This window comes from Epinephelus moara, chromosome 9 (genome assembly GCF_006386435.1).
Source record: "Epinephelus moara isolate mb chromosome 9, YSFRI_EMoa_1.0, whole genome shotgun sequence".
NCBI classification, from domain to species: domain Eukaryota; kingdom Metazoa; phylum Chordata; class Actinopteri; order Perciformes; family Serranidae; genus Epinephelus; species Epinephelus moara.
This window is the reverse complement of record NC_065514.1, coordinates 428,615-572,793: the sequence shown is the minus strand read 5'-3', so window position 1 is coordinate 572,793 and position 144,179 is coordinate 428,615. Positions and strand designations below refer to the sequence as shown.

General features: G+C 41.7%; 5 protein-coding genes across 9 annotated transcripts; 2 read left to right on the top strand and 3 right to left on the bottom strand.

Annotated features, from left to right (window-relative positions):
* Positions 1–12,489: 12,489 nt before the first annotated feature.
* On the top strand, positions 12,490–35,159 carry lhx5 (LIM homeobox 5). The gene is made up of 5 exons (XM_050053473.1): positions 12,490–13,498; positions 15,328–15,551; positions 16,274–16,551; positions 20,066–20,231; positions 32,974–35,159. Exons 1-5 carry the CDS (start codon positions 13,326–13,328, stop codon positions 33,321–33,323), a joined length of 1,191 nt encoding a protein of 396 aa, XP_049909430.1. The 5' UTR covers positions 12,490–13,325; the 3' UTR covers positions 33,324–35,159.
* A 28,710-nt stretch (positions 35,160–63,869) lies between these two features.
* Positions 63,870–69,714, bottom strand: LOC126395761 (beta-1,3-galactosyl-O-glycosyl-glycoprotein beta-1,6-N-acetylglucosaminyltransferase 4-like). The gene is made up of 3 exons (XM_050053470.1): positions 69,509–69,714; positions 69,330–69,391; positions 63,870–67,022 (listed from the first exon to the last, which is right to left on the bottom strand). Exon 3 carries the CDS (start codon positions 67,019–67,021, stop codon positions 65,717–65,719), a length of 1,305 nt encoding a protein of 434 aa, XP_049909427.1. The 5' UTR covers position 67,022; positions 69,330–69,391; positions 69,509–69,714; the 3' UTR covers positions 63,870–65,716.
* A 6,890-nt stretch (positions 69,715–76,604) lies between these two features.
* Positions 76,605–91,137, top strand: LOC126395747 (3-hydroxy-3-methylglutaryl-coenzyme A reductase-like). Of its 2 annotated transcripts, none has more exons than XM_050053445.1 (19): positions 76,605–76,723; positions 77,274–77,477; positions 77,578–77,689; positions 77,798–77,885; positions 79,257–79,341; positions 79,464–79,569; positions 79,712–79,818; positions 79,905–80,024; positions 80,135–80,268; positions 80,363–80,649; positions 80,776–80,924; positions 83,244–83,438; positions 83,578–83,736; positions 83,823–83,980; positions 84,572–84,677; positions 84,788–84,958; positions 85,116–85,256; positions 86,673–86,831; positions 88,448–91,137. In XM_050053445.1, the coding sequence occupies exons 2-19, from the start codon at positions 77,316–77,318 to the stop codon at positions 88,676–88,678; spliced, it is 2,670 nt and encodes an 889-aa protein (XP_049909402.1). In that variant the 5' UTR covers positions 76,605–76,723; positions 77,274–77,315; the 3' UTR covers positions 88,679–91,137. The 2 variants fall into 2 exon arrangements, with proteins under 2 accessions (XP_049909402.1, XP_049909401.1); XM_050053444.1 differs by having other exon boundaries at positions 80,773–80,924.
* A 1,962-nt stretch (positions 91,138–93,099) lies between these two features.
* LOC126395752 (ceramide transfer protein) lies at positions 93,100–122,622 on the bottom strand. Of its 4 annotated transcripts, XM_050053455.1 has the most exons (19): positions 121,954–122,622; positions 119,842–119,976; positions 108,735–108,851; positions 108,522–108,587; positions 102,890–102,997; positions 102,577–102,715; positions 100,428–100,511; positions 100,152–100,309; positions 99,883–99,975; positions 98,132–98,218; positions 97,922–98,014; positions 97,656–97,727; positions 96,585–96,680; positions 95,809–95,941; positions 95,656–95,726; positions 95,411–95,539; positions 95,159–95,288; positions 94,113–94,251; positions 93,100–94,009 (listed from the first exon to the last, which is right to left on the bottom strand). In XM_050053455.1, exons 1-18 carry the CDS (start codon positions 122,062–122,064, stop codon positions 94,124–94,126), a joined length of 1,950 nt encoding a protein of 649 aa, XP_049909412.1. In that variant the 5' UTR covers positions 122,065–122,622; the 3' UTR covers positions 93,100–94,009; positions 94,113–94,123. The 4 variants fall into 4 exon arrangements, with proteins under 4 accessions (XP_049909412.1, XP_049909414.1, XP_049909413.1 ...); XM_050053457.1 differs by lacking the exon at positions 97,656–97,727; XM_050053456.1 differs by lacking the exon at positions 108,522–108,587.
* Positions 122,623–132,834: 10,212 nt separating this feature from the next.
* On the bottom strand, positions 132,835–140,146 carry LOC126395744 (uncharacterized). The gene is made up of 3 exons (XM_050053436.1): positions 140,082–140,146; positions 139,838–139,997; positions 132,835–135,648 (listed from the first exon to the last, which is right to left on the bottom strand). The coding sequence occupies exons 2-3, from the start codon at positions 139,972–139,974 to the stop codon at positions 132,879–132,881; spliced, it is 2,907 nt and encodes a 968-aa protein (XP_049909393.1). The 5' UTR covers positions 139,975–139,997; positions 140,082–140,146; the 3' UTR covers positions 132,835–132,878.
* Positions 140,147–144,179: the final 4,033 nt, after the last annotated feature.

Genomic DNA, 144,179 nt, shown 5'->3' with positions numbered 1-144,179 from the left:
GGATAAATCACACACAAGACTTAAAATGTTATTTTTGTGGAGGCTTTATTGTCTTCACAATTTATTGTTTCTTATCTGTGAAATTAAAGTAAATCAAAGCTTTGTTTCCACTGAGGGAAATGGTTTCCGGTCAGGTCTGCGTCACTGTGACGTGTAGTTACATTTCTTGGGAGGTGCACATCAGGCTACGGCGTCGATTCGACGCACAAGTATAAATCCCACTTCACAGAGCTGTAAGCATGATTATAGCCGAGTGAGATGTAACACAGTGATGTGTCCTTCATTGTGCTTCATACAGTAAATGTCTGTCAGTCTCTGTTCCTGCCATGGGCGGTCCAGATAGCCGGCTGACCTTCCTGATCCTCCCTCAAGGTGGCTGAGATGAGGTCAAAGGTCGACGCCTCACACACTTCTCACTCCTACTACCTCAGAGGTGTGAAATATTCTCGCAGTCAGCTGCCTCCGCCCCTGTATTTCCTCTGGCTTTTCTTCCCAGGAAATGATGCCGTCCCTCTCTCCTCTCCTCTCCTCTCCTCTCCTCTCCTCTCCTGGTTACTAACCAGAGCTCTTTAACTAAAAGCACCTTCAATCCATCGCTTGGTCCATTAGTGCTGCCAGATGGGGGAGGCTGGGTCCTGGCGGCTGTGTGTGACCCTATTCTGATTAATAGAGTAGGTGAGGGCAAAGGTGCAATGCACACCCCCATTCATTACCTCATTAGGATGGCCCACAGTGAAAGGTGATCTCCCTCATTATATCTCAATGACAGGGGCTGAACTCAACACAGTGTGAGCCATGCAGTCATGCTTTTACACTCCACAACTACCCAGATCCCATCCACCTGCCTTTCTACACTGTGCCACATGAAGTCACACCACTTTACCCAGCGGTTGACTGCAGGGAGGAAACTCAACCTGGTGAAGAGTCATGCACTGCGACTTGTGACTCCGGCTCACCTGGAACATTGCTCCAATTACCTATTCATAATGTAGGCTCCAGCGTGGAGTACGTGTGTGTTTGTCTGTGTTTGTTTGCGCTCGTGGGGTGAAAGGTGAATGTGGCTGTTTGGATTAGTCCTTATTCTGGGTATTTGGAGAAGGTTATATTTGAGAGGTGAAATTCCTGCTATGTTTGTTTTCCTTGATGATAGCTCCTCGCGCTGCCTGTCCTTCTAATCAGAGCACATTTATTCATACCAGCGCAGATTCCTGTCGAGCAAAAAGTGCTATATACAAAAGCGATTCTGGACGCATTTTTAAAAAAGCTTTTTTAATTCAAGACAAAAAGAGAAAAGCTGATAGTTTGAAGAAAAATAAACACTGTTTCATGGGTAAAAACAGCAAAGATTACACTCTTAACTCACACTCAAGAATCAGGTAAAATAATCTGCACACCTACAGGGGGAAATCTTTATTTATACACAGATGTACAAACTCTAAACCACATACTGTTTGTACAGTTCAGCTTTATGTATTGAGTGTGTATCAAAGCCAAGCGTCAACCTCTGATGCTGAAAAATGAAGCCAATGCGAAAGTGCCAAAAACTGCAGTTCCTCTATTGGCCACAAGAGGCTGACTCCAAGAGTGAGCCATGGAAGAAGGGCAGTGTTTCATATATTAATATTCTGTGCATGTTAACGTAGTCAGCGTTGTACTGGGCGACATGTTCCTTCAATACAATAAACACTGTAGTTTATTTTGGCTCAGTCTTACAAACACCGTCCTGCTGACACAAATATGCACTAGAGCACCAAATGTGGATTAATCCGCCACTGAAAATAGTCCCCAACAAATGCACTACCTCCTCCTGTTTTTTTTAAAAACAAAAAACTAAAGTACAGTATATGACTAGGGCTGCATTTCGGCTTGACATGATCCCAACATCTGGCCACTTTCTGTCATTTTCTCTTGCCTGTCCCCTTCGTCACTTACTATTTTCTCTCTCTTCCTCAATTTTTCATTTCCACACCATCAAATTATCTCTTCTTCACGTCACCTGTCCACGGTATAAGCACGGTATCTAGTTATATGGATTAAATTATGATTTTTTGGTGATCAGGTCTCTCAGCCTGTCTTTTCACTTTCGCCCCGCCTTCATGTGGCCAATCAGATCAGATATTAGCACTTCTGCCTTTTCTCCAACACAATTAGCGCATATATGCAGGTTTTTTTAAACACGGAATAGCCTGCTAAAAATAGGTGATAGACTGCTTTCCCATTACCAGTAGACCAGAGCTGTGCACACGGCACTGCAGCAGATGAATATGTCTTTCTGTTTTTTTAACTGGTGTCACATTTTATGTCGTGGACGTGCTGGAAAACAGGTTAGTAAACAGTAGAAAGCAGCATGGAGGCTAGTGAAAATGTTGCACTGGTTGCTTCTTTTTATGTCTTTTACTTATTCAGTCTCTCTTTAAACTCAGTGCCAACAAATTACAAACGATGTTCAAGCGCTGTTTGGATGTATATAAGTGGAATTCTTTGGCAGTGTGTCATTGTGTTGTGCCGGCAAAGGGGTAAAATTTAGCTTTAGCACACCTGATTGTAACACGATTAAAACAAAATCCAGATGTTAGTGGCTGTTGGTGGGTTTTTTGTCCAGTGTAAAAGGAGCTTTAGACGTGGCTGATGACACATTGTACGTAATTCTTGCAAGCATGCATACTCAACCCCTAATGCCAGGGGTGTAGCACCAAATTCTGGGCCCTATGCATTAGCAGGCTCTGTGGGCCCCCACCTTTCCTCTCTTGGTCCATGTCTCTCTCAGGCAGTGTTATCCTTTAAAGTGGGCCTATAAGTAACCTCTCTGTACAGAATTCAATGTGGTCACAAGTGACAGCTGTGGGATAATGATTAATTTAAACTGTCCAGTCGCCTGAAGAAAATGTTGGCATTGTGTTTTTCTGTAAAAACTTATATGCATCATATCAACGTTTCTAACGTGACTTAGCGTATGAGCTGACTTGGTCATTGGGAGGTGGAGGGGGTGCAGGATGGTGTGACAGCTGGACGAGATGCCCGCCAAGCTGCAGACCACTGTTCAACACCAACTTTCAACACCGGTATCAAAAATGGGTGATCTGTAGCGACTCATCGTTGTTTTTCCTGCAGCTTTTTAGGCACCAAAGAATTGAGGTTTTCTAGGGACTGTTGCTGTTTTACCAGCCGGGATAGTCCAATGGAAAGCAGCCATTTTTTACAGAGACACACAGACAGACAGCGGGGATTGTTCCCGAAGACCATCTTATCCTGTCTTTTCCCGACTATAACCAAGTGGTTCTTGTTCCAAACACTAACCCCTCATTAACCACAGCTTTTTTTTTTTAATGTAAAGAAACATAAAGTTTAAACACATCAGCTGTCTAATAATGTGCAACAGTAACATATGTGTGGTTTGCAGAAAAGTACAGTGCAAACATTTTTTTGGTTGTCTTAAAGCATAGTGTGACTCAGTAAAGTCAGCCACACAACAACACCTGCTTTTTGTAACATTAACCACGTAAGCAAACAGTCATACAAAGTGAGGGTGTCGCAGCAAAACCCCAGAGTGTACTGAATTATTTCAGTGTATGTTTTATTTCTTATGAATTAAAATGTTCATTTCCAAGAGTAGGAATGTGTTATTCCTTTTTTAAACAGCTCCACAGTGTTGCTTTACGTGTATGTATAATTAGACGTGTTAATTTATTTAAGCACCAGCAGAGAGAGATGGATTTAAAAATGACAAACGACGTGTGTGCTTATATGCATATAGGTGCGTACGCGCTGGTGTAACAGAGGCCGTGAATATTTATATATTTGTGAGTGCAGGGTTGGCTGCCTCCAGTGGGACAGAGGTGTTGGTGGGCTGAGCAGAAGGAGACGGGAGCAGCGAAAGATGGAGGGGAAAGAGAGAGTCCCTCAGGCGTGTCCGGGCTCTGATGGCTCCCCTGACAACCTCCTCTGTAATGGTCTCCCTCTCTCTCTGAGTGCTGTGAAATTGCAGGCCGGCGCTCTACAGCTGAGGACTCAGAGGAGACAAACGGCCTTTTAATTCAGAGCGCAGAGAGGTGACGGAGAGGGAGGCCCTAAGGGAGGGCTACCAGTCAGACATCCATCATACTAACCTCTCCCTTGGGACTGGCCCTGCCAAAGAGGGGCCCTGGAGGTGGTCTCGGGCGTACATGTGTGTGAGCGTGCGCGTCTTTGGGGTTGGGGTGACACCGCATGCATGGAATGGCGGCTGCAGGGGAGGGAGGGGGAGCGGTCTGCTCAGGTGTCCCGGCTGTCAAGGTGCAGAGTGGAGGGGAGTGGAGCAGTGAAGGTGGGAGGTTTTTTTTCTCCTCCATATCTCACATTTATCTGAGCACCTCTTTTTTCACATTTATATTTCTGTCTCCTTTTTGTAGCTTCATTTGAGCTCACCGTGCACAGCGACAACCACTAATGACCAAGCCGCTTCACCGGGGAGAAGGTTTCTTTCTGTTTACTTTTATAAATATTCTCTGAAATTCAATTACTGCAAACATTAACCTTTATTTCCGCCATGCTCAGCGCGCATTCTGTAGGAGCTCGTACTGAAGGGACACGGAGGGTTCAGGGTTTGTGGACATTGCTTGCAGTGTTTAAATTACTCCTTTTACTCCATGTGCATTACACACTGAAACGCCTGAGAGAGAGACAGAGATGCGAAGCTGCAGAGGTATTTCATGAAGGCCTCTGGGCAGAGAAAGGGGGCTGATGCTCAGATGTTGGTCCTTGAGAAATAAGTGTTGTGATGGTCTGTGTGCAGCCAGTAAACTGCTGGCGGTTACACTAACAAAGCTGCTATCCTCCAGAATGGATAAATAAATATTAAGTGTTTCAAGCGATTTATAAAATGGTTCATCAAAATTATTCTTGTATGATGTGGAATCCTTCATGAATCCATAACTTTAATCCGGATCAAAGGTTTTCTGATCTTTATTTCCACGCGCTGAATAAAAGCAGTCCATCCTTCAGCTCTCCAGCCTGTGTGAAGGCTTCACTCAAATGTTCTGTGGAGAGGCGAAAGACACAGGGCTTTACCTCTGAATGAATTCCAGGGTGTAGGTATTTGAGCCTTACTCTGAGATGGTATAAAATTCAAAGGGTTACTTATGTTTATATTGAGGAATGTTTCACTGCAGTGTTGATGGAATGTCTCTCAAGTTGCATCAGTGTGTGTTCAGCCATTAGTTAAATTACCTGACGTGAATCGAGCAAATACATGCTAAATTTTATGAGCAAAACATCACCGAGATTCTTTTTTAGGGCGCCGTGTTGTCGAGGGCAAATGCAGATTTAAATGTCACCTGTGTTTTAAAGGAACAGTTTGGAACATCTGTCAGTGAGGATTGCAGATTGCAACCAGCTGAAACGTCTCCCGGTTAGAATTCCTTCAGTGTTTGTTGTTCAGGAGGTTTTTACAGGGAGCTGAGTTATCCACAAAGGTCTCTTCCTCTCCTTAACAAACAGACCAGGTGATTTAAACCGATAGAAATCCCTGTTTAAAGCAGTTTCACGTTATAAATCAGTGTTTCTGCAACGCTGTTTGGCGTGTCGGACACAAGCTTCTAGCTCTCCTTTTTTCTCTTATGAATTAAGATGCAGACGTTCAGGAGGTTTTTACAGGGAGCTGAATTATCCACAGAGGTCTCTTCCTCTCCCTAACGAACAGACCTGATGATTAAAACTGGTAAAAATGGTGAATGAAGCAGTTTCACGTTAAAAAAATTAGTGTTTTTGCGACACTCTCATTGCGGAGCGGCCGCCAGCTACAGTGGCTGACATGAAAATGCGAATATCCGTATCTAGAGCCAGTCTTTGGTTTGTCCGTTCTGGGCTACTGTAGAAACATGGCGGTGCAACGTGGCAATCTCTGCAGACAAGGACCTGCTCCCTATGTAGATATAAACGGCTCATTCTGAGGTAACGAAAACACCATGATTCTTCTTTGCAGGTGATTATACACCAGGCCTTTCAAAGTCCAGCCCAGGGGCCGATCATGACCTGCAGACTGATTTTAATTGGCCCCCAGCATGTTGTCTGGCCCAGTCAAGCAAGTTCACTTTGCTTTTTTTCCGTTCTCATGATGGCATGACTGTCATATAGTTTATAGACATGCACCAAGTAGGAACCACGCAGGCAGACGGTAAACAAGTAAACAAACAGTTACCCATCATGGCCACAGCAAGCTGTAACGTTGACAGCGAGGGCCGCCGCTTTCAGGAGCGGTGGAATGTTGAATACTTTTGCACTGAAAGATGAAACAGTTGCGTTCGTTCAGGCGATAGACGATTATTCAAAGTATGAAAATATACTGGAATATAATGCAGTGAGGCTTTTGTGTATCGTGTATTACTTTCAAATTTTTTGTTCTCCCATATCAGCTTTTCTGATTTTATGCTATCCCTGCTGAGTCAACACACCTGTAGGCATGATTTACTCCTCAGTGCAACTAAAATGATTAATCGAGAAGTCGTCAACTGTTAAATTAAATGGCAACTATAATAATAATCGATTAACTAGCTTGAGTGGTATTTTCAAGAACAAAAAAAGTCAAAATTCTCTCGTCATTCCTCGTCTGTGACAGGAAACTGAATATCTTTGACTTGTGGACAAACCCAAGACATTTGAGGACGTCATCTTGAGCTCTTTTTCTTCATTTCTACCTTTTATTTACCACTTTCAGACATTTTATTGACTAAACAACTCCTCGATTATTCGAGAAAAAATAACTGACACTGAGAACAATCAGTAGTTGCAGCCCTTCTCTTCAGTCTTCTTTTGTTTGGGGTGGTAACCTCTTTGAATGTGCACGTGGCCCCCGCTCACGTCAATCACACATTAATTCATGTATAAACCCCCGGAGTTTAACAGCTCATATGTGTCGTCATGCTCACAGAGGGAGAGAGTGGAAAACTTGGACAAGAAGACTCAGGGTCAAGAAGTTGTTGAACTTATTGATGGGTGCATGTTACTGGGTCGTTTTAGACTCAGTAGGAGAGGGGGACAGTGCACCAGGGGCGTAAATATGGACAGTGCAGGCAGTGGGGTTGCACTGGGGCCCTTGGGGTGTATGTGGGGGGCCGTAGAAAGAGCGGGCCCTCCGACAATGTGTCAGCCTTTGCAAGCCACTGTGAAAATATGCCTGCGCTCAAAGAAGAACTCATGTTTAATTAAAAATAAGGCCATTTGCTACATGCTCTTAAAAAGGCAAACTCATCTCTGTCATGGTTTGCATTTTTTGTGAAATAGTCAGTAGTCAGTAGCAATCTGTAAAAATATGCTTTAAAAAACCTGTATAGTTATGCTGCCGCTGGCTCAGAGGACATCTGATGACGGGGTGCACTTTAAACACTCAAGATCCAGGGAGGCGTTTAAACATTTTATTGCAGACACTAATTCCGAATGAAAGAATTTCTCACACTTGTATACACTCATTCCTCTTTCAGTTCATTCTGGTCTTTCTGCGCATGCTCGTTTCCTTGCCCTTCTGGTGCCATGATGTATATAGCGCACATAGCAACGGGCTGAGATAGAGCAGTCGGACTCGTTGCACTCACCGGTTTCTATTCGCCACAGCACGGTCCTCTACCTCCCTTCTTTGACCTTCTACCTCTCTTCTCCTCCTCAACAGACGAAGCATTAGCAGAACAAGGTTGTTGTCGTACTGCTGCTTCAAGAATAGAAGCAAAACAAGCCTGAAAAAGGCACTAAGAACGGCGTCGTCAAGCATCTTGTTATCCGGAGCGAGGACTACAGTGTTTTCTTCCAGTAAACGTAAACACGTAACATCCGCCCCGCCCCCTATCCAATCAGAAACCTTCCCTGCCCCAAACCTTGTGCAGACCTGAATAAAGGCGATTAAACTGATCTCTCGTGTAAACCCTCATTCAGAATGAATATTTCCCATGTAAACTACCTGGAAAAACTTTAATTCCGAATGATTTCATTCAGATTTATTTCATTCTGAATGAGAAGCCATCATGTAAACGCACCCAATAATAATAATGAAAATAATATGAGTAAATTAGATATTTAACTTATGATATTACTCTTTTTTTCTTATTTTAACAACAGTTTAAAGTCAGGATTTGTAGAACAATAACACAAAACAATCTGTTAACTTTAAATAAAACACACAGGATTAACAAAGTTAAACATTATTAAAGTTTAAAGTCTGCATGCTCCCACATCAGACATCGGAGTTTTATATACTTGGGGGGAGTGGTCGAGTCAGGAGTGCAGGTCGGGTGGAGACGTGTGATTTAACGTGCTTTTTTCTTTTTATTTAAAAGATATTTTATGGGCAGTTTTGCCTTTAATTGATAGAAAAGTCAAGTGTGAAAGGGGGAGAGAGAGAGGGAATGACATGCAGCAAAGGGCCACAGGCTGGAGTCGAACCCACGCTGCTGCAACAACAGCCTTGTACATGGGGCGCCTGCTCTATCCACTAAGCCACTGACGCCCCGAACATGCTTTTTTCTGCGTAAACTATAAATAAACTATGAAAAACTATTCAATTAGACAAATAATTTGGTATTTTCTTGTGTAATTTTGTCAGATATGCAACAATGATTGCTCGAAAACATGAATGTCGAAGTTGTCCAATGTCAAGTCTCGATTTGATTATGTGAAGTTACGATGTATGGTAGCTAGCTGCGCCCGTCATGATAGCGAACACTGGGACCCGCTGTAGCTACTGCACGAGACGATATTATAGCGATACTTCAGTCACGCTACAATATTGTTGCAATTTTATTGCAGTAAAATAACTGTAAATTACGTCTCCAAAGAAAAAACTTTGTCAATGTCTGTTTTATCTAATATGATAAAATTTTAAGTCTGTTCATCTCACGGCAGACATTTTTTTCTTTCAAAATGTATCTAGTGGACTGAAGAAGTGATTGATTATAGTATTCTAGTAGGCTACCTAAAGTTTAATTTGTATTTGTAATATTAATAATATATTTCTTTATAAAAAAGGTACTTTGCACTGTTTGACGATACAATATCGTTGCACAAAAATATCGCGATACTCTGCTGTATCGATTTTTTTTCTATATTGCCTTTCATGTTTTCAAACTGGAAATAAACCTTTTGGGAAAATTTCTTGGTGCAGGTTATTTTTCAGAAACAAATTATGCTTTTAAAAAGCGATCTGTGGTTGGAACATGTCTCCAGTGTCCCCAGTGTAAATGACACCTATGGTTGACTCCATTATAATAATGATAACTTTATTTATATATTACTTTTCAAAACACAGTTACAAAGTGCTGCACAATACAACTAAACACAATTGAAACACAAGAAGAATAAAACAAATAACATGTCATCCAGTAAACGATAAAATAAGGAAGGCCAGAGCTCAAATCAAGATAATAAATGGGAAATAAAATCAATAAGAGAGCAATAAAATAGCTCAGATAAAGTCAGGGCATGCTTTTTGATAGAAGTATGTTTTTAGGACGAAGCCAGTGACTCAGACAGCCTTAAATCCTCGGGCAGGTTGTTCCAGAGCCTCGGGCCTTGGTGGCAAAAGCTCTGTCCCCTTTGGTCTTCAGTCTGGACTCTGGGACAAGCAGAAGACCTCTGCGTAAAGGTTCATAAGGGACTAACAGGTCTGACATGTAGTCTGGAGCCACGAGGGGCCTTAAAAGTAATTAATAAGATCTTAAAATCGATCCTAAAACAAACAGGGCGCCGATGTTAAGAGGCTAAACTGGTGTGATGTGGTCGTGCGTCTTGGCTCTGGTTCAAAGCCTTGTGGCTGCGTTGGTAGAAGCAGAGTGTGGTTTACAAACCTCTGCACACTGACACATCTGTAGACTCTGAAAAACCTCATTGCAAGAAGCATCAAAAGAACGTAAAGATGTAAAGTCCTTGAAGGTACGGGCATAAAAAAATGTTGTGGAGAATGCAACGAATTGAATTTGTCCCTATAGGAGGAGGAGGAGGAGGAGGGGGAGGGGGAGGAACAACATGTCAGGGTCAGGGTCGTAGTTTAGCCAGCTTTCAGTCTACCAGCACAACAGCATGTCAGAATCCATTTAATGTAAACACGGTGTGTACAGAACGCAGCAGCAGCCATATGTGATCATGTAAGGTGCAGTTGGATCTCCCACTGAAAGGAGAAAAGCCTGCTGCTGCTGCCCTTGGTGCTGCGTGCGTCTTGCCTTCAGCACCGCGGACAGCTCCTGCTTTATTCCACAGGTGAGGTTCTGTCTGGGTGACACTGGGTGCACACGGCACGGCAAACAGGGCTGCTTTATTCTCCTGCACAATGTGATGTGTCTACATTCAAACAAGAGGTGCATTTGCCTCACATGCTCTTTTTCCCACCGTGTCCTCCTGAATCCCCCCCCNTGGGTGCACACGGCACGGCAAACAGGGCTGCTTTATTCTCCTGCACAATGTGATGTGTCTACATTCAAACAAGAGGTGCATTTGCCTCACATGCTCTTTTTCCCACCGTGTCCTCCTGAATCCCCCCCCCCCCCCCCCCTCTGTTTTGTCTCCTTGTTTTACAGGCTGAAGGCTGCTGCAGTAGGAGCTCTGATAATTGGGGAAACTCGTTCAGCCTCGTCTCTACAAAGGCCTGGAATACGCAGGTGAGACCACAGATACCTGGAGGATGAACCCACATGTTGGTTTAGATCCAATGATTCAGCTGTTCTGGTTCATTCTGTAAATGTCACAAATTCTCCTCAGACATCACAGCAGGAAAACAAACAAACACGTTGTTTGGAAGATGGAGAAAAAGAAAAGGAAAAAGAAAGACAGAAAGAGGAGACTGATAAAAGGAAAGACACACAGAAATAAAGGAAAGAGAGACAGAAAAATAAAAGAAAAAAGAAAGCAGGACAGAAAAAGAAAGACAAGGAGAAAAGAGACTTAAAAATAAAAGGTAAGACAGAGANAAGGAGATAAAAGGAAAGAGAGGAAGAACAGGAGAAAGAAAAAGAGAGATGGAACAAGAAAGAGGCAGAAAAAGAAAAGGGATGACAGATGGATAGATAAAGAAAAGGAGGAAAGAGAGAGAAAAAGAAAAGGACAGAAAAAATGAAAGCAAGATAAAAAAGAAAGAAAAAATGATGAAAAAAGAGTAAGAGAAAAAGAAAAGGAACAACAGATGCATAGATAAAGAAAGAGAAGGAAAGGAAAAGAATGAGACAGAGAGAAGACAAGAAAGACACAAAAACAAAAGGAGGAAAAGGGAGATAAAAAGGAAAGAAAGGATGACCAGGAGAAAGAAAGAAAGAAAGAAAGAAAGAGATGGAACAAGAAAAAAAGACAGAAAAAGAAAGGGAATGACAGAAGGATAGATAAAGGAAAGGAAAGAGGCAGAGAAAGAAGGAAAAGAGAGAAGAAAGAAAAAGACAAAAAAAGGAAAGAAAGAAATAGCGAAAGAAAGAAACAGAAAAAGAATATGGAAAAGAGGAAGACAAAAAGAAAACTGAGCAGCAGATGGATAGATAAAGAAAGAAGGAAAGAGGCAGAGAAAGAAGGAAAGAGAGGATGAGAGACAGAAAAAGAAAAGGACAGATTAAAAGAGACAAAGAAAGAAGGATAAATGAAAGAAAAAGACCAAGAGAAAAAAGAGAGTAAGACAGAAAAAGAGAAGGAATGACAGATGGATAGGTAAAGAAAGAAATGGAAAGAAAGAGATAGAATAAGACAAAAAGGAGGAAAAGGGAAACAGAAAAGGAAATAATGGACAGATAAAGGAAAGAAATAAAGGGAAAGAGAGACAAACAAAAGGATGAGAAAAAGGAAGGAAGGAAGGTGCATGAAGATGTTGGCCTTTAATTATGACGTTGCTGGTTTGATATCTGGCCTCTGTCCACATGTCCACGTGCCCTTGAGCAAGACGAGGACACTGACGTCAGAGCTCTGATATAATGAAAGAAAATGTCTCATAAATAATATAAAATATCTGACAGATGAATGTAGAATAAAACATTTAATACCTTTTATCTTGATCATCAACTGACTGGTCATTAACATCAGGTTATTGATCAGCTATAGATAAATACACAGATAGATCCTGATGGTTCAGTCTTGTGTTGTTTACCTGCTGCTCTCTAAATGTTGTCTCGCTCGGCCTGTAATGCTGTGAAATGAGTCAAACTTCACACCTAATGTCATTGAAATGAATCATTACCATGGAAAGAGACAAAACGCCTCTCGCGCATCCACTGACAGGAATTAGCCTATTGCATGTTTGCTTAACTGCGAACTAACAAAACGAGGCTGTTGGTAAATATTGAAATGCGCTTCGATTGGTGGCCCCTGTGTTAAAGCACAGGGCTCTCCCTATTGATGGGCGCCAGCTAATCCATCGCATTTCCCTCTAAATAGCTTTGTGCATGAGAAAAGGCCCGCGGCCCCTCCTCCCCGGCCCTGCACGGACACACTGTAATGCACGAGCGTTTTGTCACAAGGCCATTATGGAGGTTGTGTAGCATTAGCCCTTGTTCGGCTACTCCCACTCCCAGCGCATCTATTCACATTCATGTAGACGCGCCTGTTGTGCAGGTATTTCCTCACCTGCAGCGGGTTTCTGTGGACTTTCAAGTTGAAGGTCCGAGCAGATGCTGCAGGAGGCTGTCTGATGCTGTCTGCTCCTCACACAGTCACTGCTGACCCGCTATGAAACCTTCCACATGCAGGCTGGCCTCTCAGAGCGCCACTACAAACACCCTGCATGCGCGGCCCTGGTGTTTCTGCGCGCCGCGTGTGATTCAGGTTCGCTCGGAGGCTACAGCTATGGACGTGTAACCATAACAACTGTGTTCTGATTGGCTCTCCTGGCACGGGAATTAACAAGGGCGTCATCCAATGTGAGCGCAGGATGCGCGTCGCGCTGGCAAAACCTCGTGATAACCCAGGCACAGTGATGCGAAAGTGGCGGCGTGAGGTGAGCCCGAAGGAAATGACTGGAGCCAAAACAAAGCACGAGCAGAGGGATGAAATATTAGAAATAAACACGTGTGAATGATGATGTTTTAACAGAGTGCGCGCGAGAAAACATGTCCGGTGTGTCCATTACGCAGTCCATCAGCTGGCGCGGCTGAGATCTCTCTTCCTCTCCTCTGGATTGTGGATTGTGACAAGTGCCAGGACAGCAGCCAAACAGGAGCAGGACTACAACGCTTCCCGGGGATTGTCACTCCGCTGATCGGGGAGCTTCTTCCACTTTTCGCCTGACAGCACACCTCCCCGGAGCCAAGACGTTGTTCCGCGTAGACCCGGGTTGCCCCAGTCCGAGCAGCGCAGTCCGTGTGGGAAGGTCGGCACTCGGCGTCCTGCAGGCCGGAGACATGATGGTCCACTGTGCCGGGTGCGAACGGCCCATCCTGGACCGGTTCCTCCTCAACGTGCTGGACAGAGCCTGGCACGCCAAGTGCGTCCAGTGCTGCGAGTGCAACTGCAACCTCACCGAGAAGTGCTTCTCCAGGGACGGAAAGCTCTATTGCAAAATGGACTTTTTCAGGTAACAGAGAGTCAGAGTTCTGATAAGGCTTCACAACAGTGTGCAGCACATTTTAGGAATATGTGGATATTTATATGGGTGCAGTGTTGATAAAGAAATAATTAAGAGAAATAAAAGAAAATATGAGTGCTAACAGTGTGGCCCACAGAGACGAGCCTGGGCTTAAATCCTGTGCGCACAGGGGTCAGACATTAAAATTGTATTCCAGCTAAAATAAAACATGCAGAATAAATGTAAAAGCAATATATTTCAAAATATTTTAATGAACCTCTAAAATGAAATTTTGCTCACACACAGTGTGGCCTTTTATTAAAGGGCCTGCACACTACAAATAACAACAAATATTCAGTCACTGTGCAGCCACGTGCATCCTGTGCTTTGCATTTATTAAATGTATTTGCCAGCTCCAGACAACACACACCACCTCACACACCATCAGCCTATTAACCGCCTCACAATTCCCAAAAAGTGTCTCAGGTAATTGAGTGATAAGTGAAGCCCTTGTTTGTCCCGTCGCACTCTCTTAGCATCATTTTCATTTGTATGTGTCAGTTATTTTCCCCCAAATTGTCTAATGACATGTAAGACACATTAGCCTTTGTCCGGACGGGCTATTATTGGCCTCGCGCGGCCTCGGCCATCATATTAGCGCAGGTCCCATCAAGCGGTGGATTTAAATGGCCGAGCCATTAGCCAGGCGAAACAGTAATCACCCTAATATGTCCATTTGTTGTGTGAGTAGAGTTGTGCCCTTTGCGCTGGGGGAGGCTGCGGCCATGCATGTGAAAGGAGGGACAGTGGAGCGATACCGTTGCAAATGGAGAGACAAGGCGACATTAGTGTTAAAACAATGCTGCACAAAAGGAGCGCTTGTTTGCAGCCAGAGGCTTAAAGCACCCCCCAGATGGGCCGGGAGGGGGGGCGGGCACAGGTAGGTGCAGCAGGCCCGGGGTGAGCCTCCTGTAACACAACCTCACCTGAGGAGCTTTAATATAATATCACCAGGTGTGTTTCTCTCCACTGTGGAATATCACAAAACAGCCAGCACCTTTTTTTTTTTTTTTAATAAAATTTATTTTGGGGTTATTTGTGTATCAAATTGATGAGTCGTCCCACTCGGTATTTAAGCGGGTGAATATGGATTAAGAGCAGATTTCCACGCTAAGATGCTCCCACTCTGCTTAATCCCATAATATATCCGCGGCTACAATGTGTTGATTGTCACTAATGCGTTTTGCGTGGGGTTATTGTCAGAGCACCTCCATCAGAAATAATGAGCACGCGGGGTTTGCTCGCTCCCAAAATCTGACTCGGGTTTTTAATTTTATTCTATTTCATTTTTTTATATTTGGGTTTGAATGCTCTCCGCCGCCAGACACTTAAATAGAGATGCTTTTGTTTATTGTTTTGTTTATCATAAATGATTGTTTACTCATGATTTAATACGAAATAGGAAATATAGATTATTTATTGCCTTTATATTTATACAGGCTTGAATGGCGCGTAATGAGACGCACTGTATTTTAATTATTTTATTATATTATTAGCAAAAAAACAAGAATATTTTAAGCATTATAATAATTTGACTTCTGTTTATATTTGCTCCTTTAATAGGTGTTAATGCTCAAATTATTTATCCCTACCGATCACATTTTATTATATGATATGCACATATGTAGACATAACAGGCTCATTTAAAAATATATTTGGATGATAATTATAAGAGCTTTTGCACGCTGCTGCTTTTATTATAATTCGGCTATAACAGGAGGTGATTTTGCTTTTTATAAAAAGGACAAATATTAATTTTAAACTCTGGTCTCGTGCAGGCGCTTTGGCACTAAATGCGCGGGCTGTCTGCAGGGAATCTCGCCAAACGACTTGGTCCGCAAAGCCCGCAGCAAGGTGTTCCACCTGAACTGCTTCACCTGCATGGTGTGTAACAAGCAGCTGTCCACGGGAGAGGAGCTCTACGTGATAGACGAGAACAAGTTCGTGTGCAAAGAAGATTACATGAGCTCCGGGGCCATTAAGGAAGTCAACTTGAACTCAGGTAATCAGCGCCCTCATATATATAAATGTGTTTGTCTCTTGTTACAGACTTTAAAACGCTTCTTGTGTTGCTCATGTCGTGGATGAATATTATATAAATGCATGTGTGGTGAATAAAGTGACAGCCGGCCTGTGGGTGCACAAAGGAGAGCGGAGGGTGGAGGCTGTGAGCAGCGCGAGGTTCTGTTTGTGTGGAACATTTGCAGCAGTCCGTGGAGAGCATCTCACAACAACCTTGTCACATGAATGGTTTCAATATTTACCTCCACAGGACAATGGCTTTCTATTATTGTACGCCGGGATCCGCTGGGGATGAGTATGTTAGCCTGGCCGTGTGTTCCCGCGCTCTATTCATCCTTACAGAAAGCTCGTGAGGACAGAAGCTGCACTGCTGCACCGACACTGCCACGCTCCCTTCTCATATGCACACATATTTTATACATGCGTAAGATTGCATGATATTTTTTAGCATTTTAAATCTGCAAATAATCAAATGCATTTTTTAAAAAAAGATTAAAAATGTGTGCATGAAAAAAAGCTGCAGAAAATCTCCTGCATGACAGATCTCAGTCAATTTAAAGACATATTTTGGACGCATCTCCCGCCGCTGTGCATCTCCAGGCCTAATTACAGCCCCCTCCTCCTCCTCTTCCTCCTCCTCATCCTCCTCCTCCTCCCTGACATTTCGGATCGTGACCTTCCTCTTGTTTGTTTTCCCCTCAGTGTCGTCGTGTACAGATAGGAGTTTATCGCCGGATCTGCAGGACCCAATGCAGGACGACATAAAGGAGACGGACAATTCCACGTCCTCAGATAAGGAAACGAACAATATAGAGAACGAGGAGCAGAACTCGGGGACCAAGAGGCGGGGGCCCCGGACCACCATCAAGGCCAAGCAGCTGGAAACGTTAAAGGCCGCGTTTGTCGCCACGCCGAAGCCGACCCGGCACATCCGGGAACAGCTGGCCCAGGAGACGGGACTGAACATGCGGGTGATCCAGGTAAGAGCAGCTGTGTGCGCAGACAGAGACGAATTAGACACAAATGACGGATTATAAATCAGCGGAATTACCTGTTAATTTCTCTGAGGTTTTAATTGAAGTTCTCGTCATCTGTTAGAGAAATGTCACAACATGATGAGCTGTGTTAGATCCACGCAGGAGCCGTCCCCCACGCGTTGTTTGTCACATTTTCTGCATTTCTCTTAAATATAAATGGAAGAAAAAGACCTGTAAAATGATGATAATTAGGCTCACATGCGACAGAGACATGCACCTGTCAGTGTGCATTATAGAAATAGTTTCACAGTCATGTGGAAGCAGAATAATAATTTTATATTCCCCACACAACAATGCAACCCCACCTTGCAGCAATATATCTAAAATTTCTATTTTTTTATTTAATTTAATCTATTTTTATTTTATTTTATTTTTAACTTTTAGAATTTTCTATTTGATGCTCTTATTTATTTATTCATTCATTTATTTATTAACATTTTTTAAAACAATTATTTGATTTATTTCCTTCCACTGTGAGGATTTAGTCAGAATCTCATTTCGACAAACATATTTATATTTTTATTTATACGTGTTTAAAGCTTTATTTAATATGTTACTCTTCAAAAATATATACGTGCACATAGAATTCTCCTTTTTGTTTTTCGGTCATGTTATTCAGCAGTCATGTCCCACTACTTTTTAAATTTTAATTCTTTTGAAATTTAATTTTATCCTCTATTAACTCCACTATTTTTTACTCCTGTTATCAAGGGCGTAGATTTTGTTTCCCTTTGGGAGGAACATATTAAAGGACGGCTTGGAGGTCCTCTGCAAAAGCTTAATTTCCTGCATTCTTGTGCACCAATTTGTGCCTTTTTTTTAACCATTTAATGCCATAAATGTCTTTTATTTTGCTAAAATAAAAGTGCTCCTGTCATGTTTTTATTGGGGGACACAAATGCACATGTTCTAAATATTTTTCCCCTGCATCCCCCTGAAATCTAAACCTTTTCCTATAATGATTGTGTTCATATTTGCCCGTCTGTATCTGTATGTGCAGGTGTTCAAATTAAGATCTAGTAATCTAATTTACCGCTGCATGGATATAATAAACACTGTGTTTGTTTTTTTAAAGAATAGCCTTTATTTTGTGCAGACAGAGGGTTATTTCAGTCGTCAGACGCGTCGCACAGCCGTGAAATTAGTGAAAGGTTAGTCTTGTTTCTGCCAGAGGCGAGAGGAGCCCCACATACAAACATGTTTTGCAGCACAACACGAGCAGCTCTGGACCTCTGTCTCTGTCTGTGTGCTCACCCTCAGACACATATACAGATGCACAGAAACACACACACACACACACACACACACACACACACACACAGACAGAGGCTGGGTACAGACTGTGTCAGGATGATTAGCACCATCTCTGCCAACTGTGATGTGGCTTTTTGTGCACTCACTGTAATTATCGCTGATTTCACAGATTTACATACCACCCTCCCCTTTCCCACCTCTCTGCTCTTACTCACTTCCAGCCTGTTCCCACTGCTTATTAGAGCCGACCAGGGCCTCCTCATCTATATCATATACTGCAGGCTGCTGTGTGTGTGAGTGTGTGTGAGAGCTGCATCAACAGAGCTCAATCAAACAGTCAATAAATCAATCAATCAATCAGGCAGTAGTCCATCCCTCCGCCTGTGATCCCCCCCTCGCCTCCCCTCCACCCCTTCTGTGTTGCTCGGAGCCAAAATGGAGGCTCTGTTTCGTCATCTTCCTGCTCGTTCGCTGTGTGTTAAATACCATTGCTCTGAGCACGGGGAGCCCTGTGAGCTACGCTGCTTCTCCAGCATGTGTATGTAATCCCTAAGCAACGCTCTCTCGAGGGGAGCGAGAGCATTTCCATAAAAATGTACCCTACAGTTAGACGATTGTTCTCAATAAGCAGGTGTCGCCTTTGCTGCTGGAGCACATAGAACAGAGCCTAAGTGGTTTTAGGTGTTTTTGTGTGTGTGTATGTGTGTGTGTGTGTTTTTGTTAATCTGCAGCACAGTGGGATTTTGCCTCTGGTGTAGCCCGGCTGGGGTGAGCATACATCATTATGCAGCAGTGATGCAAAGGCGAAACAAGATGTGTTATGTGCTTATAATGCAGACATTCTTCCATATGGTGTGTAGTGAAATCCTCCTTTGTTCCTCTTCAAAGACAGTTTATCTCACGTCACTGATAAGCCTTTTTAGACTCTGATTTGTAGCTTCCACTGTTTATTTTAACTCGCACTGAGGTGCAGTAGCTTGTGTGCTGGGTGCATTTATATCGCTCTGCTGCTCGTCTTTATTTTACAGCAGGAAAATGTATTTTTTACAGCTCCAGTTTATAAGTGTCTTATTATATTCTGCCACAGATAAAACACTTAATTTCAAGCAGAGCATCTTTATGCGTCTCCTAATTTCTGACGATATTTTGCGCTCGCCAGAGAAATATTTAACATTTCTATATATGTTTAAAAGAGTGAAAGACTTCTTGTATTCCTTAAAGGATCAAAATCTTAATGTGGAAATTTTCATCTCATATGTGGTTAGTTTTGACTTTTTCTGTGACATGTAACTGCATTTTTAATGCTTTAACACTTTTAGTTTAAGGTAAACATAATTTTTTAAGCCATTTAAATGCTGAGGTCCAAGAATTTAAACCTTGAAATCAATATGAATAAAAAGTAGGGCTGCAATTTACAATTATTTTCATTGCACATTCATATTTTCTCAATAAACTGATTACTTATTTGCTGTTTAAAATGTCAGAAAATATTGAAAAATGTCCATCAGTGCCGTCCTCAAATGTCTTGTTTTGTCCACAAGCCAAATATATTCAGTTTACTGTCACAAAGGACGAAAGAAACTAGGAAATATTCACATTTAAGAAGCTGGAATGAGATGATTTTGACTTTATTTTTCCTTAAAAATGACTCAAACCAATGAATTGGTTGTGAAATTAGTCACTGATTAATTTAATAGTTGACAACTAATCAATTATTCATTGCAGCTCTAATGAAATGATGCCACAAATAATTGTTATACAATAAAAACAGGTCAAACATGGTCACAGAGCTGTCCTGGAATTGGGATAATTTTGTACAGTTTGTACAACATAGTTTGTCCTTTTTGAATAAGAGCCCTTTAAAGGCTGAAATCTATCAATAAATGAATAAATAAAAACAGGATTTAGATTCTGCTCCCGACACAGACTCTGTAACAGCGAGCATGAAATTGAATAGATCAGTGAAATCAGCTAAAACTGATCAGGATTCAAACGATACATATTAATTTGTTCAGTTGTGCTTTGTGCATTTTGTGTTCGTGCAACAGACTGAATCTTGTAGTGAGTGTGATCAGAGTGTAAATCTCACAGCGACATGACTCGTACTCTTGGCATGACGCAGACGGAGTGAAGGCAGGAGTGGAGAAGGCTGCGAGCTAAAACCCTCTTTAACTGTGACCCCCGTCCCTCCGCTTCCACGCAGGTTTGGTTCCAGAACAGAAGATCCAAAGAGAGACGGATGAAGCAGCTGAGTGCTCTGGGGGCCCGGCGGCACGCCTTCTTCAGGGGCCCCAGGAGGATGAGGCCCCTGGGAGGCAGGCTGGAGGATCCGGACATCTTAGGACCGGGGGCCTACGGTTACTACGGAGGTAAGAAATGTCCACTTTAATGAAAATGTGGTGCACGGTCCTGCGTCTTTGTGTCGCCTGCTGCAACGTTAATGTGGATATCAGGTTTTATTTTGTGCTGCAAATGTAATCTCAGAAATAATCTGTGATGTGATATGGTGTAACTTAATTACATCCGTCAGCAGCACCAACACGGCTGATAGGTACAGCACCAAGCGGCAGGAAGATTACATGAAGATCGCTCTTTATCGGCTGTACGCTGCAGACCTCAGGGGAGTTTGTTCGGACGTTGAGGGGTCACGAGTTTCTTTAATCTAGTCATCTTTTGTTCAAAGATCAGTCCTTAATTTGACTCTAACCTTGGGGATTATTCGGCCCGTGTGTGTGTTCAGAAGAGAGTTTTCTTCTAGATGGAAAATTAAGTTTATACATAAGATTTTAAAGGCTCAAAATAAACATTAAACCCATTGAACTCTCACTGACTGACACTTGTACAGCTGGGAGCATGGGCGTAGAATTTGGGGGAATTCAGGGGACACGTCCCCGTCAATATTTAGAACACAAAAGTATCAGATGACTTTTATTTTGATGAAAGTAAAGAAATATCAATCAGAAATTAATGCAGAAAAATATCACCAGAATGCAGGAAATTAAGGCCCCAGATTTCCCTGGTGGAGGAACCCCTAAATTCCCTGGTTCTTATGCGTTGTTGAAATGAAACCTACGCCCCTGGCTGGGAGGAAGCACGTTAGAGGGAACTGACGCAGCATGGGTGGCATATTCAAGTCATGCATTTAAGATCAGAAGATGATTTTAAAGGCTCAAAATAAGAATGAAACCTGCTTAACTCTCACTTACTGACACTTGTGTACAGCTGGGCGCATGGGCGTAGAATTCGGGGGCGACGCAGGGCACATATCCCCCTCAAGGACTTTTATTTTAAAGTAAATTAATGCAGAAAAAATAATCAGGATGCAAAAAAAATCCTAGTGGAGGACCCCCACACCCCCACTTCTTATATGTCCCCCCGTAATGTTAAAACGAAATCTACGCTCCTGGTTGGGAGCATGCACGTTACAGGGAATTGATGCAGCATGGGTGGCGTATTAAAATCATGCATCTAAGATCAAAAGACACAGTTCTGGTTTATCTAAAGTGAAGATTTTAAAGGCTCAAAATAAGCTTTAACATACTTAACTCTCACTTAGTGACACTTGTACAGCTCGAAGCATAGGCGTAGATTTCGGGGTGGATGCAGGGCACACATCCCCCTCAATATTCAGACCATTAAAGTACCAGAGGACTTTTATTTTGATGAAAAGAAAGAAGTATCCACCATGAATTGATGCAGAAATGGCACAAATTTGTGCAAAAAAAAAATCCAGAATGCAGGAAATTAAGGCTCAAAATTTGCGGACAGAAGACCCCGAGACCCACCTGCTTTACATGTGCCCCCACATGTTTAAACGAAACCTACGCTCGTGGCTGGAAGGATGCACGTTTGAAGGAACTGATGCAGCATGGGTGGCATTCAAGTCATGCATTTAAGATCAAAAGACACAGTTGTGGTTTATCAAAACTCTTTCAGAATAGAGAACTTCCAAAATAGCGTGTAAACTCTGCTGAATAAATTCTTGTACCATTCTGCAACAAAAAAGTGTCACTGAAGTTTTAATGAAGATCAAAATGTGCCTTAAGGCCCTTTACAGATTACAGCATTTGATGAAATTAGAGAAAAAAACCCTTCTTGGCTCACCTCTTGAGCGTCATTCTCTTTCTGACAAGTTGTTAATTTCCTCCTTGAAAATAAATCTGCTACATCTTCGACAAATTAAGGTTAAAGAAAAAAAGGGAGGAAATTAACACATTAGAGTTGATTCATCAAAAGTAGTTTTGATTAATTTTTTGAAGTGTTAAAGGAGGAAAAAAGGCTCAGCAGCAATGAATAGCAAATATCTTAAGTTTGGAACGAGAAGTATCCTGAAGAAGAAATTAATTCCTATCAGCAAAAGACTGACATATCAAAAATATGTTAAAGCTAAAGCAGCTCCTCAGATATAAAGCTGGTCATGAAACTGCTTGGGCTGACGTAGCTGGAGGGTGACTGATTAACCCTTTCAGATCCTCCGTATGCTCCAGTTGACATAATGGTGCGTTTGTTTGGTACTCGGAGGTCGGAAGTCGGAAGTGGGAATGACGTCACCTCCGAGTTGACAACAGTTCTTGCATTCTAGTTGACAACGGTGGACAAGTCGGAAAAAAACATGGACGTTACCATTGGGCTAGCCGTAGCCACTGTTAGCAATATCAGTTGATAACAACGCTCGATGTGGTATTTTGCACATACAGACAGCGTAGCAACATGCACACGCATAAAGATTGAACAGTACTATGGGTATGGCTGACCTAATGTAAAACAAATAAGATAAAATTGCTGTAAACACTACTTAAGCAGAGTGTTTACTCACCAATGTATGTGACCGGCAGCCATCTTGAATTTGTAAGTCAGGGTTGATGCGGTTGCTCCAAGTTTCCGAGTTGGAAATCCGATCGAGTTTAAACTTCCGACTGGGAATTTCCGACCTCCGAGTACAAAACGAACGCACCATAACTCTTCTAGGATGTCTCGTCTTTCATCTGACTGTTTTGATGGGATGTCTTTGAGCCAATCACAGTGCTCCACATCGTCTAAAGTGGACTGCAGTAGAGCCACGCCCCCTTTTTTAACAGCACAAGGCACGTTTCCGTCTATGAATCACATTGTTAACGTACATAAATTTGTGTTTAAACTGTGTAAGGTAAACATGAGATGTTATATTACTTGTGCATGACAAAATATTGTACAAAAGATTTGTAGCTTTTACTCTGGATTTAATTTCACAAGTATTCCTCCACTGGAACAGGCAGGAGATCTGAGTGCCACTGGAAAATGAAAAGTGGACATATTCATAGATTATTCATCTCGAGAGTCTTTGAACACAGTATTTTCTGGAGATACTTAAGAATTTGAGGATTTTTTGAGCCGTGATGACGAATACAATACAAAATATAAATGCAATGTGTTTAAAAGCGTCACTTTAGTCATTGATATGAGTTAAATATTCCTTAGAAATAAATCAACTCTGGTTTTTTGTTGAAAAAAAGATCTGTTAAGACCATTGATTGTCATTTATATTATCATGGTGGGAATGGACAGAAAAAATGACACATAATCAAGTCTCCTAATCTGACTGGTTTTTTTGCATTTAGAGTAGAAACCCACCATTACAATATTTTTCTGTGTTTGGAACATAATTAGGTCTCGATCGGGTTAAAGAAATCATTTGTAGCTCTGACTCTGAGCACAGAACGCCTGTTAAATTTACGTTTGATGTTAGCAAATATTAATAGCTATTAAATTGTTTCTTCCCATTGGATGCTGGAGATAAGGCGCACCTTATTTGCTGGTCTCCACATGTGAAAATGAACTGCTGATGAAACGATAAGCTGCTTTCTTTACACTGTCTTTTCTAATCACGTGCACAAGAACACAATGTGATCTCCGGGTAACGACTCCTTCAAATCAATATCCCTTCAAAAATAAATAAATAAATCCCTGTCAAGACCACTTGGAGGATAAAAACATCTGGATTGCAGGGTATTAAAGCTTCAATTGGTCGCCTGGATCAAGAAAACATTTCTCGGAGACAATAGCAGGTGGGCAGCGTGCGACAACAGCACGCTAATGCAACAATAGCTCCACATTGAACTGCAGGAATAAATCAGATGCACCTGTCATGTATATCAGCAGTTTGTTTTTCATGGACAGTCTGAGAGCCGTGGTTTCTATACAGCTCCTGCACATCTACCTGAAGGGCCCGGGCATTGAGGATACAATAAACTGGAGCCGTCAAGGCTGCGACGCAGGGAGTGGGAGGGGAAAACAGAGGACAAAACCTCCATCCCTCGCTCTCGTCTCTCTTGCTTTCTTCACACGCTGCCTCTCACACCCTTTTGTGCCGCCACCGCAGCAGAGCAGGCCTTTCTGCTCGCCTTTATCTGAGCTCGCTGCTTCCTTATGTTCCTCTGCTGCTGCTGCTTACAGCCAGGAATGCCTGTGTGTGGTGCGTCTGCATGCGTGAGTGTAATTATAGTTTCCAGAGCAGCCCCCCCACCTCCACCCCTCTTCCCTCAATCCCCACCCATCCCCATCCCCATCACACACACTCCACAACACAAGCTTGTTGTTTATCCTCAAGGTCGGCCAAACTAGCAGGGGCCTGTTTGTGAGATCAAATAATTAGCCTGTTTGTGAAAGTCATGTCAGCTCTCGTCGTCCCTCTTGATGATCACCAAAAAAGCAACAGCAAATAAACGCAGTTGTTAAAATCATTTCTCGATATCTAACCTGCGAGTTCTCGATTCTGCCTGTTTAGGCTGAAACAAGGAAGCAAGGAGAGAGCATATGGTGCGAGTGCAGAAATGCTAGTGCAACATCTGGGGCAGCGGGGTAAAGTCTGCCATCGATCTCAGTTCAAGGTGGTGTTGAAACAGAATGGATTTAATGTTTAATCTGCAGCAGAGGGGAGGATGTAAATTTGGAACGTGAATATGGAAGCGTTGAGAAGCAGAAGGCAGGTGGAGGTTTGTAATTGTTAATGGATGCAAACGGCGTGTGAAGTAATTGGCTACATGTGGAGCGGATGGATCCTTTGTAAACCGCTCTGACAGGATTTCTTTTTACGATAAATAACTCAAGAAATATAGTTTCAGAGAACAGCATGTCAAATGAGTCTGCAAAAAGTCAGTCCTCTGGAACTTTCGCCATTTCAGCACTTCATCAAAAGTCTGAGTCTCATCTGGGTCGTCGTCCTTTTGAGACTGCGGCTGTGTTGAGAGGATCATTGCACAGTCTGAATGCGTAAGTGTAGATTTAAAGGGGGACACAGGGGACACGTCCCCCTAAATATTTAGAACACAGAAAGTACACATGAAAGTAGCAGAGGACTTTTACTTTGACATAATTGGAGACATTTACTCTATAAACAGATGCAGGAAAGGCAAATTGGTGCATAAAAATTCACCAGGATGCAGGAAATGAAGTGTTTGATGCTCTAGCAGCACCCTCAAACCCCTCGTTTCATGTGTGTTCATGTGTTTCACATGTTGAAACGAAACCTACGCCCTTGTCTGAAAGTACGTCAGTGGCGTCGTTGGTGTAGTATTGAAGGAATATTTTGACATTTTAGTAAATAGTATGCGCTCATTTGTGTCTTTCCAAGAGTTAGATGAGAAGATCGATACCACTCTCATGTCTGTCTGATGAATATGAAGCTGCAGCCAGAAGCATTAAGACTGGAAACAGGAGGAACTAGCTCGCCTGGCTCCGTCCAAAGTCAAAAAGCTTGCTATATCTAGAACAATGTTATCTCACAGAAACACCTGAAATGACCTCTTAACACTGCATTACATGTTGGTGGCACATACTGTGTTGAATTTACATTGTAGCACCGCGGACACTGACAATGAAAAGTCAATTATGATCCTTTGTCGTGGACACACGATTTCCCCGGTTCAAAGACTTCACACAATGGGTGATGGTTAAAGTAATAGCATCATAGGTCAGGCCAACACATTCTCAACCCAAGTCGACACATATCGTTGCTTTGTCAGTGGCCTTTTGTGTCTACACATATGTAGGTATCCTCCTGCGTCTGTTGTTGGTGTTTCAGGATGCTGCCACCAACGTTGGGAAGTCATCAAAGGCACGTGGTTAGGTTTGGAAAAAAACATCATGGTTTGGCTGTACATCTGTACAAGAAGCAAACACCAGGCTCCTGGGTGAAAGTCCTGGGTTTGTTGTACCACCACCCCTTCCATCCGCCCACCCTATAGGGACTTTCCAGGTCTTTACATTATGTCATTACTGGCAGCGTTTCGACTTGACCTCACACCACCACGACAGAAGCTATGTGGCCTACGAGCGGTGTATCATAACGCCACAAAAGGTTACGTATGGCTGCATTGCAAACTGACACCTCCTGGTGGCGTATCGTACCGCCACTGAGAAAGCCGACTTTTAGCATCCAGTATCTGACACCAAAATCCCTGACAAAGCAGTGGTATTCAACAACTTCGGAAGAAGAACGTGCTGGTCAGGCATGTTCAAGGTCCCACCCAGGGGAGAATCGTGGCCAGCGGACCGATTTTAAATACGTTCATCTCACATTGTACAGTTTGTAGACGTGCACCAGGTATGTCAGCGATGATGTGAGAAGGAGCCGGCCCCTAGGTATTTTCACATTATCTAATTTCAATTAAGTTTGGACACCCCTGCCGTAGGTGGTGTAAAGAGCAAGAAAGTCCATGTAGAGAGGAAGTCTGTGTGATTATTGGGTCAACAAATACCAGATGGTGGTTTGTGTCCAATGTGAAACAAAAAGTCGAAGTGGACTTCTTTTAACCTTAGGTTCTTACGCCCTTTATGTAGTTCGTTACATGATGTACTTACGTTACTTTATGTCATACTTACGACCCGTATGCAACAAGCATAGTTATTTTAACTGAAAACACTTTCTTTTTCTGAACCTAGTAGTTTTTGTGCCTGAACCCAACCATGCCACCACATAATGCGGTGTTCAGAGGTTGTGGTCATTTCACATATCTCTGTAAGATCACGTTGATCTTGAACAGGCGCGGTAACTTCCTAGAGTCTTGTCTGCACAGCGAGGTTGCCAGGGAACCCAGCGAAGACATAGTCCAGCACATAACCCCGTGTTAAACTCTACAGCTAGTCATTGTTATACTTTTTTTTGGGTACACTGTAAACAAATGACTATAAGTCTTTGTGCTAAGCTAAGCTAATTGCTTACTGGCTGTAGTTTCATATTTAACAGACAGATATGAGAGTATACTGTGCATATACAGTGTAGCTCTGCTCTGAGAGAGTGTGAGAGGAGCTCAGCTGCTGGTTGGTTTGTTACGCCCAAATGTGCACTGGATGGATCTCAAAGTGGCGTGGCACTCAGGGTTGGATTCACGTGTGCACTGCTTGGATACAAGAACAGGTTGGACCACTCATATAAAAAATACAAGTGTCTTGATTGTTGCATCGTCTGTTGGTAGTTTGGGTTATCTGTCTCTGAGATTTCTGTCTCTGAAAATTGAATTTTATTTTCAGTGTTCACAGCATTTAAATCAGCTTCCCTGTTACCCTGGATCCAAAGAACATCCTATAAGCAGTCGCCACAGTCAGTACGTTTACATGACATTAGAGAAAATCAGACGAAAACTGGACTTTTGAAATACATGTAAACATGTTAGTCCGACTGAAATCGGACCAAACTGATTTTCTAAAAGTCGGACTAACACACCAACATAATGAGATTGGGAGTCAAATTCCTCCCGCATGTATACAGTCAGTTGGATCCAAACTGGCCGAGACGGTCTGAGCATGCTCCACAGTTTCCACCCTGGACTTTCACCTGGAAGTCGAACAAAAGACAATAAGAAAAAGTAAAGCATACAGCACGCACGAAATGTCCACCAAGGTACCAGTTTGCCACCAGTTAGTCGATTGTTTGGTCTGTGATGCAATAGGTCAACCGTAAAAAAGTCCAATACTAACGATCTGAAAGGGGGCATATCGTTACAAAGTCAGACATACTTCGGTCAACAGTGCTTGTATACTGGGACAAGGACAGCAGTCCAATTAAATGGCCCAGTCGAGCTGTAACCAAAGCTCAACTGAACTGAGCATGTGAACGTACCGAGTGAGGTTTTTGAATTTTCCAGAGAACAGGGACATTGTTTGTGGAGATACATGTTTCCGATGGATTTTAAAATCCAAATGTTTGAATGCTGTGAGCACCAGAAACAAAATTTGCATCACCTTAATTGGATTTGGAGGCAGAAATCATGGAGAGAAAATCTTTAAGCCTGGGCACATGAGTACAAAAGTATCTGCGTAGATTGATTTTTAAATAACTTGCAACCCTTTAACCCTTTGTATCTTGGACTCCTGGTTGTCATGGACAGCTTTCAAGGTCAGCCAGAATGATTGTGATTCATGATGTCATCCCAGTAACCATCAGAATATGCTTAAAACATACTGGAATGACTTTACCTTACATTTAGTGAAGAAACAAATATTTTTACTGGGACGCATCATTTTTAGTGAAAGACAAACAACCTTAAAAATGCAGACTTTTCAGCTATTTGAAATGGCATCACGTCTTTTCATATGAAATATGCAGATGCTTAATTAAGATATTTTGTGTCTTTTAAGGTTGGTGTGTGTGCAGCCTTCACTCTCTTTTATTGTTAGTTACCCAGCAGTCTCTGTGGGTGCTGCTGGACACCATACCCACGATTATCCAGATAGTGGAAATCCACCAGGATCAACTCATTGTGTGTATTTTATCATGATTCATGATCAAATCTTACACCAACCCATCTCTGTTCAAGACACATTTTGAGACTCAGTAAATTCACGAATAATGAATGAAAAATGTCACCATGTCGAGGTATAAATGTGAATATACCTGGAGACATCAAACATTAGTCGGGGGCCCAGACGGTGCTGAAACCTCTCAGAGGTGTAAACATGTCAGTCAGTGTTAGAGGTTAGGTGAGGAATATTTGTAAATCCTGAGTGTGTGCTGGAGGTGTTCTGTGAAAGCAAGGAATTTGGGCTGTATTCTGTCATTAACATGCCAGTTTCTGCTGCGGCGCTTTGAAGTCAACGCCATGAAATATTTTAGACAAGAAAGTCATCAGTCGTGAACGTCAAATATTCCAGAGGAAGGGAGTTTAAAAGCTGGAGTTTGAGGTTCAATATACTGTATATAAATAATAGATTTGGGGGGTTTTTTTTCGGTTGGTTGGTCAGACTATAACATGAGTGGAATTTTGTGCAGACAATCATGGTCCTCAGAGGATGAATCTTTCTGGTGTTTCCTGTAGCTCCACCATGAGGTTTACATGTGTTGTTTTTCGTGAAAGTGTCATGTAGAAGTGGAATAATGTACAGAGTAAGGCCCTGATCACACACAAAGCGTTTCAGCAGCTGGAGGCGGCTTTTTGTAAGTGTTTTAATGATAATGAAGCTTTTTGCTTCCTGTTTTTGTGTTGCTACGTGCTCGCATTTCTGCGCTCTAGGCACCTGGCGTTCTTGCAGGAAAAGTGCCCCATGTTGTTTCCAGTTTTTCCCATTGTCCAATCGGATGATTTGAGAGGCAGGCCTTCGCTAGTCTCGCTCACCAGACCTTTCTCAAGAAAAGAGAGGTCTCGCTGGGCCGACTCTCACTTTAAGATTGGAGAAAAAAACGCCCCAGCTGTTTTTTATTTCTTTCAACCAATCACAATCGTTCTGGGCGGTGCCACAGCAACGGTGCGCTTGCAAAAATAGGTTTGGTGTAACACGCCCACAAAAATATCGCCTACAGGACGCAAACCATGGCAGAAAAATGGCTACATCCTCGCAAGATCAAACACAGCAAAAGTTAGTAAAGGACGTTTGTTGTCTATGACAACCAGAGGTGGTAGGGTGGCTTGTTCCGCCCAATGAGAGGCTGATCTATGCAGCGAACTTCCGCCCACTCAGACTAGGCCTTCGCCAACAAGCTTACAGTTGGTAAACAATGGAGGAGAAACTGGTGGTAGTGGTTGCTGGATACCCAGAGCTATACGACTTTACAAACCGCAGTTAGCACCATCTCAATAGAAAACAGCAGGCGTGGAAGCAGAAAAGTGCAGTACTTTAAACAGCCAACATGGAGAGAAGCTCCTGGACCAACTGGTGGTACTCCCCATGATCCAGCCTCTTTCTTAGGGTCTCATGTACCCACACAGATCTCTGTTTATCTGCTGACAGCCTCTCACCCTCAACCAGAGCTACAGACAGTACCCTCTGCCTCAACATGGCAGGAGCTACACACTGATTACTGGGAAATACATATGATGAAATAACATTTAAAATAAACGGTAGATTGATTACACAGGACGGTTAGGGTAAGAAGGTGATGGGGTGGTTGCTTGGCAACAATAAAAAGCTTTTTTTTTTTTTAACAAATAGCATTCAATCAAAAGAAGAATCAAAAGGAGTCACTGATTGTGGACCTCACAGATCTTTGTGATGATTTGCTGACATGTAAACAAGCACGATCAGTTTTGATAAAGAGCTATTTTGTCTTGTGATGCTGTAAAGATAAAAGTAGAGTCGGGGTAAACCTGTCACAACCACGACTGACTCGACTAAGATGGAACGCCGTCGGTGATCCAGCACTGTGACTGTGGATAAAAAAACATCAGCAAGGTGTAAATTAAAGGGTACAATTGGATTGAAAGATTCAAAACAGGTGTCCAGACGTGCGATAATGGCGTATTTAGAGTTGAAACAATTAGTTATTAATGAGTCGATCACCCAAAAATGTACTGGCAAATGTTTTGGTAATTGATCAATGTTTTTTAGTCATTTTTCAAGCAGATATGATGCGATGCGGTGTCTGGTTCCAGCTTCTCTAATGTGAGGATTTTTAGTGTTTGTCTGGTTTGTATCGCTGTGAAGTGAATATCTTTGGGTTTTGAACTGTTGGTTGAATAAAATAAGCAAAGTAAAGGTTTCAAATTGGACTTCAGCAAATTGTGATGGGCAGCCTGCACCATTTCCTTGTGTTCTAGAGACCAGACAATTAATCAATTCATCAAGAAAACATTTGCTAGACTAGCTGATAATGAAATCAGCTGCAGCCCTAGCTGGGTTACATGCTAGGAACAATGGAGCGTGATCTGTGTAGCTCAGGAAATAGCCACAGCCCAGTGAGGTGGAGGAGAGGGATGTTGCTGGAAGCTGCATCCGACATGACGGAGAGAGAGATGCAGCCGACAGGACCTGGCAGGGCTGCAGGGAGGCTGGAATCTCATTTTGGAGTTCCTCATCCAGATCCAGAAGTTTCAGCAGGGGAATCCATCGAGGTGCACGCATGGCTGCGAGCTGAATGAGTGAGGGAGATGAATGCAGTGTGTAAAAGGCGAGAGAACTGAGGTGGAGAAGTGTGGAGTTGTTTATACACTCAAATGAGGCTGTTGGAGAGCGGCTGGTTGGAAATTGGACATGATCAATTTCACCACTTAGGTAAGGGTGGAGGTGTGTGTGAGGTTGCTGTGGGGAACTGTTAGTGCCCGTACAGGTTAGGTTAGGTTTAGAAAAAGAATCATGCTTGGATGTTGTCACGTTGCGTACGTAACATTAAGTTACTTACTTAACGTAAAGTGATGACGCACCTTAAAATAACTTAAAGTTCACTTTGTTTCACATGGGACACAGCACTGTTCTCCTGGGTGAAAGTCTTGCGTTTGTTTGACCCATGGACCACCCCAACCTGTACGTACTTCACGTTAAGTTACGTGGGTTAGGTTTATGAAAAGAATCATGGTTGGTAGTCATCATGTTACGTACTTAACATAAAGGTACGTAGGTTAGGTTTAGGAAGTGTTAATGGGTATGGTATGGTAATGGTATGTTACATACCTAAGGTAAAGTTATGTACTTAACGTTAATTTACGCAGGTTAGATTTAGGAAGACTATCATGGTCGGGAGTCGAGACATTATGTACTTAACAAAACATTGTGTAGGTTAGGTTTAGGAGAGTACCATGATTGGGAGTCATAATGTTACATAGTTTATGTTAAGTTACGTGGGTTAGGTTTAGGATAAGGATCATGGTCAGAAGTCATCACGTTATGTACTTAAGGTAAATTTAAGTATTTAATGCTAAGTTACGTAGGTTAGATTTAGGAAAGTAAAGGTACATAGATTAGGTTTGGGAAGACATTGTTGTCATATTGCGTATTTAACGTTAAGTTATGTAGGTTAGGTTTAAGAAAGTAAAGTTACATAGGTTAAGTTTAGGAAAAGAAATGTGACTGAGCATCATCATGTTACGTACTTAATTTAAAGTTAATTAGGTTAGGGTTAGGAAAGTAAAGTGACGTACTTAATGTAAAGTTACGAAGGTTATTTTTTGTAAAATAGAGTAATGTACTGTAGGTTAGGTTTTGGAAAAAAAACATGGTTGGGTCTCGTCACGTTGCAAACTTAACGTTATGTAATGTAGTTTTTGTTTAGGAAAATAAACTTATGTAGGTTAGGTTTAGCATAAGAAACATTTGAGCATTGTCATGTTATGTACTTAACGTTACGTACTTAACGTAAAGTTACGAAGGTTATGTTTAGCAAAGTAGAGTTATGTAGGTTAGGTTTGGGAAAAGAATCATGTTTGGGTGTCGTCACGTTGCATACTTAATGTTAAGTTATAAAGTTTAGGTTTATGAAAATAAAGTTACGTGGGTTAAGGTTCAGGAAAGTAGAGTCACGTAGGTTAGGTTTAGTAACGTTAAGTTATGTTGGTTAGGTTTGGGAAATGAATCATGGTTGGGCAGAGTCACGGTATGTATGTAACACCAGACATGATCACTGGTCTCCTGGGGGACAGTCCTGTGTTTGTTTGACACATCCACCACCCCAACATACCTCCTTCTGTGGACTTCTGCTCTTTATACAACTTCTGTCTTTACTTCCTTTAGCACATTGGTCACATGGTGGCAACCTTCACTATTACGTGGGTTAGGTACGAATTTCTGGCTCATAATTAAGTGGGTTATATACAGATTCTGGTGCTTTATTTTTTGTCGGTTTACATACCAACAGTGCATGAGAACAGCACTTATACTAAAGTCTTTGGTAGAAAGTCTAACCCTGTGTGTTCTCCTGTCCTTCCACAGAATACCAAGGTGACTATTACGGACCAGGAGGTAACTACGACTTCTTCCCCCACGGCCCACCATCCTCACAGGCTCAGTCTCCAGCCGAGTCCCCCTACATCCTGGGCTCTGGACCCGGAGCCATGGAGGGATCGGGCCACCACCCCTCAGACGACCAAAGGTTCACGGACATGATCTCCCATGCGGAAACCCCCAGTCCGGAGCCGGGCTTACCGAGCTCCCTGCAGCCTGTCCAGGGGGAGGCATACGGGGGCGGACCCAGTCCTCCTTTCTCCTTGGCTAGTAACTCCAGCTACAGTGCTCCTATGTCCCACCAAGGCCCGGAGATGGGAGAAACCACAGCCTGGTAAAGGATGAAGCGCAGGGACCGTTCCTGGGCTGGAGGTCAGCCTAGTTAATTCAGGAGATGAATGAAAATTGTGGAGTGGAAAGAACTGGTGAGATTTTTACGGAGGACTTTTTAAAATCACGGACTGATTTTCACAATTGAAGGAATCGAGAATGGGACAGCCTACTGGAAAAAGTAATATTTGCTGCCCGGTAGACACTCCAAAGCATATCCCTTCCTGGATTATGGGACTTGAATTATTTAAAAACAAAAAGAATTTGCGATTCCACCCAGCAAAAATGCTTCTCGCCTTCCCCTTGATGTTAACGAAGGTATCTTCTAATGCTCTAGGAACACATTAGAGAGAAATGCCAAAGGGGACATCTCTAGTTCTCTTAATTTCTCACCACATTTTTGTTTTTAAAACCGTTGCTTAAAAGCATTATTAATTTTTTTCATTCTGTTCATCGCAACACGACCCTCAATATTAGAGACAAAGGACCAGGTTTTCATACACGCTTTTACGTTGATATACGAACACGTATGTGGCGATCAAGGCACAAAAAACGTTGCTTTAAACATTCTCCTCTGTAAGACAATATGTCAGATCAAAGGCTGCTTCTTGATAGAAACCACACACACACACACACACACACACACACACACACACACACACAGACATGCACACACACCTCTGGCATTGACTTTCTCTAGCACACATCTCAGCTTTAAGTCCCTTAATGCACAAAAAGCGTTCTTGATCATAGCTCAAAAGAAGGATGTCTATACCATTATTTCAAAACACGGACACAATTATACAGACACTTGTGCTCACTCAAGCACGCACACACACACACACACACACACACACACACACACGCACACACACACAAATCTTACACCCATCCAGCCGGCCCTGATAGTTCTGCTCTGCAGACTGCTTCACCTGACCTTCCTTTTGTTACTGTCCCTTTTAAAAAACATGTTTTAATGGAAATGATTTTCAAAAGAACATTGAACCCATAATGGAGAATCTACTTCAACAGCTGAGGTCTCCTTCCTCTAAAGAGAGAAAACAAAAGAGGGGGCAGACAACATCTGTGACATTACCACTGTCTGCTCTGAAGCACTCATTGCCATCTAGTGGCCTTAAGACACACTGAATTAAAAAATCAGCTCAAAGCAGCAGCAGCAGCAGCAGCAGCAGCAGCAGCGTCCGGCTGTGTATATGTGAACATCTCTGCGCTGTGGAGGACAAATTCTTATTTTTTTTTTTTTCCTTTATTTCTAAATAATGACAATAGATAATTCTGTAGTTTCAGGGCCAAGTGTCATCAGGGCTCCAATTTGAAAAGTCAGCCTTTGTGCAGTCACATGAAAAGAAACAATATTTCCATACTCTCCTCATAATACTGCTTCTGAAAGGAGACACACAAACCACGTTAGCTGATATTTTTCAGTACAAAACCTCACCTAATTTTTTTTCCATTTTAATTTCATCTAGTCTTTCAGCCATCTCCGCTTCATCGACACGTCTTGAACAGAACACATCCAGCACGTGTAACGCTGTGTTTTCGGCCACACTGATTTATCTCGACTTGAAATATTGTTTTGAGATCATTTGCGTTTCCTTTGGACGTTGTATAAGATCTAGAGAGAATGTGTCTTATTTCTGATGTATTGAGATATTCTTGGATACAAACGTGTGTGTGTGTGTGTGTGTGTGTGTGTGTGTGTGTGTGTGCTGAGTGCTTGGGGGTATGCGTGCTCATGTGTGTGTGCATTGAAGGGGGGGAAAGGGGCAAGGCTGTATTATTTCTATGTAAATAGCACTGGTAATAAAACCTTCTCTTACAACTTGAAGAAGTGGCTTTCTTCTTAACTCTGACCTCAAGTTTCTCCTGTTTGTAATGTCGGGAAGTAACTAAATACATTTACAGGTACGAGTACTGCGCCAAGGTACAATTTTTACTCCAAATTTCCATTCTGTGCTGCTTAATACTTGAATGAATAAATGACACTGTGTACACTTGTATAACCCTCCCACCTTCTCACTATCCATCTCATTTAAAAATGAAATTGTCAAAAACGATCCCAAACTTATTTACAACCATTAATACAGATAACTAAACAACTGTCTCTGGTATTAAATATACAAACCACATCTCAACCAAGCAGATAAATAAATAAACTCATCAGCATCACCCCTCTTCATCTGCACACCTCCTAAACATACTGTCTGTGCATCTTTTTAAAGTGCTCTTCTCCTCTACTCCTCATCTAACCTGCTCCTAAATCCACCCTACACACTGAAATACACAGACTTTTTTAGCTTCATTATATCCCTTCTCCCTGTCACAAAACATTTTTTGAATATTGCCCTGAAGTAGATTATTTCTTGCACTTTTAAATTTAACCAAGTGTCTGGATTTCAACGCATGTGACTTTAAACAGTGTGTTCATCTGCTCCTCATATCCAACATTATGCACAGTCTTAATGGTGTGCACCTCTACATTAATCACATCTACATAGCTCACTTTGCAGATTAAGAATTTTAAAACAAAAATATAAGTAGCTCATAAAATACGATGCATTGTTTCAAAATAAGCTTTTATTAAACTTTTACTATTAAACAGTAAATAAAACAATTTTAATTACTTCATCTTCACCAGCTACAATGTTTAAATGCAGGGTGTCACTCTTATATTAGGCCTGTCAGTCGATTCAAATATTTAATCACGATTAATCACATGCTCATCCATAGTTAATTAATCGCACATTTTTTATCTGATCTAAACTGCTGAACTTTAAAGGGGTATTTTTCATGTTTTTAAAACTCTTATCAGCATGGCAGTGGACAAATACGCCTGCTTTATGCATTTATGCAAATGTTTGTTTATTATTCTTGCAACAATCCAGAACAGTGACAAATTCTCCTGAATAACCTAAAAAAATATGCTGAAAGCAAACTCAAGTCCAACAAGCAACAGCAGATGGACACATTGACCCCAACGTAACATTTCTAAGTGATACCAACACACTGTAGTGTCCAACTTTACACTTGTAGAGGTTAATTACACACCCTGTTTTATTTAAGCAGCACGATGTTCTCCGATGGCGACTCATTTCACATCAACAATAAATGCAATTATGGTCTGGTTGAGAGAACCATGTGGACAGGCTTTGAACGTTTCTAGAGACCTCTGTCTTTATCCATTTCTGCTCAGGGAGGTTTGTTCCTGCTTGCCATCCACAACATTTCTGAGTTGTATGGCTTTATTATTATTTATTCAGTCACTTACTGTGGCTTTACATATTAATTATAGACCATTTATTTATATTTTTAGGTACAACATTTATTTTGCTGGAATGTAGAGCATCCTCCTTTGGTAAGAATCCATTCCACATATAACTGTGAGCAGTTACTAATCAAAATGTTAGTGATTACAAATTATTTTATTTTCTAATTATACTTTTTGATTAAAAAAAAATAAAAAAAAAACAGCTCATATGTCGAATATAACATTAATTCTATTGGGTTGCATCGTGCAGGAACGCCTGGCGTATTTACAGAGAATGCGGGTCTGCACAGCTGTTGGGAAAAATTTGAGTGCAGCACTTGTGCTCTTATGTTTTTAGGATTCTTCATCTTTGTTGCCAAGATCAGAACATTTGTTAAAAATCAAAAATTAATCTGATGTAATCTAATTTAATAAGTTACACTGCTTTGATGAAGTAACTAAAATAGTTACATTAGCAAACTTATTACATTTTTAGTTTTTTTTTTTTTTTAAGAAGAGGCAGTGAAAAATAATAAATACACGTTGTATAAAAATGCCAGAATTAGCCAAAAGGCCGAGATGTTACACAAGGCTGTCTTAAATAAATCAAAGCACAAAAAAACAAAGAAACAAAAAACCAAAACAATGACATGAATTAAATTATTTTAACATGATTTTTTTTACTCACAAGAATGTAATAATCATCAAATGTGTGATTCAGTGCTAAGAACTTAAAAGCACTAGAGGCATAAGTGACATATTTCCATATATAATATATATAACCTGTAATCTATTACATTTCAAAAGTAACCATCCAAACACTGGTTGTAAGCACTTTAGTTTATGACTTATTTTTCTATAATAAAACATGATAAATTATATTTTTTGGCCATTTGAAGGTAGCATAACAAGCTGACAACACAACATCAATGTACAGAGCGCTGCACAGATGATGTTTTTTGCAGGACAGCCAGGAAGTTAACATCACCATGGTTCCCCGGACAAAAAGCCAGTGTGATTTTTCCATTGGATTTAAGATTATTCAAGAAAATAAGATCTGTGGCAACAAAAGTTAATGATACTTACACGCTTTGCTCATCAAGATAATCTTCACAAATGAACTCTGCTTTTATGATTTTTGAGGGGTAAACGCAATCACCAGAACTAAAACGCTAACATTACGCTATAAACTAAGTACACCAAGGTCATATGACTTCACTGATGCCAGCACAGCAAGGCTGTAAAGCGTTGATGACCGTTCAGCATGATGATGCTCTGTAGTCTCATTTAGCCACTCGTTAGCAACTGCTAAAAGATATGTAAAAGCTTCATAAGTGGAGTATTAACTGACATGTTTTATGTTATACAACAAAAGCCTCTTACGACAAAAACACACCAACAAGCAGCGAAGTGCGGCCTGCAGCAAGCTGCCATGCAATAGCTGTGGAAAGCTGCAGCGGCCACTAAACGCTGTGGGTAGTTTAACTTTTGGCAGCCAACTGCAGTCAGACAACACCAGCAGCCAGTCAGTAAACAAAGTCCTGTGACATGTTGACCTAAATAATATCTTCCTGCTTGAAACCTGGTCACAGAAAATTATAAATATTGCAGCAAGCTGTTCTTCGCTGCAGCTTGGTGTGTTTTGGGCATCAAGCTAGTGTTAACCACTGACTTAATTTAAGGGATCTCACCAAAAACCCATTAAAAAACCCACTGACTTTGAGACAAGGGAACTAGAGGTACAAAAATGCTGACTGCACAAATCTGTTATTGGCTAACAAAGTTTCGTACGGTGAAACTGTGAGCTTCCAGCAGACACAGAGCAACATGCGCATTCATTTGGAGTCATGTTAGTGAATGCAAGTCCAATATTCATTCATTTGTAGCTCTGGTTCACTCCCCCACATGCAGCTGCTAACTTAAGCCCCTTTCCAACTGCACAAAAACCCAACTTACACCCGCTAACATCTGGCCTTTTTATTAATGACTCTGCAGTGGTCAGGGGTATTCATCAGCTCCAGCTCTGATTAGCACTGATGGAAATACAGCACCCGGGTGGACACACACATTTCACTAGTGCATCCACTAACCTGTTTTATGGCCAATCCATAACATCCAATGTGACAAACCAGGAAGAAAAAATGTAGAGAGACACCCTGTACATGGCTATGGTGTACTGGCAATGGGAAAGCAGTCAATCGCCTATTTTTAGTGGGTTTTCTCTGTGTTTAAAAAGAGATTTGTACATGTGCAAATTTTGGTGGAAAGAGGTATTTATCTGTCTGCCATTTGGTGCTGGGCAAGTAGCATACTGTGGGCTTATCAGACAGCTGCCTGCTGCGGGAGAAGAGATGGGTGAGAGCGATTAGAGTCAACCTGAATGGTAGAGCTGCGCTCCAGAAACCAAAACAAGGAGCTAAAAGTGCTAAAAAACTCTCACAAATTGAAGGCAAGTGCAGAGTCCGATGATAATTCATCACTGGGAGTCACCATGCTCACATTACACACAGTCATTTGATCCATTGTTAATATAAAAATATTGATCCAAGCAGCTTTAAGTTTCTGTGTCCAGCTAAAATGTAAAATCAGCAAAATATCTTTTCATGCTGGCGGCACAGACGGAGTCAGGGCTTTCTCTGAGGCCCGCAGGCACAGAACCCAGACCACAAATTCCCCTCTTGCATGAAACTGACTTCAGACCAGCGCCTTTGGGCAGCCCTGTCCCTCACCGGGTCCCTCTGACCCCCCCACCTCCTCATCCCCTTATCCTCCTCTTTATCCCCTCCTCTGGCTCCACATCCCCTCCTCTCGCTGAGGGGCCAGGTGGGCAGACGGTGGCCCAGGTCTGCAGTAATTTTCCCCCTGACTGGTTTTAATGTAAAGGGTAATGTGAGAGGAGACAGGCAGACACTGTGTGTGTGTATATATATTCACACACACACACACACCAACACACACACACACACACACACTGAGGCGGGTGTGGTCCTCAGCATCTACCAGTCCATTACCAACAAGCTCTACATCCTCTTTATTTATTTCTTCTTTGCTCCCTCTGTTTACCCTCTAGAGTATTTTCCTCAATTCCGGTTTTTATTTCTCCATCTCCTCAGCTGCGTTTCTCCAACAGAGCGAGACACACACACACACACACACACACGCACATGCACGAAAACTTGTGCTGGGACTTGAGCACCAGTAAACCTCCACGAAACACCCTCAGTAACCTTCACCTTCCTTTCACCCAGTAGCATCTGGTTATCACTCTCACACACACATAAAGGTGCACACTCACACTTGTGCAGCCTCTGTATCACACACACATACACACACATATGAGCATGCATGCACGCACACACACACACACAACAATCCCATTAACATCAGTACTTTTGTAATGGATGTGTTTGCGGTGCTGCTGTGGGAGAGAGGAGAGACCTGGAGTAGCTGTTATAAATCACTCGCTTGTTCCCCCTCCCCCCTAACACACTCTCTCACACACACACATAGGCCCTCTATTGGCATCACTACATGGGGCTCCCATTCACTAACTCTGCAAGCACACACTCTCTCACACACACATACGTGCAGAGCCGTTTTCTCCCCCTCCCACTCTCTTTACCGCCTGGGGTGGGGAAATCCTATTACCCTATGAAGAGGAGGAACACATCATTAATTACACTCACATACTCCTTTACACACACAAACATATCTATATGCCAGGCTCAATTGCAACGCACACACTCACTTACACGTCACGACGACTCATTCTCACACAAAACTCTTATTTTGAGCTGCATCACGCTGCAATATTTTTGTGTTTTTCTCTGTCAGCTGCACCGTGACAGGTGACATTAGAGCTGAGCTGGTTTATCTGATAGCACACACACATATCCACACACACACACATATCCACACACACACCTCTGCTTCAGCAAGGAATATGTCAGAATGCGTGAGAGAGCAAAGTTACGATCGCCAAGAGAGATTTCAGGCAACACGGACAGGCAGATCAGGGACTGTCAGAGTGTCACCCTCAGATTTATCCCGAGCCTCAACAGCCTTTTCAAGGTTTACTAGATAGATGGATGCCATAAAGTGATACATGCACACTATAAAATGAACAGAGGAGGAGTAAGCCATGCATAGCCAGGCTGTCAGCGCCAGTGTTTATGCACCCAGGTGGGCACCTTTAGGACACATTAAGTCATGGCTGTCCAAGTAAGACTGCAACAACCGGCGTCACTTCAGTGAGGGGATGCAAATGCTCTACAATACGGGGTTAGGCGATCCTGAGCAATGAAATGCATCAGTTACTGAGTATGGACATTTATATTGATCTTTATCTTGGTCTTTGATCTACTAAAAAATACAGAAATGAAAATAAATGAACAGCTTCAAAGGCCACAATAATGAGTAAATGTCAAGAACACTTCGCTACAATGCTAACATGCTAACAGTGGTTAAAGGAACTGTGTGTAAGACTTAGGGAGACTGATTGGCGTCTAGCAATGACGATTGCAGATTGCATCTACGAAATGTAATGCACCAGAATCCTTCCATATCCCACATAATGATGAGTCAGTAATTTGTGCACTACCCACATATTTTGGAAGGCTGCGATCATGTGACCAATGTGCTGACAAGAATAAAGAAGGAAGCAGCAGGGCAGTGAGTGGGTCACTAAACGACCGGTCTCGTTCCAAAGTCACTGAATACTGGCGCCTGGGCAGTGACTTCTGCATCAGACACCAGTGAAAAAAGCTGTCCTTTCCCGTCAGAATGATATGCGGCCAGACGGTGTCAGTGGCGTTTGGGAGAAATGCAGCCGGATAACAATGTAAGGGGGCAAAACCTACAAGTAGGGCAGGTGGGAAGGGCGAAGGATGGGTCCAACCGTCACCAACTTTCATCCGGGAGGCTGGTGTTCTCTTCCCGTGTAAATGGAAAGCCAAACCCTGTTTTTTGTTTCTAAATGTAACCACGTTTGTTGTTGAAGGACAAAAATGTCAATTTGTGTTGTTGTTCCGACATAGTTCTTTTATTTTGAAAGAGACTACATGTAAACTGTACATTTCCTGTGATTTGAATGTATTTTGAAAACACACAATGCATGTAACAGGCTGAAGTTGACACTGTGTCCAAGACTGTTGACAGCAGACGCATCCAGGGTACCTTGCATGTCATATGTCAATATGGAAAGTCACTGACCAAGCTACGATATTCAACAAGGTCGGAGTGAGAATGTGTTGCACAAAACACAGGACTTTCCCCTTGAGACGGATGTTCGGAACTGTGTGAACTTGAGGTGAACTTTGACTCATTTTAAGGTACGTCTTTCCTGTGTTTCATTATCTGAACATAACCACAGTAACTTTACGTTAACAATGTGACTTCACGTTAAGGACATAATGTCAGTCTTAAGGCCCATTTATGCTCCCTTTACGTACAAAAATGTATACGTCCGTTTCAAACGATGTTACCGTCACTGCCCACATACTTCCATGCGTCCTTTATGTTGGCATGGATGTTAACCAATATATCCACCAGGAGGCAGCCCAGAGTCAAAAGTTTATGACAACAACAAACTCAAAAACAAACATGGCGACTGTGGAGGAGATATTGATAATGTACCTCTTGCATAAAAGACAAAAACAGAGGCAGCGTTGTAGGAGGCGGTGGTCGGTGAGGCCTTTAAATACATCGCGACTGGAGGACGGAGAATTCTTTTCCTCAAAAAGTTCCTCCATTGTCATTTTTTCTTCGTGTCTCACTAGAGCTACGTATCAGGTAGTGACAGCAACACTGCCCCCATGGTTTCCGGTGGTACTGCTCCGTTTGGCCCGTATCCATAAGCTTTATGGAAATGTGCAGAAATACGGACGAAATGAACGCAGAGCACGGACAGAAGGCTCCGTCCATATCCAGATCTGTATTTAACGTTGAGCATAAATGGGCCTTTAGGGTGCCAGTTTATAGAATATTATGTGAACTGTTGTGTGGGGGTATGTTGCAGATTGCAACCAGCTGAAACGTCTCCCAGTTAGAATTCCTTCAGTGTTCTTTGTTCAGGTGAGCCAAATTATCTGCTCTTCCTCTCCTAAACAAACTGACCCTGTGATTTAAATAGGTAATAAAGCAGTTTCATGTTACATATCAGTGTTTCTTCAACGCTGTTCAACCTTTTTTATGATCTAGATGTTCTGGGGGTTTTATTGGGTGCCGAACCATTCACCAAGATCTCCTCCTCTCACAAATGGACCAGGCGATTAAAACAGGTAAAAACACTCAATAAAACAGTTTCACATTACAAAGAAGTGTTTCTCTGACACTGTTTGGCATGTCAGAGATGGGAAGCTCAACCAGCATGTGCTCACATGTTTTTCTCTGATAAGTTAAGATCAAGACTTTATGGAGGTTTTTATTGGGAGCCGAATTATCTGGAGACGTCTCTTCCTCTCCAAAACAAACGGGATCAGGTGAAAAAAAGAGAATAAAACATGGTTGCATTTTTCTAACGCCCATCTCATAGTGCAGGAATGACCTGCCCTATGCTCTCTATGATTGGCTGGTACTTGTTGCCTTTGTTGATTGGATTGGTTAGCTTTAGGATAAGAATGTCAGGGTAAGCCAGTCAGAGGTAGAGTAAGGTAGGCCGTTCCTTTGCTATCCTAGGATTCACAAATTCATGAAGTGGAGGGGCTGCAAACTACGGTGGCTGACACAGTGACATGAATGTCTTTATCTAGAGTCAGAGTGCTGTCAGACCTAGAGTCGTCTCCTTTGGTCTGAATCAGGGACTCATGTTGTTCCAAAGTTGTATAATTGCCTAGAGTTGGTTCGTGTTCTCACGGCAGCATTTACAAGAGGACCAGATCAAATGCCTTGTGTGAGAAAGCTGCTCTTGATTGGTCAGAATTTCCATGTGGGAAAAATCCAGGAAGTAAACCAAACGTTGAAGAAGAGTACACTTGCAAGATAAATGTGACACTTTCTAATGTCACAATGGAGGGACAACTACGCAGGTTGATTTTAGCGCTGCTCATCGTGGACTATATTGCTGTCATTGTTCATTTTAGTCAAAGCATACAGTTTGAAAACGAGGCGCGGCTCCAACTAGAAAACAATGTTCGTGTTTAACCCAAACAATGTGTCATTGTGACCGCAGTTGCTTCACATCCAGGTCACCACAAACCAACCGCACCAGAGTTCCTTTGTAACCAGATTGAGACCACCTTTTCAAGAAGGTCTCGGTCCGGTTGTTTTGGTGTGCACCCGCAACTTGAGTTAAATTAAACCGAACCGAACAGGGCAGATGTGAAAGCACCCTTAGTTTTTAGTCTGTCCATTCTGGGCTACTGTAGAAACATGGCAGTACAAGAAACGAGGACCCTCTCCTAGTAGCTGTGTCTCAATTCAGGGGCTGCAGTCTTGCAGTCGAAATGGGATGGTCTGGTCTGCGGAGGATTTCCTGGTTGTATCACCGGGGTCATCCCTATGTTTCCTGGGTTCTATGTTTCCCGCATTCTATGTTCCCCACTTAACCCTGCAAAAAAGGTTCTATGTTCCCCGCTTACACAAAAAAGGTTCTATGTTCCCCGCTCAACCAAAAAGGGTTCTATATTTCCCGCTTTGGTTGAGCAGGGAACATAGAACCCAAGAAACATAGATACGCTCCCATATCACCAGTTGTTCTCGCCCTGACCCCTTGCCGCTCCTGTTACCTAGCAACCAGCTGCGCTTGACAAAAGAAGGAGTAGGCTAGTAAGTTATTTAGCTCTAAATCACGGACCCAGAGATTGTTATTTTATTTTTTTAGATTTTATTAAATCCTTGAGGAGATGATTCACTGCTGGAGTCGCAGAAAGAAGGCTACATTTAAAGGAGCCCTCGAAATAGGACAGTCTTGGTCGCGCCGATGTGACGCAATCGGTCTTCAAATACAGCCTTCGAAGGCTGCGGCCCCTGAATTGAGACACAGCTTATGTAGATATATAAACGGCTCCTTCTAACGTAATGAAAACACAAAAAATGTTATTGTCAGGTGCTTATACCTGAAAGAAAACATTTATATTTTTATGTTTAATTCATGCCAATATATCCCCCTAGATCCTGCACACTGGACCTTTAAGCATATCCATAATAAGCATGCATGTGTATATGCATGTAAACACATACATGTTGCATCACAACATCATATCAACAGGATAAAAAGTGATTTGTCATGTTCACAGAGTGAGAGAGAGAGACATCAAACTGTCATCTTATATTTTATTACATTATTTTTAATCAATCTTTTGAATGAAATTGTGAATTGCACAGTAAATGTTTCTTTATCTGTTGGATTGTTTCATGGAAAATGTGGATACAAGACAAATAATACTACAGCCATGTCAATAGTAGAATCTGTACCAGTTTGTTTTTTAAAAATCTTTTTTAAAACCTGTCAAACTCTGCAGCCGTGACATGACTTTCTCTTCATCCCTCACCACTTCCCTTCATTTAGAGAGTCAACACAGTCGAGCTTTTTCAACCTGGGAACCTGAAACCAGCAAATGTGACAGTTTTTGTCTGACATAAGACAAAAGAGAAAGCAGCATCTCAGAGGAGTATGTGCCAGAGCCTCCCGCTGGCACACAGCCACAGCGCCACCAAGTGGATGCACAGCGCCACTGTACAGACTCTGAGACACAGAGCTGACCTCACACACTGTCTGAGACTACAGCGTGGCAACAACAAGGAGCTGCACACAATCACATTCAGGACCTGTACTTAACAGCAGTGAAGAGATCCAAGCTGAGACTCAAGTGTATCTCAAGTGGCTTTTTGAATCCAGGACAGCCAAATAATTTATTAAGAACTCATACAGTTTTGTATCAAGGCCAGGGGATGGAGGAATTGAATTTCAAAAAATAAAAACAAGCTTTTCTAGTCGTTCCTGAACTACAACACCAGAACATGATGAAAGAGCATCTTTGTTGTCTGACAGGTTACTGTACCTGTGCTGTGCTTTGTCTTCACCACAGAACACACATCTTTTCACATATTCAAGGTTTAAGTTTGATTACAGAGGGATATTTCAGAATGTTGTCTTTTAATGAGACAATGGGCCCCTGGGCACAGATATGCAAAGGGCCCCACCACCTGTCCTACACAGGAGCGACACACACGCAGACTTTATGATGGCTTTGTCTCCTTGGAGTCATTTTGTGTCTTTTTTTGGGTCATTTTGTGTCTTTGAGGTAACATTGTGTCTCTTTAAGGTAATTTTGTGTCTTCTTGAGGTTGTTTTATTGTGTCTTTGTAGTCGTTTTGTGTCTGTGGTCATATTGTATCTTATTGAGGTAACTTTGTGTCTCTTTAGAGAATTTTTGTTACTCCTTGTGGTTATTTTGTCTCTTCTTGTGGTTGTTTTGTGTCTCTTTGCAGTTATTTAGTCTCTTTGAGGTCATATTGTATCTTATTAAGGTATCTTTTTGTCTCTTTAAGGTAATTTTGTGTCTCCTTGTGGTTGTTTTGTGCCTCTTTGTAGTTGTCTTGTGTCTGTATGAGGTCATATTGTATCTTTTTGGGGTCATATTGTATCATATTGAGGTACCGTAAAACTTGGTGTATAAGTCGCACTTTTTTCCCCTTTTTTTTCATCTAAAAAGTTGGGTGCGGGTTATAGACCGGTGCGACCTATAGACCAAGGTAAATGCTGACATAGGTAATTTGACCCACAAGNCTTCCAGAGAGGGGAGCGGTAGAAACAAACAGCCAATGTGTGTCTGTGTGTGTTATGTTCAGGTGTTGTCACGTAACTAACAGTGCCCAAGCAATAAACAGGACAGACAATAGGATTTTATTTATTTTACACTACATTTTCACTGAAAGCTGACCGATGTGACCGACTGTAATTTTATTTCCTGAAGAGATTGTTTGGAAAATTGCAATCTGAAAAGTAACCAAAGCTGCTTAAGAGGTTATTGTATTTTGAATGTGTTTCAAATTAAAAATAAAGGGAAACAGTGTGGGAATAACTTGCATAACGTTTTTATTAACAAATAGTAATATAAAACCTTGTTTTCCCTGTTTGAGACCTTAAAAAATAGACTGCGACTTATATGCCAGTGCGATTTATATTCCGAGTTTTACGGTAACTGTGTCTCTTTAGGGTAGCCTAATTTGTGTCTCCTTGTAGTTATTTTGTCTCTTCTTGTGGTTGTTTTGTGTCTCTTTGTAGTTGTTTTGTGTCTGAGGTCATATTGTATCTTTTTGGGGTCATTTTGTGTCTTGTTGAGGTAGCTTTGTGTCTCTTGAAGGTAATTTAGTGTCATTTTTAGTTGTTTTCTGTATCTCTTGAGGTCATTTTGTATCTTATTAAGGTAACATTGTGTCTCTTTAAGGTAATTTTGTGTCTTCTTGTGGTTGTTCTGTGCCTCTGCGTAGTCATTTTGTGTCCCTATATGGTCATATTGTATCTTATTAAGGTAACTTTGTGTCTCTGTAGTGTAATCTTGTATCTTGTTTTGGTAGTTTTGTGTTACTTTGGAGTAATTTTGTATCTTATTGAGGTAACTTTTTATCTCCTCTAGGTAACGTTTTGCCTCTTTGAGATCATTTTGTGTCTTTTTTAGATATTCTGTGTCTCCTTGTAGTAATTTTGTGTCTTTTTGGTGTCTTTTATAGTCATGTCTCCTTGTGGTCTTTTTATGTTTTTTTTGGTGGTCATTTTTAGTGTCTTCCTGGTCAGTATGTGTTAATTGTAGTGACACACAGACTTTGTGGTGGTTTTGTTTTTCTTTGTGGTCATTATGCATCTTTATATGGTTTTGTATATCGTTGGGGTAATTTTGTATCTTATTGAGGTTACTTTTCCACTTATCAGGGTATTTTTGTGTCTTTCATATTTGTTTTGTGTCTGCTTGTGGTTATTTTGAGTGTCTATCTGGTCAGTACATGTTAATTTAAGTGACACTTTGCAGGTAAAGACAGACTTTGTGGTGGTTTTGTATTTCTTACTGGTTGTATTGTGTCTCTTTAGGGTAATTTTGTGTCTCCTTGTGGTTGTTTTGTGTCTCTATGAAGTCATTTTGTATCTTTTTGAGGTAACTTTGTGTATCTTGAAGGTGATTCAGTGTAATTTTTAGTTGTTTTCTGTCTCTTTGTAGTCATTTTGTGTCTCCTTGTGGTTGTTTTGTGTCTTTAAAGTCATTTTGTGTTTCTTTGAGGTCATTTTGTGTCTTTTTTAGTTGTTCTGTGTTGTTTTGTAGTCTTTTTGTGTCTGTTTGTGGTCATTTTGAGTGTCTTCCTGGTCAGTATGTGTTAATTTCAGTGACACTTTGCAGGTGAAGGCCACCTGAGACTTTGTGCCCCTGGGCACAGAAATGCAAACAGCCTCACCACCTCTCCTACTTAGGAGCAAGGTTTTTACATCTCTTTGTAGTCATTATGCATCTTTATATGGTCTTTTTTTAATCATTTTATGCCACTTTGTGGTCATTTTGTGTGTCTTCCTGGTCAGTAAGTGTTAATTAGAGTGACACTTTGCAGGTGAGGGTCGGGGGGGGCTGGGCACAGATAAGCAAAGGAACGCACCACCACACAGGAGTAGGACACACATATGGTGGTTATGTTGTGTTTCTTTGAGGTCATTTTGTGTCTTTTTGTATTCATTTTGTATTTTATTGAAGTATCGTTGTGTTTCCCTGAGGTCATTTTTAGTCATTTTCCATCTTGTAATTGTTTTGTGTCTTTTTGTAGTCATGTTGGGACTCTTTGAGTAGGACACACAGACTTTGTGGTGACTTTGTCTCTCTCGTAGTCATTAATTATGGATGTTAATTTGCATGTGAAGTCCCCCATTTTAAAAATCACAGATATAGAGTATGCACGATAATGACAGGTTGCTACATTAAAATAAGCATGTACCCCTTTAATAGTAAAATATGATCATCTTGAAGTGAAATCTGGACTTTATGAAAACACTTCCTGAGCCCCCTCCCCTGACGTGTCATTCTCCATCCATCCACCAGATGTCCTCAGACTTTCCCACCTGTCCCAGTCCCCTGACTCTCATTCACCTGCTCACCTTTTTTCCACTTTCCTTCATCAGCCCTGCAGTCTAACTGGCCCATTACAGAACCAGATTGTAACTGGTGCTTATGCCTTTGTTTCCCAGCCACCTGTACCTGTGTTTTGTTTCCTGTTCTTGACCTGCTCACCTGTCATGACCCCCTCATGGATCTGTTGGACTGTGTTCCTGTTGCCAACCTCCAAGCCTGTTCCAGACCATTGCCTCAAGTAAATTCCCCTTCATTCCACCTGCTTAACTTGTGTGAGTTAACATTTGAGTGCTCCTTCCTTTGTTGCCAGAGTTCATTGTCACATGTTGTTAAACTAACAGACAGAATAAGAGTTTTTAAATCCATCTCTGCTCGAAATAGTGATGCTTTAATATCACTCTGTCTTTACCTTTGGAGGAAAACTGTGTAAACCTCAGGCTAACCCTGAAGCACTGAAGTTACTCGGCTGCAGAGATCCCACGTTATATGACACTGACATGGCGTCCTTGACTGTGCAACAGCAGCTCAACAAATACGTCTCACCTTGTTTTGAACTAAGTTCTGTTCTGCACAGGATTTTAAAGACCGTCTTACATCTTTGATTCGGCCCCTCTTTAAAGCAAACAGCAGACTCGCACAGTGAAGTTCAAGACCTCCACAAGTCCTGAATAATCTCTGACAAAGGTTAGTCTCATAATATATTTTTATATTGCATCAAAAGTTACGGTGAAGCAAAGAGGTCGACTCTGTTTTCCCACCACTGTACCTCCTGTAACGATTCATAAAGGCCCCAAAGACATGTTTTCTCAGTCTGCTTCTTACTGTGAGCGACGGGCTCAAATAATGATCACAAACATTTCTGCCAGTCTCAGTTTTATTTGTTCACATGACAGATTTCTGTGTATTTTATTTAGTCTGAGCTTTTTCTCACTGGTGTGAAGTTAATGGGGGTTAGCTAGAAACTGGTGTCATGTACCTGAATGCACCATCAGGATTTAGTGACACGGGAATCAAAATGTGAGAACAGTTGTTGCACTGTAAAACCTGTTCAACGGTCTTAAAATAAAATAAAGGGAACTAATTGCAGTGAAAAAGGCAAGTAAATATAACTATAAGTCTTAAAGTTGTGCTATGCAGGATTGTCAGTTACTGTATGTAAACATGCTCACCAGTGCAGATGAACGTAAAACCCAACCCCATATTCCCTCTTGTTTAGTGTTTCACCCTGCTGTGTTTGTGTTTTGCTGGTGCTGTGTATCCTGGATGCTGACCTCACTCAAGTACTTTGAGTACATGCACCTAAATGTCCCAAACACAGAGAAGAACCAGTCAAGTTCCTCTTTCAGTGCATGTCAGTGAAAACATGGATGCTTCACACACCGAAAATCTGTACAGTCAGCACAGTTTCAAGATTAGAGTCACCAATTCAGTATCTGACCAAATGTCACCCCTTCTGTAGATATGATGTTGAATGACCAGAAAAGTGTTTTATGCAGACCTTTATGATGTCACAGTGAAGTTGACCTTTGACCTTTTGGATATAAAATGTCATCGCTTCATTATTTTATCCTGTTGGACATTTGTGTGACGTTTTGTCAGAATTAGCACATGAATTCTTGAGTTATGGCCTAAAACATATTTTATGAGGTCACAGTGACCTTGACCTTTGATAGCAAAATTCTAATCAGTTAACTTTTTAGTCCAAGTGGACGTTTGTGTCCAATTTAAAGAAAGTCCCTCAAGGTATCCTTCAGCTATCGCATTCACATGTATGACAGATGAAGTCATATAGACTTTGACCTCTGACCACGAAATCTATTCAGGTCATCGTTTACTTCAAGTGCATGTTTATGCCAAATTTGAAGAAATTCCCTTGAGCTGTTCTCGAGATATCGCGTTCACAAGAATGAGACAGACAAGATCACAGCAGCCTTGACCTTTTGACCTATGACCACCAAAATCTATTAATTCATTGTTGAGTCCAAGTGGATGTTTGTGTCCAATTTAAAGAAAGTCCCTCAAGGTATCCTTCAGATATCGCTTCATATGTATGACAGATTAAGTAATGTAGACTTTGACCTTTGACCTTTGACCACGAAATCTATTCAGGTCATCGTTTACTTCAAGTTCATGTTTGTGCCAAATTTGAAGAAATTTTCTTCAGGCATTCTTGAGATATCGTGTTCAGAAAGATCGGACAGACGGACGGACAACCAGAAAACATAAGGGGGCGGAGTCTGAGCAGAAAAATACACTGCCACAAACTTTAAGTGGGTCATAAGTGATGACTGAGAGGGATTACTACTCTATGAGTATATATATTGGGTTTTTTTTGGAAAATCCTGCATAGTATATCTTTAAAGAGGCAACAGATAGGATTCGGGTTTTTTTTTAGCTTGGCGCCACCTAGCGTCAGCAACGTTGCTCGCACTGTCGCAACGACCAAATTGACCGTGGGGATCAGAGATAATCAATAAAATGTAGGCTGTAAAGCCACCAGTATACCTCTGTGTATATGTAGAATGAGAAGGTGTGTGGAAACTCTACTAAATAAATGAGTAAAGAGACCAAGCAACAATTATCAGATTTATAGAGAAGAGAACAGAAGGAAGGGAGGGGGGTATCACTGTCCGAGGGCTGCCATAGAATGGCAACGAGGATGTCAGCCGACCAACACTCGCTACCCGCTCCCTGGTTGCGGCGATTTGCGATGCTGGCCAGCTAGGAATGAACTAGCAGCCAGTACAGTACAGTCCTCTCTGGTCTAGCTAACATTTAGCCGTGTTACTTACTGATCCATTAGAAAGAAAGCTAGCTGGACATGGGTTTTGAAGCCTCTTTGGTCACGGAGCTCCCTCCATCTCTTGAACGCCTGACTGAGGTTTACTCTTGTTTTTCCTCTTCTTTTATCACTCTCCTTTTTGCTCTTCTTTGCCTCCTCACACAGAGGAGCTCCTTTTCTTTTGCTAGGCCGTTTTTCACTTGTCTCCAAACTTTGTCTGTCTGCCATTGTGCTCGTTACTCAACTATCTGATGCCCAACTCCTCATAAGGACCAGCTCCAGTCCCTGATTGGCTGACCGACCAGTTTCGCAATACATGACGCGTTTCCTGCCGTAAAGCAGATTTTTTCCGCAAAATTTCGCCCCCGGTGGCAGAAGCTTATTACAAAGATTGCAAAGCCACTAAGTAACCTATGTCAACGCTGATAGTCTGATTTTACTGTGGACACTACCCTGTGCAACCCACATTATTTTCATAATGATATATTGAGGAGAAGATGCTATCTGTTGCCTCTTTAAGTTCTGCTTTTTTAACGGGTCATTGTTAGGTTAACTAACAGAATGTACAAACAAAAAAGCTCAGCTCACAGATCAAACATCTTTAAACAGAAGGGAGGAGTAGAATGACAGGAGAGAAGCTGAAGAGTCAGGAGCAAAGTTTAACGCTTTTGCATGGCATTCATTTCATTTATTCATTTATACAGGAAAGAAATTAAAAGTAACATTGTGTGTTACACTTAAAACTGACCTGACTCAGTTAAAAACTGGTTTTCAGCAGCTGTTCTGCAACAAAAACACATTACAATATAAAATACAAACAGAAATAATCAGCAGGGGCAAAACAACAAAATGTAGGCAGCTACACACACACAGCAGAGTAGCAGACTGAAGTGGAGTAAAATGGGATATAGGATTTAAATCAGTGGTTGCAGGTCTGTCCTTCCTTAAGATAGAGTTTAAATACATGTTTGAAATGTGTAAAAGAGCGTATTGCTCTAATGTAGTGTGGGATCTTGTTCCAAAACTTAGTGTGACAAAAGGATCTTTGATCACTGAACAGTATTAGGATTTATTTAAAAATGTGAACACACTACAGCATTAAAGGGGAACTAATGTTTTTTTCAACCTGGGCCCTATTTTCTGATCTACTTTTGTCTAAATGAGTGATAGGATGTTCAATATGTGACATTTCTCCAGTATGAAGCTAGGGCTGACCTGCCTGCAGCCCGTGAGCGCACGCTATATTAAATAATAGGGCACTCAGACAGCGTCAAACAACGTCAAAACACGTCCACTAAAAGTGCATTTTTTTCACACAGATAGGCTCGGATTGTTAGTATAATTATCTGACAACATAACGGAAAGGAGAAATGAACGTCTGTGTTTACCTTTAGCTGGATTCAGACATGTTCCTCTGCCTGTTGCTGCTCCCTCTCTCTCCTCGTCCGCTCTTCAGTTTCAATGAGCTCTGCGTCCGTGTACGTCCGTGTACTCCGTGTTCAAATAAATACGGGCGCTCATCAAATTCAAATGGCTCATCCAGATCCAGTTGGTCAAAATCGGGTCAAAATTCGGACATGTTTGTTGTGGCAAGTCAAAACACTCACTCAGAGAGTGAAGGTCTGGCTCTGAAATCTCACGTCTCGCAAGATTTGAGTTGTTGCAGGAAGTTACCACTGGACTGACCTTACAAACGCGAGGAGTTCCTCTGTTTGGAGTAGTCATGGCTGAATGTTTACCCGATTTTGACCAACTGGATCTGGATGAGCTGACTTGAGCTTGACTTGACGACTACGGTTGTAATAATTCATACATGAAAGGCCCAGAGCCAGTGTTTGGTTTCTCCATTCTGGGCTACTGTAGAAACCTGGCAATGCAACTTGGCGTTTTCCAGACGAGGACCTGCTCTCTATGTAGCTATAAACAGCTCATTCTAAGGTATCAAAAACACAAAGATTCTTATTTTAATGTGATTATACACTATATTCCATTTCTGCCGATATGTCCCCCTTAATCCTACACACTGGACCTTTAAGTTTCCAACACTTAGAACAATTTATTTCACTTGTTATCGTTAAGTTGCAACAATTTCACAAATTAAGTAAAGTTAATGATTAGATATTAAGCAAACATATTCACATGAAGAAGTGGAGTCCTGATGAAGTTTTTCAGTCTTAAACTATTAATAAATAACTACTTTTTCTGAGCTTTAACTTTGATTGTTGCTTATTTAGTCATGAATATTACAATTATACAGAAATACTGTATTTTTCTTAATGCCTGTAAGATTTATAATGCAGAGATCAGGGAAAAAGTCAAGCTGTAAGGTTCAGTTGGTTCACCGGGGCCCAGAAGCTCCATTTCAGGCAGGGACGTCATCCTCCTGAGGGACAGCCCCGGAGGTCAGTGGAGGCTTTTCTGTGCCTGCACCTAACGTGTCCAAAATCCAGATCTGTGTGCATGCAAAGTTTTAATTTATCTAAAAAAAATATCTAAAAGTAAAGCAGCTGAACCAAAACACCAAGATCAGTGTAATATTACCCTGGAGAGGACGTCGTACAGCAGTTTGAGAACTCAACAGCTTTTATTTTACTGTATGTGGCGTCTGTGTGTTCCTTACAATGAACATTAGCATTACTTTTGTGCTCCAAAGCCGAGCAATGCAGCTCAGACAGAAACTTGACACCTGTGAGGCACGCGGTTCGCGAGAGGCCACAGAGAGCTATTTGAGGCTTTTGGCTTGACTCAGCTTTTTCCCTCTTCACCACCAACACTCTCTGAACTGCTTGGCAACTTGATTTAACTGACACATTACCAGACATGCTCATAACAGACACATGCATGTTGAAGATGCTTTGACTGCAACTTGTAAAGGCAACTTGTGAGGACTCATCCCTCGATCAGTGGGGATCAATGAAAAACAAAATCCGAACTCTTTGTGCAGAAATCAATATAAAGACTTGGATAGAATAGAGAGATGAATGCTATAAACATCAACTGATGTTGAAACAAAAAACAGAGAGCTGAGAGGAAGTGCGGTCTTAAACACTCAGACCACAACTTTGGAAATTGTCGAGACAGTGAAACAGACAGGAAGATGAAACATGCATCTCACACAAACGGTTCTGCTTTCTGGACAGTTATATGGTTTACAAACCTGTCGATCAATATGCACGTTGCAAGAAAATAATCATGCTATTTCTGGTACACTGTGGCCACTTTAAAGAGGATAACATATTCTTGTGTTTGAGGTTTCAGTTTAGCAGCAGATAACACTTTCCTTTAGTTAAGAGCAACCTGACACACAACTAAGTGGTTTTGTGAGAGATGTTGAGCTAAATGTCAGCTCAGCAAGTGTCAAGTGCTGCCTGTACAGCGGTGATGTCAGAGAGTCAAGTCCATCAAGAACTCTTGTATCAATATTTGTCAAAACCTACAAATTTATTAAGTCCAGGCTGCATATTTTTAAATGAATTCCCTTAAGTTAAGAATATTTAGTGGCAGTTATTGGAAGCTAGAATTAGTCTTATTTACCTATTATTTGGTTTGGCTACACCGCACCTTGCAACCCTGCAACTCCTTCCTGTTTACTTGGTACTGTATGTCAGCGTCCTGGAAATGGAAAAACATCCCACACGAATGTTTCCAGCGCATAGTTTTTATGTACGACTGTATTAACATCTTCTTACATTTGAAGTTGCAACAATTAAGACAACTGGGGAAACTTGTGGAGTTTAAACCACAATAAAGATTAAAAAAAAAGTCCAAGGTAGCGAAAATGACCTGGTCCAGGATCAGCCCAAACTCAGCACACTCAAAGAGAGTAAAGAGAGTTGTCATCATTATTTATCCCCACAACTGGGCCACAAAAACTGCCCCAATGCCTCCTGCCAACACTGCTATCACTGAGCCTTTCATCAAAGATGACCTGGCCCAGCATCGGTCCAAACTCAGCATGCTGGAAGAAATAAGTTGGGCCATGTCTGTTTGCCTGTCTCAGCTGAGGCTTGCCATAAATGACGCTCTAGAATCAGTCTAAATAAACTGTCCGAATTCAGGCTACCACACTGCCATCACAGGGCTGTTATCAAAAATATTCTGGCCCAGCATCAGCCCAAACTCAGCATGCTGTAAGAAATAAGTCGGACCATTTCCAGTTGCCCCACACGGCTGAAACTTGGCATGAATGACGCTCCAGAATTGGGCCAAATGAACTGGCTCGATTCTGGCTGCCAACACTGAGCTGTTTTTTTAAAAAATGACCTGGCCCAGCACTGGCCCAAACTCGGCACGCCATAAGATAAAAGTCAGGCTGCATCTGGTTGCCTGACTTGGCCAAAACTTAGCATGAACGACGCCCCAGAATCAGGCCAAATAAACTGGCCGAATTCAGGCTACCACACTGCCATCACTGGGCTGTTATCAAAAATATTCAGGCCCAGCACTGGCCCAAACTCGGGACACTGTAAGAAATGAGTCCGGCAGTGAAACTCAGCATGAATGAAGCTCCAGAATTGGGCCAAATAAACTGGCTTGATTGTGGTTGCCAACACTGAGCTGTTTTTTTAAAAAATGACCTGGCCCAGCACTGGCCCAAACTTATAAGTCGGGCCATGTCTGGTTGCCCCACTCAGCTGAAACTCGGCATTAATGACGCCCCAGAATCGGGACAAGTAAACTAGTTCAATTCCAGCTGCCAGCGCTGCCATAACTGGGTCATATTAGAAAAAGAGTGTTTCAGTTTGCACAAATCTTCTTCAGTAAACGGGGTTTGACATCGGCACCAGTCACCAGCTAAACACTGGTAAAATATGCAAGTGGCTGCAGGATTTGCTTCACCAGCTCACCAGCCCAAGAAACAATGGTCATCTATTGAGTAGCTGGTGGAGTTTGGACTCAGTGGCAGGTGGACACAAAAGTTAATTTCCAGCCCTATTAGTAGACCAGAGGCCCCTTTTTAACTGTGGGAAGTCAGAGGGTAAGTCAGGCCCCCTGCGCACTCGTACTCACCTGTTATACTGTCTATAAATCTGACAGCAGTCTTAACAGTTTTGAATCCGCTCTCACCTTGAGCTGCATCCACCTGCCAGCATGAGCACTGAACATATCAGCTTTCTTTGAGCATCACACACGGCTGCTGTTGGTTTTAAATAAGGTGAATCTGTGATATGTCTCACTGGCAGCATAATTAAAAGGTGATTCTTCATTTGCTTAAGTTGTTTTTGCAAATGTATGTGTTCATATATCACTTCAAGAGCAACTTCAAATCTTAAGCACTAGCAAGTTGATAAGCTGTGTTTCCACATTAAATGATATTACATGAGGACGTCTGCACAGCTAATAATCAAGGACAATATGCCAAAATAATGTTTGACAAACATGAATTTTTATAATTTTATATAATTAAAATTACTTTTATGATGATGAGGGCGCAGTTTTTGGCCTGTCCCTCGCTATGATTGTTGTGTTTCAGCAGGACTTTTGATTTGTATAATGTAGGCAAAATGTTAAAATGTTCACATTTACACATTGTTTTAAGTCTGATCTTAGTTGTTAAACAGTGACTTGGGTAAAATACTTATTATCTCATACAAATTTTTATCAATTTATGTCCATGATTTAATGTCAACCCTGTTACCCTGACCAAAAAACCTTTGCAAAATAAAAGAACGTGCCAGATTTGACGTTATTTACAGGAAGTTGCATCATCTCTAAACTTGGATACTAACAGTTCATTGACAAGTTGGTTCCTCTCTTCTCTGATATACTATTTTTGATGTTTTATGAAGGTTTTATTGAGGTTTGACAACCATATAATGTCAATCATGTTACCATTTTTTGGTAATGTCTACAAGTCATTGCCTTTCAGAGTACACAGCATGTGTACTCAACTAGCAATAAGGAAATTAGCTCGGAATGGTCAACCCTGTTACATTCCCAGAGTAACAGGATATGACATGTGAGTGACAGGATATGACATGTGAGTAACAGGATATGACATAGATCAGTGTTTACACTAGTTTTACTGTCTTTAAAGGTTAGCCCTATAAAATTAAAACATTTTATAGGTCATCATGTGAGTATTATTCAGCTAATATCCACACTGTGATGAAACTGGTTACTTCTTTCACTGTGAAAATGAGGCCCTTGATATGTTGGGGAAAAAAATCGACACACAAAAAGGGTCTATTGGATTTCCCGAAGTAATGAGGGTTTGCTAAATGATGTCAATTCAAAGAACTGATTGTCTCTCCAGCTCGGCTGTACAACGAAACCGCTGGAGAAAATCTAAAGCTGGACAAACACCTGATATGTCTGCTGGTGCACACAGGTGTCGAGCTCCCATGCCAGGTCATGTTCACTCACATACACAAACCAGAGCGGCCTGTAAAATTAATCATTTACTGGAACATAAAACCCTTCATGCAGTGTGTTCTGTAACTAAACTGCAGCGAGGAAAAAGTTAATGACACTCTGAATGTGATATGGAGGTGTTAACAAACACTCCCTGTGTGTAAGATAATAGTTATAGGTTTCCTCCTAATTTATGCATCAGGGGACGTAAACCAGCGCTGTCTAACATTCCTGCTGCATATATACTTAGCATTTACACTTGATGTCTCTGTTTTACTTCCATCAGCACGTCACTGACTTGGAGACGTTCAATCAATCCTCAGCGTCACGTGTACCTTGAAAACACCTCTCAAAGGCTAAAAATATTTTGTGTCCCTCTTATTTTAACTCTAACCCACAGTGTTGACACCACTGAGCGATAAAACATGCCGTGTAGTTCATGTTCATTATTAACTATGAGCCATTTATAAAGTCTGACATTAATTTCTATTGCTGATAACTAAAGAAAGCAGACTTCAACACTAAAGCGGGATTTATAATTGTGCACAGACCCTACACAGGTGGCCTGCACCGTTGTGAGCATTTATACTTATGTGGTGGTGTGTCTGTGTCACTCTGCAGTTACACCTCCAAAACACTAGTTCGGTTTAGTTGCTTCAAAACACACCTAAAACACACATTAAACATGGCTTTATAGAGACTGTTTAAAACACAAGTAAACACTTGTCTTTATCTGGACACATTTTACCCACAAATACAACATGCTAATGTTATTAGCAAAAGCCTATGACATTTTACATTGTATAAATTAGCCTAGCAGCTAGCGTACTTTTCCTCTGCTCATATGAAGCCAGGGACAACAGCGTTTAACAAAGGTAACGGTTCATAATTCGGCTCCATTACAACTCACAAGGTTCACTGACAAAACACCTGTCTTATACTAAACACGTTATCCAAACAAATACAACATGCTAATGTTATTAGCACAAGCCTATGACATTTTACATTGTATAAATTAGCCTAGCAGCTAGCGTACTTTTCCTCTGCTCATATGAAACCAGGGACAACAGCAACATTTAACAAAGGTAATGGTTCATAATTCGGCTCCATTGCAACTCACAAGGTTCACTGACAAAACAACTGTCTTATACGAAACACGTTATCCAAACAAATTCAACATGCTAACGTTATTAGCACAAGCCTATGGTATTTTACATTGCATAAATTAGCCTACCGGCAATCTTTTCCTCTTCTCATATTAAAAAAGGGACAACGACAACATTTAACAAAGGTAAATTACATTATTAAATTAGATAAATCACACACAAGACTTAAGATGCTATTTTTGTGGAGGCTTTATTGTCTGAATAACAGGAAATCAGTGGTTAAGTGACAGTAAACACCATTTAATGTGTATTGGATACATGTACACAGTAAGGCCTCTAACAACCTGGAATAAACAGGCAATGTGTTGCTTTAGCAAAGCTCTTCTTCAAACTTCACAATAGAAACAAAGATTTTGTGTAGAGTTATCGGGTCCATGTCATTGGTCCGACAGCCCATTGGTCCGACAGCCCATTGGTCCGACATCCCATTAGTCCGACGGTCTGCGGTGCTGAATGGCTCCCGGCGGGCGTATTTCTGCCTTGATGGTGCGCTGCGACCAGCTCTGGGTCAGCTGGGAAAGGCTTGAGGCGAAGCAGGCTCACAGCTTATGTGTTTGTTACTTTCTTTTTCATTTTAACCCACACCATGATCTTTTCCTGACCCTAACCAAGTGGTTTTTGTGCCTAAACCTAACCAGACCTTAACCACAGGGCATCATGATGATTTCGGAACAACGAGACTTTCAGAACAATGGGTTTAATATGGTCAGACCAATGGAATGGCGAACCAATTGGCAGTTCCCCCGAAATCAGCCATAGGACGACTGTGCAAGCGGATTATTATGACCCTTACTCATATTTATTGTAAGCATTTAGTTGCTGTAATAAAGCAAATATTTGACATAGCTACCTCCTGCATCTGTTGCTGACATTTTGGGACAGCGTGTCAATTTACGCTTGTTACATTCGTCGTGTCTTTTTAAAATTCGCTTCCATTTTTAAAGGATATGTGCAGTTTCTGCTTGTTAGATGCATACAGTCTTTTTTTTTAAAATACATGTACAACGCTGGTAAAACACCTCGTACTTACGTTTATTTCCTCATGCAACAAAAGCATGTGGTTAGGTTTAGAAAAAAATGTCATGATTATGCTCAACATTCACACGAGAAGCAAAGAGCGAGCTCCCAGGTGAAAGTCTGGGGTTTGTTGGACCCATCCAACCCACCCGTGATATTGGGAGTTTCCAGCTCCTGATGTTATGTAGTCCCAACGTCCCAACCCTCACCTATGGTCATGAGCTATCGGAAATGAGTGAAAGAATGAGATTGTGGATACAAGCGGCCGACATGAGTTTCCTCTGTGGGGTGGCTTGGCTCAGCTTTAGAGACAGCGTGAGGAGCTCGGAGTAGAGCCGCTGCTCCCTTGTGTCAAAAGGGGTCAGATTAGGTGGCCTGGGCATCTGATCAGGATCCTCCTGGGTGCCCCCGTTAGAGGTGTTCCTGGCCCGTCCTACTGGTAGGAGGCCCCAGGGCAGGCCCAGAACATGCTGGAGGGACTATGTATCTTGTCTGGTCTGTGAACGCCTCAGGATCCCCCAGGAGGAGCTGGAAAGTGTTGCTGGGCAGAGGGACGTCTGGGCTGCTTTGCCTGCAACCCAGCTTTGGATAAACAGTTGAAAATGGATGGATGGATTACGTTATGTCGTTGCCAGCTGCACTACAAACTGACACCGCCGGGCAGCATATCATACCACCACGAGAGGTGCCTTTTGGCGTCAGTGTCTGAGACTGACATCACTGGCAGAGCAGTGGTATTTGAGTTGGGAATGAGAATGGGCCAGTGGTTTGACCATGCGTTGGTGTTGTGGTGTTGGACTGGAAAACAAGTTCACATTCCAAGTTCACACAGTATTTTCCCTTGTCATTTAACACTGTGGGGACATCGATTAAAGGGAAGTGTCAATCATTTCATCCTACTAATTTTGGGGCCAAAACTAGATGAATTGTAAATAATATATTTGGTGTCTGAATTATACTTTTCTTTAATCTTTTGAACAGCTCTGTACGTTACTTCTCCATCGTTGATCTTTAGTACAAACGTAGTGCTCATGAAACTACAATGATATGTTGAAATCCTCAAAAGGGAGAGGTTTCTTTCACATGTAGTGAAACCACAGATAAAGTATGTTACAGTTAAGTCATGTCATTTCCTTCCGTGCATCATGCAAATGCACTCGCTGTCGAAATTTAATGCTCCTTCTTGTGATCTACAGTGCAGATCAACACAACAGGTCAACAGATGATGGGTCCATGTCATTGGTTCGACAGCCCATTGGTTCGACATCCCATTAGTCCGACTGTCCGCGGTGCTGAACGGCTTGCAGCGGGCTTATGATGCGCCGCGACCGGCTTGAGGCGGAGCAGGCTCACGGCTTATGTGCGCGACCGGCTTGAGGCGGAGCAGGCTCACGGCTTATGTGTTTGTCGCTTTCTTTTTCATTTTAACTCACACCATGATCTTTTCCTGACCCTAACCAAGTGGTTTTTGTGCCTAAACCTAACCAGACCTTAACCACAGGGCATCATGATGATTTCAGAACGGACTTAATGGGACAGTTCACCTTTACACATTTTTCCTGTTACCTGTAGTGCAGTTTATCAGTCTGGATTGTTTTGGTGTGAGTTGCCGGGTGTTGGAGATACTGACTGAAGAGATGTCTTTCTCTCCAATATAATGGAACTAGATGGGACTTGGCTTGTGGTGCACAAAGCACAGAAAAAACAAACAAACAAAAAAAACAAAACAAGAATTAACGCCTGTCCCTCGACAGCACAGAAGATCTATACAATCAGCATAGTTTCAAGATGAAAGTCATTGGTTCACAGTGAGCTGTCTGGAGTAAAAGAGGTTCATTTAGGGTGTTTCACATTTAGTCCTTTTTAAACCAACCAAACTCAGTCCTCTTAAAGTGCACCAAAACGTGGACCAACATAAAAGGGACTCAGTTCTTTTTGTGATCACATTGTCAGTTCATTTGAAAGAGGACTCAGTTCTCTTTCTGGTCAGCTTCAGCTCTGATGGGGCCTCAGTCCTCTCTCTGTTCACACTATAGCCTATATATAATATATATTGACTTAGTTTTGTTTTTACTATGATGTGGCACTGCAGTGAGGTTACGAAGCCCCTCACTTTAAGATGAACTTAACATTGGAGGAAATCCTCAGCGTTTCTGTGCTGTAGATTTTTGCAGTTTGATGTATACTCCATTGCACATCTGGAGACGTGCAGTATCTTCCATGGACCAAACTACTCCTCGTCCTGCGTCCTTGCAAGCATTACAGGCCGACATGGTTTCATCTGTTTTTTCCAAGTGTCCCAGGTCAACAGCATGTGATCTAGCCTCTTGCCCTCCATCCACATTTTGTAGCGAAAACGGCTAAAATGACATACCCAAATTAAAATGACTGTAGCTTCTGAACCACTCTGACTACATGCATGCACGAGGTCTTGCCAGAAAGAAAACTCTCTCTGACTACATGCATGCACGAGGTCTTGCCAGAAAGAAAACTCTCAGAAGTTTCTTGTGAAAGTGTTAGAAACACTCTAGGTGATACAGAGACAGAGTAATGGGCCTCTGAAATCAGTAAAAAATTAAAGATTTTGCCTAAAATAAAATAAAAAATGTTTTTCAGGATGAATAACTGTCTGTGGCTTCATCTGAGCAGGTAAATGACACTGTGGGGCTGTAGGCACACTATCAATGAACACTTGTTTCAAATTTGAAGAAGACTGCTCAAAGTATGACCATTCCATGAAAAGATCCAGACGGAGCTCCAAATGACAAGTCGGTCACTCAGCTTCAAAACAGTACTATCAGAGATCAAACAACACTCAGCCAGCTTCAAACATTGTACCTTATTGAAATCAGGTGTGATTATGATAGCTGATGTTGTTTATGACACAGAAACACCATAAAATATCACCAAATAAAGCCATACGAAACGTGAAAGTTATGATCCCACTTTCTAGACGGTATATCTCAGCCAAAAATAGTGGTAGGAGTGAGACTTTTACTTTTTATAAACCAGCTAAGTCCCTGCTAACAGCTCCACGTAAGATCGCGAGTAATCCTTTAACTTTTCCCCTCGAAAAACGGCATGACATGACTTGTCAGCACTCATCGCGATTTTGGACTTTGTGTGTTTAGGCTGCTCTGGTGTGAAATACATAATAAATTAAAGAAAAATGATGTTATTTTTGAAAAGTCGAGAGCTTCCTGAATCCAGCAATACCAAATATCACATGGTTTGATGGTGTAGTGCATCTGGGAGATACCATTTAACAGAGGAGGGGGAGCGAGGATGTCGGCGTCCTGCCGGAGTTAGAGAGGCTAGAGGGCTGCATACAACAGCAAAGAGCAACATGAACCTGGAGCGCTTTGTGACCATTGAAGCGAACCAAACTCAGACCAGCTCCCAAGATTCACTTCAGAGTGGTCTGACTTCTCTTGGAGTGTTCGCATATGCCCAAAAAGTGCTGAGTCACCGTTCTGAGTCTGGTTAGAGGGCTGAAAAGGACCAAGTATGAAATAAAAAAAAAGTAATTGCTGTTAGCACAAATTCACCTCCACTGAATTTTGGTGTTGAGGCGTGCTAAACAAATATCTTAAAACCTGGTCAAATAAAACAAACATATGTGAGGCTACACACCACTACAGATAAGTGAGAATGTCTTTTGTAATAAATTTGGTGAGCTGATCCTTATGATTCAAAATACCAGCACCACACTCATGTTGGCTCTTAAAGTGCTTTTAAAAAATGCTACACTGATTATAGTAAGAAAGAAACCATCTCCACAATGTCATGTTGTTTTGTTTAAGGTTTCAATGATTATTTTCATTATTAATTAATCATTAGGTTTATAAAACAACAAACTGAAATGCCTTTCATAACTGCCAAAAACCCAAGACGATGACACATCAAATGCCTGGTTTTGTTTGAACAACAATCAGATATTTTAATTCAAGACAAAAAAAGCAGAACATCGATATACTCAGCACAGTTTCAAGTTGGATGCCCAAGATTTGTGTCACCAAATACTTCTCCTTCTGTTCCTGAGATATGATGTTGAGTAATGGCCAGAAAAGGGTTTTATGCAGAACATGATGATGTCACAGTAAAGGCCACGACACGCCAAACTGATTGTCGGGCATTGGTCAATGTTGGGCTGTTGGTGAGCGTCTGTTGCCCCAGTCGGTGCGGGACCTCATCAGCCCCCGTCTGCTTTTTTTTGGCCAACTCAGCATGTTGAATCAGCGACGGCGATGGCAGAGCCCGTCAGTAAATTAACTCACTCTGTCAGTTCAGCTCAGCACACAAGAAGAGAAACAGAAGTGAGGAAAGTAAACAAACGACTAAAGTCCAGAGGGGGTGAGACCGAAACAAACTTGTTATATAAGGTAAAAAATGTTTGGTTTTTTTTGCCACCGAGCTCTTTAGCAGAAATGTTTCATGATGGTTTGTGTTTTTGGTCACTGGCACACGGCAAACTCTTCTTTCACCACTGAATTGTGTTGTTGATGTGCTAACTGGCTAACTAGCATCAAGACAGTCTTCAAGTTTCCCTTTTTCAATAACGAATACAGACTACCGCTGTCTTCTTGAGTGAAATGATTTCCTCTCATGCAGGCACAGAACGTATGTGCTGGTTGGCTGTCTGCTGTGGTCTTTGCGGTGTGTTCATGTGCAACTTTTTGGCTGAGACATGGCGACGCAACAGCTGGCTATCATTTAGCGTGTCCCTTCCTTTAGTGTGGCGCTCCATTGACTCAGTGAGCTTTAACACTGCATTTCAAACCACTAACTTAGCTATTATTGAAGTATTACCAAACGCACCCACAGAAAGGGGTGGGTTTTAAGGTGGAACGTTAATTTGTAATGTTACTCAATGCATGAGTTGAAGACCTGAATCCATCAACACACCTTAAATTTCAATGTGACAACTCTGACCATCACTTTAGTTTTTATTGTCTCTCTTAGATGAGAGTGTTGTTCTTGTGGGCTACAGCAACACTAAACCCCTGAGCTTGCCTGAGAAGGACTAAATGCACAAATCTGTTTTTTTTTAAATATCCCATGGAGAGAGACTCTCACTGCAGCCTGTGTGGACGACAAACCAGGTGCAGACTTCCATCTGTGTCACCGCTGATGAGAAAATATGTAAAGGTAACCAGCAGACTGACATGAGTAACCGGTCAAAAATATTTTCAGCGGTTAACCAATTCACGGTTATCGGCTGACATCCCTATATGATTTAGGCCGATATCATTCAGCATTTAAGAACATTTTTTGGACATGTATTTTACTGCAGGTTGCGACTCACTACCTGTTGCCTCCTTACGGTCAGCTCTGTGCGTTGTACGTAAACCAACTAGCCAACAGTTTACAAGGCGGGGTAGAGATGCATGCCAAAAAACGCCCATGTTTCTGGTTGGAGGGAGAAACACATCTACTTTTAAACATTATGAAAGACTTGGATATCGACAGGTTTTTGTATATGTGCAAATATCGCAATGCCAACCTTTTCAAGAAAGTGGCTAAAGGAATGTAAGAGGGAGGCACACAGTCGAATAAGTCCACCAGGGAGGGAAAACTTTGAGAAAATCCTATTTTGATGCAAAGAAACAAAATGGCCAGAGTATGCACGGCTGCATGTACATGGGGATTTAAGTGGAGTATTCATGTCCATTAGCCATGTAAACAGCTTTGTAGGAGTATTGTCTTTTTTTGTCTTTCTGGCAAAAAATGAAGTCATTGCTGCTCTACAGTATACTGTAGCTTTTGGTCAACCCTTTGGACAGTTGTGAGTTGCTGCTAATTGAAATAACTTTTGTCTTTCCTGCAGCTTCTCCTCAAGACACTGAATGAGAATGGGGTCCACTTTGGGATCGAACTTATTGGCGAACCAGTGACCGTAGTTGAGCAACCAACGCATTTCCGCTGCACCAAAAATACAAACACTGCGGACATGTTGCCCCGAGCAGGGTGGGTAATGTTTCTCCTCCAGGTAGTGCCACTTCACCAGCCTGGTCTTACTCATCAGGTCAGTGATATCAGGCTGGGATCTGGGCACCTCTCCAGGCACACCTGGCAGTCGCACAAGTGTGGCCCAGAAGTGTTCGTCTGGAGAGTAGGTGTCATCTGACCACGCCAAGAAATCCTTCACCACAACTGAGGAGTTCATGTGTACAACAAAGTCCCGGGACAAGACAAAGTAGGCATTACCGGAGAACACCTCGATACCGTGTGGCGGTGGAGTCTTTAACTGCTCTGTTTTCACTGGCAGTTTATGATATTCAAAGCTGGCGTCCTTCAGCTCGTAGTGAAACTTGAACCTCTGCTTCTTTTGCTCACTGGGTCGGCTCGTCTCCAGCATATTGGCTCCATTTAACTTCTTAAGTTCTGACACCAGCTCGATGTTGGACCTGAGGGGGAAATCTTGGCCACAGAGGTTGATGACGTACTTCCATTTGACCTCTGACTCCAAAAGGTCAGACAGACAGTTGAGATCGGCTTTCAGTCGGCTGATGCTGGCGTAGAAGACAGACTCCCGCTTGGAGGCGATGAAGACGTTGGGCAAACAGCGAGCCAAACCCTCCATGGCTGAGATGAACGGAGCTGAAGACTTCTGATCGTAGTGGATACAGTAGATGTTACTGGGCGAGTACACCGCTCTGATGAGCCGCTCTACCATCCACGCATATTTATGGACAACCAGCGAGTAAGCAAGAGGAAAGGCTTTCTCCTCCTCCGACTCACACACGTTATCGTAACCTCTGGACTTGATGAATAATGAGCAGTTTGAGGTGAGGTTAACTAGACTTTCATCCTTGTCCTCCACAACGTGTTTCCGTCTGATGATCAGCGATTTGGCCACCTCCACTGGGTCCATGTCATATATAGCCAAACAGTTAATGCTGTGTTTGTGAAACAGCTGGATGTCATGTAACGCTGCTGTAGGAAATACAGACTCTGGGACATATCTGTACTTGACATTGAGCAATAGCAGGACACACAGAGTCAGCAGTGACAGCAGTGAAGGAATGAAGGCTTTTCTTCTTAGTCTCAGTAATGCCCATCTCGTATTCATTCTGTGATGAGAGGAAACAATGTGTGATGAGAGGAAGCAGATACCGAAACTTTGACTTTACATTCACTAACATCTAAAGTGAGAAACTGAAACCTGAAAGATTTTTTTTAATTTCACTGAAGCATACTCTAGCCTAAGGCAGTAATTATAACAAACACTGGGGGTAGGGAGGAGGCAAACACTTTTTTATGGGAGACAAACAGTGCAACAATCATTAGCATATGTACCAAACTGCTATCGGCCTATTATTACTACTGATTCTAGCAGTTGTGTATGTGGTTTGTCCAAGTGGCGTTGCCGTACCCCAGCAGAACATGGCTCAAGAGCACATTCAGCTGACGTTAAAGGAACAGTGTGTAGGATTAAGTGGCATTCAGCTGTCAGGATTGCAGATTGCAACCAGCTGAAACGTCTCCTGGTTAGAATTCCTTCAGTGTTCATTGTTCAGGAGGTTTTTACCAGGAGCTGAATTATCCACAGAGGTCTCTTCCTTTCCAAAACAATCAGACCAGGTGATTAAAACCAGTAAAAACACAGAATATGTTACAAATCAATTTCCCTGACACTGTTTGGCAGGTCGCTGGACAAGCACCTGCAAATATGTGCTCACTTATTTTCTTTGATAACTTAATTTGTACTCATCTTAATTCTGATCAAGATATTCAGGAGGTTTTTTTATTGGGAGCCAAATTATTAACAGAGGTCTCTCCCTCTCCAAAACAAAGGAGAACTTTAAACTGGTTAAAAAAGATAAAACAGTTTCATGTTACAAATCAGTGTTTGTCCTGCACTGTTTGGCATTTCAGAGACTGGCTGCCGACCCAGCGCCTGCTTATGTGTGCTCACCTTTTTCTCTGATAACTTAAGATCCAGATGTTGAGGAGGTTTTTACTGGGAACCGAATTATACGCAGAGGTCTCTTCCTCTCCAAAACAAATGCACCAGGTGATTTAAGCCACAAAAACACTAAATAAATCAGTGTCAGGTTAAAAGATTTTTCTGACGTTGCTCGGTGCGGAGGGGCTGCTCACTGCAGTAGCTGATGCAAAACACGCAAATGTTCCTATCTAGAGCCAGTGTTGGGTTTGTCTGCTCTGGGCTACTGTAGAAACATGGCAGTGCATTATTGTGATCTCCATAGATGAAGACCCGCTCCATGTAGATATAAACAGCTCATTCTAAGGTAACGAAAACGAACCCAGCAGTCTCACTCCAAAGTCAGTTGGGCAGCGAGTTGTCAGACATGTCGGCGTGATACGCGCCCAGTCACTGTTCTAGTTTAACAGTGCTCGTGGCATCAGGGGGAAACCCCGCGGGATGAGATCAAAAATTAAGGCAACGAAAGTCAAACTAGGGTGAGTGGGAGGGGTGATGGATGAGTCCAACAAACACCAACTTTCACCCGAAAGAGTGGTGTTGGCGTCCCGTACGATTCTTTAGCCAAACCCTGTTCATTTTTCCTAAATGTTATCAATCAATCAATCAATCAATCAATTTTATTTATAAAGCCCAATATCACAAATCACAATTTGCCTCACAGGGCTTTACAGCATACGACATCCCTCTGTCCTTATGACCCTCGCAGCGGATAAGGAAAAACTCCCCAAAAAAACCCCTTTAACGGGGAAAAAAAACGGTAGAAACCTCAGGAAGAGCAACTGAGGAGGGATCCCTCTTCCAGGACGGACAGACGTGCAATAGATGTCGTACAGAACAGATCAGCATAATAAAATGTAACCACGTGTGTTTGTTGTTGGAGGAAAAAAAAACGTCAATGTACGGTGTTGTACCGACATAGTGCTTTTATTTTGAAGGAGACTGTGTGCAAACTGGAAATTTCATGTGAAAACAGAAGTGTATTTTGAAAGAAGACGATACATGTAACAGGCTGAAGTTGACACGGTGTCCCAGGACGTCAACAACCAACACACCCAGGGTACCTTGGACGTCTCTGGACGATGAAGGTCCATGATCAAGCGTCGATACGTAACGAGATCGGTGCGAGAAGGTGTTGTGAAAACACAACCTTTTTTATTTTAAGGTGATGATGCACTAAAGAAAACATCTTTTATTATATTCCATTTCTGCCAACATGTCCTCTAACGCCTACACGCTGGACCTTTAATGTCTTTATTATCCTATGTGTGTCAGATAGTCTATGTGAAGTCTTATTTCATATTGTATACTGTGTAGCTGTACTTCCTTCTGATAAATAAATAATATAATAAAGTAGGAAATGAGTTGCCTCCCCCCAGTGTTGTCTCCATGGTTACGGCCTTGCTGTAGCCAATCATGATCAAATACTCACATTGCTCCATAAGCAGGTACCGGTCCGCCAGATGTCGACAGCCCGTTTCATCAAGTCACACCCTGAAAGTTGTAAAAACGAGGATAAATTCAGATTTCATAAACCAGTTTCTGAGTCTGCAGCTCAGACAATAAAGCTTCTTAATAATGAATCGTTTCAAAAGCAAAAAAGAAACTTACCAATGTCAGGAGACGTTTATCCTCCGTACCATGTCCAATCTTTACGCACCACTGGCTCCACATCGTTTGAAAACTTCAGCACGCTCTCCATTAATCGTGTCAAGAGATTTAATGTGCCACATGCTTATCCAGAACTTTGAGAGGGTCAAGAAGCGCTCTGAGAGTCAGCCTGCTGCAGGTCTGTGTGTGTCGTACAGGAGGGGACAGCGCTGCGCACTCACAAATAACCCGGAAAGAGGGAGGGACTCAGAGAAGCTTCTAACTGCACTAATCATCGATAAGAGCTGTAAAAAATGTTGTCTGGTATTTAATAGCTCACCAGCCATGTTGACCAAAGACTGTTATCACACGAAGCATATTGTGAAAGTGGATAAAAGAGCGCGAATAGAGCTGCGCGTAAATTACACATACTCCTAAACAGACATCGCATCTGATTAAAGAGGATGAATGGAAACCTCGTGGCTGGAGTCACCTGAACTCACTAAAGGAAGACAGAGAGGACTGTAAAGGTTAAAGCAAACTGTGACACTGAAGCTCAGAGAATCTCAAGAATCTTTTTGTGCCTGTGGAAATGCAGTCAGTCAGTCAGTCAGGTGAGACTGGGCCTCTGAGGATGAGGAGGAGGCAAAACCTGTTGATCTGATACAGAGGAGATGTCTTCACCCATTCATTGTGCTGGGTGTGTAAACTGAAAGGCATTAATCATCAATAACACATTTTTTAAAAAGAAATCAACTAAAATATTTGACCTAAGTGGCATTTAAAATGAACAGGAATGAGGCAGGGGAGGTGAATCACAGGGTTAAACAGGTTCTTCTGGCTCCAAAGGTCAGCTCAGAGAGGTAGCCTATGATAAAATATAACCTTACTAATCACGAGGTAAATTGCTGTGCAGCAGTTGCAATAAAAATTAAAGGAGTGCCAATACAAAGAGTGCACTGTACAAAAAGACTTAAGTAACGCAACAGTACAGGGCCGGACCTGGCACATTGGGGCCCCAAGGTAAGCTTCCCCTGGTGCCCCCACCACCATAATTATTAATTATTGAATTTATTGCATTTATTACAAATGAAAGAAAAAAAAAGGTAATGAGAAAGCAAATAAACAATTTAGATAAACAATAATAATAAACAAACAAAAGAACATAGTGTGTGCAAATTTGACTGTTAGCATTATATCTTTGGATCATTTTCCCCTGATGTTTGCTTTATTTTAATTCTTTTAAACTGTGTGTGCGTGTGCGTGTGTGTGTGTGTTGCACTGCCATGTTTCTACAGTAGCCCAGAACAGACAAACCAAAGGCTGGTTCTGCCACTGTAGTTAGCAGCCCCTTCGCAACGGGCAGTTTTGGAAACCAACACATTCTCACTCCGACCTCGTCACATATCAACGTTTGGTCATGGACTTTTCACATCCAGATACGACGTCCAAGGTACCCTGGGTGTGTTGGTTGTTGACGTTCTGGGACACCGTGTCAACTTCAGCCTGTTACATGTATCGTCTTCTTTCAAAATACACTTCAATTTTCCCCGGAAATGTACAGTTTGCATACAGTCTCTTTCAAAATAAAAGCACTATGTCGGTACAACACTGTGAATTGACATTTCTTTCCCTCAACAACAAACGCACGTGGTTACCTTTTGTCAACAGGCACGTGGTTGGCTTTACATTCTTACGGAAAGCAAACACCGGCCTCCCTGGTGAAAGTCGGTGGCTGCTGGACCCACCCACCCTACTCGGACTTCTGCTGCCTTAACTTTCGTTGTTGTCCCAACACGTTTCCCCCTGATGCAGACAAGCACTGTTAAACAATAATGGCGACCAACTGCGTATCATGCGGACGTGAAAGGACAGCTTTTGTTGTCTGATGCCAGAAGTCACTGACCAAGCGCCAGTTTTTGATGACTCCAGAGTGAAACCGGGGCGAAAAACACTGATTTTTTTACAACATGAAACTGCTCTATTAAGTGTTTTCACCAGTTTTAATCTCTTCATTCGTCCATTTGTTGTGAAGAGATGGAGACCTCTGTGGATAATTCAGTTCTTGGTAAAAACCTCCTAAACGTCTGGATCTCAAGTTATCAGAGAAAAAAGGTGAGCACAGATTAGCAGGTGTTTGTAGCAGCTTGTCTCCAACATGCCAAATAACATCAGAGAAACCCAGATTTGTAACATGAAAGTGGTTTATTCAGTGTTTTTACTAGTTTAAATCACCTGGTGTGTTTGTTTTGGAGAGAAAGAGACTCTGTGGATAATTCAGCTCCTGATACAAACCTCCTGAACAATGAACACAGAAGGATTCCTAACACAAACTCAACAGGTGAGGAACCAGGAAAGTAGACAAAGCAGATGGTGTAAAGATAAAACAGGAGGTATAATTTAGTCATATATTAGTGTTATGGCAGTTTATACCCTTAATTATTTATGATTACTGCCTTGTCTTCTCTGCTTCCTGTGTGAAAGTGTTTAGCTGCTGTTTTACAGACGCTGTTATTAGAAGCTTAGTTTTAGATTCCAGCTTTCAACGTTTTGTTCTCAGCAGACGGACAGACAGACAAATGTAAGGTTGTGAAGCGGCGGATGAAACAGTGAAGGGATAGACAGACAGACAGACAGATCCTTTATTCTCAATGTGTGTTATACAACAAACTTTGTCAGAGCAATCCAGTCAGCAGCACATGAATATGTACTCATGCACCAACACACACTCACACAACTTCATCACATCATTCTCACGACAGCACACACATTTATAACTATGTTTTAAAGATATATGTAAATAAATACTAGGTAAAAACAAGGTTGAGAATAAGGGATATTATTATATTATGATGCATGTAACTTCATGTACAAATAATCACTGAATATTGAGCCTGGTCTCACTCCAAAGTCGCCGAAATCCGGCGCTTGGGCAGTGACTTGCAGTGTCAAAAAAAGGCATCCTTTAACATTGGCATGATATGCGCACTTTTGTCATTATAGTTTACTGGCACCTGGTGGCGTCAGGGGGAAATGCAGCAGGACAAGGACGAAAGTTAAGGTGGCAAAAGTCCAACTGGAGTGGGCAGGAGGGGTGGTAGATGGGTCCAACAACCACCAACTTTCACCTGAGAGAACGGTGTTTGTGTCCCGTACGATTCTAAAGCCAAACCCTGGTCGTTTTTCCTAAACCCAACCACATGTGTTTGTTGTTGAGGGAAAACAAGCATCAATTTGCAATGTTGTACCGACGTAGTGCTTTTATTTTGATAGAATTTTTAAATTTCCGNACCAACTTTCACCTGAGAGAACGGTGTTTGTGTCCCGTACGATTCTAAAGCCAAACCCTGGTCGTTTTTCCTAAACCCAACCACGTGTTTGTTGTTGAGGGAAAACAAACATCAATTTGCAATGTTGTACCGACGTAGTGCTTTTACTTTGATAGAATTTTTAAATTTCCGGTGAAAACAGAAGTGTATTTCGAAAGAACACAATGCATGTAACAGGCTGATGTTTACACAGCAACAACCAACACACCGAGGGTACCTTGGGCGTCGAATCTGGACGTGGAAAGTCCATGACCAAACGTCAACATGTGACGAAGTCGGAGTGAGAATGTGTTGGTTACACGGTGAGACTTTGTTGGAGCAATATGAATATGTACATATGCACCAAGGCACACTAGCATAAGCTCATCACATCATTTTTCACGACCACACACACAGTCATATCTATATTTTTAAGATATATTGTGAAATACTAGGTAAAAACATGGGTGAGAATAATGGATGTGATGTTATGACGCATGAAACTTCATGTTCATTTGCGATAGAACTCCAAAAGACAACTTGCTCTCTGTGACTTCATCTTTCAAGCCACCACAGTAAGAACGGAGCAGAGCACCTGCAGACTCCAAGGGGACCCCTAGTGGCGCCTTACTACCTGAAGACTATTTAAAGTCAGTGCACTGGTAGTTACTGCCATGTTTTATCAGCAAAGAATAAATACTGTGTGTATGAATAGCTTCCATGTCGTTGTTACATCACCAGGATCATACTTTACAGATTCTACTGTCACTGAGTTTAGTCCTCACCACACATGCTGAGCTGCTTCAAACTCTTACGTTCCCCTAACAAAAGAGTCAGCAACCTTTACTTGTCATTTTTGACCAAAAACAGAAACATATTTGAAGGTAACATAGCCTGTTACGTCTAAATTAGTCTATACTAATAGTCTAAATGAGCATTCATTAATCTGTTTTACCACAAGGTGACTGCAGGACATTATTTATGATCATTTACTACTTTAACTCTGCAGAGCTGGCAGTGAAAGCGAACAAATCTGTCCATGCACTACTAAACTCTGTATTTTATTATGAGGCCTTTACTTTTTTGGATTTAGCACCCATAGCTAACCAGCTAGGGAGACTCAAGACGAGCTACTGCTGTCAAGGTTTGGCAAAGTTTCAAGGAAAAGGTGCCAGGAAGATTTAGATGGAATGTTAAAACATGTTTTTTACTTGGTAGGTAGGCTTCAAATTTTTACATATGGAGAATGAAGGGATTTCTTTAGGCCTACAACACTAACACTGAAAAATTGTGATTAAGATGTTAAAAAAAAAGTCATGTCCATGTAATTTTTTGTCAAAGCCACAGGGAGCCACAGGTTACCTGCGGCCATGTGGCTCTTAAGACCTAGTTTACCTTTGAACCACTGCGTGTGGGTGAAACCATTATGTGTAAGGTGTGTTTTATTGGAGAAGTCCAACTACTGCTTTGTGTGTTTCCCCGAGGAACTGTGTGACACTGTAAAAGTCTGAACTTTGGAGCCATATAGCCAGCGTTATCTATTTCCTATTTACAATGAAGGGACACGTTTCATTTGATTAAACTGAACTGAGATAAGAATCAAATGTCAACACGCCATGAGGAGTGCAGAGTAGCTTGATGACTGCACAGTGAAACAAACAGGTGTAGTTTGCATAGGCCTCAAATATGAAAGTTCGTCCTGCACAGGCTTGTTGATATTCACTGGATGGAGAATCTGTCTGTTACTGAACTGTGCTTTTGTACATTGAGAGCAATTTAAACCCAAATTCACTGTATGTGTGTAAACAAATAAATAATAGAGATGATTCTGATTATTCAACCACCCACATCCCACATGAACCATGTGACCACAACGTGAACAAATAAATTAAAGTCTTAAAACTAGATTGTCGTCACTTGTGATTGCGAATGACTTGAACTTCAAACCCCCTAGGTTTTGATGTTAGTTTGATATCCAAGATAATGTATAATAATGACATCAAGTATTCATATTTTAGTGTCAGATGCACATGAATTACAGAGGAGCAGTTGATGGCAAAATGAAAATCCTAGATCTCAGGCTCCATCAACAATGTTCATTAAATACGTCTGAGACATAGAATAGTCCAGGAAATATAATGAAAAATAAAATAATGTTATATTTGTGGTCAGTGTTGGGGACTGACTAGTGACATGTAACAAAATGATGTAATTAAATTACAAATAACTGTTATTGTATTATCCATCCATTCATTCATTCATTCTTTTATTTTCCATTCATTTAGCTCTATTGAAAAAGTACTGCGACCTGTCTGACTCCTCAGAGAGTCAAAGTATTTTTTAGTAATCTGTAACCTATGAACTTTCCCAAAATATATTATTGTATACATATATATTAGGGATGCACAATAATATCAGCATTTCCTTGGGATCGGCCGATACTGGCTTTGAAATGAACGATCAGAATCAGCCAGCATGCTTTATCTTATTTTACACATTGAATAAATATCACATACATTGAAAAGTATTTTATTTCATGTCTCCATCTGCTGGTGGGCCGTCACGATAAGAGTATGTATAATATAATGTTTATTCCACTACAGGAGAGACTTGATGATTAATGAAATTAGGAGGGGGAAAAAGTGGATATATCAATATCAGTATCAGTTATCAGCCAAATAACTTGTTATATAACAGCATATCGGATATCAGCAAAAAAATACGATATCTTGCATCCCTAATATGTATATAACATTGTATATCTATAGTCTATAAAAACGCATTGAAAATAAATAAGTTTTGAAAACTGTAATGTCATTTTTTCTTTCTGAGTTTCTTCATCTTCACCTTTTTTACTTTCTTTTCTTATGTAAAAGTTAATTTACAAATGTACAAACAGATACATAGACAACAGAAAACTAAACTAAAAACAACTAATCAAAACAATATATATTGTATTATTGTACATTTTTAATTATATATCCATAGCCTGATAAAATCACATTAAAAATAAATGTTTTTAAAGTGTAATGTCATTATTTTTCTCTCTGAGTTTCTTCACATTCAACTTTCTTTGATAACTTTTTTCTTGTGCAAAAGTAAAACAAATACATAAAGACAACAGAAAACACAAAATAAGAAGACAAAAATAAAAAAGAACAAATAATAATTTAAAAATTATGATTATTGTTATAAATCACAATTATTATTATTGTTATTATTATTATTAATTACATTTGCATTTCATAATGTCAGAGTTTGTGTAATATGCATCATATAATAATTATTTGATACATCTTTTTTTATTCTTAACATTAGATAAGATAGTGCTGTATTGTTGAAATTCATTAATAAAGTGCAGGAAAGTCTGTTTGGTTTCTGGCTTTCTCATGAATATGGAATTATCCAAACATAATAAAAAGTTGTATTATAAACATGTTTTCAATCGTGTTTTTACACATTTTAACATTTAAACATTTTAATTTTAAAATGTATATTTAGTTTCCTTTTTAGAAAATTGGCCACATCCATCCAAAATATTTTGGTGCATTTACAGTGAAATAACTGAGAAATACTCTTTTCGGTCCACAGAAATCACACTTATGATCAATATTCAGCTTGAATCTTTCTGACATAAACTTTATCAGATACATTTTATGTAAACTTGTATTTAAACTGTAGTTATTATAACTTTTCCCATGCTTTCTCTCACCAGAAAACATGAGACAGCTCAGGACGTCGCCACTGCTTCCTCTCTGACCACGCCCCGTGACGCACTATCAAGTGACGCTATCGTGACGTCAGCATTTCCGCATCGCCTTGTTAGTGTCGTTGCGTCAGGATGAAGTTAGCTAGCTAAGCGATCTGTGAAAGGGACCTTGTCATGACGGGACGAACTCTCTGACCCCGGAGAAGCTTACATTTAAAAGTAGGTGAATTTAAGACGGTTTTATTGTTCGGTATCAGTTGGAGTGTTCATAAAATGCGGAAGGACGAGGTGACCTTGGTGCTCGGCTGTTTCAGTTAGTCCGGGTGTGACAGCTAATGTAGCTAATGCTAACCGATGCTAACTTTAACGTCTGTGGGTAACGGCTAACATGTAGCTAATGCTAACAACGAAAACAGAAACTGATAGCTTACAACTGTTAGCTGCGACTCCCACCTGCGTTTCAGTAGCGGATATTACCTGGCTTTATACATATTAAAGAGTGAGTGAGCGAGTCGACATATTTAATAACTTAATCGTTATTTTGAAGTTTAACATTCACGGTAGCTAGCCACCAAGCAGAGGCTATGTTGTGGTACTAACAGCTGTAAGCTAACCACATAGACAGCAGTCAGGCTTTGGTTTGCCATTATCGCCTGTTTATTACATAGCAGCGACAATTTGTGGCAACATGTCTCTCATAAAATTGTAAATTAATGTCGCGTGCTGTCTCTTTGATTGGGAATGACTTGACATGCTTCTTTTTAACCAGGCTAGGCTGTGACCTTAGGTAGCAGGAAGGCACCCTGAGACCATGTTGGCACGGCTGTTCAGGCTCCATGGCCTGCTGGTGGCCTCCCACCCATGGGAGGTAATAGTGGGCACCCTCGCTCTCACCGTCTGCCTGGTGTCTATGAACAACCTGGCAACCAGCAACCAGATATGCACCTGGAACGAGTGCCCCAAAGTCGAGGAGGTGAGTGTGGTGTGGGTGTGGCAGCTCATTCTTGCACAGTAGGTGATGCTCAAGACGTGCTAACAAGAATATGTGGCTGTGCTTGTTTTTTCTTTTACAGAAAATTCACAGCAGTGACATAATCATCCTAACAATCACACGCTGCATGGCCATCGTTTATATCTATTTCCAGTTCAAGAATCTGCGACAACTGGGGTCCAAATATATACTGGGTCAGTATAATAGGATGGGCTTGTTCAGTGTGGGAATGTAATGGCTACAGCTTCATGTATCACCCCTTTACTATATATTTACATTGGCAACATTCTGTCTTCCTACAGGTATTGCAGGGTTGTTCACAGTGTTTTCCAGCTTTGTCTTCAGTACAGTGGTCATCCACTTCTTTGGGAAAGAGCTAACAGGTCTAAAGTAAGTGTTCCACATGCACAGTTTTTCAGTAGACATGTCATTGACTTGTTACCAGTTTAAACTAGCTGTTGGAGTCTATCAGTTTGTGGTTAAGGTTAATTGTCTTGTCCTGTCAACTTAAGCCTAGTTCACATTACACGATTTTCACCCTGATTTTGCGTCGCAGAGACTATCGTAATCTTTTCAGTGTTCATACTTGGTGACATGGGTTTCTGTCAGCGGGAGTATCACCAATTGCGTTACGACCTGTGTGTGCACACCACAAGATTTCTCCACCGAGTGGTGACATCACCAAACTACGTTTTTTAACTTGGAGACGACACATCGTAAAGGCATGGATATTCTTCCCAGTGTTGAATCAGATCTGCCTCCAAGGCCTGGGTCCAAACACAACACGCTCCCCGTGATCCTGTGGACGCCGCCATTGTTGTTGTTGCTTGTCAGTGTTGCCAGATCTTGGGAGAGAAACAAGCAACCAGGGCTATGGAAACAAGCCCAAAAGAAGTGATGGAGATATATATATAGAGAAAGGTGACATTTAGAGAGCAAGCCCAAATAAGCAACTCTGCTTTAAGCCCAAAAAAACCGCAACCTGCGACTACCAATATTTGTAAGCGACTTTACAAAAAAACAAGCCCAAAGTCGCGGCTAATAAGCAGACCTGGCAGCCCTGCGGCTTGTCCTCCTCACATTTCCTCCGTCCTCCTGCATGCTGATGTGGGACGTATCCCGCCTCTCATTGGCTGATGCTCTTTGTCAGTCGTGTCAGACTTCTCCAGTTTTCTAGCATGCCAGATATCCAGTCCCAGTCGCAGACGAGGGGGCGACTTGCTCGTAGGCTTGTTCACACATGAGGGCTCGTCGTGGCAGACTATCTGCCGACTCACCTCCGACCCAAGGTGGCTCTCAAGATCCTCTGCGACGTCAAAGTCGCGGTGAAAATCATGTAATGTGAACTAGGCTTTACCTCAGTTACCACAGTGTGGATACAGTAGGAGAACAAAAGATAAGTAGTATAGCAGTGAGATAAAACGGATAAAATGATTTGCATTCAAGTCGGTGGTCAGTTCTTGGCAGCTGGGAGTAAAGATTACAGATTCAGGTTAAAACTTACTGCAGATCTCTCAATCAATCAATGTGTATTTTAAAGAGACATGATGCTAAAATCAGAGGTGTGCAGCTCTGTCAGATAATCATGAGTCTTTTTATTCAGTGGTGATATAACAAAACACCACTAGATAGAACTCTAACATTGTGACAGAGGACACTTTGACTCACAAGACTGCCACTGTCACTTGTTGAACTCTTTGGCTTCTCAACAATGTAGTCAGACCTCTGCAGTGAAATAAAATTTGTCTCTTCCCCCTGCAGTGAAGCCCTGCCGTTCTTCCTCCTGCTCATTGACCTGTCCAAAGCCTGTGCATTGGCCAAATTTGCACTCAGCTCAAACTCTCAGGTATGCCACACACAACTTGTTTTGGTGTACGTGTGAGCTGTGACTGAAATAAGATCTGTTGATTCACAGGATGTTGTTGGGGTGTTAATGACTGTGTGCTGTCGTCCGTGTGTTGTGTATAGGAGGAGGTGAGGGAGAACATCTCCCAGGGCATGGCCATCCTGGGTCCCACCTTTACTCTGGATGCTCTGGTGGAGTGTCTGGTCATTGGGATTGGCACAATGTCAGGTGAGAAACAGTCATAACCGTTTTCCTCCAAAATGGTGACAGCTATGTACCCTTACCCTCTCATATTAATACATTAAATGTTCTGTGATGGTGTCGAATTGAGCGGAAAATTAAATTATTACTATTTTTGATTGCTTTCCAGGTGTGCCTCAGTTAGAGATCATGTGTTGTTTTGGCTGTATGTCTGTCCTCGCCAATTACTTTGTCTTCATGACCTTCTTCCCTGCATGTGTGTCCCTGGTCCTGGAGGTAAGGAATATGATATGTAATGTGTGGGAGATTTACAGTCTAAAATGAATTCTCTGCACGCTCATGCTGCATGTCTGTGTGTATAGCTCTCCAGGGAAAGTCGTGAGGGCCGTCCGATCTGGCAGCTGAGCCACTTTGCCCGTGTGCTGGCTGAAGAAGAGGACAACAAGCCCAACCCTGTGACCCAGAGGGTTAAAATCATCATGGTGAGAAGCTGTAAAAAAAAACAGTTTTAAAATGTGGACCCTTTTGAAATAAGACTAATGAAGCTTGTAACGATCTAACTGAGATATCTATTACATGATGTTGTCCTCAGTCTCTGGGCCTGGCCTTGGTTCATGCTCACACTCGACTAGCAGCTGAGCTTCCTGGTCATAACCGCTCGGCGGAGGGGCCAATAGCGAAGAGACCGGACTCTGGTGGCACTGTGTGGCCTTTGAAGCTCACCAGGTAAACGCACCGCTCAGTCCATAAATACATTTGTCTGTTATTGACTCCTGTGCATTAACTCACTGATGCATGACTTCCCCTCACCTCCCAACAGTATGGACCTGGAGCAGGTGATAACTCTCGGTCTCGCCCTGCTGCTCGCTGTGAAGTACGTCTTCTTTGAGCAAACGGAAGCCGAGTCCTCCCTGTCTCTCATGAGTCCCATTATCAGCTCTCCCACGACCCAGAAGCCGAGGTATGCAGGAGACTGCTGCAGGAGAGACTTCCCAGCCCTGAAACCCCACACGGCCATGAACGTTACCTTAGCAACCAGCCGTGCTTCACCAGCTGTCTCAGACTCTCAACTTTCCCCCGAGGCTGACACAGCGTTCAGAGAGAAGAGTGAGGATTATAATTGGTCCTGCTAGCTTTGTAACGTCGGAACTCACAGACGGAAAAACAAAAACTCTGATGTAACTGTCTTGTTGTGTAGCGTGACTTTTGTCTCTCCTGTTTCCTCCACAGCAGAAGCAACACAGCCTCCAGCAGCCCCGGTGGAGAACGGCCCCTGTGTTCCACACTTTGGGGACTCTTTTGCTCCGACACCTCATGTTCCTCAAAGTAACTCAGAGGTGCGGTCGCTGGAAGAATGCATGGCCATCCTCTCAGATCCTCAGGTAAGCTGCCAGAGCAGATGGAAATCCTTACAGAAGATCTCTTTACAGGGTTTGCACAAGGTGTTTAAAAAGTTTTAAAAGTCCTTCAAATGAACCACATAATGCTGCCGTATAGTTTGAAGGGGTGCACCGATTTATCAGCTGAACAGTGGTATTGACAAGTGTTGGAACGGTTCACCAGTCTCAACGTATACTGTGATATAAACGCTGATGGTTATTGTACCATGTGCATTTGCTTATCTGTGATATTGAGGGGAAAGAAATGAAACTGGACAGAAAATCTCAACTTAATTTTAGTTATTTTCAAAAGGGAGACTTATAACACATACTTCCATTAAAAAGTGTTTGTGTAGTTTCAAATATAGTGATAATATGTTTGGTTTAACCCAAAATAACACCTCCGTTTTAACTCCTTTATGGGTCATTTTGACTGACAATACAGATTCTTGAATACCGTGAAACAGCGATATTGCCTGCGACTGTTATCATACCGTGAAAACCTCATACCATTGCAGCCCTAGTATCAGGCGGTATTCGGCTTGTTGTCTGCCATCGACCTATCTGCAGATAAGATGATCTTGACCGATGGCAGATGCTTTTCTGTTGTGTCACAAAACATGTTTGGGACAATCAGAGATCTTCCCCGGGACGCCGTCAGGACAAAGACTTAGTAAACTCACTATCAGCTGGTGGCTGAAACTATTTGCTAATGGAGGTTGCATTGAGTCACATTATGATGCGTTCAAGCTCTGTTCAGTAAAACAAAGTATTGGTCGATGTTTAGTTATAATGTTTTCATGATGTGTTTATGGTAATCTTGTAAAATGTAGTTTTGGAGAGAAACTTGAAGAAATTCAGCTATTTGAAGGAGAAATTTGTTTTGTTTTCACAGTAATATAAGATAAAAAATATATAATAAATATTATTAGAGAGAGAAATGCGATGTATATTGAAGCAGTTATTTTAAAAAGTAGTTTTTCATGTAGGCCTGTCACAATAACAAATTTTCCTGGGTGATTAATTGCGTCAGAAGTTATTGCGTAATATTGTGCTTTTAAGACCATTTTTATTATTGTTGTAATTTTGCTGTTTTTAGACCATTTTTTAAACTTATATAATGATAATAAAGGCATAATGATGCAAGTTCACCCTTTAAAAGAAAAATTAACATTTCTTTAACAAGAGTTCACCCTTTAAAAGAAAAATTAACATTTCTTTAACAAGAATATTTAGGAATGCAAAAAAAAAAATATATAAATATCTAAAATAAATAAATAAATAAAGACCTTAGAAATACAAATAATAGTCTGTCAGTCTCTCACTCTCAGGTGTGCAGGTAAGTTGGTCGTATTCGCTCTTTTTGTTGATGGTTTTAGAACAAACCCGGCACACCGGCTCGTCCACATTACTGGGCTCCCCTCTGTCATTTGGTTTAAATCCCAAACACTCCCACACAGGGGCCGTGGCATTTGGTTTAGGAACAAGTTCCATGTCTTTCTCTTACATTCAGCTGGTTTTTTTTCTCCGCCTCGTCTCCCCCTCATGAAGATCACACTGTGTGTGTGTGTGTGTGTGTGTGTGTGTGTGTGTGTGTGTGTGTGTGTGTAGCCCATAGCCCCGCCCCCCCACAGAGACAAAAACACTTGATGACAAGAGCTTTCCCTCCGTTCATTACGCTAATGAACCAACTAGAGCTTTCCCTCCGTTCATTACGCTAATGAACCAACTCACCTGGCTGCCAGACGATGCACGGCAGGGAACGCTCTTGTCGTTCCGTCTCTTTGGTGGAGAGAGACGAGGAAAACAAACACGCATGAATATGGCAATTAATCGCGCCCGGAAAAGTTAGCGCCTCCCTTTAAATTTACCGTGCAGTCACTCGACTTATCGCATATCGCAACAGGCCTATTTTCGTGTGAAAGACGGTTATTTTTCAGGTGGTCACAAAAGTTGGTATGACTGAATTTGTGCTCATTTGTGCTCAGAATTTCACAGTTGGTGCATCCCTAATATTTAGAGCTCATCAGGTAGAGTGGTGAAAGTGAAACTTGAGGTCCAGCTGGCGTCGTTTCCCTGTGCTTCTTTCAAATGTTTTGTTGAGGATTTTATACAGTTATGCCTAAAAAGTGTGATAAGTAACCCCTCACTAAAAAGAGACACGATCACACCATTAACTGATGTTTGATAAGTATTTAAATTTGGAAATGAATTATTTGCTTTGTCCTTAAATAAAAAAATAATGCGTGAAGAAGGACTTAAAAAGTTGTCTGAAAGTCTGGCGGTTTGAGAACTCACCAGTCTGCTTGCATTGCTTTCCAGAGGGGCGCCCGTTGTCTGAGCAATGAAGAGGTGATGAACCTGGTGACCTCACGTAACATCCTGAACTATAAACTGGAATCTGTCCTGGAGAGTCCGGAGAGGGGCGTGGCCATCAGGAGGGAAATGCTGTCACCCAAACTGCCTGTTGTCTCCGCTTTGGCGTCTCTGCCTTATAAGGACTACGACTACACTAAGGTATCGGCAGCATGAACCTCTTTCACATTCTGTGGCGTCTGATCTACATTGATTTTCTTATATTTTCAACAGATAAATGTTTGTGTTCATGTTGCAGCTGCTGCGTTATGTTTATTGAGTCTGTGTTGTTGCCCTGTAGGTGATGGGCACTTGCTGTGAGAATGTCATCGGCTACATGCCGGTGCCAGTAGGAGTGGCTGGTCCTCTCCTGTTGGATGAGAAGCAGTTTTACATTCCCTTAGCGACCACGGAGGGCTGCCTGGTAGCCAGCACTAACAGAGGATGCAGGGCGCTTTCTGTAAGTGAGGGATGTCTGGCTGTAGCTGTTGTTTACTGTGTGTGTATATACGTGTTGTTCTGACTCTGCTCTCTCTTCCTGTCCAGCTGAGCGGGGGTTGCCGCAGCAGGATCCTCGCTGACAGCATGACCAGGGGTCCTGTGGTGAGGCTGCCCTCAGCTTGTCGGGCGGCAGAGGTCAAAGTCTGGCTGGAGACCTCGGACGGATTCAGCATCATCAAAGAGGCCTTTGACATGACCAGCAGGTCGGTGGAAACGCTGTGGCACAAAGCACTCACTTACTCAGCCAAAAACAGGACAGTGGTCGTTTCGGTTGTGGATCTAACCGCACACAAAATAGTTACAGTCCACTTGACTCCTGTACGCTTTCATCGTGAACCAGTTGAGAAGAGGCCTGCTCTAAGTACAGTCATATTCAGCAACTGCATTTATTTCACAAAACCCCAGCCTAGTGTTCACTGTGACTGGTCTAGATTTTTGTAGCTGACTAAAATATGTTTTGCTGCGGCACCCTTCCACAAGCAGCACGTTGCTTAGTTTCTGTGCCAGTAGATTAGTTTTATCAAAGACGATAGCGAAGCAGCACAGCAAATAAAATAAGCACAGAAATGTCAGATAGGTCGAACACTTGTGTGAAACTCTCTTTTAAAACTCTACAGTTACGGCTGAAAACGACAACAGAAATAAACAAGATTGCAGATTTCACATCTCTCAACAGTCAGTTGTCAGCCCGTTAATGATTGTTGTTGTTAGTGTGACATCATGGTGATGTCTGTAAAATGTTATCATAGTTTTGGAGGAGGTGCAGATCATGAATGAACTTTTGCTCTCTGCAGGTTTGCTCGTCTGGAGAAGCTGCTGGTGGGCTTAGCCGGGAGGAACTTGTACATTCGCTTCCAGTCTCAGACAGGAGACGCCATGGGCATGAACATGCTCTCCAAGGTACGACCAAATGTTGCACAGCAGTCGATTTAAATGCAATTTTTGCTCTTGCCTTGTATCTGCAGAGCTGTAGATACTGACAAGTGTTTGTGTGTGCTGTTTCTCCTCAGGGGACTGAGCAGGCGCTGCAGAGACTCAAGCAGCAGCATCCAGATGTGGAGGTGCTGTCGGTCAGTGGCAACTATTGCACTGATAAGAAGTCCGCTGCCATTAACTGGATCTTGGGCCGGGGGAAGTCTGCTGTGTGTGAGGCCACCATCCCTGCCAAGGTGGTCAGAGAGGTAAAGACAACTAAAACTAAACTCCTCTGTATTGAAGTTGTAACAGTGGATTTACCTCTTTGCTCGCTAAAACCAGTCCTGTATCAGGCATCAGCTCACAGATTATTTAATTAAATCCTTCATTTCTCACTACAACCACCCATGAATGTGTCCCTAGGTGCTGAAGAGCAGCACGACTTCTCTGGTGGAGCTGAACGTCAACAAGAACCTGGTGGGCTCGGCCATGGCCGGCAGTATCGGGGGCTTCAATGCTCATGCTGCCAACATTGTAGCAGCCATCTACATCGCCTGTGGACAGGTAAATGATCACTCAGTGTTTTTAAGTCTGCATTTTACAAACACTGTGCGGAATAAATCCTTATTTCATTCAGATGTGAAACATGCAGTATGTCCCTGCTGTCTCTCTGATGTTGCTGCCAGGCGTTTAAGTTAATGTCACAAGTAACAACAGGACATAAGTATTAAAAGTAACTGTGTATAACTATATCTGTGCCGTTATAACTATAAAGTTAAACACACATTACAAAGTAGAAGTCAGCTGCAGATCTCTCCAGCTTGATCTCCGTCTCTGGCGAGCTCAGTACGTGGAGTTTGTTTAGTCTCCATGGTAACGGATATAACAGCAAGGGGGACAAAGTTCAGGGTATAATGCAAGTCCCGATTGTGTGCATACTGCATGCAGCGGTGCATAATTTTTGAAGAGCAGCTGCAGTACCTAGTAGATGTAGATGTAGGTACCTCCCGATTCAATTCAGTTCCGATTCTGGGGGCAACGATTTCGATTATAAAACGATTCTCGATTATAAAACGAGCCAGTAAGAAAATTTACACTAGATATTGAAAAACATTGTTGCAATAAAACTGGGAATACATAGTGCATACAAACTCTGTTACTTACTGTGGTTGAGATGATACACTCCACCAGTCCATCCTCCTCGTCCACAAATCTCAACGGGATTCTCCAGTCCCTCGTCGACCTCCTCGACATTTCTCCTCCAGTATTTACAAAACTATAAGTGACTATAACTATCTATGAACTATAAAAACACCAACTATTGCAAAAAAGACAAACGATGGCAAAACTACGAACTATGGTGAAAACACGGCCAAAAACTCAGCATAAAAAAAACTCAAAAGCTCTCAAAAAACCACAGATACTATTGTTTACAACACTAAATATTATTTACAAAGAAAACTCCACTAAAACACCGCTAAATCCCTCCAACTTGCACTCTCCTGGTCAGCTGTCACTCTCCTCCTGCTGTGCTCACTTCCCTCCCCTCCTTCACAGGTAATGACGTCACTACTGTAATGTACCTTCTCAGCTTTCAGAATCCGTTGGAATTACGTCAATAGTGTGAATGGTTGAGGAGTTAATTTGAAAAATAAATATAAAAATAAAATTAAAATCGATTATGAGTTTTCCACGACAGACAAGACAGAATCTCGATGCATCTAAAAATCTATTTCCCCCCACTCCTAGTACCTAGTAACAGTAAAAAGAAAAAGTATGCGATTCAGAACGCACCCATTATCCCCACCACTCGTCACCATCTTTCTTAACTCAGCTGCCTGTTCTGACAGTAGTGACCTCTGGTGGCACATGCTGTGCACTGCATCACCTCAATACAGCATCTCTGTATCAGTTTAATGGAGAAATGTCTGAATTTTTGCATCACCTCACCCCCTGTGTGATGTTGCTGTATTGTTTCAGGACCCAGCTCAGACCGTGGGGAGCTCCAACTGTATCACTCAGATGGAGGCTGCTGGTCCAGACGGGGAGGACCTGTACATCAGCTGCACCATGCCCTCCATAGAGCTGGGCACTGTGGGAGGAGGCACCAACCTGCCGCCACAGCAGGCCTGTCTGCAGGTAATGTCACCTGAGCTTACTCTACACAAGTGGACAAGTTATGATTCATTATTTGGTCGTGTATTTTTCAATTAACTCTAGTTTAAAGTCACAACATGAATGAAAGTTTTTCTAAGTGAAAAGAACAAACAAGCTGTTTAGTCCTTTATTTTATAAATCCATTGATTGTACACCAGAGGAATGCTGGGAAAAAAGATTTCTTTAACTGCACAATATTTAATTTTTATGGGTCTCATGAGCAATGCTGTCATTGCAGTCAGTTTCTCCTGGTTAGGATTCCTGTCGTGTTAATTGTTCAGGAGGTTTTTACCGGGAGCTGATTTATCCCATAAACAGACCCGGCGATTTAAACATGTAACACAGAATATTGCAGTTTTACGCAGGAGTGTCGCAGTAGACTGGTTTTAACAATAACCGTCATTTTCAAAAAAAATCCAGTGCTTCTTGAATCATTTCGGTGTCTTTCCATTCTCGCTTTTTCTCCAACTACAAACACTCGTATTTTTGGTGTAATTTATTCACCAAAAAAGAGACAAAATGCACAATAAACAAAGGAAAAACAAACTTTGACTGATAGCATTATTGGTAGTATTATTTTAAGTAGTAGTATTTATTTTTATGTTTGTTTCTATTGGTGTAATTGTGTAGTAAAAATCCAATATTATACCAGCCCTAGTTTCACGTTAAAAATCAGTGTTTCTCCGACTCCGTTCGCCTACACGCCCTCCTGCTGATGTGTGCTCACCTTTATTTTTCTGATTATCTTCAGTTGTCTTTTCCTCTCCAAAACAAACAGACTAGGCTTGGGCGGTGTCTAATTTCTCATACCTGTATACCGTTCCTAAATTTCATCGGGGTATACGGTATGTTACGGTATGTTTCGGCCCCCGGCCCAGTTAGTTTGCTACTCTCTGCCAGCTCTCTTAGCTTTTTCAGTCGAATAAAAGACACAGTAGAAACTCACAGAATGTTAGGGAATGCAATGTTAACATCTGAGAAATACAACTGTACACTTTTTTCCTGTTACTCATCCAGTTAATCCGCTGTTCCAACAATCACCATCTCTATTTTGATCGAAACAAACCCTTAATTCACTGAGTCAGATGTAGAAAACGTGCTGGTCCCTCCTGGTCGTTGCTGGCAGGCTGTTTGCAGTCCTGGGCACCAAAAAAAACGAAACCCCACACGCACTGCTAATGTAGTTACCGTGGCCTGGGCACTATTCCTGGATCACTCTGTGTTGCAGCGTCTTTTAGCTCAGCTGCCTGCTCCATCAGTAGAGACCGCAGACTGACCTCTGGTGGCGCAAGCTGTGCACTACATACAATGAGTTTGATAACGAGAGGAGTGCTTGTATTTATGACGGTACTGAAAATCATAGCGTCTGGATTTCTCAATACCCTGTTAATCTTTGACTGATGCTTCAATCACTCAGATGGCATGTAATTCATCAGTGATGCTCAGACATGTGATAGACGCTGTTGTTAGAGAGCAGGAGGCCGTGATGACCCTGCAGGGACTGACTGTTTAACACAGCTGATGAATGAGGAAGCATAAACCTGCTGGACTTGAAGTCTGATGAGATTAGTAACACTGTTTTCTATCTGTGTCTCCAGATGCTCGGTGTCCAGGGCACCAGCTCCAGCCAGCCAGGAGAGAACGCCCGGCAGCTGGCCCGTGTGGTTTGTGCCACCGTGCTGGCAGGCGAGCTCTCCCTGATGGCCGCCCTCGCTGCCGGACATCTCGTCAAAAGCCACATGACCCACAACAGGTCAGATATTTCACTCGCGTCGATGTCTACCAGATGTGAAATAAACCCGTCAGAAAAACCTTCGTCAAAGTCGTAGACAGCTGCGTTACAGAAGATGACGACGGCCCGTCTTCAGAGTCGGCCAGACGTGAACAAACAAAGCAAACTTGACGATGAGAACTGAGAGGACTGAATCGTCTCCTAATGAGGTGTTTCTGAAGGGAGTGCTGTGGGACATCCAGACGTGGAAGACTAATAATCTGATATTCAGACCACTGTGTGTGTGTGTGTGTGTGTGTGTGTGTGTGTGTGTGTGTGTGTGTGTGTGTGTGTGTGTGTGTGTGTGTGTGTGTGTGTGTGTCGCCCCACTGACTGCAGACTCTTCAGGTTGACATGTGATGTTGAGGTTCCTTATCTGTGCCATTTGTCTGCAGCTGATCGTTGCAGTCGTGTTTGTGTTGTCGGCACTGATCTTACAGACAGCTGTGAATTATTGAGGGGGTTTGGATTGGCTAAATCCTCTGTGCTGCAAAGTCTCGATCGAGTATCCTGTGCCTCTTTAAGAGTCGTACGGCCAAAAGCAAATCGCTTCTCCTAACACACAGTGGAAAGACAAAACTTCCAGATTAACTCTTGTCACCTTTTCTCATCTGTAACGCATGAAGTGAGATCTTCAGACTGCTGCGACATGATTTGTCTGAGATCTCTGCTGTTGCCAAAAGCTCGCTGGAGACTTGCTGGTGATGTTTGCTCGAGTTTAAAATGCCAATGTTCTGCCTGAATGTATGTCGTACTAAATCAGTGTTGCAGGATATCAGTTGCACAACCCTTCCTGAGTTAAAGCCTCACTCCAGTGTGTTTTGGCGCAGTCGTTCTTGATCATGTTGCTGAGCCAAACTGTTCAACTTATTAAATATAATTTAGTTCTCAACGTTTAAAAAAGAAGGTTGTTTCTAAAACGAGAAGACGGCGTATGACTGTAGTGGAAGCTGCAGGATATACGTCATCCATGAAGCTTGTGCTGGTGCACTCTGATGCCTCTTTGCGTCCAGTGCCGTCCGTTACCCAGGAGTACATTTTCTTGGTACTTTACTGTAATAACAAAAAAGTAGTTTTGAGTAAGCTGCAGTCAGCATGTGATTTTGCTCCTCTGCACTTTTCTGATCCGACACAGAGCGTCTCTGTCTACGTGCTCTCTGTTTAGACGTAAGTGACAAATATGTGGAGGTACCCTACGTAATTTAAAAATCATGATCACAAACAACAGTGATATGAGGCTGTTTCTACCTTAGAAAAGAAAATAGACCAGATAAACCTTTAAAGCGATAATTCTGGTTTGCTCTGCAGCTGACGGAGCTCTATAGCCGGCTTTCCAGCATTTTTCCCTTTACCGTGCTTCCACTTCCTGTCTGAACCCCGCGGCTCAGCAGAGCTCCATTGTCTCCAACGCAAAGTGCACCAAAGCTGGAAAACCTCTGTGGCCTTCAAGGTGCTTTGCAGTTCTTCCATCTCCTGGCGTTCTCACCTAGGAGCGCTTTTAGGTACCGAAATTTGGCGCTGATTGATTTAACATGAATCTGTAACTGGCAGTACCTACGATGGTGTCGTTAAAAGTACCCGACCCTAATCACAGCGCTGTTTGTGTAATAAAAGTTCACATTTGAAGACGACAGTAGCTGTCTAACGGGACGTACACATGCGGCGTCTTTAACCGCCTGGAAAATGCGAGGTCGCTACTTCTGTGTCTTTTCCTGGCCAGCTTTCAAGAGCAACCTTAAGAAGCACTGTATCATAGCCTGTTTACCTGATATCCTGTCGGCTGTGATTGGTTGTTCCTTGTCACATGACGTGGTGTGCGCTGCTGCATTATCTTAGGGTGCAGCGACTGTACCCTGCAAAATAGGCGCTCCGGCGTTTGAGCGTGCATCCTCATTGAAAACAACGAATTTGAGCATGCAAAAAAGGCGGCATGTGTACGGCCACTATTGTTAAACTTTGCCAATTTCCAAACAGTTTCATCATGGCGATGTGTGCAGATGAAGTGTTTGGCATCCCCCGATCTGCGAGCACTTGTAGCTCCCCGTTCATTTGCCGGTGGAGGACCCAGCTGACTTTTGCCGGTGGATGTGCGGGGACCTCTAGGTGCTGTCTGCAGTCTTTTATTTCATAACTCATGTTGGAAAGATCGCAGTCGCTCGTCCTGCTAATATCTGTGCTATGGCTTTGAAAGCTACTAAAACAGTAATCTGGCTGCCTCTGTAATGGATTACGTCCCGCTACTAACCACACCCCTGTTCTCTGTGTGATCACTGAACAACAGGAAGTAGCAGAGTGTGGAGTGGGGCTTTCAGGAGCTACTATATACTGTGTATACTGTAGGATCACTGTGGCTGCTGGTTCCAGGAAGGAAAGAAAAGCACCTGCCGACAGATGTTTGTGTCACAAAGTGACCTGATTGGATGAATTGTTACAGGCGGGTTGTTGTTCTGTGTGAAGGCGAATAGAAGAACAGGAAACTCAAAGCCATATTAACTCATTTAATAAACGTTAATGGTACACTGTTGTCTATGTGGAATGACTGAGAAAGCACTGACGCACAGTCGTGGCCTTACGCACAGCATGTTCTAGATAGAATATTTAATTGTAAAGGGACAGTTCACCCCAAAATCAAAAACTCATCTCTTAACTGTAGGGCTGTCCAGGTTTGATTTTGGGGTGAACTGTCCCTTTGAGCTATTCATTTGAAAAGACTGTACTATGTTTAATTTAAATTAAATTTAATTGAATGCATAACACTACGTGCTGATGTCTCTGTGTTTCTGTGACGTGAACAAACGGCTCCAAACACTTCAAACTGGAGGACAAACTTATTTATTTCACTTTTAAAACAGGGCAGAAGAAGTGCGACGCTGTCACAGTACATTTGTAAGTTGATCCCACAGCATTAGTATGAACAAATTATTTACAAAAATGTTTCTCTAATTACATTCAGTTACTTGGACTAGGATTAGAAACGTGTGTTTTAGGTGACAGAGCTTCAGCCTGGCGTCGTCTGGCTTCACACACAGCGTGCTGCTGTTAGCTCTGAAATCAAAGGCTCGAGAGTGGAGACATGAAACAGCTACAGATCGGTCAGATACGACCCAAAGAACATGATGTGCTGTCCAGGTAGAGATACTGATGCTTTACTTTATTAAGTGTTGTCTGGGAAATAATTACGGTAATGAAAACCAAATAGTGTAACTTCCTCTCAGAAAAAGTTCTGTAATTTTATTTCAGCCTGTGTTGACTTTAAGACTGCTGAGTCCAGAGTTACAAACACTGCTGTAACAGGATGAGCAAATAATCTGCATCATTAAGTACTGTACACACACTGTTTCTATTAAAATCAAGTACTTTAAAGGGATAGTTTGGAGTTTTTAAAATGGGGGTTGTACGAGGTACTTAGTCAGTGAATGCCTACAGTAAATAACAGCCAGTGTGTCCACAGTTTGGAGAAGCAGACAGCAGTACTGCTACAGAAGCTAAGCAATGTACTGCTGTGGATGGGGGAAGCAGCAAAACAAATTTTAGCCACCCAAAAAAAATGTATTAGTTTAAGTGTACGCTGTATTTTGAATGTTTTCACCACTTTACCATGTTGTCAGAAACTGAAACTGTTGTCTCTGCTCTCTTCAAAGCCAGAGCTGCACACAGGAGCTGCTGCTCTACCTCTGCCTCGACTGGTTAATGTGTGTGCGTTATCGAGTGACATCCGTGAATCCAAGCTAACTGTTTAAAAGCCACACAATAATACAAACTATCTGATTGATTGAGCAGCGGTTGACCAGCAGCTCCGGTGTTCTGCGAGGTAAAATTCCTGTTTCTGTCAAACAGCTTCAGTTTCCCGACAGCAAGGTAAAGAGGTGAAAATATTCTCAATATGGCGTACACTTCAACTGATAGGTGGCTAAAATATATTTTGCTGCTACCCGCTGTCCACTAAAGTGGCGGTACTCCTGTCTGCTGCTTCAAACTCACTCCCTAATAGTCATCTACTGTAGTTAATACACTGAGGATGGATAATTACCTCATACAGTGCCACTTAAAACAATCCAAACAACCCATTTAAACAGGAGATCCTACTAAACTCTGGACTCTGCGCTTATATGAGCGACATTTAGACTGAAACATGACACAAAGACCTAAAATGGAGTCAAAACTTGTAACAAATACCAGAAACACTAAGTTGAGGCGGCGATGCTCACACTGAAATTTAAACGTATCTCAAGTCTTTATAATACTAGAACTTGTAAAAATATCCTGCTAGCCCTCTGTGGTTGATTCATTCAGTAAATATATTTATTATAGGACAAATTTGAGCTCCTGAAGGAGACGCTAATAAGGGGAACTCAGCCATGAGGCACTTCACTAGTGATTTCATCGGTGCACTGACGGCACCTGTCGTCCCATCTGAACTAGACTCTCCTGTAACACTAAGGCATCTGGGCTCAAGTCAAAACTGTCTGATCTTCAGAGAAATGTTAGTGACACTATTTACAGGTCGTTCAACAATCAAAATATGTGCTATGACAACATTTTACAGTGACACAAGTATAAAGCCAGGCAAATCATGTACATGACGTTTGTTTTGTACATTAAATATATGACAAACTCCTCTCGCCTCGTCCCTCCATCAGCACCGGTGACAGGTGTCTTCATCAGAGGGACGGAGTCAGAGAGGTCAAGTCTTACATCATAGGGGTCACGAGTTGATGACGGCCCTCGGGACTTAACCAATCAGTGATGTTTTACTAGCAAAAGTTAGCAGCTTAAAAAGAAAGCTTACTAATTATGGGAACGGACCAACAGAAAGTAGGAACTATAAATGGCGAGAATAAAATATTTCAGTCTATTAGCAAAGATCTGTTTGTTTCTTTTTTACAAACTTCTTATAGAACATACATACATTTATATATTAATATATCTGTAAGAAAGAGAGACGAGTCAGTCTTCTACATGAGCGTGAACGATGGCGTCAGGAGCTGCTGCAAGAACGGTCACAGGGAGGGAAGGTGGACTGGGCCGACTGCTGGGTGCATTCATCTCCTGAGACTCTTACTGAGGTTTTCTAATTTAGTATTTTATCAATTAAATCACGAAGAAGGGGAAAAACAAATATTAATTTCTCTTGGAATGATTATGATAAATGACGATATCACTGCCAGGTTTCAATTGACTGGAATAATCATTCATACAGTATGAATGTATCTCAGAGATGTTTTAATGCAGCCACCAGAGGGCACCATTATCACCCTCCCTCCCCTACTGGAACTAACGGAGCAAAGAACTGGGATGGAGAAAACCAGTGAGGAACTTCAGACTGACTGCTGCTCTGCTGCTGTGGAGACTGGTTCCTCAAAGCCTCATGTGCAGTTATGTCTCAACACTGGAAACACAGAGAAGACTCAGGTTATTATTTTGCAGGGTGTGTACTGAATAAAGATTCAGAGGTGAAAATACAAAAGCAGGTAAGTCATCTCCAGTGCTACCTGTGGGAGCGTCAGAACAAGATGGGTTTGCCAGCAGTTTTCTCCTGGACGTAGGAGGTGAAGCGCTTGAGGAACTTGGGGTATTCCCTCTTCGCTACGGCCCTGAGCACGGAGGCAGGAGCCCAGCCTCCTGGATTCACTGCACACAGATGGAGGAGAAACAACTTTAATGAGCAACAAGTTTACAAGAACATTGTGATGACTGAGAATGTCTTCTGAATGTTTGTCTGAAAAGTACGCAATATTGATTTTGTGAAGGAATAAAACATGTTTGGTTTTTATGGCATTCTGTGGATTTCTTTACAACATACTATGACTTTTTTCATGATTTAGGACGACAAACTATACTATGACTTTTTTTCATGATTTAGGATGACATACTATACTATGACTTTTTTCATGATTTAGGACGACATGCTATACTATGACTTTTTTTCATGATTTTGGACGACATATTATACTATGACGTTTTTTCATGAATTCGGACGACATGCTATGCTATGACGTTTTTTCATAATTTCAGACACAGTATACTATGAATTTTTTTCATGATTTCGGACGACATACTATATAATGACGTTTTTTCATGATTTTGGATGACATACTATACTATGACTTTTTTTCATGATTTTGGACGACATACTATACTATGACTTTTTTTCATGATTTTGGACGACGTACTACACTATGAAGGTTTTTCATAATTTCGGACGACAGTATACTATGACTTTTTTTCATGATTTTGGACAACATACTATACTATAACTTTTTTTTCATGATTTCAGATGACATACCATACTATGACTACTCTATATTAGGACTTTTTTGATGCCATTTCTGTGGCACAATATACTGTGACTTTTTTGTGACATATTTATGACATTTTCATGACTTACAAAACTGAGTTTTTTGGGACATTTTTATGGCATAGAATACTAGCACTTTTAAATTCACATTTTTTTTTAATGGCAAACATACATTTTTTCTGTGTGCAGATACTGTGAACTCAATGTCAACTTAATCCAAAAGAACAGATGGACACATACCATTGGCGACGTAGGTGATTTTACACAGGATGTTGTCTCTGCTGATCTCCTTATCTCCCTCTGGTGGGCTGACCAGGGTCTGACAGATCATGCCAATGTTGATTTTGGCACGAACACACCTGTTGCTTGGCTGTGGAACAACAGGACAGAGAATTAAGAAAAGCAGCAGCAGGATACTCATTCAGAATCTCCAGAAATCCCTAACATAGAGTCTGAAACCTAAAGTGGGTCTGCATTGACTTAATGGCTCACCTGTGCTTCGTCATGATCCACAGAGAAGTTGCAGACCAGCCAGGTGTCTGGGTCATTCTCATTGTTGGCCATAATCTTTCTCATGGCAGACAGGTACAGCACGTCCCTCTGAGATGCAGGCCACACCCGCTGCAACACAGATTACTCCTTTATTATGTCAGATTCAACACATCATACACAACAGGCAGATCAATTCAACTGTTGAACAAATGTGGTGACATTGTTTATGATCTTGTAGCTCTTACCTTATGCGTTTGATAAACAATTACTGCATTGTCTGAGAGCGTTTCCACAACATTGAAGTTTTCAATGGTGGCTACAAGAGGCAGAGAACATGGGAATATTAATAAAGAAGAAAAAGTATTAAACTAGCATTGATTCAAAGGTAGAATACGTACTCTCCCAGTCGTTGCGGTAGGCAGTGTCCCAAAAGTAGTGGCAGACCTCGTGACCAGTCACCCCCTTTACTGAATGGGTGGCCTTCAGCGGGTCCAGAACAATTCCATTTTCTTCCACCTCTCTCCTGTACACCTGGAAAACACATGACAGATTTTAGTGAAATTAAGTTAAATGCATGTACAATAGAGGTAGCGGTAGAGGTTAATTTCAGGTTAAAATATCAGGCTTTGATGGTCTCGAGTACAAGCTCAAACCAATTTGATTTTATGATCCTGTCGCTTCAGGAGCTGCCATTACTGTTGTGCAAGCTGCAGCCTGCATTCTACGTCATCAACTACAACACAGTCCCTGATTGGCTGCTTACGTTGTTAACTACAGTGTGGATTTCTGATTGGCCCCACTTGGATTTTAATTTCTGGAAAGTGTTTGGGGCTACACCAATTCCAGACTGATACAGAGAGTGAAACAGAATGTTGAGCTCACGTCATCAGGATGGTCTAACCAGGCTAACACTTTCATTTACAGACTCTTTCTGTCTCATTATGTTCCACTCCGGATTGGCTGATGGGTCAACACCCTGTGGTAAAATTTCACATCAACCCAACCCTAGTATTAGGCGTTGACTCCAGATATATGTTATTTTAAGGACACATTAAATTTACTTTCTAAATAATTGTAAAAAATAGTGTATGACTCAGCCAAAGTATTACATAAATATGCTCTACCATGTGAGTATCAGAAACCTGAATTACATTTTCAAAAATCCTCCTCATACCTTCATTTCTCCCTCCTCTACAACCAGCTGCCAGTTGGCATCTCCACCAACATCCTGCAGGGAGTAGGTCATGTGATTCTGCACCATCTCCTCCACCTATAACACAAGGCCAAGGACAGAAAGAGGATGTGAGATTGATTATGTCATGACAACTTGAAACTGTCCTCAGATATCAGCGTGGCATAATGGAGTCAATGTTTGCAGAGAACCAGAGACAACAACTGAAACGCTGCCCTGAAGCTGCACCTCATGAACTTTCGATATACTCTGTACTAAATATATCATTTCCTCTGAGGTAAATTATAACAACAAAAACTATGTAAAAACATATTGTTGTTGTTGACCTTTTTCACGACAAAAAAAAGACTAAATCTCCGTCCATGCTAACACCTGAAAGTGCATATCACATTCAAGTACACTGGGCATGCGTCTGCCGATATAAACAGGGAGCAGACTGTCTGCTCTGTGGTTGGTTAGTTAGTTACAGAAAATACTGCTGGGATGGCAAAAAGTAAGACCAGAGATTTATTGGCTTGGACCAACAATGAGATGGAACTGTCACTGGAAGTAAGACATGAGTATAAGGCGGTCAAGGCGGCAGAAACCATAGATTTGGAGTCGTTACAAAACAAATACGGCAACATATTAGAGTGGTACCAGAAGCATTATCCAACACTGGAAGTCATGGCGATAGGACAGGAGTATCCACGCAGAAAGAATGAAATCATAGAAGTTATGTAAACCTTACTATAATATCTTTTCTTGACAAGTCATGACTGTTAAGACCCAATCAGAAAGCAAACATGGGTGTCCTTGTCGCTGTTTCCAAAAGTCTCCAGTCATTCAGAACGCAACCTGCAAGTTTCAAACTAAAGCAGGGTCAGCAGTGTTTTCAGAGGTCTCTGTTTTAGGGCTACTAATACACAGGAGTAGTGTGAATGATATGCTACAGTTCCAGTGTATGTATGACTACACAGTTAGAGGGGATCCATCAGTCATGCACACATGGTGTTTGTGTAGACAGGTGAACACAGAGGACAGGTGACTGGCTGAGCCTGAGCAGTGAGTTACCTCTGTGCTGTATCTGTGGACTTCATGAGGAGGGGTGCTGACTATCAGAGCAGGGGTGGACTGACTATGAGGCTACAGGGAAGATGAGAACCAAGGGATGATGGACAAAAAAAATGGAGAGGAAGAGGCAGAGTTACACAAAAGGAAGTGAGATGTAAAAATTAAAGAAGTGTGAAATGAGAAAAATAAGGAAGGTGTAGAAATAGAGGAACAGGTGGAATGATGAAAGAAGCTTGTAGGTTTTTGGGAGTGAAGGGTTGGATTACCTTTTCAGAGAATCTGTGTGTGCCAGAGGTGGAATAGACGTCTCCAGGAGGGACGGGGCTGGATCTCTGTATCCTCGTCTTCTCAGTCTGAGACTGGACACAAACAAACACTGAATTTAAATAAGAAACTCTCACTGTTTTTAAGTAAACTGACTTTAAAGTATGTCATTGGTTTTATCCGACATCCAGCACTCTTTCTTTTTTGCCTACCTGTTCCTCTATTTTGTCCTGTCTGTCCAGAGCAGCTTCGACTGCGTCGAAAAACTCGTCCTCATTAATGAGGCTGTTTGGACCCTCCTGTCAATAAAGTGGGGAGGGAACGTTACTTCAAAAGTTCGTACACAACACAAAATTCATATTGCATTACACCGTGTCCTAACAGCAAGCAAACGTCCAACTGTTATGTCACACATGCCATCACCTAACATCGGACACTCTTTGTCAATACTAGGGATAGACCGATATGGATTTTTTTAGGGCCGATGCCGATACCGATTTTTTTCCATCACCCTTAGCTGATGACCGATTATGGACTGCCGATTTTCTTGAGCCAATATTTGGGGCCGATACTGCTTTTGCTCCCTCAATTTACATAAAAAAAATGACACAATGATAACAAATATTACAGGTCTCAAGTTTAAAATAAGAAACATTTATTGAACAGTAAAAAATACTAAAACAAGATGGAAAGTTCAGGTAGAACAGGTAGAATATTATTGTTATTATTATACATTCAAATAAAAAAAGAGTTCAGTGCTCTTAAATCTTCCAGTAATGTCTTTATAAAATAAACAAATATTTAAGCTGAAGCATAAATAAAACAACAACTACTGTACACAGTAGGATTCAACAGCTTTGTTCAACTTAACCACATACTTTCAAATGAAAAAAAGTGCCAGGGAAAAATAAATCCGCGAACCCACGCGCGTATCAGCCGATGCCGATGTATCGGTCTATCCTTAGTCAATACTAAACTTCTGTCAGGTCGTACAAACCACTTATCTATCTGCTCAGGTTTAGACTGGAGACACACGTTTTATACTGTGATATTTACTGGTAATGACACACAGTATAGCCAGCGGCAAGTCGGCTGTTATGAGCGATGGTCATTTACCAGAAACGTTCAGCTCCCTGCTGATCTCCCTCCATTCAGATGCAACCTTATTCCAAGTTTTCGTGGTGAAATGATGAGGTATCATAAAGATCAGTGGTTCTCAAATGGTGTGTGTGTGCCGTGATGGCAATCCAGGTGTGCCGTGGGATTTTGTGATAACCAAACTTTACTGTCAGTATATTTTGCGCAACCATTTCCTAATAAAGAGGCAAACTCTGGCTAAAAACTGTAATTTATTGTAATTTAAAACCCTCACAGGGGGACCTATTTGGACCTAGAGTTTTCCAGGCGGTTAAAGACGCAGCATGTGTACGGCCTCTAATTTCCAGGGCTGGTACCTGCGGTTATTCCACAGGCTAGTTAATAACATGTCGGGCAGGAAATCCAAAGTGTGGGATCATTTTGAGAAGGTGAAGGACGAACCCAAGGTGATATGTAAACTCATCTTCATTGGTCGACTACAAACATGACGTATCATCTGAAACATGGAAGTAGCTACATGCCCATTAGCCCACAGCGTCATTAACAGGCGGCTCGCTCAGTGTGTGACGTGCACTTGTAAATAAAATATAGGCCTATATTAATGAAGGTTCATTAGTACGGTTTTGTATTTCTCTGTAATGTAGCACAGTGTTAACAATGTTACTGATACTATTCTTTCTCACACCTTCAACTCAAACCACCAAAATATATCATTTAATAGTTACATTCATATCAGAAACATGCAGGAGACTAGTCCACTGATGGACCCTGATGAGGACTGTTGGTCGACTGGGAAAATTCTTAGTCAGGGAGCAGCCCTACATTCAGTTAGGACTTGGTTTCAAAGATGAATTTTATACTTCACCTCATAATCAGGACCTCCAAAATGAGACTTTTTCTTCAGCTCATTGAGGGCTGACTTATAGCCTTCCTCTATTCTTCGCCGCTTCTCCATCTCCTGCACACACAAAATCCAGACTCATTAAACAACCACAATTATGGAGAAAAATACATATGACTGCTCCTCTTCTGTAGAAAGAAAAACAATCTTTACTATTGTCTGACAAATGTAAAGGAACATAATGCGGCCATTTCAGGCGAGTAGATGGCGAATTAGAGTCAAATGTCACACACCTTATCCAGTCTCTTCTGCCAGCTGTCCTCTCTCTTCACCATGAGGTCGATACAGTGGGACAGAGTGGCCAAGATCCCGGCTGTGGTGGCTTTGAATGTGATGGCCTCACCCTTAAAGTCTATGCCATTGATTCCCTTGGGACTCAAGGACTGGAACACTGTACAGAGAGGAGCATGGGACTAAAACACATGCTGCTTGTAACAAACACTGAATCTGTTCGGAGTTAACGGTCAGATATAATATAGAAAAAATACTTTAAATTCTGCATTACTCACATTTTTCTTTGCTGCCGTTGTTGTTGTGCAGAAACTCTCCATCTGTCCGGGTGTTGGGGAAATCATCCTCATCATCCTCCACGACTAAAGACAAAGAGAAATAAAGATTCAGGTAGCTGCGACACACGAGCCTCCTCTTGCAGGACCCTACTGAGAGTCGCCCAGCGTTCCAGGGCAGGGTAGCGCCTTGTGGCCCATTCACAACTTAAGCTAGAGCACAGTGCACCATCAGACTGACAGAACTCTGCTGTGCTGGACAACATGACAATGGTCTGGTTTCATCTTCAGAATGGAGAGAGAGAGAGACGAGCGGAGAGAGGGAGGTGAGGAGAACAAAAGCAGGGCTTCATTCACTGCGGTCATCCACAGGCGCCCAGTGCAGGCTGCCATGAGCAAATGTTCAGCCAGCCAAGACGGGGTGAGGGGGTTTGTAGAATAACTGCTGTCTGAGTCACAACACACACGGACACATTCCAGACCATAAACAGCACAAGTTTTCTCTCCACTCCAAATATTTTCAGAATCTATACACTGGATATGCATACTGAAGATTCTTCCACACATAGCAGTGTCTTGGAGAAACAAGTTAGCCATATTTTAGATTCCCAGAATTCACTGATTTTACTTTAACTCAACGTCCTTAAATAATCATTGTGTCACAACGGGCCTCATGCAGGGAGCGTTATACGAACAAATTTTGCTCTTTTACTTCTGGAATTCACAAAGGTTTTCTTATTTTTTCCCATCTCTTATGTAAGAGAAATTTTTACAAGTGGTTGAAAGCGCTCCAACCAAGATAATTTTGACAATCCACAAATCATTTGTCCGACACAAGGAAACATACGTTTTATATTTGAGGAGCAGCATCTTGACACAAGAGGTACTTTTACTGTCCTTGAGTAAATATCTCCTGACACTTTCTACTTCTACTCCACTACACTGCGGAGGGAAATATTGTACTCTGATTTCTACACACAAACCATATGAAAATACACAAGTACACAATTTGAGATTGATTGAACGACAAATATTTTGAATCATTTAAGTCAATTTTAATTCCTGCTTCTTTCCTTTCATTTATTTCATTTCTGATTTTTTTTTTATCTTATTCTAAATATATTTAATATTATTTTTATTTTATTTTATTTTTCTTATTCTAAATATATTTAATATTATTTTTATTTTATTTTATTTTTCTGTATTAAGTAATTTATCTTTTAATACTGGAGTAAAATTTTCTGACTGTACATACATACTTTTACTTAATTAAAACTTTAAATGCAGGACTTTTCCTAGTAACAGAGTATTTTTACAGTGTGGTATTAATTGTTAAATATTTGTTATTGTTGCGTGAAAAATGACTGAAGCTAGAGCTGCTTGATTATGGCAAAAATCATAATTATTTTAGTCAATATTAACTATTTAACACGATCATCCACTGGCTTCGGAAACATCATGCATTTACCGAATTTATAAAAAGATTTTGTGTTATTTAAAATGGATTTTGTTTTTCCTAACTATAATTTGACTGATAAACAAATTTAAAAAAAAAAAAAAAAAAGATAAATAAAATACATATTTTATAATATCAAAAAATAAACATGGCACAACTGGAGAGGGAGAGACTCTGCGCATGGGAGTTAATTATAATATGCATTTGAAAATCTTTTTTCCTGATGGTTTGAGTAAGTTGCTCAATTATGTGGCTCGTTGCTTTGTAGAAATAAAGTCACTAAGGGGGTCTGAAAAAATGTGCCAAGGTTCCAAGACTGAGTGCAACACTATAAAGGATAGGGGTGCACTGGATTTAAAAACACAAAACAAAATGAGAGCTTCATTGCAAAACTGAACGCAGCACAGTAATTCTTTTATCTTGATAATCTTTTTCATAATCGCTGGAAGCCAAAACTGTCATTGAAAATAAAATTTGATTAATCACTCAGCCCTAACTGAAGCAAATAAAGATAGTTGATACATTTTTAATCGATAATATCAGCTTCAAAATAAACCTGGGATGCTCTTGTAAAGTGGCTTTTCCAATAGTAAACTATCTTCACTTCTTGTCTAAAATCCACCCCTTAAAAACACAGATCTGCTCCCTGATGTGCAACAACTGGCTGAATGGAGTGTCAGTGTCTGTGGCTCTTACTTTTATCCCTCTGCAGCTCATCTTTAGACACGGCGTCTGAACAGCTATCAAAGTATTTCTGCAGCGTGTCCACCTGTCTGCACAAGATATCTCTGAAGGTCTCCATCTCTGCCAGCTTCTCTCTCAGGCTGTGACCCTTCTGAGGAGACAGTACAGAAACACAGCAGTTAGGCTCACGTCATTAACAGCTTGTGTGTGTGTGTGTGTGTGTGTGTGTGCGCTGACAAATACCAGAAAATTCCTCATGTGTGCAGGTACAGAATTAGAGCCAATGACTTCGTCAGCCAGAGTAAACATGAAGCAGAAATCTCACCCTGAAGGAGGATGTGGAGGTGGCAGAGAAGCCGCTGGTGGCTGATGTGAGAGACAGCATGGAGCCGTGTCTCCGCAGACTGGACTCTGAGCCATATCCAGAATCAGCCTATGAAGAGACCCACAGGTGTGCGGAGAGACAGACATGGAGACAAGTTAGTGACGTTGTCAGGAAGTAGCCTCACTTCATAAAACACATTATAACTATGCATTTAAACTGCTGCTATTCAGCATTACGCAAACAAAAGCTCAACTACTACTAATTCTTCTCTTAAAGGAGCAGTGTGTCGGATTTAGTGGCATCTAGCAAAGAGGATTACAGACTGCAACCAGCTGAAACTTCTCCCATGTGCCAAGCATGAAATCCCAGTTAAAATTCCTTCAGTGTTCATTGTTCAGGAGGTTTTTACAGGGAGCTGAATTATCCACAGAGGTCTCTTCCTCTCGAAAGCAAACAGATGTGTTAATTTAACAGTGTGTAGGATTTAGAAGGATATATTGGCAGAAATGGAATATCAAGTAAAATATATTTTCTTTAGTGTATAATCACCTGGAAATAAGGATCATTGTCTTTTCGTTACCTTAAAATGAGCTGTTTATATCTACATAGGGAGCAGGGCCTCGTCTATAGATCGTCATATTGCACCGCCATGTTTATACAAACCAAACACTGCTTTATTTCTTGTTTTTAACAGTTTAAATCACCCGGTCTGTTTGTTTTGGAGGCTAACATGAGACACAACTGTCCCTATCTAGAACCAGTGTTTGGTTTGTCTGTTCTGGGCTCCTGTAGAAACATAGCACTGCAACATGGCAATCTTCGAAGATGAGGACTCTACGTAGGTGTAAACAGCTCATAATAAGGTAATAAAAATACACAAGGCTTAATTTCAGGTGATTATACACTAAAGAAAACATACTTATTATATTTATGTTTAATGTCTGCCGATATATCACCTTAAATCCTACACACTGGACCTTTAAACTAATGATTAATGTCTGTTCTGTCCATCTGATCTATAGTGTTTTCATCATTGTGTCCCATCTATTCTTTCTTTGTCCTTTCTGTTTAATTAAAACATTAAAATTCTGTTCTCCTCCCCTAAAGTACAAAATACAGTAAGAAGTGTGAATTAATTAAGTACTCTTTTTTTAAACATGCATATTGTGCTACTTCCTAATGTGTGCTAAATGTTGAACTCCTCTTAGAAACAACAAAAACACTTTCTATCAAACCCTAGCAATATCCTTTATGTTGCAATGAATCATTTACACAGGATACAGTGACCTCAACAGCAGCACAGCATGACACAGATGCCGTGACCATGGCAACACAACTGAAACATCAACATCAACCTAACAGGTTCCCCCTCTGCTCTTACGTAACAGCCCAGCCCTCGAAATAGACGGTTCGTGACAGCAGAGAGAAAAGGTTCAACGACACAGAGAGACGCTGGCTGAAAGGGGAAGCAGCTTTTACTTCCTCTTTCAACCACCAGGGGGCAGGACATGTCAACACACGTGACTGGCATTAGTAAGAGGCTGGGGTAACTGTCGGTCATCGACCAGAGGTAACTCCGCCTGTGTTCTCATGGGTTTCAGTCGCTGCTGCTTGCCCTTTAGCCAACATACTGCTACCCTACTGACTCCATCAGCACAGATTGCACTATCTAAGTGTTTACATGAGGGCTGCTTAATCTGTTTGATGACAACAAAATCAAAGCAAGCAGAGCTGTTGCTGCAGCTGTACCACCTGATAAAATCATAAAACACAAATACAAAAAGGAGAAAGAGTTACAGTTATCAGTGGCTGGTCTCCTGTCTCAGCTGTATGATAATGCCCACACACATGCACACGTAAATATTGAGTAGCTGTACGAGTGTTTGTGTGTGTTTGTGTGTCGGGTGATTAAAGCCCAAGTGCACACACATGACTGACCGGGGACAATGGCGGACTAAGAGCCTGGTGCTGATAAAATGCTGCCCTGAGCAGGCACAGAATTATCCAGGTCAGAAAGCTGTTTTTAGTCCAGCTGTACCCAATGCTGCTTTTTCTGAAGCATCTGGTGAGGTTTTCCTTTTTTTAAATAAAGCTTCAAATGTCTGTCGTCATATTTTATGACATCATAACCCTTAAAAAAATAATCCTGGGAAATTCTCAACTGGATTCCACAAGTCTTTTGTTATCAAATCAACTTTCTTTAACCAGTAAATGTAATTTATGGTGCTGTCAGACTGATGTTTGTACATTATAATGCCTCCCTTTGTGTGCAGCACGAGGGCCAGCAAACTTGCTGGCTTTCTGACCACAGTGAATATGTTGTTTCTGAGAGGCTAAAGGGCAAAAAATATAGACTGAAGCTGAATATTTTGTCAGACAAAAACATGTTGTGAACTTTGGAAATGATTACATGTGCCTGTTTTTCAATACATTTTGACTTTGGGACTTTACAGTTAGGGATGTCTCAATCCGATCAAGACACTTTTTAACTGATCAGAATCGGCTGTATTGAGCTTTATAGAGCCTGATCTAATCTTTTGTTTTACATCAGCTGTCACACATGGGGTTTTAACTTGCAAAGCTTTCATGCACAGCAACGCAACAAGTGCAGCCGTCCTCAACTCTCCAACTCTGATGTTATACTCACTGGCTTCGAGCTCAGTTTTGAGAGTGCCTTGCATTTTGCTGTTATCTGTGGCACAGGTCTCGGAGGAGAGACAACCATCGGTGGAGAGCTGATGACAACCACACTCACCACACCACTGCAAGTGCAAGTGCAAGTGCAACAAAAGCCCCGCAAGCAAAAAGACAATAAGAGTCATTTATGAATGTTATCCACACAAAAGATGTGCAGACAACGAAGATATACTCTCAGTGGAATACAGTTCATTCAGGTAACTCAGGCAAAGGCTGCACCGAAACAACAAACCCGTTATAACTTTATATAGTTTTATACTTTGTTATATGGTAAAAAATTAAAATTAAAAATGTTAAGAATCAGCTTGGAAGCAGGGTTTTTTTCTTGAAGACACAGTGGGTAACTTCTTCCAGCAAATCAGCAGAAACGACAAAAGGTTTTTTATTTTTATTGTAACTGTCATTATATCCTGACAGCAGCACATGAGACACAAAATCTGCAAAGAAATTATGTTCCTCTAGTGCTCCTAATGGCGTTTGTGCCTGAATCCATCAGGCCTGAACACAACAACCAATCAAAGTGAGGAGGAGTCTCTAACGCAGAGTCAACTACTCATGTACAAGCCGCAGAGCTAACAACAGAATACACGGCAAAGAGAAGATAAACAGAAGAAAACTGATGATGAAAAGTTTGGTTTCATTTACACAGAAGAAGACCAACGACAAGCAGCTTGCTTTCTTTTTCACAATGATAAAAAAGCTTGTTTCATTCTTGCTTTCACAGAAGTGAGAGGACCATGAGGAGCCAGAGGAAGTCTTTTTCCACAGATTATCTGTCTCATGTCGTACTGTTTGTTTATAGTGACAGTTATAAAAAATAAATTTGTCATTTTCACTGAAGAAGTTATCTACTGTAGCCTTAATGTATTGCGGAGCTATTCAACTGTCAGCCATATACATTGGATTTGGACTGATTTGAATAAGTTTCAAGTGCTTGAACAGGGTTTTCCCTGGGTTTTTCGAGACCAAGGTGGCAAAGGCCTGTGGCGGGGGGCATCTTGACAGCTGTACTTTTAGTACAGCTGTCAAGATGTACTTACTTTTAGAAGTAAAGCAAACGTTGAAGAAGAGTACACTTGCAAGATAAATGTGACACTTTCTAATGTCACAATGGAGGGACAACTACGCAGGTTGATTTTAGCGCTGCTCATCGTGGACTATATTGCTGTCATTGTTCATTTTAGTCAAAGCATACAGTTTGAAAACGAGGCGCGGCTCCAACTAGAAAACAATGTTTTGATGCATTGGATGTGCTGAATGTGCATATTAAGGCAGTACAGGAGGAGGTGCACATTAATAATCCTCCAGGACTGTAACATGCTCATGTTTAACCCAAACAATGTGTCATGTGACTGCAGTTGCTTCACATCCAGGTCGGAACACCTTCTCACCACAAACCAACCGCACTAGTTTGTAACCGGACTGAGACCACCTCTTCAAGAAGGTCTCGGTCCGGTTGTTTTGGTGCACACCTGAGTGTGATTGCTGTGTTCACACCTGCCCAAACGCACCGCACTGAGGGGGCAAACAGACTTGAGTTTGATTGAACTAATCAGGGCAGGTGTGAAAGCACCCTTAGAATCTGAAAGATGATCTTACGTTACTGGAATTTATGCCACATGGCTGTCACTGCACGTTTCAAATATACAGCAAGCTCAGCTAACTTTACCAGAGATAGTATCCTGGTAACTAGTGTTGTTTTTATATTCAGATGTTTCTCAAACTGTAAGAAGTGTTAGCTGTGCTGTGTTGTGTTTCCTTGGAGACGCGGGGCTGCTGAGTGCTGTGAGTAATGTGGGTTAGAGAGGGAAGCAGGGCCTTCTAGGAAGAAGAGTTTTCAGTGGTGACTCATAGTGGGTGGGATGCTGTGTGTGCCTGTGTGTGTGTGTGCACAAGGCTGCTTCCCTCCTGCTCTTAGTCACGGCGGCTCCCTGGTGCTGGGATGGGTGAGCGAGGAGGGAAGAGGGGGGATTTCCCAAACTGCGGACAGCGAGTGAGCAAGCGTTTCTTTATGCAGACAGGCTGAAGGTGTGGTGACAGCCTTCTCCTCATCTGTGTCTGACAGACTCACAACTATTGCTTCACTCTGGATAACGTCTGTCTTAGATTAAGACTTCCATACGCACAAGTCGGTTTCAAAAAAACGTTGTTGATGTTGTGCAATCGCTTCTCTCTTTCCTCTGTGGCTGGGATGAATAATAACCACCATACACAATCAATTACCACATGTTAAGATTATTTTCATCAACAATGCAAAACATAATTTCCACATTTGATGGTTGGTTGCCGTGTAAATGTGACTGTAAACATTTGTAGGTCTTCCCTGCCTCCATTGTCTTCTGCTCAGCAGTCAACAGTGGGGATTGCAACCTGTTTCCTTTGTCCTTCACTTTGACTGAACACAATGGGTGCTACTTCTTTCTCCTGTGCTACAAAGCTTTCCACACAGCACTTAAAAGTTTCAGCCGTGTGTAAAGTCACATTGTACTGATATTTTAGGCAAACAACAAGGCGCTGTAGTCCAGGGCTGACTAACTCTCCTCCAGGACAGTTTAACCTCAACTTTTCAGGGTTATCCACAGAAAATCATTAAAACAGGGTTGTGTGTCACACAGCTTTTTCAGCAGGTCCTGTAACCCTTTTCAGAGTTACCCGTGTGACAAATGTGTGTATGAAAAAGGATTATCCTAACCCTGAGCCAACTGTTAGTTCAAGGTTAAGATAACTTTCAGCTGAGCGTGCCCTCTGTCAGAAGCCTTTACATGCACCAAAAGTGAACCATCTAGTTTCAAACTATTCACACAGCGAACATGCTTGTGCAAACATCTTTGATGGACTAAATAAACACAGGTTAACACAAACACACACTTGCTACTACAGAGTGCTGTGCTAAAAAAGCGCTCAGTGAGTCCTACAGACTTGGCAACAAACGCACCAGTGGTGGAGGGATGATTATTGTTCCCTGGATTCCTCCCTTCTCTCTCCTCCCCTCTCTGATACTCTGATAGAAACACACACACATGCATGCAATAAACACACATTCACAAATACAGCCTTGTATTAGCTGATACTTATTTGTAGCAAATGTGACAAGGATGTGGTGTCTTTTGATACCAAGCAGTTTGTTGTTTGAGTGTGCGTGACTTACCCTGTGCAGCTCGATGGAGTCGATCCACTGGTGTCTGTGCTCGGGGTCTTGTGCTCTCAGGTACCACACGCTGTCGTTTACGCTTATGTCCAGACGGCACTCGTCGAATTCATGAGGCTAAACAATGGGCACACAGGAAAAGGACACAGGAAGAGTAAGGTTAGTAAGTGTGTATCTGACAGAAGCAGAGGATCACATACTGCAGGATTGTGTAACCCCCCCTTTACACCTTTGATGACAGACTCCTGAGGTGGAAAGGGATGCATTGTGAGCACATTGAACACAAGTGTAAATGCAATTGCCTTTTTAAGACCTATACAAAAACTACATGGGCAAAGACATGTAATTGCACGCAACTGCTCCAAACTAGCGAGGCAGCAGCCAGTTAGCGAGCTGATGGCAGCTCATCTGTTTCTCCTAAACCCCTCCAAAAACCAACTAGCCAACAGTTTGTGGTAGAGACGCATGCCCAAAAGAAAACCCCACATTTCTGGTGGCAAGGACAAACACACCTGCTTTTAAACATTATGAAAGACGTGGATATCAGCAGGTTTCTGGATATACACAAATATTGCAACATACTGCAAAATATCAAGGACGTGATTAAAGGAATGAAAGAGAAGGGGCTGTGTTTGCACGTCAAACAAGTCTGCCACCAGTGGAAAACTACTTTTTATTTCTTATTTCAGTGTTTTGACATAATGACATGTTGTAGATGGAAATATAAGGAGAATATTTATTTTCTTTATCAAGGTAAACAGCTTTGACGGAGTTCTGTCTTATAACAAAATAAGGGCGATAACCAGAATACTTTCTGCATGTTTACAAAGTCACTGAAATAGCAAACTGCCTATCTCTTTCCCGATCGGCAATCATCCACAGTCACAGTCACAGGAGTAGAATTTCTTCAGTGCAGGCCTATCTTTATATCACACAGAGACAGTAGACAAAGAAGAGTGTACCAGAGGCACGGCAGCCTCCATTTTCAGACAACGTCCCATAGGAGGACAAGTGGCAGATCACTGGCCTTTTAAGGCAACTTGCAGGATGGAGCATATTCCTAATAGCCCTCCAGCGTACTGTCAGCACTGTGAAACTGCTGCGCTGGCACGGCCAGCAACCAGGGACTGATTGTGTGTGTTTGCTGTTGGGGGAGGGGAAGGGCGTGGGTTCAGGGGAGTGGTGGTGACAGTAATGATATTTACCTGTGTAGTATTTACCGAATGCATCAGTCCTTCTGAGAGGACACCTTGACAGTGAGTCCCAATGCTAAATCACTCTCACGGTCTGATAGCAGTAAAAGAACAGGCTGATATACGAGTGAGCGTCTGGCTCGTTCGAGTGGAGTTGAGGACAGAGAAGGACAAAGAGCTGGAAAAGACTGAATGAGCAGGAATGCCAGAGACTGCAGTTAAACTGGAAGCAGAACAGAAACCATGCATTCCAATATTGTCCACGATACAATAAACACATCTGGGATCTCTGTCTTAGTGGATCTGTGATGCACAATAATGGAGGGTCTGCGTTGTTGCAAGAACAACTGCAGCCGCTCATTTCACCTCACAAACACTTTCAGTCAGAGACAAAGAATTAGAGATTAAAATGAACTGTTGTGTTGTTTAATTAACTTATTTATCGATTATTTGGTATTGTGGATTTAAATATTATAATTAGACATTATTGATTAATCCTGTCCACCAACTCTATTTAGATTAACACTGCTTAAAACTGTTACATTCACAGAGACAAGCTATAATTAAAGCACATGTGATCATTAACATCTGCAAGCTGGCAATCTAATATCACCCAGAGACAGCCTGAGCCCAAACCATTACTAACGATTGTATTACTTCAGCGAGCTGGCAGAGTAATAAATGGCCCACTATGGTGTCTTTAAAGAGGTTTCATTGGAGGAGTGCGACTTGGCTGTGTTGCCTGACACCTGGGCAGCGCTGAGGCCAAGACCAGATGCTCGGTGTCAATAATGCACAATATGAGGCTGGATTCTGAAAGCTTTCCAGACCAGATGCTCATTTGAAAGTTACCAGCAGCACATGCGTAAGATCAACACTGGTAAACAGACGAGAAGAGGAAGCAGAAGCGAGGAAGGAAATAAGCTAATGCGTACTTAACCCTCTATCTATTATGAGGAAGACAAGGATCAGCAGAAAACTTCAACTGCCCCCCCTCCTCTCAAAGATTTTTTTTCCAACACAATCATTAAAAAAAAAAGAAGATAAAAATAACATATTTGCCCACCCTGATTATACTAAACTGAAACTATGTGAAATGGCAGATAACGCTGGAGTGTTCCTGCACGCAGCTCGCACTGTGTCAGGCTGGTAGATGGGATTTTAGCATCATTTGGTTGCTAGGAAAGTGAGAAAATGGATTCCTCTGGATCACCTCTGGACTACGGGGTCATGGGTATGCTGACTGGAAAGCAGGGTTGAGGAATGAAAGCCTGCACTGGGTCAGAGAAGGTCACTGGGATCCAAGGCTACAGTAAACAATGATCCATCACGGGAAGGTCGTCTTCGCAGCCTTGCACTTTATAACATGACATGACAGCTGACGCTGAGCTCAGACTGGGCTCTATGTGAAAGCCAAGCAGACAAAATAAAACATATGTAGTGTTTGGTTTGTGTCTGTCTTCTTAGAGATGGAGAATTTCTGTTGCCCGGTCCTCGCAGCGATACCTTCCAGTAAACCAAGACAAGCAGGAATGAAGTGCATGGCTGGATGGATATTTTAGATGCGACTACAACAAAGCACTTTAGATCCCACGACAAATCAATGTTTCGATTGCCTTGGTGGGCTAAAAGGACAAAAATCAAAACCATGAGGAGGTGCATTTTGTCAGCAACACCGTTTAGGTACACTGTGTTGTCCTAAGGAGCCAAATGTGTGTGTAACAGAATAACCACAACACAGTCAGCCACTGTGGATGACACAAATGTACATCTTTCCCACTAAGATATTAAATTAGATTGTAGACCATAGATTGTATAAAATACTGGATTTAGCCTCCATGACGTTGGTTTGTGGCTGCCATTTTGAAGCTTTGAGTTCTGCATTTTGGCCCTCGCCATCTTGGATTGTTGGAGCTAGAAGTGACCAAATTTGTTTCTCAAAGTCAAGGAAGGATCCTCAAACGGCCAAATTTGAAGGACCCTACATCATCGACACCCGCCGAAGGACTGTTCCAAAGTCAAGGATCCTTCCGGAATTCGTTGAGGCCTGAGTCCTTCTTTCAGGGCACCTCTTCAGACAGCCTGTCACTCGAAGGGGCCACACCCTTAATGTGTAACCTTAAGCCTTAAACAGGTGAGCTGTTTAAAAATCAACCCCCTGTTCAGTTGTCATGAAGGGGGAATTAACTAAAGAGGCCAAAACCGTTTTTTGTACCAGGCTATAAACGTGTATTTCTGCTGTAAAGTTGGGCATTTTAACATGGGGGTCTATGGGGATTGACTCGCTATCAGAGCCAGTCTCAAGTGGCCATTTGAGGAACTGCAGTTTTAGGCACTTCCTGTTGGCTTAGTTTTTCAGCCCCGGAGGTCCCGTTTTGTCCCTTTTTGTGGGGCCCAGGAGCAGCTAAACCATATCATATCCCACGTTTAGATCATCAGTATTGAAGTCTTTGATTCTAGGGACTCGTATTTGTGTGTCTTGTTTGTTTTGGATGGTTTTCAACAGTATGGTCTTCTGATGTGATGGGGGAGAACAGGACAGGAAGGAGGAAACAAGTTTTACTTAATCATTTATCACTAAAAATACTATTTTTTTTCCCCCTGTGCTGTAGTGTAGCAAGTAATATTAACACCAAAATCTGAATGATGGGACAAAACAGCTTTATTCTGTCTCTAGTTTCTTCAAACACAAGCTTCCTACGCAGCTTCAAAAAGACTGAGCTGGTGTACGTGTTTGCAGTCACAGTCTCCACAACTGAATGGATGGGAGCTTTCCTTAAAAAAACGTTTGTGATTTTCAAGACCTTAAAAAAGCACTGAAACCAAAGCAAACACTAGGAAACCCTACACAGCTGCACCTCACCAGACCTAACTGGATTTCATTACTCATTTGTGCAAATTTAAACATAATTATACCTCCTGCAGAGGAGATTCAGACAAATATAGTATTGTGCTGCTTCATCAGTACGACTGAGGCCTGGTGCCAGGAACATCTTTCTGTCGGCTCTGGACACCAAGTGTGGATCCCGGGGAGGAAACATTGACTCACCAAGAGGTCCGAGTGAAAGACAAGGAAAGGGAAGGCTAAACAAACAAGGGTCAGGACAGCATTCTGTCACCGACACACACACACCTACGGAGATGGGCATGTGGTTCTTGACCCTCCTCATGACCTGCAGTGCAGAGGAAGTCACATGCTGTGAGGAAGGGTCCCATTTCCTGACTGAAGACACTTTGCAACTTCAGCCACGAGCCTGACGTCATTCGTGATGATCTGTTCAACCTCTACTTGAACTTAAGTCTCTCTTTCTCTTTCACCACCTCGAATGGTTCATTGTGACACATATGGAGAGAAAAAAGCCACATCACTGCATCCAGTGCCGCTACCTTGAAGACCTCAAAACAATCCAGCACCAAACTACGACAGATTCACTCTGCACTACTCACTAATTCCACTGAGAGAGGGAATTACAAATAGGTCAGTGTGCTCTTATTAACTGACCGTGGATCTAAAAATGGCGACGATGGTTAGCAGCAACAATGCACCTGCAACTTGGAATAGCATGACAAGATAGTCCATGTCCAAGTCAACAGAGATGTTTTCTTTTTTTTTTCTTTTTTTAAAGATATTTTTGGGGGCATTTTTTAGCCTTTATTTGATAGGACAGACAAGTGTGAAAGGGGGAGAGAGAGAGGGAGTGACATGCAGCAAAGGGCCACAGGCCAGAGTCAACAGCCTTGTACATGGGGCGCCTGCTCTACCACTAAGCCACCGACGCCCCAACAGAGATGTTTTCTTGATTGCCACTGAACCTACAGATCACAGTGAAACAAATGGTTAACGATAGCTCATGTATTTTAAAGTTAGCTAGTTAAAGTGCCCATGAAATCTAGTCCACGATAATGTTGTGTTTGATTGATTGGTATTTTACAGTTCTAAGCAGCACTAATACTAATGCTGTGTGTCTGTATCATTAGTGTGCATATCTTAACTCAGACATGTTGGCTGTAACACTGAGTGGTATCCAATTCACAAGTGTCATCAAGTTCTCTTTTTAATAAGGGTGGCTGTGAAAACACAAAGAGGGTGTTTGTGAGCCACCTATACTATTGTGTAGGCAGGTGGTAGGCACAGTGAGGCAAACAGTGGATAATGCAACCCAATCCTGCAGCTCTGCAGTGAATCCTCCCTCCTAGCTGAGACTGTGTCAAACAAATGTTTCCAGTCTGCTGAAATTTGAGGCAGTAGTCTAGAATTACATTTCCATTTGATTGCATTATATTTTATTGTGTTGTTCTTATCAGGCCCCTCCAGCTTGTTGCAACGTCACCATCCCAACAATTAACTCAAATTCAACCAGTCTCTGTGAATTCCGCTTGACCTCGTGATTGTGTCTTATCATCTCAATGTTTCTGCAACTCTGACCAAGCATTGTGGTTTCACACAAGCTTCACCAGTCATGGCTGTCCCTCGCAAAGCATCACCAAACTCACTTCTTTGTTCCTGGTTGTGCAGATGCAGATAATGTGCGACAACAAGATCTCACATTTATCTATAAAAATTACTGCTCAAGACAACAGAAAGCAATGCCTCGATGTTCTGCATGAAATAGGTGCCAAAATGTTTTAGTGCCTCGTGCGAAGTTCTGGTGAAACACAAAAGAAACACTTTGCTTCCACTAAACACATACACAGAGTGACTGAAATGTGTTTGCAACAGACGAATCACCATGACCGAGGAGTATTGTAAGTATTGTAAGAATCGAGATTAAATATGCATGGTTAGTGGTATAAATCACAAAGAAGTAAAGTATACACAAAATAAATCGCAACCATTTTTGCAATTTTCACTTGCTCTCACAATTTCAATGCAGTGAAATCGTGCATTTTGGGCCGCAACAAACCCCAAAATAGCCAACAAAAATTCCGGAGGGATGTGAAATGTCCCACATACTAACAATGCTCTTGATAGATATGCTGGGAATGATGGAAACCAGCCACTGAATATGAGGACAGACCTCCAACCATAATGCTGCATTCACACTACGAGCGTCACAGCAACAGGCCACAAGTTTCTTTAGCACTCCAATGATGCAGTGAAGCATCAACCAATCATATGTTTTTGCTTCTAGCTGTGATACTGTGCTATTTAGGTTAGTTAGCTGTTGCTATGCTAGCTTAATGTGCATTGTGGTGCACACAGGGATGCAATTTGTTGTCTCTCAGCTTGTCTACCTCATTTCCTCTGGCTTTGCAGTGCCATGTGATCATGTTCTATTGTTATTTTTATCTATTTATGTATTTTATGCTTCTACATGCACTGACCTTGCATTGCCATATGCCTGTGTGTATGTTTTTTCTAGAATTTTCAGTTGCACGTTTATTGTGACCTACTGAACTGTGGTCTTATTGTTTGCATTGTTAAGCACTCTGTGTACGCGTACTATGAAGGGTGCTATATAAATAAAAGTTTACTTACTAAAATGTGATGTTAACATGGGGCTCAGACATTGATCAAAAGCACAGATATTTTTTGGACCAAATACAAACTGTAGATGACATTCAGTTGAGATGCTTTGTAGCAGACAAACACAAGCCTGTGATGACCTGACTATATTAACAAGTGCTTCACACTTCAACAGCGACTGTTGGGTTGTTGCTCGCAGTGTGAACACAGTATAAGAAACATAACCGAAGACAAGAGCGAGCCACCATGCAGCTGCACGAGTCACATTCACTCCATCCCAGTCTTGGGTTTTTATACTGTGTCAATATGCTTTTTGATAAATGCTTCTGGGCACTTCCTCTTGTATTAAAACATCACACATTTTCTAACAGCTCTACCCAAACGTTAACGACAGTGTCCTTACTAAAATCTGTGAATGACTCATGGTGCGACCAAAACTCAGACTTCCCTCTGAACCTAACACATAGGCACACTGCATGTAGCACTGCATTGCAAAGCTGCAACGATTAGCTGATTAATTTCACTTGATTGACCTGAAATTAATCGACAGCATTTTGATAAATGAATTTTCGTTTTGGTCTTTTTTAAGGCAAAAATGACAAAGCTGGTAGCGGCTTTATAAATGTGAGAATTTAATGTTTTTCTGTGCCATTTATTATAGAAAATATCTTTGGGTTTTGAACTGTTGATCAGACAAATACAGGCATTTTCACTATTTTCTGACACTTTATGGGCAAAACGATTAGTTGGTAAATAAGTGAAAGACCTTTTCTCTTCCCATGGCATCACAAGGCTCTGACCAAAGACTTTAACTCCAGGCCAAAGTATGAAGCTTACAGACTGTAGACACTATAGATCATCATTGCTTTCACACATGCACAGAAGCAGATCGTTGTACAATATTGATAAAAAATATACTTGTTATGTCTGAGAACATACTGTACCATGGTGCATCTGTGTCTGAGAGTTAATGCAAGAGCCATGAGTGGAAAAGACAAGAGGGAGAAGTCTGAGACAGAAATACTGGCAAAAAGAAAACAACTCTCAGGTCAAAAAAGGCAGCAAGTGTCTGTGCTTGACCACCAGCAGCTATAACTCTTGGTTATTTACGCTGCAGACCTTTGTAGCATATTTCCATTGGAATGAGAAACGACTACAGTAGAGCACCGCATGAAGGTTAATATTTACATAAGCTGGGAATGGATGAAGCTGAACAAATACAGTTAATAGAAAAGCCTGCTTCGTGCTGCCTGGGAACAGTCACTTATTCATTTCCCCTGTTACTGTTTGGAGAGGGACACAGACGCAGCTTCAGTCAATGACTGACCTGAGCTCCCACTGAAACATGATGCAAGGTGAAGCAGTGTGTACATCCAGCTTTAAACACTGTTGACACATTTAGATGTATCTTCCCTGTGCTTAGCAGAGCGTGACAGCTGTTTGAATCTTTGTGACAGGATATTATAAAAGTCTAATAAGCAGGAGAGTCTCTGCCTCAATATACTGTAAGCTATCACAGCTCCAATTTCTTAGTCTATCTCACACAGCTCCGACACAGCATTACTAGTCTCATGATGAAGTTTCCAGGAGAGCGTTACCACATAGCATGTTGTTTTGAAACTAGGACAGTCACCTGACAGGCCGGCTACCCTCAAGCACAACTTGGGACATTATCATGAGATATTTGTAAAAATGAGGTTATCACCTGCAGTTGGAGAACAAGTTTGAGAAACTCCAGGGTAAAGTTCCACATCTGATTAGAATTGTAAACAGTGAGCCGAGCCTTGGGCCTGCATATGCATCCAGGAAGGAGCCAGAGTCTCTCCTTCAAGAATTTAATAGAAACATATGGTGGATACCTAACATCTGAAACACATCTAATATATCATGAACCAAATTCCTCAAAACTATGCGAGAGGATAAAGGAGAAAGAGAGGGGTGGGGAGAAGCAGAAACAGAAGAGTCTTTGCTTTTTAGATTTCTCCTTATGTGCTCCTCATGTGATCAGCTTCTCCCATTCATGCTGATTTGGACGGTGTATTACAGCGTTAGAAAGTCATGGCTCTGTGTAAATAAAACTGAAAAACATATTTCGGGCAGGTAAAATCGAGGCAGCATTTTATAAGACGGGGCTGACACACCAGTGCAGCAACCAGAGAAAAACTGAGTGTTTTTGTTCCTGCAGAAAGCTCCTCTGAGTCGTTTCCATAGGCAAGACAAATCAAAAGCAGCGTGCAACACACAACTTAAACTTAATTTCTACAAGATGCAGATGATTTTTTTTTGCAGCACATGTTGTGTGAGATCTGAACAAAGCCTGAAATGTAGGGAAAGGAGTGGCCAAATTTTATGCAGTGGCGTCTTTGCCATGCACAAGCCAATCTTTCTGTCACAACATTTGGACTGCAGCTCTTCTACCAGCCTTCATCTACCTCTGATCACCTCATTACCAACAACAAAAACAGCCCAAGCATCATTTAGGCAGATAAAATCGTCCATGTAGCCACTGACAATCAAGACACATCAACCACTGAGTTCATTAGCTGATGGCAGCAGTTATTTTTTGTTGCTGATACGTAATACTTCAATCTAATTTCCCCAAACTGCTGACCTGATTAATAGAAGATTTACAAAGCTACATGTATGTCAACTCAGAACAGCAAAATAATTGACTCAGACATCACTAATAGGTCCTTACATACTACAGCTAGTCGACCAATGTAAGGAGAAGGTCAAGAGTCATGGCTCATCTGTCATTTCTATTCAATTCTTTATGGATGCTCTGATTTCTCGGCCGAACCTCGTTATTAGCTGATATTCCTTGTTGCCTGCCATTGGCCTTTCTGCAGATAAGCTAACACATCACATCAATTCTGCACAGGTTTAAAAAGCAGTGCTCAAGACTAATGGAGTCCAGGGAACAAAAGAAAACTTGATGAGGACCTTCTCAAGGATGCTTTCAGGAGGAAAGGACGCACTAAACTCATCATCAACAGGAGACCCACCCCTGTTTCCCTGATAATGCTACATGTGAACAACAGATGCGTGTTGAAATCAGCAGGAGGAAAGCTAACGTTAGCTGTTAGCTTTTAGCAGCCGGTGGCAAGAAATGACAGCTAAAGGAAGTTGCATTGAGCTAGTTATGATGCATTCAAACTCTATTTAGGAAAAGTGTGTATTGGGCACCCTAAACTGCTTGAGGACAGGCGGAGGACGCTTCGGAGTAGCAATGCAAAAATAGGGTCTTGTGGACAGTGCCCACTACGAATGCTGGGATCCACTACAAACTGGAACACATAATAACCAGCTGCCCTAAACACCAGCCACCGAATGGCGATCATGGTCTAATTTTCCTGGACGATGAAACACTAGACTGGTTTGCCTCAACAGAGCTGAAGGTCAAAGGACATACGGCAGAAGAAGCAGAAGAAGAAGTATTGGGCACAAGATAAATTATAATGTTACCATGATGTATTCAAATGTAATCTTTCCTAAAATTTAGTTTATGGTGAGAAACTTGATTAAATACAGTTGTTTGAAGATGGAATTTGTTGATGTTTTCACCACAATATAAAAATGATATGTATCATATATAGTAAAAGGCTTTTGAAACTGTTTTTAAAGATGTTTTTCATATGATGAAAAGTTATATTAAAGGTTGTTTCAGTATGACTGAGTCTGTGCTCATGCAAAGACATTTAGGCAGATAAAATCTTTCGTGTAGCCCCTGACAATCAAGACAGATCAACCACTGAGTTCTTCAGCTGATTTGCATTAATTTAATCGTTTCCCCAAATTGCTGACCTGATTGTTAAAAGATTTACAAATCTATGTCAACTCTGAATGGCACAATAACTAACGACTGCAGTGATGAGCCTCGATGTACTACAGCTAGTCAACCAACATCAGAAGAAGGTGCCACAGGTCATCTGTCAGTTATTTCCATTACTACATGAGCAATGCTGCGTATCATTTGTTGCGGTGGAAATATATCCACTGTGGTTATCACTGGCATGTAACCAAAACGCCTCAACACCACACTCCCTGGCTGTTTGGCTTTTTCCTTTCAACCTAGAGCAACACATAGTGTGTAGAAAACCAGCTGAAGCTGTAGGTGAAGAGTCACACAAGGGCAGTTTGTAGCAACATTTGCAATTTAAATAACCATCCACAGAGTGTCCTCTCAGGCAGTGAAGAGCAGTGGATGTGTGCCACACTAGCTTTGACTGTAACTTTGATGGTTCCTCTCTCTTTGCAAATGTGCCCCTCTTACACAAACCACACCGTACGTTCTTTTGAGACATTTTGAGAGAACCAATGTTGCACAAACGAGCGGCTGCGTTCAAGAACAAACTTACTTCATGCTTAAAAGATTGTGGCATACTGAAGCACAGTTGACACAGAGGAGGAGTGCTGCTTTGTAGTGAAGAGTCTCAGTAGTACTCACAGTGATAACAGCTTTGCTAAGGCAGAGGGAACCCCGACAGCCGTACTCTGTCTCATCCTGGGACTTGTAGTAGCTCAGCGTGTTGTTTTTCAGGACCACCCAACGGTCCTGCCATCCATGGATGTAATTTGTCCACTGAAAAAGAAACCACATTAATCAACATCTATGTATGTTGAGGGACAAGAATAAACTCAATTTAATGGAATATTTTATCTTCTTAATAAATATCACCTTCCTTAAAATGTTCAGCTGTTATTGACAGTACTACGTTGGATCTTTGTTGATTCAAATGGTTTCCAGGCTGCAGTTTGTGGCGGTGTATTGAAAGATGTTCTGCTCATAATTTATTTTCTACCTTATTTACATAAAAACCTTTAACACCTTACGGTCTAATACAACAAAACCACAAACTACACCCTTAACAATCACCAGAGGTGAATCAACAACATGGATACACAAAGTCTTTATTAAAGGACTGTTGGATTGGCTTGTTAAACTGCAGAGTGGTTTCCATTTTACAGCTGACTCAATGGACATTACAAACATATAATGTCTGTGTGTGTTTGCACGTCTGGGGGAAACCTGAGCGAGGAGACATGCGGGATTTTATGGACTCATTAATCCTCACAAGACTGATGACGTGTACAGGGCTTAGTATGATTGAGGAGGTGAGCTTCTCTGGATGCAGATCTGCTTAATCTCACAATATGCTTGGTTAGCAGGTCAGCGTGCAATCTGTTTAGAGGCAACCAGTGTACAGTGACATTAATACCACATTAGCTTGGGAGCAGCTTAACTATGGTCAATTTGGCCAAAACAAAGTCTTGCTCAAGTGAGCAGAAACATATGGCCAAATAGGTTACTGAGACTGTGTCTAGCAGGAGACTTAACTGTCTGTTTACCGAGGAACACAGAACACGTCAACAACAGCTTACGGTCTGTTGTTTACACAGAGCAGGCAGTTAACATGCAGAGTTGACTTGTACCGGCATCCCAGCAAAGGTTTTCCTGCACCTCGTATAGTGTCAAATCAATATTTACAGTATCACTGGACATTTGCCCATAACACTTACACCATCTGCTGTATCCACATGTAGACATGGCATAGGAATATGCAGCTGGCCTGCTTTAACCTTTGACATAAGTCCTTCAGTCGTCAATTAATCACAAGATCAGCACAAAGACCTTTTACTCTGTTTGATAGGGAAACGCACACATGCCCTACTCATGTGTCAGGGACTCTACAGATATTTAAGACCGTTTCAAGATCATTTTAACCAAATTCAAGACAGATTTTTGGACAAATCTTTATTATTTTATTCAAGCATTGCAAACAAGTATAAAGATAGGTAAATATATGTGTGGTCCTGAGCAGTTTTTCCACATTCATTCAATCTGTTATTACATGTTTAGTCTTCCATTTCCACTCCTGTGTAGTAATGCTGGTATTACCACACCAAACTAAAGTGGAAGTTACTGAGGAAGCAGGTTAAGTTATCCTCTGCATTACAAAACATTTACAGATCGAAAGTTTTGGCTCCACTATATTGTTTTGGACTGAAGCTGTTTATTGACAATGTTTTGCACAGTGATCAATATCTTTAAACATGACCACAATGTGTGATCATTGTTTTTTCAGACAGCTGTATCCTGGTCAGGGTGGGAAAGCCTCTGAAGCATCACATGAAGCACTCACTGTTTACCTTGGCACCTCTTAGCCTTCACAAGTACATCAACATCAGGTGTGCAAAGTCATCCATCCAGTGGGCAAAGCTGGACCCTCTGGTGGGACGGTTCTGGCCCGCGGGCCATATGTTTGACAGCCCTGACATCTGAGCTAACATAGCTAACTGCTGCATCACATACCCTGCTATTTTATTTCAATGTGGGGCTTTCCTTTGGCTTCAGTGGGGGTTACCCACTGAGCAGCAGGGTGGACAGGCTGACAGCAGGTAAAGGATTCTAGACAACCCTTAAAATAGACATGACATGATTTGTCATGAAGCATTCCCACATCACCTCATTTCACCCTGAGATGCACAGGCACCTCCCTCACCCTCAGCACTTTGGCAGTGACATTGACCGAGCTGTGTACACTCAAACGTGACTTACCTTGCTGAGGACTCCGCTCAGGTCCACGACACCAACAAGATGTCCAGACTCATCTCTGGGCTCTGCATCCTCCTCGGAACCGGACGAGTTCCAGCTCTGGTTGTCTGACATTTCCTCAACGTGTTGTAGCTACGTATATAAACAGTATGAACTTGGCATACGAGGCTCCGGTGAGTCAAGTTTAAGCTGATAGCATTAGCTGACCTGAGTGACAATAAGCAGCAACAGTTCACTGGATCATGATGTGTTATTACAGGCTGGTAGCTGAGAGCACAAGGAGTTAACCCGGATAGCTGAAGGCTTCACAGGATCGATAGCTCGCGAGCCTTCACCGTGTAAACGACCGTCGGTTAGCTACAGAGCTCGGCACACATTCTGCTGTCAAACCGTCCAGGTGAACGTTAGCTAAACCTGTAACGGTGCTGGATGCGACGTTAGCTTCGGCGTCAACGTCTCGTCGAGTCCGTGGAAGTGTCAGAAAAAGGATGAAATGCGGATAAATGTGTCTCGTGGAGCTCCAGCTGTCAGTAAATAATCCGCGTGTGACTCTCAGTGACACACCGTGGCAGTGGGAGCGCTGGTTTCCCTCTGTAGACTGGTGACAGCTCTCCCGTTCAACGCCATGTTTCAACTGACGTCTGGAGCTTCTTCTTCTCGGTGGGTGAGCGCGTGCTCCAACTTGTGTGGTGCGCAGGGGCGCTGGCTCGGGTGACGTCACCAAATCCACTCCTAATTTGGACGCAGGCTCCGCCCCCTGGTTATGGTACTGAAAATAGACTGAGGTATACAACCACTGAGGAGTACACAATAAATAAATAAACTGAGGAATACAAATAAATAAATATAAATAGGCTTAGAACTACAAATAAATAAATATATAAATAGATAAAAAATAAATAAATGGACTGATGAATACAAGAAAATAGACTGAGAACTACAAATAAATAAATGAATAAATAGATAAAAATAAATTAACACACTGATGAATACAAGAGAACTACAAATAAATAAATAGATAAAAAATAAATAAATAGACTGATGAATACAAGAAAACAGACTGAGCAGAACAAATAAATAGATAAAAAAATAAATAAATAAACTGAGGAATACAAGTAAATAGACTGAGAACTACAAATAAATAAATAAATAATAAATAAATAAATAAACTGATGAATACAAGAAAATAGACTGAGAACTACAAATATATTAATAGATAAATAAATTAAATGATCAATAAACTGAGGAATACAAGTAAATAGACTGAGAACTACAAATAAATAAATAAATAAATAATAAATAAACTGAGGAATACAAGAAAATAGACTGAGAACTACAAATAAATAAATAGATAAATAATAAATAAACTGAGGAATACAGTAAAAGAGACTGAGAACTACAAATAAATAAAGAAATAAATAGATAAAAAATAAGTTAATAAACTGAGGAATACAAGAAAATAGACTGAGAACTATAAATAATAAATAAACTGAGGACTACAAAAAATAGACTGAGGAATACAATAAAAGAGACTGAGGACTACAAATAAATAAAGAAATAAATAGATAAAAAATAAGTTAATAAACTGAGGATTAAAATAAAATAGACTGAGAACTATAAATAAATAAATAATAAATAAACTGAGGACTACAAATAAATAAAGAAATAAATAGATAAAAAATAAATTAATAAACTGGTGAATACAAGAAAATAAACCGAGGACTACAAGACTGAAGAATAGTGATTTAGTTTAAGTTTATTTCCTTTATTAATCCCCCTGAGGGGAAATTCAATGTTTTCACTCTTGCTTGTCAATTACACACAGGTCCGAAAGACCTGCCTCTGAGAAAGACACACACATGCACAAACAGGACCTATACATGCACAAAGTGGAGAGATGTCAGAGTGAGGGGGCTGCCCTTGGTCAGGCGCCCCGAGCGGTTGGGGGGTTCGGTGCCTTGCTCAGGGGCACCTCGGCAGTGCCCAGGAGGTGAACTGACACCTCTCCAGCCACCAGTCCACGCTCCATATTTTGGTCCGGACGGGGACTCGAACAGGCGACCCTCCGGTTCCCAACCCAAGTCCCTATGGACTGAGCCACTGCCGCCCCATGATATTTGATTTTTTACCGATATCCGATATGCCAATATGCAACAACTAATGTGGCAGATAACTGATATTGATATCAATATATCCACTTTTTCCCTGCCTAATTTTAGTGATCATCAAGTCTCTTCTGTAGTGGAATTAACATCATATTATACATACATACATACATACATACATACTCTTATCATGACGGCCCACTAGCAGATGGAGACATGAAATACAATACTTTTCAGTGTATGTAATATTTATTCATTGTGCAAATTAAGAAAAACCATGTTGGCTGATTCTGATACTTACTTTTAAAGCCAGTATCAGCTGATACCAATGACACGCCAATATTATTCGCACTTAATGAAATTAACAAGACACAGCTGACTTGTTATTGTAAAATAGATGCAGTTAAGATCCACTATTCTTGTTCCCCTTAAACCCACTGACCCTTCTCACATTTTTATCAAGAGTTCAACGCTCTAAAGCTAATCTGCTTCACCAAGATAGTGTTGGTGTGGTTTGATCACATTCTGCTGACAGTGTCATCACACAGTGTTTCAAATCTTGCCAAACAGAACATGTGGAGGTGGATGACATCACTTAATTCAGCTGACTCCAGCTCACTGCAAATCTGTGCAAGAAGCAAAAAGCACAAATAGAGAAATCTTTTCTGTGATACAACTAAAACTGCAGGGCCACATTTTAATTAGCAAGAAGCTGACTGAGGGAAATAGTTTTTAGGGCCTTTGATTGCTCAAATCACAGTGAAATTAAGCACCTCTTCTTTATTATGAGGGCCTCTAGAGCCTCAGCAGCACCCCTGGAAATCTCCCTGGAGTCACTTTAACAACCAACAAAGACTGCAGTCAGGACCAGCACTTAGTGTCGACATTTACGAGGCCTCTCCGCAGGAACATTAGCAAATATATGTGAGGTCAAAGAAAGTTTCATTTGCAGCGTGAAGGCAGAGATGTTATCTGCTGATAAATCTATTTATACATCAGTGTTTATGTGTTTGTTGATGGCTACAATCTTCAGCTTTTATCAGCCTGCACTCATAAATCAGAATACATAACCTCTTTGCTTTAATGCTTACTAACACTGCAAACCTGTGCTTTTTATACAACATCTCTATATTTTAGGGGGTTGTTTTTAAGTTGTCTCATTGTTTATGATGTCAAAAAGGCAACCTGGGCAACGTCTGTACATTAAAGATGGGGTAGGCAGTTTAATTTTGGCATCACTGGGCAAAAATCCCATAATAAACTTTGAGCATATTGTAAGCCAAGTGGACTAAGAGAAAACTGGACGTCTGCACTTCCTCTCGGCTCTGTTTTTAGGCTTTAGAAAATCTAGCCTGTGACGGCCAATCACAGATCGTTTCAAAGAGAGGACATTCCTATTGGCTGTTCGATAAATGCAAATGAGCGTGCACATCCCTTCAGTGGAAGCCTGATTCAATGGCAGAGAATCCTGCAGGCAAAGTTGCTGTTCCAGCATTGGCAACAACTGCCTCCACTGCAAACAAGCAGCAACCTCAGGGCCTGGAAAATCAAGCCAACATGGAAGTGCAAAAAACTGCAGTTCCTAGAACAGCCACCTGAGGCTGGCTCCACAGGCCGGTCAATCCCCACAGACACCCATGTTCAAGGGCCCAACTTTACAGCAGAAATAAACGGTTTTGGTCTGTGTAGCTAAATTCCTCGTTCATGACATCATCCATCCATCCATCCATCCATTTTCATCTGCTTGCGGGTTGCAGGGGCAGCAGGGCACGCAAAGTACCCAGTCGTCCCTCTCCCCAGCAACACTTTACAGCTCCTCCTGGGGGATCCAGAGCCGTTCCCAGGCCAGATGAGATATGTAATCCCTACAGTGTGTTCTGGGTCTGCCCCAGGGCCTCCTACCAGTGGGACGTGCCCAGAAGATGTCTAACAGGAGGATCCTGATCAGAGGTCTGAACCACTTCAACTGACTCCTTTCGTCACGAAGGAGCAGCGGCTCTACTCCAAGCTCCCTCCTAATGTCTGATCTCCATACCCTATCTCTAAGGCTGAGCTCAGCCACCTCAGCCAATCCTCTGAGAATCGCCACCTGAACATGATGGAGAGCTTTGTGTGTCCCTGTGAACCTGGGAGCTGTGTTGTCTGGGGCTAAAAACCTTGGTGGGGTCTCCCAAGACAAAGTGGTCCCAGGGGAGGGGCCAGACTAATAGCATTCAAGAAGACCTTAATGAAACGGTATATTCAGACTTTGAGGACCTCACCCAGTATAGGGGACACCGCCCTGTGACCCACCATGCACAGGGACAGGATTCAGGGTTCAGTGCATTGTGTGCAGGGCGGTGCCCCGAGCGTGCTGATCCATGGTGTTGCTGACTAAATTATAACACACCTGTTTACATTTTATCAAGGCTTAAAGTAACATATGATTAAGGGTGTTGCTGCTTTGAATGACTGGCAATCTGCCGATAGTGTCCTTGGCTTCTCAGTCAGACTGATCCCTCGCTCCTCCAAAGCTCAAGCCTCTCACCCAAATGTGGTCACTGACTCCTAAAAAACCAAGATGGCTATGGCCAACATGCAGAACTCAAGGCTTCAAATGGGAGTCCACAAACCAATGGGTGACGTCACGGTAGCATTCATTATTTTTACAGTCCGTGTGCAAAACAACCCTCAAAATGGAAGACAGATTTATCTAAAAGAGAGTCTGAGGATTAAGGTAATAACACACGTGTCAATATCTGAGAAGCATTTCAGAGATGGGGAGAAAATGTTGCTAATAGTTTAGCCTTCTGCTAACCCAAGTCAAAGGTTCACTGCTGCAGCTTCAAGATCACATTTATGTATCAACCGTTAGCCAGATCCTCGAATCTCAGTGTGTATTTCGCCTCAGTGCACACTGCTACAGACCACCTCACCAGAAGGAGAGCAGGCAGCAGCTCTGGAGACATACCTGAGTGGCCACACCCACAGCAGCTCGATTCCAGTCTGCACAAACCCCAGCTCCGGAGGACTGGACAGCTTCAACTCCCCGCTGGATCAGCAAACTTTCTGTTGCTGCCATTACACAGATCTGACCAGGTGCTGCTGCTGGCCACCAGCCCGCTGGGAGGTTTGTACTGACCGAATTTGAGCTGCTACAGTCACTGACCAAAGGTCTGTCTCTGGCACTTCTGCTTGTTCTGCTCCCAGGGAGCTAGCTAGCTAATTCTTGTCTTATTTGTAGTCTGATAAGCCGAGAGAGAACAGGACAAGAAGAGGCTGAAATGAATGAGCTGTGTGCAAACTCTACAATGAATTAAGATCAGATAAATCAGTGTATGGGAAACACTGGGTTACTGTATGGAGCGCGTGCATATGACTGTGGTCGTCTGGTGGGAAGGGCTTAGGATGGAAAGGGGAGAGCTGCTGGAGGGGGGTGTATTTTAACCCCATCTGTAACTACAGCATCAGACCTTTTATCATGGATTCAGTCAGAGCTTCAAATAACGAGTTATAGTTTAAGTTTTCCATGATTTGGGGGAAAGATTTTATACTCCAGTTTAACTTTAAAATATTTAACATCATGATACTAAGTGACATAACACATTCATTCATAAAGAATGTTCCCTCCCTCCCTCTCTGGACATAAGCCTGTAACAAGCATTATGTCAACCATGAGTCACGTGATAATCCTTGTGCAACTTAGCACATACACAGGCACACACACACCTTGCCTCTCGATACTGAAGCACCCGTCTCTCGCTGAGTTACAGGAGAGGACATCCTTCAGCCATGTCATGGGTTTTGTGAGTCTGATGCAGTTCCATGAAATCATGAGACCTGGAACCGAGGAAACCACAAGACTTCTATTAGCTGCACAATCCAACTCCTCTCCTCCATTAAAAGGAAAAGTGTGAGTGGCAGGAAGATGGCAGTTAACAGGTTTTTGAAAGCTTTAGCCACCACAACATGGTGAACTCACCGAGCCAAACTTTATGGGATAGAAAATGTACACAACAATTTTATTAATGGTTTCTGGAAATAGTGACTGTTTGATTATTTCCTCCTTTGAAGCTTTTATTTTCAGGCCCTAATAGTACTCAGATGTGATAAACACGTCGTAAAAGAGAGGGAAGTGCAGTGTAGTAAAAGAGGGTAAGAAAACAAGACGAAGCCCTTTTCTCTCAGACTTTACTAGGAACACAACCAATCCCTTCATTTCACGTTAAAGGGACACTTCACCTCCTAAATGATCATTTGTTTATCAACCTGTGTTACATTGAATTCATAAAAAGTTCTTTGCTTTTCTTGCATGCCTCCAGTGAAGGAAGAATCCAAAAACTGAGAAAATTCTACATGAATTGAAGTCATAGTCAGGTCAAACAACAGGTTGTGTCCAAGCCGGTCCCCAGGCGATAAAACCATGATGCAGAGTGACTGTCAGGATTTTCAGGGGACTTATGGAATATTTCACCCCTCAAATGACCATTTGGATATCAGCTTATCACCCTGTGTTATGTTGAATTCATGTAGAAAGCTTTGTTTCCCCAAACACCTCCACGCTGAACGAAGAATCCAAAAACAATGAAAATTCTTGATGAATTAAAGTCACCAGGGGTCCACATTTAACAACAGCAAAACTATACTAAAATATATTGTTATTATAATTATTGTTATTATTATTAGGATTATTATTAACAGTGGTATTTCTAAGGAAGCAGGACAGATATATAAATCATTTGCGCAGGGAGAAGGGGTGGGATTAGATAAGTTTTGACTTCTTCCCACTCCCTTTTGAACAAACCTTTCACTGGCTGTTGTTGTTGCTTTCTTTCCTTTTCTTATGTTCAAAATAACCCTTCAAATCAAAATCAAATCAATCAATCTGTTTACAAACTCTCACACAACTCGTGCAGTATAATCCAAGTCTCATTTATCCAGTCGCATGCTCAGTACTTCTCAAACAGGCACCCCCTTCTTCATGGGAAACTGAACTAAAAGTGAAACTTATCCATGCTTTCTCCAAAGCCAGACTCCATTGACAAAAACAGTTATTTTACCTTGCTGAATACTGGAGCTGCTGGTCTACTGCTGCCTCGATTAGTTTGTGTATTTATGTTATATTATGACTTAAAATCCGAACTAACCCTCTTAAACACCAAAGCCGCACAATAACACAAACTAACTAACTGATCAAGGCAGTGGTAGACCAGCAGCTCCTGTGTTCAGAGAGGTACAATTGCTGTTTTTGTCAATGGAGTCTGGCTTTGAAGAGAAACTAGATAAGTTTCACTTTTACTTAAGTTTCCTGTCAGAGAGGGCTGTCTGTTTGGGAAGCACCTATGACTAGACAAATGAGACATGGATTAAACTGCACAAGTTGTGTGAGAGTTTGTGAAGAGATGCTTTGATGTAGTTTTGCTGTTGTTGAACGTGGACCCCTGTGACTTTAATTTATCAAGAATTTTCTCTGTTTTTGGATTCTTCGTTCAGCATGAGGTTAATGAGAAAAAAAAAAGAGTCAGTTTTCCGATAAGCTGATATCTAAATGGTGATTTAAAGGGTGAAATATTCCTTTAAATCCCTTGAAAATCCTGACAGTCACTCTGCATCATGGTTTTATAGCCTGGGGACGGGCTCGGACACAACCTGTTGTTTGACCTGATCAGATTGGAGCAGCTGATTAAATCAGAGTGACACACCAATTGTGCCTGACTTAGTGGATCTGTGATTCATTTAGCGACCAGGAGGCAAGGACCATGACTCAGCCAGGGCTGATCAAGCTGTAATGTGATTAAATCACATCCTCTTTCGAGCTGCATATTCCACACAGGTCAGCAGCTCCAAGTGGGCAAAAGGGGGAAGGAAGCAGCTGGCTCACAGGGATGGATTATTTCACCTCATACCTCATTTGATGTCACACATTTCCTTACTGACAGGAATATAAGAATAGAGTAAATGAAGGGAACGTTTTGTTTTAAATTCATGACATTGGCTGATAAGAAAACCTGCAGCCACTGGTTCTAGTTGTTTGACAGCACTGATTGTAGTTTAACTACAACAGTTTACAGAGTTATGAAGTTTTCACAAGATATTTATGGGGCTGTTTGACACCAGCTGCATGTGGACGTGACTACCGAGCTGCAGTGTGAGGGAGGACAGTCTGAGCACAAGTCTGGCATAAGGAACCTCAGGGAAGGTTGGAGCAGAGTGTGAGCTGCATGATGAGCTCGCTGTGCCCTCTGCTGGTGGGCCGAGCTCATGTGTAGACAATAATAAAGTTGTTTGTGTGTGTGCAGAGCGTGTACGGTTTTATCTCATCAAGGTGCAACAGCTGTGACACTGATCTTTACACCGAAACATCCTCTACGAGACAACTTGGGAACAGTTGCCAGGAAACTGTGAGGAAGTATTAAATGTTTACAGGCTGCATGTGTTACGTGCAGGAGTGCTGTTTATCTGGAGGGCAGCGAATGCTTCTTAGTTTGTGCAGCATGTTTTGCACATACACTGTGATGCTTAAGTAATATTAAAGTATAATAACTTTTTATGAGCTTTTTCAATATCATGCTAATATTACTTTCAGTTCTATTTTAGTGACTTATTTTACTAAATGCATTTTACATTTATTATTATTATAATAAGCACCTGTGTTAGCTTTACTCCTTATACACTTTACATTCATTAGTCTGCTGCTTCTATTTTTATGTTGCTGTAATTTTTGAGCAATGTCTTGCAAAAGAATTTCCTAATGAAGTGCTATCTAAAAATACAGGCTCAATTTTTATTTTTTTTTTGTTATTTTATTTATTTTTTGTAACATAATTTTACTTTATTTATTTTTTTAGGTATAGTTAAAGGTACATTCCTTGTTCATGTGTTGAGAAATGATGTGAACATGATTTTAAATTTCATTATGAAATAAAACAGGTCAAACAGAACTGCCTGTGAGTCTAATGTAATTTTAAAAAATTACATTGGGATTTAGCATGTAGTTACAGGGAAAATGCAGCAAGTAACAATTTTGTCTCCAGTATTTTTTTATGATAGTAATAGTAATGGTAATATTTTTATTTATACTGCAGCTTTGAAAAACAAAGTTACAACATACTTTACAGGAGAAGAAAGAAAGAAAGAAAGAAAGAAAGAAAGAAAGAAAGAAAGAAAGAAAAGGAAATACTACCATCTGCTGGCCTAGGCTAGTAATTACAGTATGAACATGTACCCTGCTACAGTAATAAAATAAAATAAAATAAAATGAAATAGAATAAAATAAATATAGTTTTAAAAGGATTTGGTCAGGCCGGCATATATTAATGTTATTAAACTACACCAAGATAAAAACAACACTACAACAGATATTGTCTGTATTATCTTTTTCCAGTGGTTGAATGTAAGCACAATTTTTAATGTTCTTTCCATTTAATGTTATTTTATTCTTCTACTTCGCAATTATTTGGATAATTTACTTTTTTATTCCGGTATTTGAGTTTAATTACCTTGAAGATTCATTTTATTAATATAAAATATAAATCAACTAATATATTAAGATTATAATATTTAATTTAATAATTAAAATGATATAACTAAATAATTAAATAAATTAATTAATTTGGAGAATGTTTTTTTATTAATCAGAGCTGTAAATAATCAGTTGCATCATTACTCACAGATATTGTAAACTGAGACTAAAATATGTGACATCAAATGCATCACTTGTGTCAACAAGCTAATGTGTTGTGTTCTGTATTTGCTGATGTTTATTAAAATAATGAAGCATCAGTGTGTGTCTCTATTAATACCACATACTATAAATGTAGGCAGCAGAGGTTGCAGTGACGTCCACAGTATTAAATCCTTCACTTCACTTGAGTACAGCTAAACCAGCAAAGAAATACAGATACTGTAAATGCAGCTCCACCTTTAACAGCCGCAGCATTAAAGTGATGAATGTGTCTGGAGTGCAGTGCTGCAAAGAGAAACTGAAATTCTACATTCAAGATTGCTAAACTTTAATAGAAAGAGAAAGAGAGATAGAAAGAGTGGTTTTGTAACAATATAAATATTAATGACAGTTGTCTGTTGGAGTAGCATGCCATACAAAGCTCCTCTGTGTCCAGTATGACCAGTAGAGGGCAGTGTGGTGTTTTGGTTTAGTGGAAATGAGCTCTTTCTCGCCTTCTTCTTCTTCGCTCTTTTTTTTAAACATGTTTTGACCCTGAGAAAATTCACCAGCAGACAATAACACCAATAAGTAAAGATATAGTGTAAGTAAGGCTTGTTATTCTAGAGCTCCATGTTGAAGATAGAGTTCATATTTATTTTTTGAGACCTTTTTGAGACATTATAACATCTACTTGAAATATTAAAATTTGGTTAGATCATTAACATCTACATGTTTTTTTTTTTTTTTCATTTTAAAAACAAACACACTTTTTCCCCCTCATGATTTCTCACTAGACTTCTTCACTGTTGCCTTCTTCATCTTTTCTTTCCAATTCATAGAATGTGACACGCCCACTGATGTCATCATGGTTCGAACTATAGAGAAGCCTACTATTTCTTGGTTCCAGCTGAGAACCGACTTTAACGGTTCCAAACCAACTTATTTTTGGTCAAAATACTCTGAACGGTTCAACATTAGGTGCAGGAACCAGAACAGAACCTTTCCAAATCAGATGTTGGCTTATCACCGCAATGCTGTTTCTGTCAACTATGGATACCTGACCATCAGAAATAAATGGACACAAAGAAAAAGGCGTCAATCATTCAGTTTTCCAAAATTTATTGACATGATTTATATAAGAGCAACTTTGACTAAGATAAAAGTTTAAGCTGTGCTTTCTATTTGGCCTTTGGGCCGTTCATCGGCTGGTATGGTGGAATGAGGAACTTCCATGACTCACCCCAACCTGACAGCGACTTGACAGGCATCTGCTTTTTCAGACCACCAGGCCGGACTGAGTATCTCCAAGATTCTGCCCACTCTTCAAAGAACTCATCTTTGTCCTCCACCTTAAGGTTCTTTGCAGGTGCAGCGCCTCTCTTGGGACGTGGTTGGGTTTTACCCAGCAGGTGGCATCCTGGCCACTTCCTCTCTGATTGTTTGTCCTCCAAGTTAGAGAATAAATTGTTCTTCATTTTGATATTGTTTGTTATTATCACCCGAGGATCAGTGGGTTTCGTAGACATAGTTTTGCCTTTGATCTGTGCGCTGGCTGCCTGCCGGAACCGACTGGAGTGTACCCAAACCCTGAAGGTCGCAGGGTTGTTGCTAAAGTTGGTGTTGATATTGTTTGGTTTTCTCTGTCCTCTTGACCACATTACTTTATAGTAGCATGGGTTACCAGAGGACTCCACCCAGGGTTGCTCCAAGTGGGGCATGGGGTTGGCGAGCCTGAACGACATTCCCCACTTAGATCCATGCCCATTGTCAGTGGTATGATGTTGCTGAGTAGTGCCACTCGTGCTTTTCCCAGGTGTCCCTGAAGATCCAGACTGACTCGGTTGATGGTTCAGAAGCGACTCAGCTCTCCATGAAGCGTTCCACTGTTTCTCAGGATATCTTTCCCTGAACATTTGGTTGTCAAAAGACCGACTCAATTTAGAATGGGCTCTTTGTAAGGAAATCCTCTCTCGATGGGGTTGGATCTCCATTAGCACATCCATCCTGTTCTCTCTGGGCACTTGTTCAGATGAGTGCTCTGGGTTGAAGGCAGGCCACCTCCAGGCCTCCCTCCACTGGGTTAAGGAGGGTCGGTCATGGTGGAACTGAGTTTCTGAGAACATCCAGGCCAACTGCCAATCAGATCCATTATACCTCCTCTGTGCCCATGAATTGCCAGAATGGTGGGAAGCCATTAACCTCTGTTGGTTGGTTTGTGCCCTACCCTGGCCAGGTTCTGATTGGCGCTGGCGCCTTAAGAACCTCCATGATTCTTCCCAACTGCGCTCCCCGACTGGCCCGTTCTTAGGGAGTACCACAGGCGCAAAGTGGTTCTGGTCCCATGCACGATCTACACGGATTTGGGGTATGGTGGACCAACCCTGCTGCCAAGTTTCAGGGTCCTGACTCAGGGGCTGACTGGTGAATCTCCATGAGTCTTTCCACTCTGAGGCAGAAGGCGTCACCTCTCTTCCTTCTGCAGATGCCCTGAAAGGCCTTGAAGGGTCAGGCCTCATTCTTCTTCTCTCCATTCTCATTCTGTGTTTCAGAGTTTTCCAGGATTCACTCCATTCTGAGGCAGACAAGACCTTTTCCAGGTGTTTCAGATGAAGCAGTTTAGATTGGGAGAATTCTCTCCTAGGGCGATAGATAAGGTCATGTTTCAGCTGCTCATAGAGTGGGTCTACTTTCTCTGATGTTGAATATTGCTCCTTTGGCTTGTTCTCCACTTTCTGAGCCCCTAGAGCAGTCTCCATCCTTGGTGCAGAGGCCTTCAGGATTTTCTCTATTTCTTCACATGGTTTAGAGTTGTTTTTGGTCACCTGCCAAGACTTGCTCCATTCAGACAAAGCCTCCAATTCATTGCAAAGCTGAAAGTACAGATCTCTGTGCTTCTGCTCACGAGACTCAAGCAAGACATTGAAGAGATATGAATCTCTCAGATGGCTGCGATCATCGTAGGTATCACCGTGATCTTGCCTCAGAGATGGTTCAGAATTCTTATGGTTGTTGCGGACCACCATGGCTGCTCTCCATGAACTGGCCCACTCTGGATTGTGAGATTTTTTAATTTCAGGCAACTTTGATTTGTTGCCGCCATGGTGGTTGATAAGCTTCCAACATTCTTCCCACTCTGAGCTCATCTGTCTATCATTATCCTGCATTTTAGCATCAGACTCATTCATTAGATCATCATGATCTGGGGCAGTGAAATCATCCTCCTCACTTGCTGGCTTGGTGGATTGCCATGAGTCGCTCCACTCGGATGAGCACAAGGCTTCATTGTAGCGCTGAGTCTCCACCAGTGGAGTGAACAATGCAGATTTCGCAGAATTGTCTCCATTTGCTGAAGATGCATCCTCCTGCATACTGTTTTTGTCAAACTTTCTCCAGGACATCTCCCACTCCTCAGGGGGAAGCATCAAGTCTAACTCTTCTGATTCCACCATCCTGTAGTCAGGTTTCTCCCAGAAACGATGGTTAAGAGGATTAATCAGGTTGGGTCCATTCAGCCAAGGCTTGCCTGGTTCGGTGTAAGGTTGCTTGGTAGCAAACATCCAGCACTGGCCCCAGGTGGCAATAACTTCAGTGCCCTCTGCCGGTGGTGGCACGGCTTTGTTGTACTTCCATGACTTACCCCACACCATGGAAGAAGGTTGATTTTGGGCGATGAACATGAGTAATTGTAGCTTTCTTAAACTCTTGTCCTGTCCCTTTTTGTCCCTGAGGTTGGGGGCTGCAGTAGAGTAGCCTTTGCTTGGGACTCCTGGTTTGCCATGTGGTGCTGGACCTCCACCACGAGGAAGAGTAGGAGGAGCCTGGGGTAGCTTGCTCTTCCAGACATTGCTGTCGTCTATCTTTTGCCCAACTGACTTCTTTTTCCTCGTGTCCACCCTTACATAGTTTCCCTGTCTGGCAGCCAAACGACCTGCCCACTCCTTGTTGATACTGTTGAAAAATAAAATCAGAAAAAAGGTAAAAATATGAGCAGATAATATGAGTACATACAAGAACATGTTTTAATGACAGAAAGAAATGGACACTTTAAGTTCCTGGAAACTGTAAATATTTAATGCTGGCCTCATTCTTGCACTAAGAATACTATTACTTCATGTAAGTATAACATCACTATTACCAAAAGATGTGTTGGCGCTTCAGGTCTTAAGGCCACGCTAAATATATTGTGGTCAGTCTTGGCTTGTAGAAGCTTATATTGGTCAAACCCTCATAGCATATAGACCATATATAAAGATAACAGATTTGTCTCGACTTTTTCCAAATGTACAATAATGAAGCCAAAATATACCAGATAGGGGCACTGCCAGTCTCTGCTGTAGTGACTGGGGAGTGGAGCCACATATTGAGGTAAAAAACGCCCAGTGGGCAGTTCCTCTATGATTGTTTCTAGTTCTCATAGTGCAGACACAACAAAAAGGGGGGTTCTTAGAGCTATCAAAAAATTTCCTCCGGTCTGGAAATGCCTGATAATGATGCCACATCCCATCAGATAATATGACCTATATCATGGTTTATGACCTATACTGCTGCCAGCCAGCAGGGGGCCATCAATAATTTGGCTTCACTTTTAGGGAGCTTTCATCACCTCCATCTTTATATCCAGTCTATGCCTCATACATTGTGTTGTCTTCTGTAACAGCTGTACAGTGACAGTATGTATGGTGTATTAATATCCACAGAGGAAGTCTAAATGTGTGAGGCAGTGGCAGGTTGTATGACTGCACTGTTTATATTTAGGCCTGTGGTGAGAATCTGTGCAGGGTGAGGTAATGTGATGCACAGATGCTACAGTAGAAATACTCGCTGACAGCACTTCAGTAAAACCACACTGTTTACATGTTCGTACAGAAAAAGAAACTGCCTTTATTTCTCTTTGTAACTCTGCATAAAATATACAATCATGGAATGGGGGGACAGAGTAGTCTTGACTTTAGTAACAGCACTGAAATGACATCTGTAATAAACAGGGAAGCCGGGAGGATGGGATCATGGGTGTGACGTTGTTACGTTGACGTGTTATGTCTGCGACCCATCATTGGAAATTTAAAAAGTAGCTGATAGCAGTTAGCAGCTAACTCAAAGAGGAACAGCAGCTGAAAATGTCCGCGAACTGGGAGACAATGAAGTCCAGGAGCTCCTTACCCTCTGAGCAGAGGACGAGATCAGCTGCCATTTCTGACAACAATGGTAAATGATTGTTATTGACATGTTAATCTCATTGTTATTGTTTCACACTAGAGGCCAACGCCGGTGTGTTACAGTTCATACTCATCATGCCTCTTTTGCTTCTGTGATGCTGGCATGCAACCTAAAAATTACGAACTGGGACAGCTTGATGCTGCTGTTGTTTGGTTCTGTGTAAAAAAGCAAAGGTGTTGTAAAGAAGGGACTATGTAGCGACTGTATACCAGGATTTCTGCCAATATATCTATATCAGTAAATCCTAAACACTGGACCTTTACAGGATCTCTAGGTTTCTAAATAAGTTGATATTCCAGCAAACCACTTTTAACCAGTCACATATTTTTTTAAACACATTTGTTCGTTATTATATGAACTGGGAAAAATACAGAAATATAAACAGAGTATATATAAATATAGGTAGAATCTATTGAAAATCTCACTTTAAAGTGATTTAAAACATGGCCACAGAAAATCCTGGTCTTTAATGTAGAGACAATAATGGATAATGTATTTGGCAGAATCAAACCAATGGTTGTCTGAAATCAATCTACACCTGACTTCTAGCTTTAGAAATAGTTAGCAGATATATAAAGTAGACTCAGGCTAAAACATGAGGAACAACATTGATACTGTTGGGTTTAAATGTCCTATGTTCAGATTACAGATTGACATTTATGTACACATCACCATGACCGAACCTTGTATTGGCTGTCTGATGTACTGCACAGTAACTCCACCCTGAGCTTCCCTCCCTTGGTGTTGAGTGTCGACTGTAAAAACACTATTTGTGTCACTTTGTCCAGCTATTCATTACCTCCCCAGTAAATCTGTTCAGCTGCCAAAGCTGCCCAAAGGGTCGTGACACATAATCCATTCCAGCACATGTAGCTCATGTCTGAGCTCTGGTTAACTGCCAAGCGGTCAGTATGTGGATGGATCCAATTTCCTTCACATGACACCTCAATTTTCACCTCTTTGGACGCAGAAATCATATTTGTCAGCAGAAGAAGTGATCTGAGATACACGTCCAGACGAAACAAAAACATTTGACAACCTGCTGTGACTCCGTCAGTCATTATCCTCTCCTGTAATTTCAGAACCCACCATGTCACCAGTATATATACATACTGGACTATACATATTACCAGCTGAAGCGTTCCCGCCTTCTTCTTCTGTTACCCTGCCTGCCTTGTTTCTAATCCTCACCTGCTTTTTTTGGACTTGGATGCCTGTTTTAAGTGTCCGTCAGTTACTGAATACAGATTACATGGCAGTTAATGTAATTAGTAAAGTAATCCATTGGATTACAAAAACATGAAATCTAATTTAAATACTTTTAGATTACCTCAAAACCACATGTTGAAAATTTTGCACAGTAAACACGATGTGAATTTTCATGTTGTGTTACTTGTGCAAGTTTGAACGCTAGAATATTTCGTGTTGACTTGCTTCATACATGCATGAAATTGCTGAATGAATAAATGAACTTCTGCCGGTATGTCCTTGGCATCATATGTCACCGGAGGATCTCAATGCTGATTGGGTATTAGGTCGCTGAAGTTCAGATTTTTCAACTCTTGCAAATAAGCGTATGATGCGAAATCAGGCTACTCACTTCATTTGCGCCACTTGATTTGTGTCATTCGCATCATGTGCGTCATTCTCGTTACTTCTATTCCGTTATTTAGTCTCAGCAGTAGTACGAACTACACCCTCCAAACCTCCGAGCACCTCTCTAAGACAGTTAAAACAAAGACTGAAGATGAGGACCTTCATAAAGGGAGGGTTTAACACAGGACTGCATTCGTTTTAGCAACATGCACCTGGTAACTGAAAACTGAGTGTATATTAAAGGACCAGACTCAGCTGTACACCCTAAAAAAAGATTCATGGGGTTAGTGGATCACGTTTAAAATAACATTCAAAAACATTCTCAACAGTTTTGAGTAGATGGAATTAAAAAAATAAGTTAGAATATCTTAAATAAAATCATCACAATTTTTGGAGAAATATTAAGTTGATTCAACTTCAATAATTTTTTTGAGGTCAAAGCAAATTATATTGGTTGTACTAAATGAATTGAGTTGTTGTCAGACTCATTTAATAATGCCAGAGTTGGAACTACTTAAAAATATGCATGCAAATTCCAAACTTAATTTTTTAAAGTTGAACCAGTGGATTCTTCTTTAGAGTGCAGTCTAAAAAAATTTTCATGGGGTTAGTGGATAATGCTTACAAAAATATGTTTTGTTTCATTAACACGTTTTAGTCAGTAAAAAAGTTATTTTAAGAAGTCGGTCAAAATCAAAAATATTTTTGACATTTTTGAGTAGGATGGAATTAAAATAAATATTAAGTTGGTTCAACTTAATTAAATTTTTTGGAAATCAAAGCAAATCATGTTGGCTGTACTAAACTAACTGAGTTTGTCAGATTATAAAAGGCTCACAGGACTGACTCAATAATGCCAGAGTTGGAACTATTTAAAAATATGTATGCATATTGTTCCCTTAAATTTTTTAAGTCATACTTTAGAGTGTAATTTAAGGGTGCTGGATGAGTGGTCAATTTTATCGACATTAATCTGTAGAGTATATCAGTCATAAAAACAGTCAGAGACTATACATATATACATTTAAGATTTGACCAAGATCTTGGACAACGGGGGTGAGTTTATTTATTTTTACAAATTTTTATTATTCAATTTTAAATTGTCTCTATGTTACATATTTAACTTCTGCACTATTTTGTCTGTGGTGTTGAGCATATGATATTAAACAAACTTTAAACCTGAAACTACTGGATATCTATCTACTGAAAAAATGTTTCTGCAGAAATTAGGATTCTATAAAGACCAAGCATTTATTTTAAAAGAGTTCTTAAGGAGTTGCAGAGAGCATGTGCACACAGAGACAGATAAAGTTTCAGTGCTTACGAGGGCAGAGCGCTCTTCTCTCTTCGTTCCTGCTCCATCAGCTTCTTCTGCTCATACTCCTTCTCTCTGATCTCCCAGACGTTCTTCATGATCGAGGCGTCGCAGCCGACCACCTCGGGGTTCTTGTCGTTAGACATCTTCAACACCTTCTCCAAACTCCCTGCACACACACAGAAAGAGATGAAGAGTTATTGTTCTGTCCACATGCTGTCACATCATATCCACAGAGGTGGAGGTCATGTACCTTATAGTGGTGATGCTGTATGTCTGTGTGGAGATGCTGCAGGCAGCTCTGCTCTTATATACTGTCACTCTGAGGGTCATTAACCTGCTGTTGGATGTTTGAGGGGCTGTCCTGACTAAAAATATAACACCCTCCAACACTCAGAGAGAGGGAGAGGAAGACCCACCGCCCCTCCACATGCCTACAACATAACTGTTGGTGTTGCTCCAATCTGTGATGCAGCTTTGGTACCTCGACATGACCTACATGTATGTACTTGGCTTACAGCTCCCACATAGCAAAACTGCTGTGGCCCAGATGCGGCACACGCTCCTGTTTGCCAGATATGGGTCACAAGCAAGCCACAGCAACACTGCAAAACAACCAAGAAGCCAGAACGGACCCAAATCTGGGCCGCAGTTTATTTTTATTCTGGCCAAAATCTGGCACACACCAGAGTCATATGTGACCTCACTAACAAAGGTTTTATTTTCTAATCTGCTGAATTTATTGCAAAATATAGAATAAGACAAATGTCAGATATCTGTTCTTACACAGACTCCCCCCTCAAAAAAACTGAACCCAATTGCCAGAATAAATGTTGGCATTGTACGTTTCTGCAAACCATGAATACACTGTGCGGTATTATGTAGCGGACACATTGGAACTTCTTTACGTTTCAACAGCGCTGTGCTTAATGTGTGATTATGTTAGGCACAAAAAATCATGTAATGGCTTAAAGCACCTACATTTGGGGAGACAACTGCCACTGGAAACGCAGCAATGGGTCACTAAGAAACACCCACACTTGGTAGCTCAAACACAGCTGGAAGCATAGCGACAGGTTGCTGAAAAACACCCATTTCTCCTCAGTCATTCGTTCAGGGTCCACACAGTTTATTACATTCAGCGTCATACTTGTGTTTGGACATGTCATCAAGCTAGTTTGCTGCCTCTGTCCAGTAGCTGTCTTTACTTATGGAATCTACAGCAAAAAATAGCACTCTGAATTAAAAGCTCTGTGTCAGAAATGCACTATACTTCAAAATAAACTTGACATGTTTGCAAGTCACTTGCGGTCTAGTCTCGCTCACCAGACCTTTCTCAAGAAAAGAAAGGTCTGGCTGGGCCGACTCTCACTTTAAGATTGGAGAAAAAAAAACCCGGCTGCTTGTATTTCTTTCAACCAATCACAATCGTTCTGGGCGGTGCCACAGCAACGGTGCGCTTGCAAAAATATTACCGGGGGGAAACAGGTTTTGGTGTAACACGCCCACAAAAATATCGCCTACAGGACGCGAACCATGGCAGAAAAATGGCTACTTCCCCGCAAGATCAAACATCGCAAAAGTTAGTAAAGGACGTGTTGAAAACTGCTACACAACCGGAGGTGATAGGGCGGGACTTCAGTGGGTGGCTCGTTCCGCCCAATGAGAGGCTGATCTATGCAGCGAACTTCCGCCCACTCAGACTACTTGCAGTCCATTCAGAATGAATCAGCCACCTACTTTTGGACTGCGACCCATCAGTTGGGAACCACTGCCTTAGAATGACTAAAAGTTCACAAACACTGGTCTTCTGAAGAAAGTCCTGTGTTTTTTGACCCATCTACCCCAACCCGCCAACAACCGGACCACTTCTTTCTTTACTTCCGTGAAGCACGTGATCCCAGCCTTCCAAAATACGTAGGTTATGCATGAATTACTGGCTCATGACAATGTAGGATATGCACGAATTTTGGTGTATTACTTTTCATAGGAAAACATACGAACAGTGCGTGAGAACAGTCTGACCCTGGTGGGTCTTCATTTGGCTCTCGAGGCTGGACTAGTAGTGATTCTGTGATTTTATGAATTCATGTTTTATAAAAGGTTGCAGAGAGGCTAGCTCAGTGAAAGAGACCAACATGAGGTCTTTATTGATATAGTACATTCAGCCTTGTAAATGAAATGTAATGAATACTAGTTTGCTTATTGAGAAAGAGAACATGAAGGGATTATGTTGTGTAATAAAGAACATACTATTCTCAGGAGTGTTTTGTAATTATCTCTGCAGGATGGTCACGGGTCAGCAGAAAGAAATCTGGGTTAATCGACAACACTTTTCAGATAAGTACAAAGAACGCACACGTAGGTGTGGTTGATAACAATGTTATCAGCAGCCTGTAGTGTCTTTCCAGTTTGAAGATGTGTCTTTTCAGCACACCTGTCCCTGATGTCACGGCACAGTAATGCAGGATGTTTTTTGAGGCACCACAGGAAAAGAAAAAATAGCTGAAAGGAATGACAAGAAATATTTCTGTTGAGAGGAAGTTATGAGATGCAAAGTCAAGATTAGGAAAATGTAAGTGTAACCAAACTGCATGCATCAGATAAGTCAAACATTTCAGGTACTGAGGGGGTGGGGGAAAATCATTACAGCATCTTGTATCAATACTCAGACGCCAAGTATTGATTTATTTCAAACTAACATTGCAAATACAAATTAAACCTATTAGAATAATAAAAATAATTTTCTTTTTCAGTCCACCAAGAACATTTTGCTCCAATAAAAATGTTTGAAGGGAGAAACTTCATCTTTAAAACTTTATCTTATTAGATAAATCAGATGCCGACACTCACTCACTCACCGGCCACTTTATTAGGTACACCTGTTCAACTGCTCATTAACGCAAATAGCTAATCAGCCAATCATGTGGCAGCAGCTCATTAACATTTAGTCATGTAGACGTTCAAACTGAGCATCAGAATGATGAAGAAAGGTGATTGAAGTGACTTTGAACGTGGCATGGTTGTTGGTGCCAGACGGGCTGGTCTGAGTATTTACTGGGATTTTCAGCACAACCATCTCTAGGGTTTACAGAGGATGGTCCCAAAAAGAGAAAATATCCAGTGAGCCAAAATGCCTTGTTGATGCCAGAGGTCAGAGGTCATGCCATGGTTTAAACACCACAGCCTTCCTGAGTATTGTTGCTGAGCGTGTCCATCCCTTTATGACCACAGTGTACCCATCTTCTAATGTCTACTTCCAGCAGGATAACGCACCATGTCACAAAGCTCACATCATCTCAAACATGACAATGAGTTCACTGTACTCCAATGGCCTCCACAGTCACCAGATCTCAGTCCAATAGAGCACCTTTGGGATGTGCTGGAACGGGAGATTCTCATCATGGATGTGCAGCCGACAAATCTGCAGCAACTGTGTGATGTCATCATGTCAATATGGACCAACATCTCTGAGGAATGTTTCCAGCACCTTGTTGAATCTGTGACACCAAGAATTAAAAAGGGGGTCCAACCTGGTACTAGCAGGGTGTACCTAATAAAGTGGCCGGTGAGTGTGTGTTATCACAATATTCATAACTCCTTTTTTATTCAAAAATAAGCTTCCATCTAAAAACTTATTTGTATATAGGTAAAATACAACAAATGTTCCCCTTTGCACAATTTTTTTTTTACAATTTCAGTCAAGAAACACTCTGACGTGACACCTACTGAAACAAATCTCAGCACATCTTTGCCGCCTCTTTAGCAACTGCTTATGAATAACCTGTGACCGAGGAGAGGGGATGAAGGAAGAGAAACACAAACTTAAAAAAAGATCATGAACAGTATGTACAAATGTATGACCCATATTCTCAGTCATACATATCCTATCCTGAGCTGTGGTGTAATGGACAGATATACTGGCGGCATATGGTGGTGGTGCCGCAGGTAAAAATAGAGCTGTACAGTCTGTCCCCGTATCTCCTCTGGGACACGCACACTATCATGCCCAATGTATATGTACAGGAGCATATGACTGATAGTTAACAAAACTATATAAGTTTTACTTTGTAATTAACAGATAATTTGCTAATAGTATTTCCATCAGGCACCAGTCCATTGATTCTTACACTGTTCTCAAAGTTTAGTGTTATGGTAAATACAACTGGCTGTGATTCAGTATGTAGGTCAGTGCATGAGTCAGACTGAGTGAATCAGAAGCTCTTAAAGATTAAGAAACTGTTCACCCAAAACAAATCAGCCCGTTCTTTTTCCAAAGTCATCAAATACTGTCACTTCTTTAGTGATTTTGGCATCAGACACCCAGTCTTTTAACTAAACATCGGCATGA

Coding starts and splice junctions, on each gene's coding strand:
- lhx5 (XM_050053473.1), top strand. CDS start 13,326: ATGATGGTCCACTGTGCCGGGTGCGAACGGCCCATCCTGGACCGGTTC. Junction 13,499..15,327: donor TGCAAAATGGACTTTTTCAG/GTAACAGAGAGT, acceptor GGTCTCGTGCAG/GCGCTTTGGCACTAAATGCG. Junction 15,552..16,273: donor GGAAGTCAACTTGAACTCAG/GTAATCAGCGCC, acceptor TTTTCCCCTCAG/TGTCGTCGTGTACAGATAGG.
- LOC126395761 (XM_050053470.1), bottom strand. CDS start 67,021: ATGAATACGAGATGGGCATTACTGAGACTAAGAAGAAAAGCCTTCATT.
- LOC126395747 (XM_050053444.1), top strand. CDS start 77,316: ATGTTGGCACGGCTGTTCAGGCTCCATGGCCTGCTGGTGGCCTCCCAC. Junction 83,737..83,822: donor GAGGATGCAGGGCGCTTTCT/GTAAGTGAGGGA, acceptor CTTCCTGTCCAG/CTGAGCGGGGGTTGCCGCAG. Junction 86,832..88,447: donor CACAGCAGGCCTGTCTGCAG/GTAATGTCACCT, acceptor CTGTGTCTCCAG/ATGCTCGGTGTCCAGGGCAC.
- LOC126395752 (XM_050053455.1), bottom strand. CDS start 122,064: ATGTCAGACAACCAGAGCTGGAACTCGTCCGGTTCCGAGGAGGATGCA. Junction 102,716..102,889: donor CCTCCACATCCTCCTTCAGG/GTGAGATTTCTG, acceptor CTGTCTCCTCAG/AAGGGTCACAGCCTGAGAGA. Junction 95,289..95,410: donor TGGATCATGACGAAGCACAG/GTGAGCCATTAA, acceptor GTTGTTCCACAG/CCAAGCAACAGGTGTGTTCG.
- LOC126395744 (XM_050053436.1), bottom strand. CDS start 139,974: ATGTCTAACGACAAGAACCCCGAGGTGGTCGGCTGCGACGCCTCGATC. Junction 135,649..139,837: donor GAGAAGAGCGCTCTGCCCTC/GTAAGCACTGAA, acceptor ATTTTTCAACAG/TATCAACAAGGAGTGGGCAG.